This window comes from Solea senegalensis, linkage group LG10, assembly GCF_019176455.1.
Source record: "Solea senegalensis isolate Sse05_10M linkage group LG10, IFAPA_SoseM_1, whole genome shotgun sequence".
Taxonomy (NCBI): Eukaryota; Metazoa; Chordata; class Actinopteri; order Pleuronectiformes; family Soleidae; genus Solea; species Solea senegalensis.
In genome coordinates, this window is record NC_058030.1 from 14,390,749 (window position 1) to 14,532,615 (window position 141,867).

The window sequence follows — 141,867 nt, forward strand, 5'->3', positions numbered from 1 at the left end:
ATCAGTTACGCCACAAATCACGACGTGTGTATCATATTTAGAGGCTGAAATCTGATTAGATGAAACATGATCATCTCCCACAAGGGGGTGAGTGAGGACTTACATGGTGGCACATGCAAAAAAAGCTGAGTTTTTTTAAAACAGAGAACTGAAGCCTTAAAATAGCAGCTTATCAGCACGTTCTGTGCGACTTGGAAGCAAAACAAAATATGACGTTAATACAACAGTATTAGCAAATGTTGTCATTGCAGGCAATAAAGATTATTTGTTTGTGTCCACCTTCTGTCTAGCCGTTACCTTTGTCTGCTGATTGGTGTTGGGCAAGTTGTAATAACCTATAATTATAACCTAAAAGTTATATTTCCCTGTGTTTTCATACTATACCCGAGTAACACTGTTTACATACATGCACTCCTATGACCTGTAGTTCAATTGTGATTATTTAGAGCAGCTTTAAGCTGAAAGTGATGAAGAAAAGATGAGATAAATGTGCTACATTGAGTGACTACCCAATCTTACAGAACAAGCACTATGACGTGACAGTCACCTTTAGTTTTTAAATAGCAAAGTGATAAACATATCATACAACATATCTAATGAACTCTAATGCAGGGGTGTCAAACATATGGCCTGGGGGCCAGAACCGGCCCGCCAGAGGGTCCAATCCGGCCCGCAGGATGAATTTGTTAAAATTTCACACCACGATTACAATCTAAATCTCTTCCAGATATCTGTGACTAAATGTTTGTGCCTTTTTAGATCCAGTGTGATGTGTAAATAGCACATTTAGGCACGATATTGTTGAAATTGCACTTATATTTTTTCAAGAAATGTAAAAATATCCTTCATTAAATGTAAAACAAAGGAGCAAAAAAGCAAGGAGTTCTTGTTGTTCATAGGTTATTATGCTATTATTTTACTATTTTTACAGGTCCGGCTCACTTGAGATCAAATTGTGCTGTATGTGGCCCCTGAACAAAACGCTGAGCTGGAGGACTCCCGGTGTCGACTCGGTTCCCGTGAATCACAGATTAGTGACAGTGGAGTTCAGTAGTCCTGTCTTCACATGCGATTTCGAAGCCTTCGAGAGGTCTCTCTGTCAAGAGAGGACAATCAGTACAAGTCAGCATCTGCATTAACCGTTTATGAAAAGGTGTCAAACTGCTCAAGTCAAATAATGGACAGTGTTGCGTTCACATTATGCAGTGACTTTAAGTGTTTCTTCTTTCTGATTTTAAGCACAATGAAGCAGAAACTGTCCATAGACCAAAGTTGTCCATGGGCCACAGTTTCAGTCTTCTTAATTTACATGAATTAGAGTGTTAATGTCTTTGTAATAGAAGATACTTAATACTTAAAATACTGAAATTTTGATTAAGGTTTTGTTGTGCTAACATTCCACAATTAAAAAAAAAAAAAGTTATAACAAAATTTTGTCTGACAGTTATATAAAAAAAAGGTAAACATTTCTTTCAGGTTAGAAAGTCTTTAACAATTAACCTAAGATTTTAGTTCAACTTTCACACAGAATGGTGTTACACTGTTAGTCATATCTGAACACTGGATTAATTATACACACATACATACATACATACATAAATAAAGGTTTTCATATTTAATGTTGGAACTGATTTCATTTGGGAAAATGTAAGACTTTGTTTTGCATATCCAGATTGCACTGAAGAGAACTTACTGCAGTTATGTACTAAACAAATGTAAAACCTCATTTACCGCAAATTCCGAATAGGAGCCAGCAATAGAGTTAAAGGTGAAGGTGTGATCTTGAGTATCCTGAGACCTTAGTGTGCCACTTGGAGTGTTTCTAAGATGGGAGATGTTTTCCTTGTTTCGCTCTAGTGCACGAGGAGTCTTTCCATTTCCAGGGGTTCGCAGGCCAAGACCCTACAACAAGACCATCCAGAATGATAATGCGTGATGATAGGATGTTCACAACAGGTTTATAGATGCAACATCAAAACTACCAAAGTAAACGGTAAGTATACACATGTTTACAATATTAAAAGGTCCAGTTTGTAAGAAATACTGACATCTAATGATAAGACTGCATATTGTAAAAAACAAAAAGGACTATCTGTTTGCATAATATGCTTCAGGTACAAAACACGCTCTGGATGGTTTGTCCTTGGTGTGTCCTGCCTGGCGACCCTCCTGCTGTGAGGCACAGTGCTGGTCACTACTCCGCAGTGTGGCCTGGTTCAGATACAGTGGTAAGGCATTTACTTGCTTGGCCTATGATGGTGTGATGAGGGGCAGAGACAACTGTGAGCTTACCTTGCTGGCAGACAGTGGTGGTTTCTGGGCGGAGGAATAACACATGGTCCCACTGAGGCCTGAGCTAAGGAAGCTGTTAGGAGTGGAGATGGTCGACATGCCATTGAGCTGAGAGGAAAGAGACAGGGAGTCAGCTTTTTATTCCCCTACAGCGTCACTATGCGTTAGTGCACATTCAACAGCCAGAGATTAATAAAATCAGACACAACTACAGCACCAGCATCATACCTTCTTTATTTTTCCCGGAGTGGGAGTCCCTGCTATCCGTCTTTTGGACGGTGTCTTCACAGCTGTTCCATACAACATGTCCTCCTGAGTCTGTTTAGTTTTCTTTAGTTGCTATTTCAAACAAAATATATATAATAGTAAGATTCACAACACAGGGGAATGTATGACGTGGGGTAGTTTAATTAAAAGTGAAAATATATAATAACTTACCCTTTCCATTTTCTCTTTCTCCTTCTCACTGTGGTGCTGCTGCCACTGCTCCTGCACATAGTCGAGAAACTTCTGTCCATTTACCAGAAACTCTTTGCCATGCTCCTGCTCCCACTCGTCAATTTGGGCCTTCAGACTCTTTTCCAGCTAGGACAATAAGAAGTTACATGAGTGCAATTGTTTTATTGCCAAATAACCCCCCCACACACACACTCCCCTCAAATCCCATTAACAGCTTCCCAATAACAATTACATAATATTTCCTAACCTTAGGCAAACTTTTCTGCAGGTCGGTCCTCTGCTTCTCTTCTTTGAGAAGGTTCCCACCTCTGTTGTTGAACCTAGCAGGATCATTGGCCTTTTTCTGAGGGGAGCACAAACATGCAAACCTTTATAATAAAAGATGTTAATGTTCACCACCACTGTATTTACAGGATTTGTACGCACATCAAGTTGTAAGTACAAGGTCCAGTTCTCCTGCCACTTTGTTACTCCCTCAAAGAGTTCTTTGTGGTCCTCGTGGTATTTTTTCAGAATCCTGACTTCGTCCTCGTGCAGATTAAAAAGGTCCTCAGTGAAATCATCTGTGGTAAGGAAACATGCATTGAGACCCACACTCTCTTTGAGATAAACATATTCAGTGCAAGAACTTTGTATTTTAACAGCTTCTCACCACAATGGTACGCAACAAAGGCCTGCTGCTGTTCTGGGCTGTAGAAGCATCTCTCCCAGAAAATGGAAATCTCAGCTCTGATGGCCTCAATTACACTTTTCATGCTCTGCATCTTCAGCACCTCTAGACGCTGAACCTCAGTTTCGAGCTGAAAACGCGAAATACACACCATTACGTGCCATGGAAGAACCAGAGGAGCGCAGTGAAACAGCACAACATTGCTTTGTGTGAAATCTCTTGCTGCCAAGGTAAATGACAAGGAAAGGTTTCTTACTGCCTCAATGTTTTTCTTCTTTGATTTGACCATATGCTCTGAGAGTGGTTCCCTCTCCTCTTGGGGAATCTGAAGTCTCTCCCAAAGCTCCTGGATCTTAGTGCGAAAAGCTAAACAACGGAGGTCATTCTGAGCCTTGCGTTCCTGGAGCTGGAAGGAAAATTTACATCCATTATAATATGATGCCATCAGGGATATTGTAAGGTGTGAACTCAAAGCAACAAATGAAAACATCTTGAAGCAAATATTATATGATTACCTCACTGAGAAGCATTTTAACAGCAGCAATGTTGTCATTTGACAGACAAAATGCTTCTTCATGTTCACACATCACATCCATCTCAAAGCTGGTCTCCGGGTTCTGTTCCAGATCATCCATGCATGTGATAATGTCTTTCTTTATGCTTACAAATTCATTATGACGACGCAACTGAAAGAGGCAGTGATGAGAAGAATGTTACAACCCATCTGACAGTGAGAAATAAATCTAATTTTAAAAAGGTCAGTGTGTATTACCTTTTCTTTGGTCAGATCATCGAGGTAGGCATGAAATGTCTCCAGTTGTTTGAGTGATGGGACAGAGTCGTGGTCAATGCAGAAAGGGGTAGTGCACATAATATCACACAGCTCACGGTCTTTGACAACGAGCCCTTTAAGCTCCTCCATTCTCTGCTTCTTGTGCTCCCTCAACACCTCAAGGCGTGTGCGGCTGTTCTTCTCCATCTGCAACATAGTGCAGCCCTCCTCCTCCTTTTTTTTTTTTAAATCCAAGAGGAATTCACAGGGTTAGTCCAAACATGACAGCAGTTCTCACATGGGAAACAAAGTAATGACATTTCCTCTATGTGACTGTACCTCAAAGGGGGGCCGCTGAAGTTCAACACACAAATTATTGAGCTCCTTGCGACAGATATCTATTTTTTTTACTAATCTTTCCTTGAGCTCTTCTTCCTCTGCGATCATTAAGTCCAGCAAACCCTGCAGGAAAAGGGAAACGACAATGCGCTATGTTTAGTTCTGCATGGACAACAGTGAGGCTGCGTGGAATTCAAATTTAAGAAGCTCACTTTGATGTGCTTGTTGACGTCATTGGTTCTCTGTAGGCGCTGCTCCTCAGGAATCCCAATTTCCTCCCATATATCCTGCAGCCTGACCAGAGCTCTGTTGAGGTAGGCAACAGATTCTGCTGCGTGGACTTCACTGTATGAAAAACAGTGTTTAAGCAGGTCAGTGCTGTGAGGTCTACATATCTAGTACTAAATACTGCAGTAATGAGTTGTAATTCCAGCATAATTTTATTTAGTTTATCACACTCCATATTTTTTCCTGCTTATTTATTTCTGGGACTTTTTGAATTTAAAAAGGGCCTGTAAACCATGCCCCCCCCCCCAAAAAAAAAATAATATTGGAGTGCCTGCTTAGCTATGTGTAAGAGTCTCTTTCTCTTAATTTTCAAGGTTGATCCCACAAAACACGACTTTGTCCAAGTACTTAAAATTGAAAGGTTCTTTCTATCCAATATCACTTTGTCTGAATATGTAATGCTTTAAAGGCTTTGTCTAAATACTCCCTTTACACCCAAATGTTACTGATATTTATTCTTAATTATCTATTCCAGCTTTGAATGTGTGAATTGAATGAGTTTATTATATGAATTAAATATTTGTGTGTTGGCTTGTCTTTATGTTGTATTGTGAATCACTTGGTTATTTTTCAGAAAATGAAACATGCTACACAAATAAGGACTGATTTAATAGTTGTGGGACATAAACGCGAGCTTTCAAATTAGTACAGCTGGCTAAAACCAATCGCAGTAATAATAAAAAAGATTTAAAGAGAGAACTTAAATAAGAAAACAACAGTTCGCACATCTGCCGGAAATCACCTCCAAGTGTTTTATCAAACAAATACTGAACTTTTCTTATTTTGCCAGTGAATAAAAACTATAGAACTGTAAATCTTCTCGTCACTAATCAGGAAGCAGGCTCATTATTACCATTATCAGCTAACGTTAGCTTAGCCGCTGACGCTGTGGTAGAGGCTAACATTAGTTCAAATGTTAAAATAAACGCCGAATAATGAAGAGAGTTGGGATTATCATAAAACACACAGCTGCGATTAAAAAGGACACAGTGTAACATGAACACACAACTACTCTGTCCCAGTGTGATACCGATTTTCTGTATTAGCTTCATCTAATTAACCAGGAAATAACTCTGCAAAGTGAATACACTGCTGTGTTAACGTAAACAACCGAGGCTCTAGTTCATTAAAGTATGAAATACGTACCTCACTCTCATGTTGCCCTCGCGGAAAGATTATACTTTGTCCGGAAAAAAAACAAACAAACCCCTATCTTCTTTAACGCTCTCGTGGCCCTCCGACGGTTGACCGGCTGATGGACGGTTCGTTTAAAACTCGATGGCGTTTGAAATTTTGCACAGAAACAACATCCGTGCTCTGATTGGCTGATTTTACTGACGTCACAGGAAGTCGCCTAGTGGGCGATGCTTATCGACTGCAAAAACAAAAATGCAAATAATTAATCTGAAACGACTCCGCCCAGAGGGATTATATAAGTAGGCACATTTTTGGTGCGTTAGTATTATTATTATTTAAATTTTTACTGTTTACTATTTTAAATCAGAATAATTCATAAATACATGGTTATCATATCATTTTCATATCTGGAAAACATGTTTCGTGTTGTTATCTTGTCATTCTTTTATCCTCCTAGTTCAATTCATGTGAAATATTTCCTTCTGTAACAATGCAGATAATATTATGACTCATCATTTTGGTATAAACCCTAATATTCTTTGAAATAGAACATCAGCATATTCAACAAAATTACACTATCTTGAGCACACAATGGTAAGTTGTTATTATAATGGAAATCAAGTTTCCTTCCTTTATGGATGTGCAGTGAGTTTGTGTGTATTCATGGAAAACAGCAGATTTCATGGTCAAAGTCTTGTCAGTTGTGAATCTTTTCATTCTGTGTCATCTTTTATTACAAATTAAAGTCTCTAAAAAGAAAATGTGTTTCAGTGTATGCAGCGCCACTTCATGTTGGACTTTTCTATTCCTCTTTCTTTGTAGATATGTTAAACCTATGTTTTAAACACCTTTATTCATTTTTGAATCTATCAGGTTGTTTTTCTGTCTCAGTTACATCCTTTACTCTTCTGTACTCTTTTAAATAGGCAAACATTATTTATATATTATTTTGTAGCCTTGGCTACACCGTGTGAATGTGTGCAGTGTGAGACAGGATGTTTCTTTGTCCAAAAGTAGATTCAGTTCCTTTGAGTGGTTGACAAAAGGAATACTACTTAATATTTATTTACACAAATGCACAACAAAATATCTGAAAACATTTGAAATGTACCCTTTTTCTTTGGTTGCTGTCCCTGACATTTAGTCATTTAATCGTTGTACTCACTGCATGGACAAAAAAAAATGTAATTTAAGTTTGAAATAAAGAGATTTAGTATTTGGATTATGCAGCTGTCACAGAGGAAGTCCACTGCACTTGCATCTCAAATAAATAAGTGAGAAAACTTGGTCCAAAAAAAAAAAAATCTGTTAAATTCAATTGCAAATGTACAGGTAAAGTTAATCTCAACTACTTTATCAAAATAAAAGACAGCCATTGTTCCCCCATCAGTGAGAATACTGACGTAAATAGAGGTTCCTCAGCACTTCCTCACTGAACTGGTAGGTCAGCTTCTTCTTTATTTTTTTTATCTCTCCAGTTTTACCATAGTTCCTCAGAGCCCGAGCCATTTTTTGATAGGTCATTTTCTTGCGGTTTCCTTTCTGAATACCCCAGTGGCTGGCCAGAGCTTCTTTGTATTTAGTGGAGAACTGGAAGATACCCTTGTCCTGGTCAACCCACCAGATACTGTCACTCATGTCGCCATTCTTTAGCAAGTCCAGGAGGAACTGGTACAGACGGATTTTCCTCTTGTTGCCTGGGGTAAACAATATATTGTTAAAACAATTTTAAAGCTTCAATCTGGGTTTTATTCATTTGGATTTGATGTCAGAAGAAAATATTCAATGGAAATATTTACTATTGTCTTTCCTGAAGGAGGAGTGGATACGGTCATCAAGTTCATCTTCCCCTTCTGATACCTCCAGTGGGGGACTGATTCCTCTTTGTTCCTCCTCTGAGTAGTAACGGCCAGGCGAGGTGGAGGGTTGGTACTGGTAGCACAGAGACGGGGTGTAATAGGGGATCTGTATGATAAATTTAAAAACAGGACATAGTTCAAGATTACACTGAAACAAGACAAAATCCTTTTTGGTTTTGCTGTTGTTCATCGACTGACGATTACGTTTAAATGCTGAAATTGTAGTAAAAGAGGAAGTAGCTTTGCCAAAATACAATTTAGTGCTCAGAGAGACCACATGGCGTGGATGACATTTCACTGAAAACATCCCTGGCTGTCCACATCATCACTTTATTTATTATAAATAAATGGTGACATTTTGTTTTAAAATATATTGCTATTACTGTAATGCAACAGCATCGATGGCGTCGATAGGGCTCCAAGCAAAACATCTCGGAGAAAATGTGTCATTCTGACAACCCATGTTAAATTAATAGCAATGATGGATTTTACTTATGACTAATATCATTTTTATGCTTCAGATCGTCACACTTGGGCCCTACTTGAATGCCGTAAATATACTTCTCCCCATTCAGCAGCAAAGAATGAGTAACCACCCTTATGAATCACATAATGTAGTAATATTTGACATCAGTCCTGCATTTTAATAATGATATCACATTGAGAATGTTAGGCATCGTTTTCCTTGTATATCTGATATCTGTATATCAAACAAGTGCAGAGATTATGTCTTTTTACACAGTTGGAAACTGTTATTTCCACACATGAACTTACTTGTGGAGACACAGAGAGAGGTGCGAGTGGAGGGTCCAGGTGAAGGGGTATACACTCACTGCTGTAGCGGTAAGGTTGGATTAGTTGTTGAGAAGTCACAGACTGAAGCTCTGTGAGGTGATTCACTGGTGAATTCTCAAGGTCCAGCGGCTGAACGCGCTCAGAGTGGAAGGTCCATCTGTGGTCTGAAATGTGACAGTATATTTAGCTCTCAGCCCTGTCAGCATTCCCTTTTGTTTGTAACTGTTAGACAGAGTTTACTTACCTTCATAAATCTCCCCCACATTAGTGAGGTAGGGATACAGCTCTGCAGGTGGACGATAATTCTCTGGCTCAATTGGAATTATTTCCTCTGTAGGCTTTGGAAAGGAAAAAATTATATGTAGTCCTTTAAAAAAGTGAACATTTGTTTGTCGTTTTCCTAATTAAACATCAGCAAAACAGAAAACGAAAGTCCTCCTCTTCCTCCCATTACATTACTTCTCAGGTTCATTAAATGTAATATAAACAAACAAACACAATATACATTAAGATCTCCTGTCATCATCAAAGACTGACATACCACATTTGTTCTTATAAAAAATGAAGCAGCAGAACTTACAGATGATATGACATAGCTGTCCATCATGTAAACAAGCAACACCGTGAATGTTAACTCTTTCTTATTGCTTCACTGACAAACATGTTATGTTGCTGAGCACTAACTTCACCAGACAAATGGGAACTGAAAGCGAGAAAAAGGCTGGATGCAATCTGTGTTCCTATATTACAGAACTAGCAAACCATCCACTAGTTCCTGAGGCGTCAAGTGTCATGTATGAGGAAATGTACATCCATGTTCTCAGAGGTTTAATTACACAATAATCAATAATCAATGTTAATTATTGAAACTGTTTTGTTATAGTGTTCAGAAGAAATTACAGAATATAAGTGTTTTTTTTAAAGTTATTTCCTCACAAATCTTTGTAAAAATGTGTTTGAATCAGTAGTAACTCTGGTGACATGTATACGTATTTGTGTAAGGAAGTCACAGTATTGGACATCACTTGATAGCACACAAAAGCCAGTGGTGTTTCTTTATGCTTACACTTCCCACTCCTCACGTCAAACTAGAATAATACGATTATATAATTCCACGCTTCAGGGTTAAGCAGAAGAAATCAGTCTCCTCTAAAACTGCTGTGCAGGAAAATACTATCTAATTTAACTCTCCATAGCAGTAAATCCCCAATGAGATTTATTAAAGTAGGAATTTTTACAAGTAACTGCACACAGGAGGTGAAACCAAAAGTGAAGTTTGGCTTGTTCCTCTTTTAGCTTGGCATTATGGTTTCCAATTGAGGAAGTGATGACCATGAGAATGAAAGCAATGAAAACATGGTGGACTATAGAGCCGCTGCACCCCTCTGTAACTGCTTTGTGTTGCAGTACCCCAATAATGGACTAACAATGCATGGATATTTTGCTGTTTGGGAACACAAACAGCATCACTCCCTGTTGGGATGGAAAGTTACCCACAGCCAACATGAATATGAATATGTTGCCTGTGATGAAATCAGAAAGGGAAAATTAGGCTCTTTGTGGGATTTTTATCTCCTTCAGTATTTCACAACAACAGCAGCAGCTGCTGGTGATGCAGGAAATGGTGTGTTTACTGACAAAGTCGAGTAATGACAGACTTTGGCAGTCGCTCCCTACAGAGCATGATCTACAGAACAGGGAGTCCAGGCCTGGGGGCTGGTTGTGCTTTCAAATACTTGCTCTGTCTCCATCTACTGGATAAGAAATATTGGACTGGCCAGCATCTCGGCTATTGACTGAGTTGAGAGGCATCGATGAGGCATCCAAAATAGACAACCCAGGATCAGATTTATTTATCTCCCCGCTTCAGAATGTGGCTCTTTTTGACGATGGTTGACAAATCAAAGAAATGAGGGCTTCAGGTTTACATCTGCGTTTAAGATTCCTTTGTGTTGCTCAATTTCCTGCCCACCTCAGCTACTGACAACAGCAGCCAGGAGCGGAATCCTGCTGTCCCGTGGAACCATCACGGCACCGAGGCGAGATACGCATGGAACATGGCTGCTTTGAGGACTTTAACCGTGGCAGGTCTTTTTTTGGCATTTTGCGCTTTGGGGCTGATAGCAGTCGCCATCAGCACGGACAACTGGTACGAGACTGACGCGAGGAGGCACCGGGAGCGCTGCAAGAATTATTCAAACAAAAGAAACGACCCTGGCTACATTTACATCTCCAACAACAACCTCCCGCTTCGCATGTTGCCAAAGGAGACGGCCGTGGGGAGGGAGCGCTCCAATGTCAGAGGCGGCGAACTGATGCTGCTGCGGGCCAAGCGGCACTTCTTGCCTCCTGCGCCCGCCATGGAGTCTCTCTGCAGTCGGCAGTTCAACTCCACCATCACCGGACTGTGGAGAAAGTGCCACCGGGAGGGATTTGATTTAGAGACAGAAGATTTGATATTTAAAGGTTTGGTGCTGGATGGGGAGGGAGGGAGGGCAGTGTGGGGTGTTTTATGTTATAATGTCTTTATTGTGGACATTTGTGTTGTTGCGATGTCTGTAAATAGCACACTCCGTGCACGAATGCGCTATCCAAGGTGCTGATGCTGCGCACAGACCATGAAGGCCTACGCAGAATAACAAGGAGTAGGTAGAGTTACAATGCAATCGACGAGCCGTGTTGTTTTCCAGCTCAGAGAGGAAAGCCATAGTAAGAGAATCCTCCAGATGCTTACAGTAAGCTTCAGTGCTGTGGGTGGATGGTGCTGGAAGGGGTTGGGTGTTTTTTTGGGGAGGGGGTGGCAGCAGAGAGCTTTGTGGTAAATATCCGCTCCATCTGTGTGTTTATATGTGACATCTTTTTTCACGTTGTTTACATCTACAGGATTGGTTCCGCGCTGCACGCCAATAAAATACTACTACTCATCATCGGCGCTGCCCAGGAATCTGCCTGTCAATCTGACCAAGACAATAAGGCAGGATGAATGGCACGCGCTCCGTGAGTTCCCAAAACGCTCTTTCATAATGTGATGATTTAAAGCAGACAACACTTAACATCGCCCACAGAGCACGGCCTCACTCTGTGCTGTTTGCTCTGCAGACCTCCAGAGGATGACCGCCAGCTTCATAGGCATGGCCATCTCCATCATCCTGTTCGGCTGGATCATAGGTGTACTGGGCTGCTGTAAGGAGCATGATCTGATGCAGTATGTCGCTGGACTTCTCTTCCTCATGGGAGGTATAATGTACTGTATTTTGTAGAAAGAGCACTACCCTGTATTACCACACTGGGGTGCTAAAGTATTTACCACTGCAAAGCTGTTGGATGGACGCATGAGAGGTGATGAAATTATTTGTGCTGTAGTGTCTCACTCTTGTTTTTTTTGTCTTCCTCTCTGGTAGGAACATGCTGCATTATCTCTCTTTGCACATGTGTGGCTGGGATCAACTTCGAGCTGTCCCGCTATCCTCGCTATATGTTTGGGATACCAGAGGACATCAGTCATGGTTATGGCTGGTCCATGTTTTGTGCGTGGGGTGGACTGGGCCTTACATTGCTGGCTGGTTTCCTGTGCACACTGGCTCCTTCCCTCTACCCTCCACACACTCCAGTGGTGCACAAGCCCAGGCAGGAAAATGGCTGTGTCTGACAGGCCACACCACACATCCAACAGACACCTGTCTCCTCCTGAAACAGTGACGAGCCCTGTTCCAGAGACACTTTTACCCATGCAGGGACTCAGAGCAGTGAGAGCCGTGATGCAGCACAGATGCAGCACAGAGAAAGCACAGGACACTGACTCTTAACTCACGTGAAACATGAGAAAAAGAGGCGACATTTGACTGAAGACACTTTCAGTTCCTCTGGTGCTTTTTTCTTGTGTCTCTCTCTATGAATGAACTCTTCAGTGTTATTGCTTGCTCTCGAGGAGACAAATAGTTATACAAAATTTCTTCATGTAAAATATGCTAGTGGATGAGGGTGGGGTGGGGGGATGGGGAAGAAGAACAGAAAAAGAAACACTGGCAGAAGACCCATAGCACAACTTTAAAAATCTGTATTGAAGATGGATGTGTACCTTCACATTTCAAAGGGCAACTGTGTATCATTATGTACTCATTCAAAACAAGATATGTACATGTAATTTTTAACTGTATGTATGCAGATGCATTTGTGTTTATTCAAGGAAAAATATGAGCATCAAGACCAAACTGTGTTTGAGGGAAATGTTTTGTTGTTTTTAATGTCTTACCCCCCCATCAAAATATTTTTGAAAAATAAATAATCATGCAAAACTATGTTATTTTTCCCTCACTGAAAGACATCGACTTTATTGTGGTTCTCCCTGCGTTGGTATACTGTAAAAGTGTGAAATTATATGAGTTCATAAGTATGTAAGCAGACAGAAGGACCAGCTAATGGAGTCAAAACGTTTATTGCGTCATTTTTAAATATCTGCTGTGTCTGGTTTATGCAACTACTCCTGGATATTTGAATGTCAGTGGCCAAAAAATGAGTCAGTGACTAAAGCTTACAAAAATACTAATAAAACAGAACCAAATATGTCAGTTGTACATCACAGTGAAGTAAACATAAGATAAGACACATAAAAACTAGAATATCCTCATAACGACATCAGAAGTTTTTGGGTCACATGTTTTAAATATTCCGACAACAGCTGCACTGGTTTACACAAGTTTTACTCTGTGCTTTCCGTTGACAACATGCAGCAGCCATTGTACTCTATGATTATATTTTTTCTGAACTTTTATGAGAAATTCAATCATTCTGACATCTAATTCAAATTCTGGCTACACTTGTTTCCCGAGGTTTCTCCGGTCCTCAGTGTCTTGACTTTACCATTGTATTGCTTAATTGTTTTAATTATAATCACAGGGTGATTATGTGCAGCTGCAGCCATGATATAAATCACGGTTGCAAAACGGTATTGCCCACTGAAGGCTATGTTTTCAAAAATATCACAAGATAAATAAGACGAATGAGATGAATTAACGTTGCATTCATTCAATTATTTTCAGTACATTTATTTGACCTTTTTAACACGCGTGGATATTATTGTTTTAACGTAGTCAAAATGAAATATACTGTATATACTCCTCTTACATAAATTGAAATTGCAAAAAGCTATTTTCACTTTAAAAAAGTGGTAGTTTGTGAAAGCATAAGTACAAATCCGCTCAAAAGAGATTTATAAATGTCACATTGACTAATATCCATGTGTTGATTGATGAAACACAATCAATTAATAAATTATTATGTCTCATGATATAGGATACATGGGTTATTAAAGTGACACTGACAATCATTTAGTTTTAATCATTTGTTTTTTCAAGCTTAATTATACACTTAGTGTCTGAGCAAAAGAGCAGAGCAACATGTCAACACATGGGCAATACTCTGGCTTATACTACATCATCTCATGGTCTTCATCAGAGTATGGAGTCTGCCCAGTGTAAGGTTTCATGGTTCATCGTTGAAGGAACTTGGTCTTCTGATAAAAACTATGACATGAAATACTCTATACTCTAAACTACAGTTAATATGCTAAAGGAGGATAATCCTTTTAGTATAAAAGTATCTCTCAGTGCTCAGAGCCATGTGGTTTCAAAGCTTTGTAATCCACAGAGATGGATCGCCTAGTTCTAAGGTCAACTCTGGTCTACATTCTTGACCTTTCTTTGTTTGTCCTTAAAATAATGTCAAGGAGGAGAATACCTTCTCCTAACAGCGGCAGCCCATCCTGTGTCTGAGCATCACGGAACGTTGAATCTGTAGGAAAAAAATCTTTTGAATCGGAAAAAAAAACATTTTTTTCACTTATAGAAAAAGGTGGAATTAATGATCCGACACATGAAGTGTGTGATGGTGACGGTTGTTTATGATCACTTTGGTGACATGCCTTTGGTTACACAGTGGAAATTTAAACAGAACCTTTCAATCAAATCTTCTGAGCCCCTGTGCAGTGCCCCTGGAAATTAAGAGCCATATAGACATATAGGGTTTCTCCGGCAGCTCAGCACTGTGCCGGGCTGCACAGAGCTGTTTTTAAAAAGAGGGTCCCTCTGGGGAAGCTGGACTGTGAGGAAAACCAGACAGAGGAAATCACACCCAGTTGCTCCCATGGCTGCCCATTGCGGGCTCCCTCACTACTGCACAGACATTATCTCTGTAAAAAGTTGGCATGCTCATAACTTTGTGGTCGAAGCAGACACTGGTTAAAACAAGCGCCTTTTAAAATGGCAGTTAAAGACAGAAAAAACACAGTAGGCATTCAAAATAATAAATTCAAGGCACTACAAAATTAAAACAGCATGCAGTGTTTCCCTCTCTCTCTCTCTCTCTCTCCCTCTCTCTCTCTGTGTGTGTTGTGTGTGTGTGTGTGAGAGACCCAATAGGTCAGGGTTAGTTCCTTTCAGGAATTCAAAACTACTTTCTTCCAATAAACAGTTGTGTCTGGAATAATAGGTTGTAGCGCACACATTCCATTTTGGTAGAGATTTAAACATCCTGCATATGCCGTTCATAAGTCTGCATATAGATAAATGACTTTGTTCCAAACGTTTCATGTCAACCACAGGCTACAGTTAATACATGGTGATAGAGAAAACACTGCCACATGTAGAGCCAGCAATACACATGGTGAGAAAGATATGACAGGGGTCACTTTCCACTGCAGATAATCAAAAGTTCAGCCTTCAAAGGTTTTTTGTTTGTGTAAACCTCAAGCTTCAAAGGGTGGAAGTGGTTTTCTAACACAACAGTGTGTGTGACAATGAGAGACAAGTATAGTGAGTTTTACAAGAAAAGCTCAATTATTGTTTTGGCAGCAGATAAGAGTTAAAAGAAGAAAAGGCAACGTTACAATCTGTGATGAAAGATGAGTATTTATTTTGTCGTAATATCTTAAAATTGAAAAAAAACAAAAAACTATATACGTTCAAATACACAGACAGAAAGTTGGCTGCTCAGCTGAGAGACTTTTATTTTCATACTTTCTGCTGAATATAATTCTTCCTCAGAGGAACAGCGGGCTCCAGGCTCCTGGTTCCTTGCAGGAGAAATTTATGTTCACAGTTTTCTTTTTTCCTGACCCAGAGGAATGTGTTGATGTTTTTGTTAGAGCTCATTTAACGACACACTGTTCGGAATATGGGCTCAACCAAATGGTCAGAGACATTCAAATACATATTCATGCAGTCTATAGACCACAATGAACTTTCCAGTTTTAACTGGATGGTCTATTTCTCTCTCGCACACACGCACACGATTACGCACAGGTTAATTTGCCAAAACAACCTTAGGAGCCAAAGTTCAGATACTCAGTCTTGAGGCGGCTCAGTCTGGTGCCATGACTGCGAATAATGAGAGACAACAGCTCGTGTTTGTCTTTCAGTCCCAGAGAGATGTCTGTAGTTTCCCTCAGCGCGTCCCTGATGCCACTCACTTGCTTCACCACATAGCCGTTGAGCTGCTGCTCCTCTCTCAGCTCAGTCTCCTGACTTTCTTTGAACTTCACCTCCAGCTCCACCAGTGACTTCTCCACGTTTGAGAAAGCCTCGCCGATCTGGGAGATCTCCCGCTGGAGGAACTTGCCGTAGCTGTCCTCTCCGTCCAGGTCGTGCGCCACAGTGCGTCCGATGCCCTCCAGCAGCCGCGCCGCGTCCTCCGCCTGCAGTTTGGCAATGACGAAGTCGTCCCGCACGACGGAGTCGCGCTCCTCAGAGGCTCCGCATGGAGACACATCCGAGAATTTAAACAGCATCTGGCACTTCTCCGGGTCTTCAGTCTCATCGTAGTATCCGTCCGGGACAAAGAAGTGATGGAAAGTGCCATTGGAGATCTCCGCCTGGACTGGTCCGGAGTAAACTGCGGGGCAACATGGTACAGATGTGACTATGATGAGCAGCAGAAGCGGGACAGCAACCATCATGCACCTCCTCTCTCTCTTTGGCGATCAGCATCTGCACTGGCAGCCAGATCCAGCGCACAGTTTTCATCCCGACTCATGTTACACCGCTCCCCGTCACCTAAAAGGCGCAGACGCCTGTTGGAGTGAAGAGAGCTCCTGAATGTGGTTACTCCAACCTCATGCGCAGTGTCAGTGCGGAGCAGCGAGGAGGCAGCTTTTTCTAATAAAAGTAACACACAACTTGATTTTAATGACAGTCAAACTGTCACAGTCACTGGTCTGTGTTCAGAGAGGTTGCCATGAAAGACCAGACCATAGATGTTGGTATAAGCTGAATTCATGGAGAGGATGTCAACGTCACAGTGTGGGCAAATCAGAAACCATGGAGGACAACCACACCCTGCTGAAAGCCAGAAATTCAACTGTTAAATCTAGTGATGCAACTGCCTTGAGATCTGACTTGAATAAGGTCATTAGAAGCACAAAAAGAGTTTATGACAAAGAATACAAAGCAACTTTCAAGACACCAGGGACACCAGGAGACTGTGACAGGGTGATGGCAGCACAGAGCAGCATCTTAATAATTACTTTGGCAGGTTCGATGCACTTAACACAACAGCATGATGACCGAGAGCTAAGTCTTGACCCTTGCTCAGGGGCACCTCAGCACCTGACCTGTCCTGGTATTCAAACTGGCAACCCTCTGGCTACAAGTCCCTTCCACCTGACCATGGGCTGTCAAAGAGATAATGTTCCTAATAGTTTACTTTCAACAACATCTCGTCGATGTTAAAATAAATAAGCATTAACTTATCTAAAGCACCAAGATTTGTACTGGCAAAAGAACACACAGTTATTATTTCCTCAAACATCTTGTAAATCATGACAAAAAACGATTTGAAAAGGAAACAAACAAAACAAAAACAACGACAAAGTTAAATGAATATTGCTGTGGATTGCATTCCCAGACTGTGAGGGTGAGGCTACAGTAGTTAGAGCTCACTATGATGACTTCAGTTACTGCAGCGAGGGCCAAATCCTCTGGGCTTCTATTCCCTCGACTGCACATCCTGTCCTGGATAATTGCATCATCACTAGGTGGTCTAAGATACGTCTCTCTGCCTGTCAGCGCTACTCACACAAACTACAACCACATGGCGAGCTATAAACACGAGGCTATAGAACCTGATGGTTTTGACCCGTGTTCGATCCATTCATGTTCTATAGTGTATCTGAATCTGGGTGAGGGGTCGTGTTTTTGTTGCCACAACAGATTAATATAATATATGGCAGATGTGGTTATTTCATAAAGGAAAGAAACAATATTGTTCTACTTCACTGTCAGATGCTGGATTTGCTGCTTAGGTTTCTTAACTCACCTTCCCTGATGTGGCATAAAAGCAAGGTTTTGGGACACAAGGTGAAGCGAGTTCAAAGAGAAAGAGTTAAAGAAAGAGAAAAGATATGTGAAAACAAAGTAGGGACATTACAAATATGAGGAATGCTGCTTTAAATTAAAGCTTTTTGGAGCAACAAAGGCATATGACCTTGTCCAGCATTGGAGTAATGTTTGTGTCCAACTGAAACGGAAAATACAGTGTGTGGCCACCAATAAGGGAGTTAAAGTCTGACGCCCTGAAAATGTCAGTCTCCATCATAAAAATGAAGGAAACACATCACAGTCTTTGATTCTTTGTGTGATTTGGATTTAGCCCTTAAAAGTTTTGGTTTCCTTGAGTTAAAGTTCCATTCAGTCAGACAGACAGAAAAAGAAGATTTTTTTAAGCACTTTGACATGTTTCGACCGCTTCCTGTGGTCTTCCTCAGAAGGGTCACGTGATGTTTCATGCATGGGGACATCCAATCATGGAAAGGGAAATGCCAACGTCATACGTTCTGAGAGTAACAAACACAAACGCTGGATCAGGGAGGCCCTTGAGATCTGGAAACAGGCCCCGAGAGGGATCTTACATCCTATCACACACCTAGGAGGTCAGACAGCAGGGGCCGTAGTCATCCCCCTAATCCTGTCTGGGGTTTTTTTGAGCAGTACATTAACAAGCATTGTCTTACTGGACATTTGGCACACAGGGAGAAACAGCCTCGTCAGAGGTGGAATAGTTGATCTCTTCTTCACATAAAAATGTGCTAATGAGAGATTTTAATAGCGTTACCAAGGGGTCAGCAGTTTAAATAAAGCCAGCGTCACAGCATCTGTAAGACAGCTGTGCTGTCATAACATTGAGGATGAAGTCGAAGAAATAACGGAAGGGAGGCCAAGCGTGCATATGTTTCGTATTTACCCCTCCAAATTAACGTCACCAGAGTTAAGCTTTTTAGAAAAATAATAAGGAGTTCTTTGTTTGAAATCCACTGTTGTACTTCTGTACACGCCTCTGCACACACTGCTGAATGAATGATACAAGCAAGGATAGTTTGATGCATCCCAGCATGCAGGCGCTTTCTTTTTCTTCATACTGTACAAGTCGCACACCTGAATAAATATCAAATCTGTGAGCATAAACACTGACCAGCTCGCCAAGGCACAGCGTGGCGACTGTGCGGGAAAAAAACTGGCTTGGAAGCAGATGTAGCAACAGATATGACAACAAATAGAATTTAATGGAGTTGTGAGGGATGTTGTTGATCTTCTACTGTTAAATGTGTGTCTGTGTGTGTGTGTGTACGGTGGGATGTAGTAAGGACAGATGCCTCTCAGATGCTGGTGATGGCTTTCCTCTCAGTGTTGGTGTGAGGCAGTAGAAGAGTTGAAGGGCCTGCAGGCTGCGTGGGAGTCTGAAGAGCTACTGACTCACAGTGAATCTTAATAACCACATGCTCATCACAACCAACAGAATTATTTAGATGTGACAATTCACACACATGACATGTCCTTTAGGCGTTGATCAGCCAAGTTCATCCATGTAGCCCTGCATGCATTACAATAAGAACTTGATAAAAGGTATATACACACACACACGTCTTTGTGTGGACACTCATAGACATAATACACTCCGTGACTCCTTACCCTAACCTTAACCATCACAACTAAATGCCTAACCCTAACCCAATTCTAACCCTAACAATAAAACCAGATCTTAATCCTTAAAAAGCCTGTTAAACGTGTGTGGACCCGCCTACTAAAGACAGTAGATGTAATTCTCAAAGGTAAAAAAGACATTTAATGAGACAGAAAATGTATTCATTCCACTGTAACGTGTCTCAAACTGTGAGACATTTGAAGTCTTTCATACACACGGTCAACAAGTGACTGGTGACACTTTCATGAGCTTTTCTGTTCACTACTGTTTTAAAGTCACAACGACACATGAACTAGTGTGACCATGTTGAAATGAATGCAATGAATGATCCCAAGTCAAAGCAAAACACGAGGGCATTTTTCCATCGTGCCCCTGAGAGTGGATACAGTGGAACAATGTTGATGACGAATAAGCGTTTCCCTCAGCTGTGACGCTTCAGCAGAAGCACATCACACAGTTGACAGTGAATATATACAGAGAGGCTGTTAGAAACAGTGTTTGTCAAAACACTAGGATATATGTTTACTTATCTGGGTTCCCAGCTGCTCAGCCAGCAGCACACGCTCGCATTAATATTAATGGCAACCATAACAAAGCAAAGGCGGCTATGATGATGATGATGATGATGATGGAGGTTTTCAGATCATGTATTTCCTGCTGCTGCCGGAGGTTTGACAGCAGATTTTGCCTTGACCCTGTGTGCTGGGATCTGTTCCTTCATCCATCCTGTAATTCAAGGCTGTTCAACCTGCTTCACACAGGTTGAACTCATCTGTCACTCACTGCTGCGTATGAGTAACATCAGAATCTCACACCTCTGTCAGACAAATATTTTAGCAGTGTGTCTGCTAAGTAAGGACTGAGTAAGGACTCACCAGCTGCTGTGCTCAGCAAGAAACCTAAACACATTTAGCGCGTGATATATATATATATATATATATATATATATATATATATATATATATATATAAATATATATATATATTAATTAAATTATACTACTTATTTAGTCTTTCTGAGATGCTGTCAGTTCAGTTACCTTGTAAAACAAGTAAAAATGAAATCCAGTGAGTTGATGACAAATGCTGAAGTCTCGTCTCTTAGGTACAGGAGCTGAATTTAAGCAGATATATATATATATGTATTTTTATATCTATTTGAGAGATTGGTGACACAATGTAGGTTGTTGTTAAGTTTGCAGGTACAGACCCACAGTTTTGACCTGACATTGGTAGTAGATGTAAAGTCAGGTAACAGCATTATTCCAATTCATCCTCAGAAATTGTGTTAAGTTAATAGAAATTAAAGATAATCAAGAGCACATCACCTGATTGTATCAATTACCAGAATGAGTCCTTCTTCAGGAGCCGGGTCAGCTCTGTGGAGGCCGTCATTTTGGACCACCATGTTTTTACAATAGCCTACAATAAACAAACTAAATATCTTCTGACTTTTGATGCCAACTGATTTATGAAGTCAAGTAGACTAACCATAAAACCTGGTTTCTTTAATATTGATTTGAGCTGCAACTAACGATTATTTTCATAATCATTTGATCTGTCGATTATTTTCTCAATTAATCGAGTAATCGTTGGGTCCATAAAATTTCTTGGAAATGATGATGTTCTCGAAAGTCTTGTTTTGTCCACAAACCAATATGATTCAGTCGTAAATATTTCATTGTTAAATAGAGCAAAGAAATTAAGAAAATATTCACATTTAAGAAGCTTGAAACAATCAGAAATCTTGAAAAAAGCTCCAAACCGATTAGTCGATTATCACAATAGTTGACAATTAATTTAGTAATCGATTAATAATCGATTAATTGAGTAATTGCTTCAGCTAAAATATTAATGCAGTTATTTTACATAAGGAATCCATTAAATGTGTTGCACATTCTTCAGTTTCCTGCTCCCAGCTGTCTGTGTGAGCGCTGATGATTTGTCAACATCAGAGTCGTGACTCCTTTGTCCCCCAGCTGCTCATCATTGGTTCCCTTTCCTCTCACGCGTTAGCACTGTCGGATTTATGGTCACAGTTTCAGTGGCTCCTCTGATTACCCTCCTAACCTGAACTGTAAATCTGTCCTGTATGAATAACATCAGTCACCCAAGGGTGCATGTAATGACAAGAACGAATGCCTGCAGCCTGCACGAGAGAGGGCGCCATTAAAATCACTGATACATGAAGCTGGAATTATTTCTGCTTTGGAAAACCACTCAGCACAAAATGTGGACAATATTGCTTATGTTTCACTGGTGTACAGACCTGTGGGTTTAATTTTAGTGCAGCTATTGTGAATAAAAATGTTGCTGAACCAGAGCATCTTTTATGTGTGGAGAACATATGTGAGGAAGCTGCTCCCCATTGTTTTTCATACATTAAATGTATGCGTGTTATTGTGTTTCAATAACACGCATACATTTAATGTATGAAAGACCAGTGTTTCTGTGCAGTGACTGACCGTGAGAGGATTGTGAGAGGACGGAAAAACCACTCTGCACTCCAGTCTTCTGTGTCATCTTAAGCTGCAGGTCATTTTCACAGTAATAAGTCCAACACAGAATGATTTCTCCCCAAACAAATACAATTATCTTGCACAATGCTTTTGTGAGAAAGTATTTTCCTATTGTTGTATTGACACTTTAATTTGGTGCTTTCTTACCTCTGCGAGAGATCGTGACAGCTTTTTGTGAGGTGGTACTTTTAGCTACTGGATCTTCTGTTTCTTCATTGACTCCTAAAATAGTTTTCCAGTGCCACATGACCCATCATTGACGCAGAGCAGCACTTTGGAAACAACTGTGTTGGGAATGTCAAACCACAGCTTTTTAGGCCAGTCAAATGTATGTTGGTTAAAAATTGAAATATTTCACTTGGAGCAAAAGCACGACATGTGACATATTAGAAGCATTAAGCATCTGTCATCAGGGCTCAAAACAATCCAGATGTAACCGTGCTTCTTCTGGAGTGTTTAGACTTCACCGGACGAAATCAAACCCGCTGTTAAGTGACGTGACGTGAATGGAAAAACAGTTGGACATTCAGCCTGAGCAGCAGTGTAATAGTAAAGGAAAATCCCACAAACTCAAATAGCGGGTTCTTGTAACATAATCTTTTTTAACAATATGTTACATGAAGACTCTTTGGCAAACACCTTTGTGGTTTGTGAAAAATGAAAAGAAAATAACTTCTACACTTATTGCTGTGCTCAGTTTTTCTTTCTTCCCATAAGCAGATTTAGTTTAAGTCGAATAATCAGGAAGATATCAGCTGAGCCCGGTGTCTGCCTGTCTGCGATTCTACATCATAAAATAGACGAGAAGGAATGAAGAACCCTGATTTGATTTAAAAGATACAATCCAAGATTTATTACAGAAAAGAGTGATATCCAAATTATTTAATGTGATACTATTTTTTTTGTACATTCCAATGTTTTTACATGTAAACAGGAACGAAGTAAACAATGTTACTGATACACTTCATGTCACGACTGATGCCGTCCTAATGCACAACTAAATCTTGAAACGTCACTGTGCCTCACTTGCTCAAGCACAATCCTATTAGGAGGCATAGCGTAGAGCAGAAAGCGTAATCCTCTTCAGACTGCTATGTTTTCAGAGATGTGCAAGGTCATGCCATTATTACTTATTACACAATACCCATACTGTGCTATTGCCAACAGTAGAAGGCCTGAGAAACACCTTTCCACCACTGTGCAGAGTCTGTATTAGTGAGAACATGAATTCATGCTCTCAGAGAGATAACAGAGAAGAGGAATGATTAGTAGCTGGGCAAAAAAAACATCCAAGGTCATGTCATTATTCAGCACATTGCTCTTTTCCAATTATATTTAACACTTTGGCTCTTACAGGGTAAACATAATTGTAATTTCCTGTAGAGTGAACAAACACAACAGGTCTGCATTTTGTTGAATCAGAAATTTAGTCCAGCACAGATTATATTAATTAGTCCGGTGATCAAAGCAAATATTTATAAATAATTGTACAATATAAAACTCTGTCACATCAAGAAACTGACCTTTAAAACGGATCAACTCTGAAAAAGAAGGAAGGTGATTTGTTTACGATGTTGTTCACAACTTTACAGAAGGTAGCGCTGCTCAAAGCAGGGGTCATAGGGGGTCATGCAGACACAGTACAAATGTACCAGCACACTTACACCTGCATCTCTTCAAAAATAAACATAGCACTCAAAGATAACAACATGCATAGATTTCCAATGATCACATAGCAAGGAAGATATTCTGAAAACCTGGACTAGAATGTTAAATATTGGTATAGTAGTTTTAAAGAAATCTCTCTATCTACCGCATGAAATGATTATGAATTGATGAACAGAACATTATGACTGGAAAAGCATCAACATTCTGCATCTGAATTCCCCACAATTCAAGTCTATAACTGTATTCCATGATTACTGATCTGCTCTAATATACTGGGATTATGCAGAAAGATGATGGTGAATGTGCATCATAGTCATGCAGTGCAAAAATATATGTCTAAAAAGAGCAGGCTTTCTTTGATTGCATTATAGAAAACATGATAAAACTTTGATCATCTGCAAACATTCAAAGGACACCTGAGAAATGTGGACATTTTGTCGATAAGAGGGTGAAAACAGGTGAACTCATACACGACGTATGCGATAAACAGTATAAAAAACACTACATACGTCATAAAATGTATATACAAAGGACAGTTAAAATGAGGAATAAGTTTCTCAGTGTTGTGCAATGCGTTCAGGGTAGTGATATCCTTCACCTTCACATGTTACATGGGTGAGACTCACTTCTCTGCATAATACGCTTAACTCTCAGTCTCCACCATTGTCATATTTTATCAGTACAAGATCAAAGTGACCATTAGTGCTGAGTGAGTTAGTTTACACCTTCTCAGTTCCACTCGCTCATTAATTCTCACATCAATTCTCTAGCTGCATCAAAACGTTCCATCCCAACATGAATGAAGCGGGGAGTGATCATGATTCAGACGGATGTGTTGCTCGCGCTGCCTGTTTTCCTGAGTTCTCATTGGGGCGAAAAACATGCTGCTGTAATCCATCAGAACTCACAATAAAAGGCAATGTCATGAATCTGCATTGAAGAAAAAAAATCTTATGTCTGACTTTGAGAGAATCAGCTGAAACCACAAATGCTAAGTGATATACTAAAAGTGAAGAATGATTCTGAGTGAAGAACACTGGGCAGATGCTTTTTTTTTTTTTTTTCAAACTGAACATCAAGCCACAGGTATGTCAGAGTAGTCCAAGTTTCAACCAGGGTTTCCAACAGCAAATGAAAAACATGCCGCAAGCACAGAGTGGAAGAACAGATTTGCAGCTCCTGCATGCAATTGTATATGTTGTCCACGCCGGGAGTCGCATTACAATGTACACTCTCTGTGCATTACAGAGCCATTAGCTGAGAGCCGAGTAGGTACAGTGGTGTGACTCACATCCAAAACAAATCCTGACAGCAGCGTTCAGAGTTTGTACAGCAGCTTGGACGACAGAACGAGGAAAAAAAAAGTAAAAGTCTTGCACTAGAAAAGCGTGTGCAACACAAACAGGCACACGTGATTTTGGTGACACAGTTGTGATGCACACAACTGTAGGCACAATCAAATTCAAAGTTCACATTTCCCAAACTCTGGACAGCCAAGCTCAGCAGTTGCATGGACAGAAATGAGCACACGGCACAAACTGAGCACAGACACACATGAACCAGGCATCAAGACAAGGACTTCATCTATTACGAGGTACAAAACAATATTGTCATGCATCATTTCACGGAGAACTTCATGTCAAATAAACTTTGAAGAGGATTTTAAAATCCTTAACAATGACTCCCGTTGTTTTTATGTTCATTTTGTCTGAAATGAAATGGTAGCAATTTTTTTTTTTTATCAGCATGCTTCAAGGGCAATATACAGTCCCTTTGCAAGAGCAGTCCATATTAATTTGGTAGCCACAACACCAGAATCACTTTTGCAACAATACAGTAAGTTCCACAGTAGCGCTATCACATCACTGGCTCAGCTGCCAATCATGGTTAGAAATACACGGCCATGCTGTAGAGGCTGCACCAGGCTGCAGAGTCAAAATGAAGTGGTAGCTGCCACACAGAAGAGTGCAGGGTGGATGCCAAAAAGTGAACAATGGTGATCTGCAGCTCTTGATCTGCATAGTAAACATCGCAATTGTGGAGGTTCCCCCATTAAAGCCACAGTCTCGAGGGCAACCTGCTGGATGCAGCCATGTGAGGCATCGGGGCGAGGCAGAGAGGGTCAGAGCCAGGAACGAAGATAAGCGTCAACACTAGATGTGGAACAGATGGTGAGGAAGTGGTCAGGGCCGGGACTTGAGCTGAAGCCAAACAGGCTCAGGGGAGGATCTGGTCACTGAAAGGGGGTTGTCTTTGGTGTTCAGAATCAGTGAAGTCTGATGCTAAAATACATACATATAAATAAGCAGGCAGTGAAGGTTGTGTCTGTGTGCTGTGACGTGTGAAGTGGAGACATGGGGAAACAAAGCTAAGGCCACTCATGGTGATAACGTCGTCCATTCTTTCTCCTCTCTTTTTGCAGGTGCTCGAGTTCTGCTTCATACATCATCTCTTGCATCAGGTACTTTTCCCTCCTCATGCGATCGCAGAGATCCCTCGGCATGTCCGGAATGAGGTAGGCTATGAAGGACTTGATCCCAAACACCAGGTGCTGAGGGGAGGATTCAGCATTTATGAGTTATCATCTGCAGTATTTGTTGCAAAATTGAATGACTATGCCAATGTAAACATGGTGGAATAAAGTAAAGAACCTTATAAGTATGCAGTGTAATATTTTATGTTGTATATTATGCCTTTTCTCCAGCAGGAATTATTGCATAGGGCAACACTCAAACTATGTTAACTTTTCAAGAAAAGAGCAAAAACATAGTGGGTTCTTTTTAGCTGAACCACAGTGTAATTTAGGTTTTATTCTGTGGAGTTTGAATGAAATTCCTCAACATACTGCAGCAACAAGATTCAATTAAGTTGAGCATGTGAGGTTTCCATTTAACAAGGATGAATATAGAAGAACAGAACTAAAAAAAATAATGTGCATCTGCAGTTACACAGACTGAGGTGGAGAATTGGAGACTGAGTTTTAAGCTGCTTGTCTTGCTCGTCTAACCGACAAAAAAGAAATGTGGAGTGTTGACAGACCTCAAAGACGATGATGAAGGCTAGCCTGGCAGCCAAGACGTGCCAGAACTGCAGGGTGAACTCATACGGCACAGAGTTCCAGGGTGGCGCTCTGTAGTCTCTGTACCTGCAGTATCTGGACTGGCTGCTGTTCATAATCTCGCCCATGTCAAACACGGCCAAGCTGCTGTTCACGTAGCCTTGCAAACACCTGAGAGGGAAAAGGAGAATCTATCAGACCACAAGAGATGCCATTCTGTTGGACATATTCAGCATTTTAGCATCGTTCTAGATGCTTACTCATCTTCGTGGTGATGGCCCTTGTCTACACATGGGCCATATTTGAAGGCGTAAACAAAGCGGGGGATGTAGTCAGAGGTGATTGCAATGACGAAGGCATTGGTGATGACTGCCAGCACGCCGATACCTTCGAGAATCCCATGCCAGATTCCTGACAGCCAAAAGAGAGGGAGTAGACATTTTCCAAAATTGTTTCCAGCATGAAGAAAGACAAGAACATAGTCTTCATAGTGATGTGTACATCACTGAGCCTTTTGTTGGTTTTTCAGGGAAAGCATCCTTACATGAACCACTAACCACACATTTTTGAGTTTCTTTAAGTCTTTTGTAATTTAGCTTTAGCCTCCAGAGATACTAAATGTGAAACTATAAATCTAAAACATCTGTAAAGTTATTATTAAAAATACAGTTCATTCAGGCTGCGATCAGTGGCTGCGTATTCTGTCCGTTTCAACATACAAAGGACCTTTTTTTCTTTGACTCTGTGTGACATTTCAAGGTGGATTCTCCATTTAATTACAGGGCGACATGCCGCACAGAGCATTTTTCATGCATTATATGGCAGTTGGAGGGTGGTGCTAGTATTCATGTGGAAGGTGCAGCCTTTGGGATATGGAAACATATCTACCTCCTAAGAATGGAACATATTTGGTGGTTTACTGTGTAAAGAACGTGGCTCAGGACCAAAAATAAAAACAGTAACCTATGTCAGTGGCTCTGGCGGGCATGGGTCTCCTCCACTGAGTGACAAACTTGTAGGCATCAAGACGAATCTCAATGATGTTGTTGAGCAGAGCGAGGAGAGGAGCCAGCGGGAAAGCTGCTACAAAGATGGTGGTGAAGCCAAACTGGAGAACTGCAGAAGACAGGCAAGGCAAATATATTTATATAGCACATTATCACACACCAGGCTCATTCAATGTGCTTTAAAGGAGCAAAAAGATCACAAAGAAGCACACACAAAAGGTTTAAATATGGAGCAGACCTACAATAAAAGTTAATAGTTAAAAAAAGAAAAAAAAAATCAAATGACTGTAATGCGTTACCCATTTCAAGGTACTCATCCACCAGCCCATGGGCATTCATTGGCTGCAGATTCCAGTCTTTGTCCCACTGTGGAAGCTGGTTTTTATTCTCTACATTCTGCCCTCCTCCTCCTCCTCCACCTCCTTTTTTTATCTTCCTGCGGGACCACCAGTTCTGCAGCAAACTAAGAATATAGCAAAAAGCTAACTGTCAGCTCAAAGCAATTATTTCTGACAATGCGCTGAGCGCTGTAGAAACACTTTTGTTAAACCAGGCACAAGAAGATTTGATGTGTTTCCGAGGGAGAGAGAGAGAAAAAAAAGCCTTTTCATATGCTAATGAGAAAAGAGGAAAAACTATGCAGAAATTACACAAGGTGTGTAAAATGCTAAACACTTCGAAATCACTAAGAATATACTAATATACTAAATATGGCATTTCTAATGGGCCACGGATAAGGAAGTGCATGATTGAAATGACACTACTCACGGGTAACCAAGCTCCATAAAGTTGTTCCAGATTTGTTTGAAGAACATGATGACTCCCATTTGCAGGCACAGATCAATCAAACAGCCGCTCGGGTGACACTGAACCAAAAAATCAATTTCAATATGAAAAATATTTCTCCCATAAATCCTGGAACACACTGGGCCTCATTGCTTTCAGATCATTTGAAAATCCCAGTAATTATATGGGATATTCATGATACACATTTTTTGAGTGTGTGTACGACCACAGCCATTTTATTAGGTTATTCCTGTGTACCTAATAAAGTGGCCAGTGAAATGAATCACCATCTTATAATGACGTTTAATTGCACTCACCTCCTCCAGTCTCCATCGATTAAAGAGTTTATTGTATTTCCCAGGCCTGCCAGCAAACCTGAACAGATTAAGATTGGCAACATTAGCTGTGAAAGTCAATCAGAGGAAAACTCAAGACACAAAGCTGCTAATTGTGTCTCATAAACCACAACTCAGTAACAGTAACTCTCTAGGCAGGCCAGTATTTTGTTAGGGCTGAGACACAATCCAAAAATAATAACTGTAGAGTAGGGAGGGAAAGGGAGGCCGTCTTGGCAGATGTCGACATGATGAGAGAAAACATCTCTGTACATCACTCACTAAATCCACTATTAACAGGAAGTGTAGTTCCATGGGAGCTGACCTACCTCCCGAGAAAGAAAGCAATGTAAAATGTAGAGCTGTTTAAGTTCACAAACTGGAAGAGGAACATCTTCAGAGCAAAGCTGTTCTCCCACTCAGACTCTGTTCTTGGATGCTCTAATGACAGGAAAATGAGGTTGTGTTGTGGAGAGGGGAGAAAATCAGCATTAGTCGACATCTGGAAAGTGAGCGATAATGAAAATATTAATCCATGAAACATGTGGACAGAACTCACCTAAATTAGTCAGCAGATAGGCCACCTTTTCATACACCTGACAAGATGATAGGCATCAACAGGATAAGAGTTGAGAAGCGTAAAGATCATGATAAAGAGAATCTAACAGAAAATTTGGAAAAAATTGTAAAGGTAAATTTCTTTTTGGGTTGTGGCGATATGATATTCAGTACTGGTATCGATCTGATACTGGTCAAAAATCACTGGCTTCAGTAGATACTCAAGCCTGTGATATCTGTATCAGATACAAAATAGTGGTATCTAGTCATCCCTAGTTTTTTGGATAGTTTCAGTCTAAATAAATGCTGTAAAACATGTGTCAGATGATGCTTGTCCAGACACCTACCACGTTGAGAGACATGATGATCATGAAGTTGATGCAGACGCCAGTGCCGGAGGTGGCAAACTGCCAGTTCTTCTTCACAAACTTCCAGTTGAAGGAAGCAAACTTCTCCATCACAATGAGACGGAAAACCACCACGGCAAACACAGCTGTCAGAACGAGGGAAATCTGAGCAGAGACAATGGCGAGAAAGTAGCAGAGAGAAGAAAGGATGATGAATGAGTTTAAAAAACTGTGATAAGCACTTTGCTTCAGAGAAGATTACCATACTAATTTAGGCTTAGCGGGTTTCATCTTATCTTATAATTAAGGGCTGTGTGAAAAAAGGGAAACCTACTGAAACAATTAACAATTAAAAAACAACCCCTCACTATGATACACTATATGTGTATCAGTAAACTGCACAAACAGCAATCCTGATTATTTATTATTTCCTATAAAATACACTCTTTGTCCAGCAGGAGGTGATGTCACACCACTATGGGCACCAACATAGGGCTTCAAATACAACACACACAATAACAGTGAGCTCATATTGAGTCTAAATCCCAAAGTGCCAGATTACTTAAAGATCAAAGAGTTTTACCATGAAAAATATTCCGGACACCGACACCATGAGCCGGCTGAGTTTGTCTGAGAAAGGCTGGAATGGCTCGGGTTTGCCAGAGATGGGGTTGACTCTCTCCACCCTGGAGTATTTGGCTTCAAACTGAGGCCTCAGCTCCTCCTGATTAACAACACACATTCCAGTATGAACTACTGAAGTGCAGCCATATCTGCCTGATGTAGCAATAACTCTCCTGTTTTTGATCATGTAAGCAGCATCAAACGTAGAAAATGCAAGGTATGAACATTGACTACAGGTCATGAAATTATAGCAGCTCTGTTTGAGGATATTGCTGACGCACCTCTTCCTCTTCCCAATCAATGAGATCCCAGTCATACGTCAGCTCCGCTCTCCTCCTTTTCCAGAATTCCAGGAATACCGTGGCTGCAAAGAGGATCAGGGATCAATCACACTATTGGATAACTCTGATATGTAACACACAATATGATCAATAATCACACGGGTTATTCACTTAGGAGGCAATACAGAGCTAAAAGATCAGATATTCTGAGTGAAACATGGGCTGCAGTGACATGCAAGAAAGCCCATTATGGAGAATGATTACAGCCTTTGATTCACACACTACTCTGTCATGTGGTGAGATTTAAGAGCAGTGGCAACAGCAAACAGGCTTTAGCTGTTCAGTGTTCCACCCGAGAATCATGTCATTGTCAGGCAAAAATCTATTTTTATCTAGAAAGACTTGAAATACAAAGCCTCTGTGGGCAGAAGTTAGTCTGGGGGTTTTGGTTCCTTTTGTGTTAAACTGTAATACCGTGAGTTCAGCTACACACAAGATCAGCCAATGATGCTGTCAACACCTATATTACAGATATATAACACTAAAATGGTTTCTATAAAGGCTACATTGTGAGCGCACACACACACACACACACACACACACACTCCAGAATCAGCATTTAACTGGGTCAGTATGTGAGGAAGACAGTGAGAGAGACACACATGTATGATCTGTGATGAAGGGCACATTGTTCTACTGATTGAACCAAGTCAACCAAGCAAGTCCAGTCACCTACAGCTAACCACAGAAGATGACTATGACCTGGATGACTGAGAACAGTTTTCCACTTTACATTAGACGTATACAGTCCAAAGCATTTCCATTACATCATCTTAGGCTTCCCTGCATTTACTGATGTCTACATACCGAAATACTGATCTGTAAAGTCATTGTTACTTGCAACATGTGATTTTTTTTTGTGCCAAAACAAAATTATACTAAAATTGAATTTTGGAAACATAAAGGAAAAAAAAAAGCACCAGAAGATTAATCCACACTGAGAACAACTTTCATTGCCTTTCAAGGGATTGAAGTTTTAATATAGCTTGGCCCACTTTTGTTTCAAGAAAAAAAGAGGCTGCTTTTTCAGATGCCTACATCTGGACCCATGGGCTAAACAATTTCAATTTCTATATTGTGCACACACTCTCACACTAGATCCAGAGTGCACTCTCTCAGTGGTGCAGTAGTGCTCATTTTGTTCCACATTGCCAAAAGCTTTCTTTCAGGATTTAGAGCCACAGAGCTCAGTCAAGGAGGCTGGCTGGACCTCTCATGGCTCTGCAGCTCTCCCCGGCCTTCATTTAGCCCAAACACAGAACACAATGTGCAGTGTTCCCTCTGGGCACAGGTGATAATTTACCATTTACCATGGCAGAAAGATGGAGTGGAGCCAGATGCTGCACAGTTTTACTTACACTCAACATCACAGTGCAGCCTACAAAAATATAGCTGCAGTATGTTCACATGGCTATCATAATGCAATTCTACAGACCCTATCATCTAAATGATAGAATCGTCCTCCAGAGACATGTGTAATTATACGGCTAATTAAATCAGGACAGCACTAGTAGTGTCGGAGCAGACATTCAGTCAGTGAAACCTGACAATGATTTATTGGCTGACAAATGTATTACCGAACGAGAATCTCCTGTATTGGCACTGCAGAGTGTTTGTGTAGTGAGTTCTCCGTTGAAAAGCTTAATGTGTTTGGAGGAGTTAAGTTGCGAGTGAAAGCTTGAGCACTGACACCCTGTTGTATAAATAGACTTGAATTCCAGAAGGGTTTGCATCAAAGTGAGAGCACAGTTAAGGTAACACAACAAGAGTTTTCAAAATGTGTAAACTGTACAGACAAATAGAGCCTCCACTTACCCCAAATAGCCATGAAGATAGCAAAGAACACAGTGCCACCATTGTCAAACAGATGGGTCACCTAGAAACACAAGAACTTGAAGGGTTGTTGTAAGAAGATAAAGAATGTTTCCCGAAAACAGAGAATCATCCATTAAACAAAAATGTGAATCTGATGTATTTAATCTAATTCAATTCTGGAAACTGTGAGAGGGAAAAGCCCGACACCACTCTCACATCTGTCAGTTAAACATAAAAGCTTTTATGGAACCATTTGTATGAAAAATAATTCATGAAGCACACTCTATATAAAGTGGCAATAGACACGATTTTTTGCTTTGACTTATCACCACCTCTCTAAACCTCACTTTCACCATGAAATTCTGTCCCGGCACATGCAGTGTAAATGTTCCTGGACAAAACGAAGGCTCGTCTTACAGCGTGTAGTAAGTGTGTATACTATTGTGCATCCAAAAAACGGAAACAGGATAGTGCTTTTGTTTTCCTCTGTAGCTGTTCTTTGTGTCCCCCTAAAAAATTGTATTTGCTGACATGTTTCTCCATTATAAACTAAATGAAATAACAATATATCTATTTTCAACTGTTTCTTTCTGCTTCTCCCCCCCCACTCTGACACAAGCCCTGCTGAATTTACGTATATGGATACAAACTTTGTCTCTGGCAATAACGACTCTGTCTGTTATTTCCAAAGTGGTGAAGACCATTTTTTTCCCCTGTATTGTTAGTATTTAGGCAGTTAGGCACTGTGTGTGCTGCAGCAAAGCATCATATCACTTCTCTGTTGCCACTTTAAATTCCAACGACAATCTCACAACTCTGGTTCATAGTTTGTCAAAATGGCACTGACCTTTGCATAGACACAGCTGTCACTCAGCGTCCACGGCTCACAGGTTTCCTCACACATAGGACACATGATGGTAGTGTTGGCTTCACATATCTCTTTACTGGTGAGAAAATGAACAAGCCTCAGGGGACAAAAACATGAAGCATCAGAACTACACAAGGTTTAATGGTATGATGTGTGAACTGACCTGACTTGACTGGAGTCCATAGTGAACAGACCATACAGGAAGACGAAGACACCAACCAGGGCAGCAGGGATCAACATGCCCGTGTACCAACCCAACCATGCAAAGTAAAGGCCAATCTTTTCACCAAAGTAACGCCTGCAAGAGCGATAGAGTGGTCAAAATTCCCCATTCAACCCTTTAATTAAACGTGGCCACGTACATTTATGATGCAGTTGTGCGTGTAAATATTGTAGTGTGAGGTGCCTGCGGTGGCCTAATGGAAAGGGAGGATGTGGACGTAAAAAAAATAAATCACTAAAAGACAATGGTGGGAAATAATCAATAAATATGTCTGCTTCCTGGACCACGGCTGCTGAGGTGCCCTTGAGCAAGACAATCATTTCACAGCTGCTTCAGAAAAGCAGCTTAAATAACTGTAATGTAACAGCAGCGCATACACAACATTTGAAGTAATCTATGTTTACACATTGTTTCAGAATGAGAACGTATGTGCATTTTCTACACAGATCAACCATGATGTTAACGCACTAACAGACACTGACAAACAATTATTATCTCTTGTAAAGAATTATCTCTTTACAAAGGCTCTGGTCAAGAGGAGGGACACTGAGCATTCATTACATACATCAATTGATTTGTTAGTGTTTGACGGTTAAGTGATGGAGGGCAGGAAAAATCCTCAGAGTAAGGATCCAAGCACCTCCTTTTTCAAAATGTCAAAAATATTCCTTGTCACATCCCTGCTTAATTTAAAAGACTAAAGATCAAGTAGGTTCATCCTCAAATGTTAAAACAGCTCTACCATCAAATATTAGAGAAAACTGAAGTTGGGAAATTATAAAAAAGCCTGTTCATAAAATATAGTGATAGCAGGTCCAGTTTATAATATTTTCAAGCTTTTGATGGTAAAATCTGAATATCATATCCATAGTTATTTGCATAAATACCTATGAATTAATGTATAATTGCTTTAAAATGTAAATTATTTTTTCGCAGCCTCAGAATGAGCCTTTCATATGCAATTTAGGTACGGGCTTAGCTTTACAGGAGCTGCCATCTTGCACCACCTTTCTGCAGCAGTCCAAACAATCTAGGATGTGTGTTTTGCATTTTGAAATAGAAGCTAACTCCACAAATGAAGAAGAACTGCATCCTGTCTGGTGAGTGAAGGTCACTGTTACTCCCTGAAGCATTAGGTAATGGAAGAATGAGTGGAGGAGTCCTCTGTTTGTTATAATCTGCAGTGTTGCCATTGGATGCCACTAATTCTTACACATTGGACCTTAAATAACCATGCACTGCATGAATAAATCAGTGGGTCACTTATTTTATGTGTGAAGAACACTGAATACGATCAAAAAGCATGACAATGGTCATTGAAAGGACACACGGTTTCCGGTAAATGTCCAAACATCGCTCATGATGCCGTGTTATCTGCTCAAAAGCTGATTACCTGATGAGGTCAAGAGGTTGATATTTGTACCACATTCCCCAGCGAGCCCAGCGCTCATACAGAAGATGCCTGTGGTTCTGGGGACCATGCGTCTTAATAGGATGTCTGCTCTTGTAACCACCCTGATGGGACAAAGTGTAATTATGCATGACTGGAGACATCTTTACAATTTACAGTAAATCTGTAAAAATAAAAGCTGTCTCACCTCGTGTGGAGGAAACGCAGCCTCATATGTGTTGTTGCCCAGTAACCGGTTAATACCTGCATAAACAATGAGGTGTATCATGTGAAATGATGCACGGATAAGAAACAGACCAACACATAGACAGCACATTAAAAATTCAGTACCAGGCATTATTAGGAGAGGGGTCCAGAGAGGGATTCATTTAAATCCACTCTTCCAAAGTCATAACAATTCAGTCCATTATGTAACTGACAAGCTGCATTAGACAAGCACATCAGAGGCTTAAAACACTCAGGTTAGAATTTCAAATCGCTCTTCAAAACAACTTTTCTAATTTTTCCTGAACTATAATTACACGGTGCTCACACCATCATTGATGCAGGTTGTGAAATATTGTCTCAAACGAATCTAAAATGGCTGTGATTCAACATTAATGAATGAAATATAAGCTCTACAGGACAACAGTGCACTCGTTTGCATTGTCATCTCCTGACTGCAACTGTAGTTGGTGGGAACAGGTGCAGGATGTAAAGCTTTTTTCCATTTTGTTTTGCTGAGCTAATTCTACTTGTTGGAAAATAGAGTAGTCAACGGTGATTAAATATGCATGGGGAATCAATTTTCAGCTCTTTAAGTTCAAACTTTAATCAGCAAAAGATGTCAGCAGCAGTCCGAGGAGAATGGGAATCAATGAGACAGTGTATATACTGCTGATCGCAAAAAAGACAAAACAGCCGGAGGGATCCGCCACAAGTGGAACAACGATACTAACATCTCAGCAAGCAACAACTACCCAGGTTTCTTCCCACAGGAAAAAACAACAAAAGCACTATAATCCCCCCACTATCACACTGTGAAGTCACACTGGCAGGAAACACTTTGGAGTTTCAGTGGAGAAAACAAAATCACAGACTGACATGTAAAAAAATGCAAAGACACAAATGAATCAAGAATGATGACATTTTACTGACTTTGCTGAGAAACGAAGTTGTAAAATCAACAGAAAAACAGAGAGAAAATGCCTCTTAAATATATTATTTCTGCCTCATATAACATTGCATTTTTGTTTGTAAACAGAAAAAAAATGACGTCCGATCGAAGTTTAAAAATGTCCATCTGTTACATATATGGTAAAGCGAATGATTAGAGGCCTTGGGGCCGAAACGATCTCAACCTATTCTCAAACTTTAAATGGGTAAGAAGCCCGGCTCGCTGGCTTGGAGCCGGGCGTGGAATGCGAGCCGCCTAGTGGGCCACTTTTGGTAAGCAGAACTGGCGCTGCGGGATGAACCGACGCTTAAATATATTATTTCTGCCTCAGTCTCCCTAGTAGATAACATTGCATTTTAATAACACACACCGTGGCTGTAATAAAGTAGTGGAATAAGTCATATGATGGGCATATGGATGTGATTATTTACGACTGACCATTGGAAATTACTAATGTGACACTGTCAGAATGATTCTTCAGGATGTGAGGAGGAAAAAAGAGAAGCGAGGGCACTGTCTTACCCATCTTTGATTTCCCGTCCTCATACTTGGTGCGCTGCAGGACGTGATGCACTATTCTGCTTCTGGTGGAATTGGAGAAGAAGGTCCCTCTGTTGTTGATAGTGAAGCTGGGTGGAAAATAACATTCTATGAGTTCTTGATCAATAAATTAGACACTCTAATTGAGCGTAGGTGTGAGAGTGGATGGTTGTTTGTCTTTATGTGGCCCTGTGATGGACTGGTGTCCAGGATGTACCCTGCCTTTTACCCTATGTCAGCTGAGATTGCCACAGATTTCACCCCCCGCGGCCCTCATGTGGAGGATAAAGCCCTAGAAGATGGATCAATGGATGGATGGAGTTCTTGATCAAGTCTCAATTTACTATTGATGTCACACTCTCAGGACCTTTTCATTGCAACGTAATTATTTGCCAAACAAAAAAGTGGAGATGAGATATCCTATCATACAAGATTAATTTCATTAAACAAATGTTTTTTGGGGAAAAGGGAGAAAGCTAATGCTTTCTTGGACATCTGCTCCTCTAGTTTGATATTTTATTCATGAACAACTTCAAATGTATAACACTTCATCATGAAAATATCATCAGCTGTTTTCCAAATTCTACATCCAGAGCTCAGCGCATAAGCGAACGTGAAGGATGAGAGCGAAATTACCATACAAACACTGCAGACACTGCTATGATGCAACACTTTGATAACGAGGGTTTATGTATCTTACTGATGCATGCGTGCTCTGCTGAAGGGGGCTGTGTAGCAGTCAGTCTCCTCCAGGTCAGGCAAGGCCTCTTTGTCCAGCTTCATGGGATTTCTGGGAAGCCAACTTTTTATTTGATGACATCTCCGATGAAACCTGCTGCATGGACACACGGAGACGTGAGATTAATGACACAGATCTTCGTTGTTGTTGAACATTCCTCCTTAAAATCCATTCTGGCAATCTCACACCACCGCGTCCTCACTAATGGAGGTGTTTACACAGACATGCACATGTAGAAATGTGTTGCAGGCATCATTTTCACTTATTTTTGAGTGTGGGAGTCACTGATCCTGGATAAATACGTGCTGAATCCAACTCCATGGATAATTATATTTTCTCATATTGCTGCATCATGATTAAAAGGCTCAGCAGAAAGCTGCTGGCATGAGCCTATATACCAATTTTTCCAAAGTTAATTTAATAAATGGAAGAAAACATCTGTGGCAGCCATATTAGCAGCTCTGTCAGGGGTTTGACATTACTGTCCATGATTGTGTTTGTTTGTGTATAATCATGTTTTGGTTTTGTAACCTTAGTCTTTTACAGACCTCGCATGTTTCTACAGCAGCCTGAATGGAAAATGTTTTCAAATGGAAGCACATTAATCAAATATAGAAGAAGAACGTTGATGTCACTGATTCTGTCAAACTTTTTTTTGTTTATCTAATTTCTAGAGCTAAAAGTGTTCTTCGATCATCAGACAGTGGATGTGAGATACTTGTCTCATTCCCACAACAACAGAGGACGTTCGGATTGAAAAAAAAAAACAAATAAAATTGACAAAAAGTCAACATCAAAATCCCTTCCTTCAAAGAAAATAAAAGGCCTATACTGCCCCAGCCCACTTACTGTGTTTCATGAGTACAAGATCAGACAAAACCAAATAAATAAAACATTTTTCAATCTGATTCTGTAATAGAATGTAAATTAAACAAACACAGAAGCATCATAATGATTTTAAGTTTATTCTTCATTTGACCAAGTGGGATAAAAATGGGTGAAACCACCCTTTAAGGCTTGGCAGGGCTCTGACCGAAATGAAAACATTACCCTGACATGATGATGTTTAAGGTAAAATGTGTGCATTATCCCTTTGCAAGTTAAAATGCTAACATGTCCTAATTAGCACTGAATCTAAAGCCGTGGTAGATGGGAGTGGGATGGAAATAATTACAACAGCAGCGAATGAGCAGAAAATCTGAGACGATGAAGGTGCTACATAAAAAGTTTGAGACTCACAAAGACATAACAAATTATCCACTGGGTTCTATGACAGTCTGCACCAAATGTGCTGGCTATCGATCAAATACTTGACGAGATATTTCCATCTGGACCAACTGTTGGACTGATATGCTGCTGCTGGTTGTGGCTGAAAATCAATTGGCTTGGTGTTTTTCTCACTGCTGGAGCAGTCTTCGGCTGCTCTGGTATGGATTGAACGATTATAAAACACTTTTTATGAATGTTGTCGTGACGAGAACAGGTACTAATATCACAGCAGCAGGCTGCCATCACCAGCACAGGGCCCATTTGTTCAGCTTAACAGGTGTGCGAGTTAGTGACAGACTATTATTAAACACATTAGGCCTATTTACTTCTTTTAAGAACAACCGTTTGGTGAGAGACTGCAGCAGCTCTGAAGAAATCTGCTCATTCGTCACGTCGACTGAAGAGCACTCTCATAAAAATGAAAAGTGGGGCTTTGTTGTGATTTGGACAAGAGGGTGAGTGACTGTCAGCTGTATGGAGGTGTGTGTACATTTGTAATAGTTTATTTACACAGCATTTTTAGTAGTTTAAACAGGAAAAAAAAGGTACAGGTATTTGTTCCTGATAGTCTGTCAGGTTGCAAACTAACTATATCAGTACAGACAGTTGGATATCCATGTCTAATCAATGTCTAAGCTTTTTATGTATTTATTTTAGCTTTTAGTTGACAGGTACAGTACATCAGTTACTTTAGCCGGGCCTTTAAGTACACCTTATAAAATATCTGTTTTTTTAGAGTTTAACTTAAGAAACTATGTTAAACTTTTCTGTTTGGGTGTGGACAACTGGATTGTAAACTAGGACCAGTGACAACCTACAACTGTCATAAGAATTCAACTGGACTGCATTGGTAAAAGAAATTAAACCTATCTATATCTGAAATATCTAAATCCCAGTAATACGCTGCATGAGAGAATATATTTTAGAGCCTTTAAATTATAAAATGTACATTACTGTATGGTACTAACAGGTTTTAGTCTTCAAAAGAAAAGCTGCTATATTTGCTTAATTTCACTTGCTGGACTGTTTCCATCAGATGTAGGGATGGAAATGTTGGCGTTGTGTGCACAGCAGAACAACACATCAAAGTGCATGCACGTCTCTCTCTAAAAATAGCATGTAAAACAAGCCAGAGCATTTCCAGTCTGAAAACTGACTCGCACTTATTAGACAAACTGTGTCAGAGCTGAACCCTGTAGTGAATAATGAATTTGGAAAGTTTAATCACACTTGTAAATATTGCACTATTTTTGAATGACTTTCAGAAATCAATGAACTCTTCTTCTTGTTTAATATATGCAGTATAAATTCACAGCCTGTATGTAGATACGTCGTAATATCTGGACTCATTTACTGTCACGATGCGAGCTGCCACGATGGTTTGGCTCAAACTTTTCTGTCTGTTTTTGCTTTTCAGTGAAGTGACTCATAGCTTCATTGGTAAAACGACATCCACAGCTCACAGCTCTGTTGAGGCCTCGCAGCTATATGCTGTTCGTTCATCTCAACACAGACACTGTCATTTTTTCTGCCTCCAGACAGGAGCAGACTGACAGAAGCCTATAACTTAAATCCACTTACCTGCGAAGGGTTTTACTCTTCCAGTCCGTGAAGTAACATTTTTTTCTTTTAAAAAAAAAAGGAAAAAAACAAACAATCAATCATTAGAATGAAAGAAGTTCCCAGAGTTGAAGGTTCAAAGTGTTTTTCTCAAACTGCATTTACCTGAAAGGCATTCGAATGTTCATCTGCTCTGCATATTTGCAAAGTGTGTCCCACGGAGCATGGACTTTCACGAACATGATGTCGTTGTTTGTCAAAGACGGCTTTTAAGTAAAATAAATAACATCGAGACATTTGAGGAATAAGTTAAAAGATGGTATTAGTTATCCTCCTGATATCTTGATTTTGTGGTTAGATACATATTTATACCTCTTTCTCCAGCATCAGGCCCTCGGCACGCAGGTTCTTCTCAAACGTGCACCTCTTCTCCACCTGTGGACTGGACTTCTTGTAGACCAGGATGTAGTCAATTCGTTTTTTTCCATCTCGGAAAAAGAGCCCCGAGGAATGAGCAGGATTCTTTCGCTGTACCAACAACAGTTCTAAATGTTAGGTGCAATCACAATGGCACAACACTCTGAACATTTAGTGGTGTGAGTGTGGATCAGTCAGGAGTGGGGTACCTGAAATGAATCCGTGCGGGCCTCTAGTTTAGCACGCGTGACAGGCTTTTGTAGCAGAAATGGTTCGTCTGTCCTTGTTTCACACGTTGTCACCTCTGATTCCTCCATATAGAGATCCCTGCCATCGTCTGCTGCACAGCACAATCAACGAGACAGTTATTGAACTGGTATGAAATCACACGACATAACCCTGATGCATTTTGTTGTTGCTCAAGTCAATATTATCCTTTATTCAATTTCCACACTGAAATGAGATCTGAGACAAACACAAATCCATGTTATTTTCCACCACAAAGGCATATTACAGATCCATGCACTGATGTCGAGACAACTAAATCTCAGCTTATGTTAAACACACACTTTTCTATCAAGGAATCCTTTTCATTATGCGCTTCCCCCACAATAATCCAAAACAGTTTGTCGGAGCAGGAAATTAGTACTTTTTTATTCAAAATGCTCATGTCACTCACAGGCCAGGGTGCAAGTGTCAAACTGCAAGTTTGGCTCAGCCTATTATTAATCAGACAGATTCAGTGGCTTAAAGTATTGACTTTGGCTTGAATGTAAAAGTGACTTCCATGTTTGATCAACATGTGTTTATGAAACTGTTATCTAGATCATGTCATAATTCAGGCCTAGAGTTGTTAGAAATACATGTAGACACGCTGCAAATCTCCTAGGACATTATTATTTGGAGTGAGGAGAAAAAACTGGAGCATTCTCTATGTTTATGGTAAAATAAATTAGACCACTGACAGAAAAGCACACCATACCCACTGGGAAACATAGAGGACTTAGTTGAGATTTGGGCCTGCTTTGCTATATCTGGCACAAATACCTCGGTATCCTGGAGCACAAAATATTGCCCCGTGTCAGAAAGCTCAATCTTGATCACAGTTTATGAGTCCTCAAACAGGATAATGACTCAAAACACACAACTAGAAGCGCCCAAGAATGGCTCATATAAACATCCATTCTCTATGATTCCAGGTCTGAAACTGAACATCAGTGAAAGATCTGAAATACCACCTGTTGGCAGATGCATGAGTTTTATTTGGCGTTTGCTGGCAGTGATTGTTGACAATAACATATTGAAGTCACCATCATTTTGACCAACACATTTCTGTTTTCTTATTTAAAAAAATGTTCTCCAAAGCAAAAGCCTGGTTTGTGTTAAACATGGAATAAAGAATGATGGGAGGCCAATAACCTTTCAAAGTGTTACATTATTCCTGAGATAATTGTGGGTTCTTGTTTTTTGAGAGCGAGGGCCGACAAATTTGTCTGCATCTGTACCTGCATATGAACCATGTTTACAGATATGTAGGCGTGAGGTTGTTTAGGAAAAATAATGAAGGTCAAGACTAAGTTTATCCAAAGGTAAAGAACTTTCTGTTGTAAAGATCTCAGCAGTCATTAGTTTAAGGTGTGGAATTATGACATAAATGAGGTATTTATATATCGGGAGCTGAACATGTTTTCGGTGTATAATTTTCACAATAACTGTAACTGAATCTGTTTTTAGCCTCAACAAAATTAGTAGAATGATAGTAAAACATCAACATGTATTATGTCCAGCTTGATCCTGTTTAATCTGTCAGTAATCACAGCTGAGAAGCTGGTGAAGGATCACGTCCTTGTCTGTCGACCTCTGGTTGTTTGCTTATACTGCCCACACTCCATCTCCTCCTGTCTACACACTCCTGAGGCCAAGAGAAAACTGAACCATTCCTCAGATATCTATTCTCAGAACAACGTCAAAGAGCCAGTTTTCACCAAAATAGCAACATCCTCACCTTTAGCTGATCGGCATGAAACTCCAATCGCTCCTCCTGTTTTTTTTGCCCACTGCTCACAGCACAGAAATACCACCGGGTCGAGGATAAAGCGCTTTTTCAATGTCAGGGAAATGCCATCATGCACACAACCACCGGTGTCAATGGCCTCACAAGATACTTGAAATTATTCATAAGACCAAGTAATTTTCCTCTTCAACAGGCTTTTCATTTCACCAGCCCACACAGAAATGTATTGTGTTTCTTGTAACATTATTTTCCTGCAAAATCTCACTCTCACTCCCTTTGAAAATGCATGAGATACACAAAGACGTGAATCTCTTGTAGCATTAACACACACTCTATTTTACACATGCTTTAAATGTTGTTATTATTATATTAAACGCGACCGATTGACTGATTATTCAGACGGCCAATTAATTAGGTCATGTTTTAAAGAAGTTACCTGTTTCATGTATTAAATATTTAGTTGATACACTTTTTAAATTTCAATTATATAGTGCTGATTGGAGAGAGTAAGTGTTTTTCAATAAATGTTGAAAATTAAGCAAATTAAACACATTTCTGTTATTTTTGCTATATTTTATAGCAGATATAAAACTTAAATTAAGCTTACTGGCATTAAACCTAAAATTCCCCCCATTCATTTATTTTCTTTTTGATATCATACTTTACTTCAGAGAGAACCTGCAACAAAGCTATACTTTAAAATCAACACACACCAGTGGTGCCACTCCTCCACGACTGAAGCATCGCATCCATTAACCAGGTTCCTCACATGAGACTGACCTGTCTGTGGGGGGAGAAGGCTGCAGGAAGTGCTGATGCCCTGAGTCAGAACTTCCACATCTGGTTTGGGCTCCGGGCTCAGAGGCACAGAAAGGAAGTGGTTGAGGTTGATTGGGTGAGTCTGACTCTGGGCGAGGCATGGAAGGCTGCGGCGAGACGGCTTCAGGCTCTTCTCCTTCGGGATCTCGCTGATGCTCGTGTGCATGCCTGAGGATGAGAAGAACAGGGGAGGGGTGTTTTTTCTCTTGAAATGGTTGGTGTAGTGATTAGCACTCTTGCCTTTGTAGCAAGAAGACCTGGGTTTGCAAACCGATCAGAACAAGGGCCTTTCTGGAGTTTGCATGTTCTCCCTGTGTGTGCAGATTTGGGGATTAGGCATCTAAAGTGACCGTAGGTGTGAGTGTGAGTGGATGGTTGTTTGTCTCTATGTGTCCCTGTGATGGACTGCCGATCTGTCCAGGGTGTACACCGCCTTTCGCCCTATGTCAGCTGAGATTGACACCAGTGCCCCCCTGCCCCTCATGTGGAGGATTAAACAGTAAAAGATGGATGGATATTAAGGCTTAAAGACTTAGAAATAAGGACATATTTAAGTCAGTGGCATTTGCAGTGAAGGGTGAACTTTGAAGCTTTGATGAACAATCAGCCACAGCCACAAATATTCCTGTGGAAGAGCCAATTTTCAGGTATGACATTTAACACATAGAATTTTATATTGCATTAGTCAATAATACTAAAGAGGGTTATAACACTAGCTACAGTATTGAAGTGTTGTTGGTCACTAGGGAGACTACAATCAGTTATGTAATCATTTATATGTGAGCATCTAATTCATTTGTTTTTAGATAGATTTGTCTTATTAGTTAGAGTATGTAGGACTATTTTATTAAAGACATTAAAACATTTGTTGTTGTTTTTTTACATAAAATGATTGCTTGATTGTTTTATTTAGATTTTTATTGGCTGTTTTCAATTATGTCATTTCTGCATCATATATGTTGAAAAAAAACTATTGACTGTGATGTTAACGCCTGATAACAAAAGTAGATAACAAAAACATTTGTTTTTTTACAGATGAGTAGTAAAATGGAGGGAGGGAAGGAGGGAGAAACCAGTCATCAGCTGGTCCATCCATTTATGGACTACAGTGCTGGTGATGATGTCTGTCCTTCAGAGAGGAGTGCATCAGAACCATCAACTCAATAACGTCAGGACAAGCAGCACGAGGGTGTAACCACAACACTTAACTACATACACACAGTGTGTGCTCGTTAGTCAGCAAACAAAGCTAAGCACGTTCATTTTAAGCTGTATACAAACAGTCACCTTCTCATTGATATGTCATTAAAAGCATCCAACCCTCCATTAGCTTTACAATGATCTCTTTGTGAGGATCGAGGAGGCAACTGGGGCCGCTCACAGCCAACACTGGGAAACAAGGAGGGTAAAACTTGGACATATTGATCAGCCTATAAACGGGCTGACATAAAAGACAATCAATCATTCAAATGTACATGCCATTTCAAATGAAAGTGCATGTGTTGGGACTGTGAAAGGAAGCAGGGCTGACAGAGGGAGAACAAGCAAACTCCCCAGCAAAGCTTTGGCTGAACCAGGATTTAAAACAAGAACATTCACTCAGTGTGTTATTCTTGTGGTGGGGCAGTGCTAACCACTTATTAATGTAGAGGCTATTTTCAAGGTCATTCTAGCTATGAAAGAACAATTGTGTGGTGGTGGACAAGACATGAATAACACCTTTAATACTCCTGCAATGATAAAGTGTAAAGAGAAGGTTAATAACAACAATGACCATCTGGCAACAGGAGCAGCACGCTGTATGTGACCTTCACAGCAGGAAGCAGCTTCAGTGGTGCAGGTCCTGATGAATTTATTTATGACTCTCTCACTCTCTTTCTGATGAGAGTGGGGTTCACCTCCAGTGAGGAATTCTTCCAGTGACTGTCCTGAAATGTGCAGATGCATTGATAATTCAGGATGCAATCACTCACTCCCATGTCAATGATCTTAGTTTTCTATTGATGTCAGAATGGAGACAGTTGAAGGCGTGAGCCCATAGAAGACATGAAACATGCAGTGGATATTTACACTGATATGATATGAAGTGAATGATAGCAGTGAGCTCCTGCTACAGGCGAAACTGAACAACTGAGAAACCCAAAGAAGAAATGTGTGGATTATACCAGAATTCATTTTTTTTCTTAAAGTAGTTTGAAATAAGTATGTCAAATATAAAACGGTCACTTTAAATTTGATATTATGCACAAAGCTTGATTTCCCTGTGTATATACTCTGCTTTCTTTACCGTTTTTATTTTGAAAGGGGCCCCAGTTGTCCCAGTTACATCTACAATGACATATTATAATATATTTTATGGACCAATGAGCGTGAAGGTCAGTTTCACTCTGCAGCAAACACAGAAATGACACGCTTTATGACTGGACAGAAGAAAGTGCCACTGTTCACTGTCTCTGTGGGTTGGTTTAAAAAGTTGATGGATTTTACTTCACAGGTTCAGTGAGAAGACCCTGCCTCATTTCTTCCCATCACGATACAGGGGAAAAACAATGTGTATTAGCCAGATGCACAAAATGCACTTTTAGTGCTACCCAGGTGGTTAAGGTAATCCCAACAGACAGCAGCGAGACTCAAAATGCTGGAGATGATGAATCAGATCAGTGTGAGCTAATGGGCCTGTAGGGGTAAAGCTATGTGGTCCCAGAAGATGCTCAAAGTTTAAAATAGACCCACAAATTAGACAGAGCTGGTGTGTGAAAATGCTTTCATGGAAATTTCAGGGACAATGTGTCAATGGAAAAAAGAAAATCACTGATCAAACCTCTGGATATCAAATACATAATAACAGTTATCAGACAATGACTGCCCTGCTGCAAAGCTTTAGCTTCATCTCAAGTTTATTCTGAAGCAGCATTCTGTGGGTCTAAATAAATATATAAATGATTAATCTAAAGTGAAACACTGCATTTAATCTCACTGTGTGTTGGCTGGTTTATCAGGAGGAAGTTAATCCTGAGTGTACATTGACTGTACAACATATATGTGCATGTGTGTGTGAATAGGAGTGTCTGTGGGCCCTGCACAAGGAGCAGGAAGGAAGTGACAGAAGAGGATCATCAGAAAGTAAAAGAAGGACAAGAGGAGGCAGAGGGGCTTGGCGCTCACCGTGAGGAGGCGTGAGAGAAATATCTCCATAACAAAGAAACTGGGGCGGAGCTGGATTAGCCTCAGAGAAGGTTGTGATCTGGGATTTAGATCTTTCCTGTGCAATTTATCCATGAGTGAGATTCAAACATTTTTGGGCATGTAGAGTGTAGAATAATATTCTATACAAACAGGAAAAGCCATTGTGGCTGCATATATTGGTTTGCATTTGTGGCAAACTGCTGTCCTGCCTGTCAGAAAAAGTACACATTTCTCTGGCATTGGCAAACAATACTCCTCTGGTAGTCCCTGCGGCCAAACTACTCTGAGCCGGATTCAGGAAGTAACACACCATATTTTACGGTCAAGTACAGGTTGCCAGAAGCAACAGAAGCAAAACATGGCGGTGAAAGTGAGACAGACCTGTCCAAGATTTGAAGTTCCAAGAAGTTATTGCTGTTTTTCCATCGTCAGCCATTGATTGAGACCTGAGCAACTGAAGCATGTATTATTAGATTATCTGCAAGAATGGTGCACAAAGTACCAGAGAATTCAGGTCAGTGGGTTGTTTCCCATCATGCCTCTGTGTTTCCTCATTCTATATCTTCAATTATTTATCCACGGTCAGACTAACACACTTTCAGCATTACAGCTTTTAACTGAGGGGGAACATTCTGCATCGGGAACTTTTTCGGTACACATTATTATAGTTTTACTTATAGAGCGCATTTCAGGGGACGCAACATTGGCATAACATGTGGTATGTTGACACAAAAATGATCATACGTGGAGGCTGGACTGAGGCGAGGCCAGCAGCACTGCCAACAAAGTTGCTCTCCAAGAGTGTGTTTCATCCTCTGCTTGGCACTATATCAATGAACACATATACAGAGGATTTAGATGGTTTCATAGCAGCTGCTGAATATTTGGGCTCATATCTCATGTCACATGGTAAGTGCTCAAGGCACACCAACATTTCTTTTACACCAAGAAAATAACCATGGTCTCAGGGTGGGAGCATAATTTGTGGGAAAAAAACATGTGTTTGCTTTATTCACCTGACAATCCATCTGACTCTTAAAAATCATGGTTTTTAACAGCTATTTTTCTTCAGTTTGTATATTATATACTCATCCTGTGTGCCCGTTGTTTGTTTGTTATCGGGCTCACTGTCCTTGCCTGGCTGCCTCCCTTCTTTATCTCTGCGCTCCCACTTATCTCTGTCAGCTTAGAGTCAGCTGTGGTGAAATGTCCTCCCTTATCTGGAGTTTCCATTTACATCTGTCTACTGGAGACTGTTACATGATGATATATTCAACATAATCTCTGCACTTAAGTCTGAATCTGAGTCGAGTTTTCACCTAATTAAGAAAATGCCAAAGGCATGCCATTCATTTGACATAAAATGACTAACCTACATATATATATATATATATATATACATATACATATATATATATATATATATATATATATATATATATACATATATATATATATACAGTATGTACATATAATGCAAGTCTGTCTGTCTGTCTCTTGATCACATAACTCTCCAACGGTTCGCTTCACAGGCGTCAAACTTAACTTGAAGAGTGACTTACTAAGGGCCCCAGTGTGTGCAGTGACAACTTAAGTGTTTGAATTAGAAAAGCAAATTCAACAGATATCGGTAGAAATCCTCAAAGGCGCTTAAGGTGTTAGCAACTACAACATAGGCACATAAAGAACCGGTACTGCACTAGTTGTATAAATGATTGGCTAACCTATTAAATTAAGAGGTAAGTGACTAAGACTGTAGCTCCTACAGTCACACAGTGTTGCTTTTATTTTGGTTTTAATAACACTGAATGACATTAAATGTACTTTATAACACATAGTTTAGTATTCTGGCCATATCTTCATAACTTCAGTGCACATTTTTCAACTCCAAATCACATAAACTTGAACTCTATTTGGATTCAATCATATATAGGTAATGTGTTAAGAGGAAGAATGTGAGCTTAAATGATTAACGATTGTCAAATTGTCAAATACTCTTTGAATGACTTAACAACTGAGGCATCAAATACACACACGGAGAAGAAAAAATAGATACAAAAGGCTTAAAAAGAAGACATTCACTCCAAGACACCTTGTAGTCAAACACGACGGCCAATAAGATTGACAAGATGTCATGGTTGGGAGAAAAAAGAAAACAGATATATAACAGTTTGAGTAAAAGCTGAACATGAGCAAAAGGGAGGAAATTTAGTTTCTAAATAATAAAATAATAACAACTCTCTTCTCCTTTGTGCAACATTCAGGATTACAAATTAAATCTAATATATATCAAAGTCTCTTCTGTCTGTCACATGCAGCTGGACCCATTAACCTGACCTTGAGCACACCCTGCAGATTTAGAGCAGATGGCAATTGTTTTGTTTTTTTAACCAGTGGTTTAAATTCATTCAGCAGCCTGTTGTATAGTCCTAACACAACCTCCAGATTGTATCATTTGATCAGATTAAACATTCTTCCTTGTCTCTCAATCTGTATTTCCCAATTCCTTTAATACCACACTATCTTCTTATGCCCCCTGATTGCTTGTGACTTCTACTACGTCATGGGATTTCTTTTTTTTTTTCTTTTTTTTTTACGTAAAGCCTCTGTTGTGTCCGCGGGAACACATTATCATCTGGACTGCGTCATCTTCAGTAAACAACATCAAGCATTATGTTGACAACATTTCAGTTCCGCGATTACTCCATCGTCACAATAATCTGTGCGTTTAGATTTGATTAAAATGCAAGAATAACGACTTTGCACTCCCACATAACTTTGGGGTGTAATGTCCTTATAACCTAGCAACAAAACAGCCACTGACTACTTAAGGAGTGTGAACGTGCAGACTGCAGACAACACACACACACGTACACACACATGCAGAACAAAGCAGCCTCTTTGTTCTGTGATTTTGTAAACTGTTTTTCTACCTGGCAGCATTTTGATGAGAGGCACTTGTGTGAAGCATTATCATCTTACATAAACCCATGTTTTCTTAATAGTCTACACTAACCTGTTCAAATAATCACAGATGATACTGTACGTGTGTGCTCCTCAAATCTGTCCTGAAATTAGTGTCTGTATCTATAAAGCCATCTGTCTGTCTGCTTGCATAAGAGGACAGGTGGCCAGCTTAGGACTGTGCAACCAAAGTTTACAGAAACACATGGTTAACACACACATATTGTACTCATGGTTAATGTAATGCTCATGCTCAAAGTGTAGAATGTGAAGGGACAGTAGTTTAACTTGGAGAATGAAACAAATCTTCTGTGGCTGTCGACTGGTTTACATCGTTCTGCCTCTTCATGTAATCAGACACACTTGATGGTGTTAAGATCAGGACTCTGTGTGGACCGTACAGTATCATCCATCACTTCTAGGTCTCCTTGTTCCTCTTTCTGCTGATGATAGTTCTTAATGACATTGGCTGTGTGTTTGGGGTTATTTTCCTGCTGCAGAATACATTTGGGGCCAACCAGGCGCCTCTCTGATTGTATTGCATGATAGATCTGCATCTGCTTGTATTTCTCAGCGTTAAGGAAACCATCCTGACCAAATCCTCAACTCCATTTGCAGAAATGCAGCCCCACACTTGAACGGAACCATCACCATGCTTCAATGTTGCCCGGCAGATAGTGCCTTCCATGAACAAACTGCCTTCTGCTACAGCCAGATATTTCAAATGTTCCATTTTCGTGCACCCTAATTCTTATGATTTCATGCATAGTTGAGCGCTTAAGTTTCCATGTCGACGGTATGACTTTTTGGGCTCATTTCTTCCATGAAGACCACTTCTGGCCAGAATTCTCCAGACAGTCGATGGGTGTACCTGGGTCTTACAGGTTTCTGCCAGCTCTGAGCTGATGACACTGCTGGACATCTTCAGATTTCAAAGGGGCGAAAGCACAATGTGTCTCATGTACCACACACTAAGTTCCCTTGGCTGAGCACCGTGTCAGCTATCCTCAACGTTGCCTGTTTGATTGTGCTTTTTCAAAAGAGCTTGAACACCACATCTTGAAACCCCAGGCTGCTTTGAAATATTTGCCTGGGAGAGACGTTGCTGATGTAGTATAACCACCTTGAGTCTTGTTGCTGGACTTAGTCTTACCAGGGTGTATGACCTGTGACATGAAAATGTCTTCCATATCCTCACCATGGAACCTAAATGTTTTGCCTCAGTTTATGTTTAAAAACTGTTGCTTTTTGCCCTTAAATAAATTTGAAACCACAATTAAACATATTTTCTGCCTTCTCTCAAGAAGGAACTTCATCTGTCAAGTTATTGTTAGAACTAATTTGTTTTTATTACAATATGTTTTGGGCTATATGACCCAACCCCTTGTCCGTTCTGCATGTGGGTCAATGAGATTAAATACAAATACATCACATGTCAATGTAAATATCCTGGCTTATTGCAAATACGCTCACACCCTCATTCAGCAGGGCATCCCTCAGTCATGAGATTTCATGCTGCTCAGCTCAGCATCATCTCATCCCTCAACCCTTTCATCCTCTTCAGCCAGGTACTGAAACACAAGGAGGTCATCTGCCTCATTTCTGATCTTCTGTCAGCATGAGAAACAGGAACTTCCCCCTGCCATCTTTCTAAATATAGACAACAGGCACATGTATAATTAATACCAAGTGTTAAACCCACCCAGTATTAAACCCACTAATATCAGTCTAAGATTATTGCTAGTGCTTCGGTGTAATGGTTAATTACTTGATATCGGTAATTACTTAGATTTGATCAAATCTACTCAATTGTGGAAACCAGATGTCTTTCTTTCACTGCACAGTTTGATACACGATCTACTGAGTTACCGTCGGCCCCTGCATTAGTCAGTGTCTGATGTCTCACATTGCTTCTTTTATAACTTGCTGAGTGGAGATGCGTTTTACAACATTTTTATGCCTCAAATCATTTTTTTTTATGACTTTCATTACCTCACAGCTATGAAATGACAGAGTTGCATGTTAATGCTTCTATCTAATGCAAATACTTAATATAATATTATTGTTAAGCCTACTGAATATTTCAATGCATTCACAAATGCAACTGTCCAATAATTGTATTGTGGACCGCTCTTGGGAAAATGAATATTAGTTAATATCCATGTTGCATTCATATCTACTGCACGCTGGCCTGTAGCCTACAATAATGACACCATACAGCAGGGGTGTCAAACATATGGATTGCAGGCCAGAACCGGGACACCCAAGGGTCCAATCCGGCCCACAAATTTCCCATTATGATTACAGTCTGCCCATAATGTGAACAACTATATTGGTCAGATACCTGTGACTAAATGTTTCGTGACTTTGTAGATCCACTGTGATCTGTAAGTTGTTGTTTATAGGTTATTATTTTACTGGTCCAGCCCACTTGAGATCGAATTGCGTTGTGTGTATGTGAGCCCTGAACTAAGATGAGTTTGACACCCCTGCCATACAGTATGTCCCATAAAGTGGATAAAATATCAAATAACATACAAGACACTGTCAAAAATGGATACTTTAAAAGTATACATTTTATCTTTTTTTTTTTAAAGATACTCACTCTCACACTCAAGGTCAATTTATAGTGTCCAATTCACCTGCCAGAAAGAACCCACACACACACACTGGGAAACTCAAACCAGTGACCTTCTTGCTGGGAGGCAACAATACTAGCCACCTTACCACCATGTAACTTCAATTGAAATTCAAAAAATGAAATATTTTTTTCTAACTTCAAAGTATGAAATGTAATATTTGTATGCACATGATTTTACATCTATAATTTCAGATTATATATTCAACTTTGCACTATACTTTTTATTCTTTACTCTAATCTGCTTGCTTTTTATTCTTCTTTGCACGGTGTCGATGCACAATGACAGGCCACCTTCCCTTCCTCGTGTCACTGCATGTATTGCTCGATCGTTGCTCGTGACAGATACAAATCTTTGAATCCAAAGCGCACGAAGTTAAGAAGGTCGTAACGCGTCAACTCTGCGTCACAAGTGGAGCAAGTGGAGAATCCGACTCCGAGAGTGCAATTTCCCACCACAAACTCTTCAACTAGAGAGAAAAGTCAGCACACATCAAACTTGGCTCCAAAATAAACCACCAGAGGACGCGGAAGAACCTCATCATACGAGACCAACCTTTCTGCTGCTTGAAGGACTGGATTGATCCCGAGTGGTGCACCATCGCGACGATCCCTCGGTTTCCAGGGGTGATTTAAATCCCGTGTTTGGAAAAAACGAATCGCACCATACATGAAGAACTATGTTGAGAGAGCGTCAGTGTTCTCTCAGCATCCATGCCGCCTCACGATAACACGGCCGATGCGCAAACCCCAGCAACACCTGTCTAAGCTCCGCATGCTCCCTCCCTCCTCTCCTCCTCCTCAGCTCCCCAACCATCACCATCCACGGCTGTTGTCATGGTGATGGGCGGTAGGGGAGGTCCTGAGATGGATACGTCCCCTTTCGTCCTGATTTACTGACTCCAAATAGGCTATTACCAGGGCCAGCAGATCTCTATGGACCGTCAAGGGCATATATACAGTATATACTGTATATTGATTCATTCATCAATCATTCACATTTGCACATTTTGAGAGCTGAGTTATAGTATCGGGAACTATTAGCTATGAAAGATACAGTTAGGCTGATATGCTGACTAAATTATTATGTAATCCCACCAATCTCCAATAATGAGACAGACTCCCCCCGTTATTTCTGTCATGACATTTCACTGCCATCACAAAAAAGAATGACATGTAACTGTAGCCTAATGAAAAAATCATTGGGAATTCATCCTAAATATAGCTTACATTTAAAGATGCATACTGTATATATCAGATTGTCTGAAGCCACTGAAGATCAGGCAGAGAAACTCTAAACAATCAATACTATACAGTAACTTCCTACTACAGAGCTCAGATCAGCTGTTCATACACACACTGCTGATGCAGACGGCCGGGGTTCCCTTGCTTGAGAGCAAATATAAGATCTGTCATGAAACCTGAAACCAGGGTGGTTAAATGACAGCAGTAAAGTTTAATAGCCTAACGTTAGCCTAATATTAAAACTGAAGGGACTATTCCCCCCCCAGATTGATTTACTGTGAATTGGCTTAAATGGTAAAGAAATGTAAATTAATGTTTGTATTTAAAAAGTTATATAAGTTAGCAGAGACATGAGTTCAAATTATATGATGACAATAGCTACAGATAATGAAATACAACAGAAAGTTGCCTCCACATTTATTTTAGGTCTTTATCTGCGTATACCATTACTGAAAGCATATCATTGTTTTAGCTGCAAGGTCACTGGTCTTGTCTCAATGTCAGCAACATTTGGCTGCAGATAAGCGGATCAGAATCACAGTAACAGGGTTCACACTTTTGTAATACGTCTCTCTGTCTGTGCTGGTATTCTGCTTGGTAGTTTGGCATCTGTCATACATGCAGATACCATCTGCTGTCTCCAAGCACAGCATGCATCTCCTCCCACTGTCATGATATTTATTGAGCACCGGTGGCAGGTCTGTGTGCATCAGCCTCAAAAACACGTCAATGAATTATCAGGTAACTACATGTCTCTTCCACAGGGCCTGTAAATAAATAAGCAAGCAGCTCATTTACATGGTCAGTGCTGTTTCCCTTCCATTCCTGCCTCTGAGTTTAGAGATTTAGGTCAGATGAGAGGGTTGCAGAGGGAGCAAGGTTTTAGATGAATACACTACTGCCACCCTGTGGTTAAACACCAGCACAGCATTATTTACATCAGGGTAAAAGCACAGACATGAAGTACTTCCATGAAGTGTTATAATGTATCACATTGAAATTCTTACATCCTCAAATAAAGTTAATTATCATGTCTATACAGTTCTTTTTACAATTAAAACAAGAAATCGTATGTTTCATTTAGTTTAGCTGTATCAAGTAATCAATGAATTATCTGTAAAACAACACTGTTACATTATGATGGTAGTAGGTTTCTATGCATGATAAAATATGTTGAAATTTGCAATAAAATGTTCCAGTCAAAGGCATTTTTATAAACAAGTTAGAGAGAGAGAAATGTTTAAAATCACATTGGAAACCAGTTTAAAGCTGTGGCTTCCATCATTGTCAACACATTTTAAGAATCAAAACGACTGCGCCGCACTATCTGAAGAGGTCCCTGAACGACAATGACATGTAACATCAAGACTTTCAACTAAATTACTGCTGATGGCTCGTTCTGGCGCTTGACAGCCGAGGGATCTGCTGATGCTGTCGTTTTCAAAGTTCAGAGCAAACCATTCAACTGTGGACGAACACTTTTCCCTTTCACAGTACAGTCAACCCAACCAATCATTACTGTGATGGTAAGTGTGTTTGATATGCAGCAGCCACAGCACAAAAAGTTGACAGCCTCACTGACCCTCAACACATCAGAATCAGGAAGCTATCCACAGTGTAGGACAAGTATTTATGAAGCAGAAAACTCAACCTAATATTTTATGTGCACTTTGTGCAGCAATACGAAGCTAAGATTGCTTATATTCACCATGTTGTTTATTTATTTATGTTATTATTACTAGAGACTTCATTAAAGACACAAAAGGAGGCCCATAGCCACATATAAAAGCAAACTGACATTATTTAAGATTAAAAGGATTGAAAGTGAATACATATAAATAAAGAGAAGTCAACAACATTCACCTGTGTACAAAAGGAAGCACCAATGTTTGTCTCCACAGTGTGGATGTAAACCCGATCGAGCTAAAGTCAGGCTGAGTTAAGGCTTGAATTATACTATTTTCACATGTCCTAATTCTTATTATGGTGTAACAGGTCAGCACACCAACACTGGCAAACATACGACTGGCACGATGCCGCCATGGTAATATAAGAAGCTGTCTCATGCCACCATTATAAATGCTGGGGACAGCGAAGAAGGCATTGTGGAGTCTGAGACAAGTTCAAGTGAAGGACATATGTTTGAATACACTTGGCCAAGGACAATAGAAGATGTACACAGCCTGCTAACTTCAATTCTGAAGGTCTGTCCTCAGGATAACACATATAATCAACTTTAACATATTTCATTAGACCCAGGAAGACACACACCCTTTCTGGAATGATCTGCTCCTAGCTCCAACCTTATCTGTGTTTTGAGTTGGTCCAGGCTCCTACTGGCAAGGAATTAACACAGTAGCTTTCTCCTGGAGGCAACCTTGACCCAACTGGACTTTTAACAAGCAATGGCTGTATAAATATCATTTATAATAATAATGCTAAAGACTTCATTCACATCAAAAAAAGCCCCACACAAAAAACTGACCTGAGTGTTTGTTGGTCTCTGTTGTTGTGCCTCCAGAGTTGACACTGCTGGCAAGTGAGGAGCTCCAGGACACTGAATGGCTGATGGTGTGGTTGTGAAGAACATGCCTGTCGCCTCCAGAAGAGTTGGAGGCCTGACTCTCCAGCAGGGGCGCAAACATACAGTTGTCCTGGTGACATGATCCTGCAAACACCCACACATCAACATAAGACATAAGCAGCGAACAGAATGGATTATTAATCCATTTTCATTGTTGCTTTTATCGTGAAGGGTTAGGGTCAGGACCACATATTCATACCATAATAAAAAATGTTTGAACATCGAGATTATATGTTTCGATCAATTGAGCTTTCATCAAAGCAGTCCAGCTCCCTGCTTATCCCTCTCGTGTTACTGCACTCATGCATTTTTAACACATCTTTATAATTCCTTTTACCCACTAATGGACAACAATGAGGCCTTTGGCTCTCCAAAACCAGCAGTGCAAGCCCTCTGATTAAAGTGTTAATTAATCAGTAAAACAGGCAGAAATATCTAATGTCAGAGTACGACACAGAAAGATGTATTTACTAAAACCATTGATGGTTGCATTATTTATTACATACATTTTGCTAAAATAGCAAAACTCTGTGGTAATCTTATTGTTTTCCATCTTAAGAAAAAGAGCTGACTTGTTTGCCTTTTTTTAACACCTAATTTTACTCAAGCATGCTTTCTTAATATTACATCTGACATGATTGTAACTGTTTCCAACTACACATATAGGATAGGAATTAAAGTTGATATTTAAAAAAACTAATAAACTGAAATGTTGAACACATTTCTATTCATGGCACAGAAGTATATGCTAAATGTGAACTCCTCTGTGAGAATGTGAGACTAGAAATGGCTAAATGCACATTATACATTCATGTAAATTAAATTCATGTAAATTAATGCTACTGAGCCATTATTTTTCTAATGATTGCGTTGATTGCACAGTGTGGAGGCTGCATCCTAAACACGTCACTGCTGAGGTTGGTATTCAGTAACACATGTCAAGTGGTTTACAATGCTAAAGACCCTCTGATTGTTGGTGTTGTAAGAAATAGATAATCTGAGGTTTTTCATTCAGTGCATGCTGACACATGCTCGCTCCCTCCCTCCCTCATGTGCATTTGGCTTCATTAAGACCAACAGGGTGAGCTGCAGGATGCACTCAGAGTCCAAAAGACATGACTCACCAACATTCAGAGGTACATTACATCTTTCATTTTATTCCTCACAAGTTCATTAGCTACATCGCCCTTCAATATCTCTCCTCTGTGGAGCTGACATGACTGCAGGACATGCTGGTGTCAACCACATGTTATTAAAATGCTTAATATCAAATGTGCCCCAAGCCTGCAGGAACTGTGCCATACAGATGATGAAATTTTGAGTCAAGAGTAGTGTAGTTTCTCAATTCCCACTGGTGCTTTACTGATAAACACTAACTGCCATTAAGTGCAGTGATACTGTCCTGAAGATGTCAAAAGCATAGAGACATTAGGTAGATCGATTGATGAGCAGGTAGTTCCTGTTTCAGCTTCCTGGAACATTGATTATTTATTTAAACAAATACATTTCAAAGCTACAGGTCACTAAATTCCACTCTCAATGATTGCAAACCTATGATGTGATGTTGAGCAAAGTGTGACTCCATTAACCATAGGAAAGTATAAGCACCACAGCCAGATCGTCTGCATATAATTGACTAAAAAACTTTGTAGAGAAATTGTCACATCATGGCTTATTGTACTCTATGGACACTGACTAACACAGTGGATGGGAACAAGCACTTTATGATAGCGATATGTTAGCAGCTAATAAAACAAATGCAATTTAGTTTGAATGCAGGCAGGTGGATTTCTTCTCCAGCAACTTGGTAATTGAATAAAAGGAGCATCTGTGTTTACAACCTATGAGCTAAAGTATGTATACATTAAGTATGGCGGGCATTTATACATCAGCATTTCCATTACATGTGGTTACCAACCTCGTCTGTCAGCCTGATGTCTTTTACACAGCGTATAGTTTATTTGTGAGCAGTGGTCACTTAGGGCAACATAAAGGATTCCATTAAATCATAACACTCCCGTCTCCTTCCAGATTTCCACTGTGGACAAATACAATATTAGTGACATTTGAACACACAACAAAAACAACAGAGCCACTGTTGGCTGTAAAATAATAGAAAAAAAATGGGGGATTAATTTAAATAAAGTTTTTCTTGCCATGGGTGTTATCATGGGAAACATATAGCTGCTCTGATATTATTTCTTGTTTTACTGCACACAAGAAAGGAAAACACTGAGTGATCCAAGCAGTTTATGCTGTGCTAAACACTTCCAGCTCCTGGTAGAGTCACCGCATCACAATTTGCCCCCATGCTCCCCTCAGAATCACCACTGAACATTATGCACATGGCTTAACACATTGTCCGATGAGCCTGTCAGGACATAACCAAGAGTTTTGCCATTTTTATCTTTGCCTGGGGCAGTGATGATTTAGAATAAAAGTCATGTCACTCGTGCATTAAATAGCTCATTAAACTGAATGATGCCAGACATGTTTGTTGTATTTCCCTCGAAAACAGTCACGCTCTCCTCTCTTCAAACTGTAGCTGTTTCAGCACTGTGCAAACATGTCAGTCAAAGCATTAACGCCACACACTGGAGAGACATAACGTGCCGTGTGTAATTACCATTCAATTTAACGTACCGGCATGACCTCTTCCTTTATTTTTAATTTATGGAACATGTCATGGAAGAAGCATGCATGGCTGCTCTTCTTAGAAAACCATCATTGGGTAACGTACCATTGCTTCATTCACTATCTCAGTTCATATAATCCATTTTCATCTAGTTGATTAACTGTTTTATACTCAGCAAATCCTCAACAAATTTTAAATAATTTCATATAAGATTCTTTAACCAAAAAAAATGACAAACATTTCACACATATCTGATAAAATATGATTACAAGCCAGCTCAGTGTAACTATGATATCATGTTTTAAAGCTGTCTTAAGTTTGGTGTGCTCTCTGATTAAAAAGTCAAACATACCTGAGGAGATACCAAGCGCCTCTGAAACTCTCACTTCCATTGCCTTTAGGTTTGTGTCTTCAGCATAATTTCCCCATCAATAAATTCTCTTATTGAAAACTTGTACAACTACAAAAGAAATGCAGCTTCATGAAGCTGTTGTTTCTTCAGCACAGTATTTAAGCTGTGAAATAGCCCAGGCAGTGCAGTGACGATGGATGGGTGGAGTTTAGACTGTTGTTGGGCTTGGGCTACTACAACATTAAACTCACGGGTCATTGATTGTGCAATATTGATTGAAAAGGAATTGGAGCATCAGTCACTTTTCTCAGGCTGATGACAAGAGATTCACTCTCCTAAAGATAGATTTATGTATTCATACTTATTTATATGTAGATCATACAGATTAATTCCACTTATGAGCGAATATGTTGTTCTAACTGAAAATACAGTGTGATAGCATATTTCTGGTTGGACGACTGGACTTTCTCTCCACATGTCTCAGCTTTCACAATTTATAACCACAGTAAGGATATTTATAGGGCAGCTAATACACACAACACTTCTCTAACTAGCTATGATAAGATTTCTTTGTATTTAAGTTTTATATATAAATATAATATGATATAATATTATATAAATATATATATATATATAAATATGTATTTGTTTTAATGTAACCTTTTATTAACCAGGAAAATCCTATTGGCATTAAGAACCTCTTTTTCAAGGGAGTCCTGGCCAAGACAGGCAGCAGCAAATACGAAATACTACAAACACAGGCAGAAAACAAATAAAAAGAATCCAGATTAAATTTACAAGCACATACAGTACAAGTACATGTTGTGTGAGTTGGGCTCAAAACTCTGGTTCTAGACATTTCAAGTTTTCGACAGCTTTACTGCACTACATAATAATTTCTCACACATGAAAAACTTTTTGGAGCACATACAGAACATGTTTGTCTACAACACCATCTGGTGCAGTTTACCATCCACTCACAGACCAAAAAGAGCACATCCATCTATAAATATGAGGTATGTCTGTCTGTTCTGCTAATAACATAACTGTCCAGTGGAACACCAGTGTATTTGGATAAGAAATACAAGAAAAAACAAAAGGAAACAGGTACATGTTGAACAGGTACTGACATTACGCACACATCCTTGTTAGAACTCCACATGGACTACTGCTCCTGACAAGGTCCGTTTTAACTACAGTAACATTTCTGACAGCATACACATATAGTTCACTGTAATGCATTCAATATCATTATCCTGTTAAGTGACATCAGACAAACAGACAGACAGATCAATAGATAATTGACTGTCTAGGGTAATACAATTTGGAGTTCAATGCTATTAAAAAATAATGCAGTTATCATCTATGTAGAAGAGGAAATGTATTGTTAATTTCAAGGAAAATTATATATCCAGCATACAGTTTAAACCAGGGGTTTGAAAATCAAATGACCCGGGGAACACTGAGCATCTGGTCAGGAGGGGGTCAGTCAAGTGATGAACTTTTCAGTTGGGGTGGGCGATGTGAATGATATTCTATTATGGTATCAAAGAAACCCCCAGAAAGTGTTTGTTTTGATATGAAACACTATATAGTTCACAATAAAAAACATATTGATGATGCAAAATGAATCTATTAATAAAGAAACACAGAAATAACTTATTATGACTTGATATTAAGTGGCAGGCCACATGAAATTGTTTGGAGGGCCACATGAGATGTCTGGTGTCATTCATTCCTGTTTACTGTCTTGAATATGGGTTATGGGTGCATTAAGAGACTTGCACTCTTTTGAAATGTGTTTGATATTGCCTTTGTATACCAAATATCAAAAAAGGTTACCCAACAAAGGCACAGGTTAGAAGCAATAGTCTTGTCTTCTCCTCCGACTAAGACTCCAGAGTAGTCAACAGGTCTCTTTTGAGTCATGTGCTGTACCTGCTTTACATTTCAGATTTCAGTAAAGGACAGTGTGTGGTCTCCTCCCCCTCACTGTTGGGATTTTAGGTAAAACAATATGCAATATTATATTAAACATTGTCTATGTATAAATGTATTAATTTTTTACTTACTGGTTGGACATACTTTTTCACAGTACTGTACATGGACTACATTAGTGGATAAATATAAAATGCATACAAATCTTTGCTGTTGAGTTTAACCCCCCTCTAACCTAAAAGACCTAAATCCAGAAACAAGCACTCCATGTGTGGATTTAGTTTCTGGGTTTTGTGTATTTGATTAAGTGCTGTAACCCTGCTCTTAGAACACATGGTGGCGCTGTAGCCACACTAACACAATTAGTGTGCCTATACGCTGAGCTATGTTCAAAGTCACAAAAAACTGACATCATGTACAATGAATCAGTTCTATCAATATCAAGTTAGTTACAGCGCTTCTTATATTTGACGAATACACGGGTATTGGTGTTAGACCGCTGACATCACAGTTGTGTTACTGTGTGCCTAAGAAGGCTAGTAGCTGCGTTTGTCAACGTACCGCCGTTGAACGCAGCCTGGTAGATTTGCCAGCCAGCTGAACTCTGACCAAAACAAACCGAGAGAAAACATTTGACTGACTCTGAAACAGCTGACTTCTAAATGCCGAGGGGATTAAACAAGAGGTGTGGATAGAGACTGCATGTAGCGTTGGCTAGCTGTAGTGCTAACGCTATCGTAGTGAAGCTACCGTTAGCCACCGGTCACGTAATGCCAGGCGAGCCAACGGTAACTAGAAGTAGCGGCTGCTTCTTCTACTTTAAGCACAACACTTTGAAACGACCCTCTAAACAAACAGCTGCGTGGGCTAAACTAAAACACTGATACTTCATTTTCAACGCTGTTTTTTTTGTTGCTGCCTTGGATCGACCACTCACGTCAGTATGGGGATGTGCCTTTCGTGCCTTTGCGGTGAAGCGGACGACGTCGTTATCACTCCAGATCCTGTAAGCGAAATGACTACAGCACTAATCCAAGTGTAATGTGTTGCATATGTTCCCAGACCATTTGTGTTACACTGCACATTATTTGCACAGCCTACGTGACTTTACAAACAGGCTTTATACTGGGTCATGTTCAGGAGGCGTTGGCTGTATTCCGCTTCTGTAAACACCGGCATGTTTAACTCAGCTGTAGGCCCAACACTGTCAACAACGTGAAAACCTACGTTTTCAATGTCTTCCATATGGACGAGACGATACGTGATGTTAATCTACATCGGTATTAAAGCATGAATTGACCGTGGTGAATTCCAGTTATCTGAAGAGGTGGGGGAATCTAATACTGCACAACACGTGATCGACTTGTAAACGCTTTCTAGCTCGCTAGCATACAGTCCTAGTGATGTATTCCACTGAAAGTGTCACAAGGGGTCGTCTGAATCTTTTCAGCCACCCCCAATGATGGACATGATCACAAACAAATGTTGTGGTCATATGTTTGGTGTCGTAAAGTCATGTATTTTGTAATGTTGGTCGAAAACATTTTTGGTTGCATATATTTTTTTAAATCAATTTTATAGTATGTGGTTTTCATATTATAATAATGCCCACCGATGCCTTGTGTTTGGCCTCACTGGCCCATCGTGTTTACAGCTTTTTTATGTTTTGAATAGGAAACAAGGAGACGGCAGTTAGCTGAGGCTGCTGAGAAGAGACAAAAGGAGGTCAGTAATAAACATATATGTATGAATGTAGCGCAAACTAATTACTTATAGTTTAGAAAGCAATACATCTTACTGCTGGCTGCAGTTGATGATGTGGTTGAATTGTATGTTGTGACATTGGGAGTTGTTTCAAAATTGTAATCTGCCTTACAAAGTACAATTCAACAGCAAAACACATCACAGCTTTGCAAAAGTGACCAAAAGCTATTCAGCACTTTATAATATCTAACATTGTAACCTTTCCAAAGGTAATATTTGATGTGTAGTTATTAATGTTATTGCATCTTTAAAGGTTAATTAAAGTTTAACTTTTTAGCCCACTGTAAAATACATACACACCCCATTCAAGGCAGACACGCTTGACAGTGTGGTGAGTCATTTCTTATTGTACAGAAAAGCTTCATGCAAACCCGTAAGAGCCATACTAAAGTTGTATCAAGGTAAGTAGACATGGACCAGGTGAATCTTTTGGATTTGCTGGTATTTTAACCACCACATCTTGCTTCTCTGTCTCACTTTTTTCATCTTTAAATAATCGACATCCTTGCAATCCACACCCCAAACTACCACATACAAAAGCCTGAGCCCCACTCCACAGTGTTTTTACCCGTACTGCACTCTTCCAAACAGCTTCAGCTGAATCACTTATTTGGCATTTAAATACACTTTCGTAAGATGTGATAGAATATGCTTTGTGCATCCCGAAAAGCTTGCAGTAATACAAGTTATCCAAATCTGCTTTTGAAACACATGCATGCTTATAAAAACTTCTTGTTTAGAATTCTAACATAAGATACTTAAATAAAGCTGTTCCCTCCTAGTCCTTGGTCATTGTACATTCTGTGTTTTAGACAACATATAGGGGTGTCAAAAATCCAGAAGCGGTCGAGAGGAAAAGGAAGAAACAGGAAGAGACTGAGAAACAGGCGATGAACAGTTCTTTATCAGGTGGTGGTGGTTTAAAGGTAAGTTGTTTATCCTTGATATATTTTCATTTAAACTGTATAGTATTGTAAATGCAGGGCTTTTCTCATATGTCCAAAAAGGCAGCACATATTTTATTTTTCAGTAAATCCATTTTAAAAAAAGAATGTGTATATATCAAGTCATTAAGCTTATCTTCCTGAAAACTAAATTGTTATAATCCCCCCCATTTGTGTTTTTTCTGTAGTGGCAGATGGGATGAGTACACTGGTGGAAAAATGTGAAGAATTAAGTCTGAAGTCCAAAAACAACATGGAGTTTTTCTGCAAGATGACTTGAAAAGTGTCTGAACTGCGGTTCACTTTTCAACAATGTTTCCCCTTGTTAGAGTTTTCCAGCGTCGTGTAATCTGATGTGAGGAAATAACAGCAGGACTAACCTCCTTCTCGCTGAGTCACACAAAATATTTTGGATCTTTGTACAAGTCGGAGATAATGTTTATGCTTCACCACTACATTACTCATGTTAGTTTTTATAACCAGTGATTAATAATTACTTTATAATTGTCAATGTCCACATTACCTTTTGCATGACTTCTAAAATCCATGTCACAAGTTGAACACAGTAAATGTTTACAAAGAAATTTTACTGTGCTCTTTGTCATGAGTTAGTGTACAGTAATATTAAGCTTCCAGGTACCATTCATTTCACATTATGAAATGCTCCATTTGTTGGTAACACGACATTTAGTACAAACAGTGTTGTAACATGTGTTTACCAAACTTATAATTCACTTTCTATAATTGCTTTTCTCTAGAGTATTTTCCTGACTGCTTAATTTTACATGTTACATCACGTCATTGAGCATTCAGCTCAAATGACACACCTGGCAAACAGCGCAGCAGCTACAAACAACACAACCTTCAGATTTCAAAAGTGTAAAATGGGGAATACACCTTCATTTACCTTGTGAGTGTGACCTATTGCACTGGCAATGTTGATTGTCTTTTCATACAGTCTTTGGTTTTTCTCTGAACAGTTTTGGTTTGTTGTTTTGAATTATAATGCATCTGAAATACATTACTGATGTGTTGCTCATTTCGTTAAATTACATTTCAAATGCATTTATGAATTGCCACAAGACAGAGAAGCTTCTATTTTGTACACGGTTTGTCAGTCTTGACAAACAGGAATTGAGCTTGCTAACTTTTAACAGTGGGATAAAATGAATATCAACTGAAATGGAGACATGAAGAAACTGAAGGAAAGAATGTCTTAATTATTTATGTTATGATTTTATTTTATTTTTTTGTTGTTAAACTTTGAATTGCTTTAAGGAGAGCATTACTGATGGCCTTCACCTAACTCTAATTGCTTCCAGTGCACACACACTCTCTGTTTTGTAGGTCAGGAAAGCCAATGTTATTTGCTACAATAAATCACATTTCTGCTAGTGTTGTTTGTTTTCTTGTTGCACTTATATAGAAATAAAATCTCAGTTCATTCTCATTTAAAATTATCAATGATATAATGCGCAGTTGAGACTTATGTTTACTAATTAATATTAACATAGTACTGAACATGAAAGCATCACTCCATATGATATTCTGTTCACTCTGATGATCGAGACAAGACAAAAGTTGACTCACGGAAGTTTTGAATATGGTATACCATGATGTTTCAGACCCTGTGATGGACGAGCGACCTGCCCAGGGTGTGCCCTGTCTTTTGCGCCATGTGAGCTGCAATTGGCTCCAGGTCAACCTGCGACCCTTAAGACAGTAAAGTGGTTGAAAATGAGTGAAGATATTTCAAATTGTAATAATCAAGTTTTAAGAATTTATTGAAACTTGACATCTAAAAGCATATGTTGGATTTTTTTTTTTACCACAGGCAGGCCTGTGGATTACATGTCACATGTCAAAGACACTGACCTGCAATAGTCGCATCAGTTTTCTGGTAAGAAAGTGGGAAAAGCAATGCGATAAATGAACATGTGAATTATGTTTCTTAATTGTTGTGAAACACATTTCAGTCTTTAGAAGTGAATGGCATAAAACTAGTAAAAGAACTTAAACATTCGCCCTATGTCTGCTGGGATTGGCTCCAGCCGACCCTCGTGGAGAATAAAGCAATAGAATATGAATTAATATAAAGATGATTGTCAAATAGTTATATTTAGTTAGATGTATAAAAATGCATTGCACAGAATATTTGTACAAACAATCAAAGCATTGCAACAACCTAATAAAAAATACACAAAATAAACGCCATAACATTTTACAACCAATACTTGGTTTTAGGGAGAGAATGTAGACATCGTGTCAATATTTGGTTAATTACATGACTCATCCACTATAATATATGGCAATCAGGTCAAAAAGTCCTGGAGGAGGAAAAACGCATGAACAAAAGTGTCTACTTTCCATCAGCCATCACATACACATATGCTAATGAATACTGACCTCCTGTAGGTCCTGAAACCTGCACAACTTCACTCAGGACATGTATAAAAGCAGAGAAACACCATGCGCTTGATTACATTTAAACACCATGTGCACTAAAAAGTAGAAAGTCTACCTACAAAAAAAATCATATTACATTACATTACATGTCATTTAGCAGACGCTTTTATCCAAAGCGACTTACAATCTTACTTGAGTACAATCAGCCAGGGGTGGAGTCATATCGTATATAGTTTAAAATAACAGTTAGTGACTGATAAAGCCACCACTTCTCTTGTATCAAGTTAACTCATATTGTAATGTTCAATGCATTTGGCTTTAGTTTCACAGTTAATGTAAAACAAAATAAAACTTCCATTTGGTTGAATTATTTAAAATAAACAAACCCACAAAAAAGCCCCAAGCATCACTATTACATACGTGAGTTTTCAATGAATGCTGCTGTGTCTGTTGCTACTGTATTAATAAACCAGGCATCATTATGTTAGATTGCCATATCCATCAGCCTTTTCCTCTGTGTCCTTTCACTAATGACAAACTACAGTCTCATCTCTTTATTTTTTGCTGCGGTAGTGTGCTGCCACCACCAGGTAGCTGTCTGGTGCGAGGTCCTTGATATTTGGGGACTTGGTGCTGATGGGAGACGTCTTACCCTCCACCCGGGAGATTTGGAGCATGCGGCACGGGTCGTGTTTCAGCAGGTAGCTCTCAAAGGTCTCCCAGCCTCCACCAACGCGCACCATCACATGCTTGTTGTGCAGCATCTGCGGAGAGAAATTGGATAATGGTGTCTCTTCTATGATGTCAGTGTGTGTCAAAGGAGAGCTTGAAACAGTGTGCTGAGCTCTCACTTCGACACTTCAACTAATGTAGTGATAGAGTTGAAGTTGAACGGACAGTCCGGCATGGCTTTGATGTCAGAGCTTGTTGATGGATGTGGAGGCGTCAGACTGGTTGATGTCTCTGTAACAGCCTAATGCCTTGTTAAGCAGGTACCGACAAACAAACGAGAGTTAGAATTCTGGGATAACATAATGCACATGACTATGATGCTTGTACAAAGCAGGTGTAATGTATACTGTGTTCACCATACACAGTAAAATCAGTACTTTAGCTTACTAACCTTTAATAACTGGCTACAAACACAAATACAGCTGAGTCTTGCATGACAGTTTGCTCATAAACGTCAGTATTGCACACTTTAAATTGGCATCTGAACGCTTGTCCAACCAGCTAGAACTAAGTGGTAGACAGAAAGACAAAATAAAATAAAATAAAATAAAATAAAAAATACATAAAAGCCTGTACTGTGCTCAATCAATAAGCAGTATTTTTCCATCTCATTAAATCTGCAATATTAGTTCCAAAATGATGCCACCTGCTGTATCAGGGCATATTCTCAAGGTTGGCTACCATGGCAACATGAACCATTATAATGGTGAGAAGAAGAAACGAAGGCTCTGGTATATTGAATGCTCAGACACACGCATTCCCCAGAGACTGTGAACATAAAACACGTCTGCCCGACCATGGAGCCTTATCACCCCTGTACCTCATTAACACATCATTACACCTCCACTAAAACAAGCTTGTTCACTGAAGGCCTTCCTCACAGGCACTGTGAATAAACACGTCATTATGAAGACCTTTTAGATGACAATCAGACAAATACTAAATCATTTGATGAAAACAAGAAATGGATAAACTACCTCATGAGATTGTCACCTCATTCTGGCCAGATATTAGTCTTCCTGCCCTCCAGCATCATAACATGCAACATTTATAAGCCTCTTAAAAGAATCAATCTAGGGGGCAGTGGCAGGGCAGTGCTTCCAATCACCAGCACCAGGCCTTCAGGCTTTGTGACTTTAATGGATCTGTGTGATGTAGACCTGTTTCTATCATGCCACACTGGGACACGACCCTTGCTGGAGCTGGAGTTTACCCTCAGTAACCCAGAGAAGGGCACAGGCCCAGGGCTGAGCTGGGATAGTGCTTTTCACAAACACTGCAATGTCACTAGGCCTCCTTGTTGAAGCTACAACCACCTCATTTATTCCACAAGAGAAGGTCAGCCTCTCAGGCTGTACACAGCATTGTGGAGCACTGAGTCTCAGATGTGCTGCATGTCACTGTTGTCCTCGCCAGCGACTGGCTTTTGTCTATTCATGCCTTTTCAGTTGAGACTGTTTCTGTGGGCTTGGGGGGGTAAAACCATCTGAGGAATGTTAATTAAAAAATCACAGCCTGCGTGAGGAACTATGGCAGAGACAGCTGATTTGAGGTTTACATTTGCTTTGACTGGGATCAAAAGATGTATCTGTAACTGTGACCGAGTAATACATGCAAACCTTTGTGTAATTCTGCATGTGACTAATTCTGTCTGGCCTAGAAGAAGAATCCTTTATCTGTTGTTCATCCTAAGGTTGTTATGTGTTATGTTTCTGTTTTCATTCATTTGAAATGACGGTCTGATGCCAGTACTGCACCAGCAGTGTGACTCTCTACCCATTTGTCCTTGGTTGCTCAGCAACACAATAAAGACTGAAGTCCATAGTTAACGAAAAAAAACATAGAAATGATAGTGATGTTGTTATCACTAATATTTGATAACACTCTTGTTTGTCCATACCTTCTAGTTAAATTAAAATTTGCTTTGGTTGAGATGTTATGTCCGTGGTTGCAATCTAATGAGCTGACAGCAGAGAGCATCCAAGAGTGAGCTCCCTTTTGCATGTCTGCACTTGGAAAACATTCGGTGCAATCGGCATGAATCACAAGCTTAGAGGTGTGAAGCCTGGTTGTGGGTTGCCAAGTAACCAAGATCCCAAAGGGACCAGTGTTATTCTCTAATCTGTGATCACCGCTATTTATCTCTCTCTAGTAGCCGTTTTATTCCTCTAATCCAAAGTTGAGAGACATTTCTCAGACTGAAAGATTCAAGTAAAATCCAGTTGCAACAGCCAGCACTGGGTGATACAGATTTTCCTAGTAGTAACTTGGTTATTATATCATTGAAAGATGTGTGGCTTCTATTTTCCTGTTACAACCAGTCAGCCACATTATGTTTGGCTGAAGATGGACATTGTTGGAATACCTTTACCAGTAAATGAGACCTCACAGCAACGACAGGCTCTTCAGACACAATGGTTGATTCATTGCCCAGATAGTCCCAAGTGTCAACGGGGTGCCATATGCTGGGTAAATGAAGAGGAATTCACACAGCACTGTGAATGAAATCATTTTTCTAAGAAAGCTAATTCCAACCATTTTAATCATCATGTTTGTTTGTGTCTCAAATAAAGATTCAGCATAAAATTGAGTACTTACCATTTGTTTTTAAGAATAGTTTTTAATGAATGTTTTATGTTAGTTTATTCTCTTTTAATCTGATGCAAAATTATGTCCTTGAGATATGAAAGAAAGAAAATGCATTACAAATACACTTGCCGTTATTTCAGTAACACTCTGCCTTTTGTGTTTAGTAACACCATTAACATACCTGACACCATTCACGCCTGGGAAACCAAAACTTTCATCTGGTTTGGCCTCCAACAAACTTCAGATTTCAGATAGGCATAAAATAATCTGGATTGAATCTATTAGTAAATGTGTTAACTTTACCCCAGAGTTATAAAAATATTTATTTAATACATTTCAAATTTGAACAATAGTGTGGATTTGGTTTGCAACGATGAGCAGTTATTTTGCCCTAGCAATATGTGATAAAGATGTACACTATATCAGGGTAGTCTATTCCCCTTTGGCTGTGCTTACACATCTTATTAGACTTTATAAACTGACTGTCTTTTAACCTAAAACAATCATGAATGATCATGAATACATTGAAACCTGAAGTTACATTACAGGATAATGTTACGATATACTCACTCTGATAAAGAGCATCTTCTCCCCAACACGGTATCGACCCTGTGACTGTCTTTCTACACAAAATTTATTTGGACACTTGCAGGGGGGATCGTCGGCAATATGTCGCACCTGTAACACACACAAAGATACACTTATCACAGATGTTTCCCTTCTGACGTCAAAAATAGAAACCAAATCAGGGACGAACTACACTGACTTACAGCGTCATCCAAAAGCTTTCCTGTACTCTTCTTACTGGATGTCACTTTGGCCGGAGTCGGGGAAGGGGACGGAGTTGGGGAAGGGGACGGAGTTGGGGAAGGAGACGAAGCAGGAGATGGAGGGAGGGGCGGCGCTGGAGATTCGGGTGATGGAGGAGGTAGAGGCGCTTTCTCTTCTTGTTCAATTTCTTTCTCCAGTTTTATTAGGCCTGGGGGCTCCACATTGTACCTATAGTACAGACCAAGGACATAAAGAGCACTGTCATTTAACTCAAGCGGAGAAAAAGAACACAAACAGTAAAATAATCCAACAATGTATATATGTGTGAACAGTCAGAGATGTACTGAAATGAATTAAGACAAAGTATGAAATAGAAAGACCATACCTTGATGCTATTCGTCCCAACTCTAAGAGACAGAGACATACCTCTCGTGGCTGCTTGTGAAGAACTATAGCAATAGATGCAAAAAAATGCAGGTATTTATCATATATTTATTACACAGACACTGTAGCTGATGCAATGAATCAGGATGAGTGGCAGTGGAAGGAAAAAACATGATGAAAGGGCATTAACGTCATGCATTCAATTCACTCTTTTGCAACCAATTATCCCAAATCAAATGAAAGTATTGCTGCAATTGTCTTGAGGTGCAGATATTCAAGACAGTGAGAGTGGATGAAGGATGAATGATACATGACACACCACACCATGCATCATGGCCAACCTGCTGTTGTTCCATCTACTTCTGAACTGATAAATCCATCCAGAGCAAGAAATCAGGGACAAGAGAGAAAAGACAAGAAAGTAAGAACAGATGTTACCCGTTACTGTACTGTTAATGTCCACTGCATGTGCAGGAGCAGTGCTGAGAGCCTACTGTGTGAGCCTGCAACTTGGCCTTCATTAACTGCATAGTTTTTAAATTGCTTGGTGATGGGCGTCAAGCCATCAGTCAGAAATTAAATATTTCAGGCATGTCGGTTGTAGGCGAGGCCATGTACTCTATGTATGTGACTGTCAGTCCAGACATAGCTGAACACATAATATTGTGATGTGCAAGAAATCCTTGCCGTGGAGAGACATGGATAACACAGTGTGTGAGTGCAAAAAGGAGGAAGAGAGCAAATTGGCCTGTGAGCTGAGGAAAACATTTGCATATTGTTGCCCTACTTTCCCGCTAACTAATCACCATGCTGTGTGCGCGCCTTTTGTTTCACTACAGACATTTTTTTTTTACACAAGCACAGTTTTCAATACTTTGACCAGGTAAAGCGCCAAGCAGATGCGTGTCCTTTGAGCCACAGAGTGGAGAAGAGGGAGGCAGTTCTCAACCTGTGTGATAGTCTACCTGCACAATCAGGCCATTCACAGAAAATAGAAATCTGACTCCAATGTCTTGGCAACGCCAGTGACAGCCAAAGACTAACAGTGATGTATGTGAACAACATAAAGATTGGTTTTGCAGACTCACCTAAACCCTCTGACTCAAACAGACATGTTTCTCCAACTCCAACCTCACGACACCAGGCCAAGAAGTTAGCTGTGTTGTCACGTGCAAAAAAGGAGCCGGAGGGAGCACTCCGCCGACATGGTATCCTCCGATATGGAATACTCTGTTACAGACAAAAAGGTTAGAAGATATGTTTCTGTACAGTAATGATCATGGAATACGTCCCCTAACTTTGTTTGGCGAAGACAAAAACATGGGCCCGCCAGAGTTGATTTGTTGACTTTTTTTTTCAAAACCCATATAACATAAGCTCTTGTCAATGATTTCTAATGGATCTACTGGGACGCTGGCTTCAGATCAGGATCAAGGACCTTTTTGTTCTTACAGATCAATATGGGAAATGGCAGTTTAAAAAACCCTGGCTACTTTACCAGGCCCTCTGTGATTTGGGATCAAATGACAAGCTCATGGGTTTCAGCCCCCACATCGTCTGTTCAGAGAGATTTATGCGCCTTCCTGTGGTTTTTTTTACAGGATATGTGCGTCTGTGCTATGAGAAAGGTGCAATGAGCTCATGTGGGAAATATGCACGCTTTAGTGGGTATTTTTCTTTTCTTTCCAGGGTCTACTTTTGACTTTCTGGGATCCTTTGTGTTGTTGAATTACATTGCATTCCTGCAGAAACAATCTCTAACAATCATAATGACATGTTATTATATCTGAGGTGCCTCATTGAATTATCTACATGTCTGACTATTGTACAGACGGTGCAGACCTTTTGGAAGACATTATGTTCAAGGATGGGAAGTAATAATATGCACAGGGAAATACTTTGCTCAAAAATCCCATAATTGTTAAATCAAATTATTTATGTACAGCTGCCTTTGCCTTCACAGCTGTACATGAACTCTTACACATAGTTCAACACCTTAAGACATATTAGTGGGAATCGGAGAACGCCAGGCCAGCTTTTTTTTAACTGTTTCTAGACTTTGCATTAAGACGTAACCAGCTGCTAGTTGTAGCTTAGCTACAGTGGTAATCGTGTTCTCATCTAACTCATCATGTGAAGGCAAATAATAAGGCTATAGGCTTCCAGGAAAATGGCAATAAATCACAACAGCTGATAAGATAGTTGTATTGATCTTGGCACATGGTCGTAATATGACACAGAAAAAGAAAAAAGCAGCTTAATTCATCTGTAGTTGATTGATTGATACAAACACGTGGGAAGACGTGTGAGAGACAGCATCTACTGTACAAAGTGTGATATATCATTTATCTCGGCTGGAATCACTTAGTCTCACTCCACTCCCCACATTGATTTATAATGGGACTTGTACCCAGACGAAGTCCTCTTTAAAATGGTTATGTGTCAACAGCAACAGCCAGCAAGGGACACTACAAGCTAGAATTATGTGTCTGACCTGTAAAATGGGGTACTGTGTATCAGATATTAAAGCTATAAAATTTCATTATCTCTATCCCGTCCTGTCTATAAAGATGGTACTGTACAAAACAAGTTGCTTGTCCTGGACTTGGTAAATCACATTGACGATAATTCTTTAGAATGTGGCTTTGATTATGAAAAGGTTCTTTCTCAGGACTCCTCTGTGTTTGTCTCCACGATCAATAGGCTCCTTTATTTCAGTGGCTCCTCAGTCGTCCCACGGTCAGTGACCTCAAGTATTTCTTCACATCTGTGCTGCTGCACTCACACTAAGATCAGCAGACCAACTGTCATCAGTGCAGTAATGCCTCAGTGCAAACATCAACAATGCTCACCAAGGAGCCAACAAATGAGTCTTTTGCTGCTTTCCCTCTGTCTAATAAAGACCCGTGCCCAATCAATCGCACTGAGCACCAGACATGTCGTGTCGGTAAGTTGATATACACATTAACTGCAGATGTTGACACAAACATTCATGGCTACAAGTTAAAGACTTAACTCATTGTCTACCACTTTATCCTCCATGTGAGGGCCCCAAGGCTGCTGGAGCCAAACCCAGCTGACACCACATTCTTATGGTGTCCAATTAACCTCTGCATGTTTGTGGACTGTGGGAGGAAAATAGAGACTCCATGCAAAAAGGCCCTCCGTCCGGGTCTTTTTCTGGTAAGGCAACAGTCCTAGTACTAGCCACTAATCTGCCATGTGGCTTTAAAGACCTATACGACAACAAACAATTTTATTTTTATTTATAAACGCTCATAAAGCCACAATTTAGTCTGGAAGGCTACAAGCTCTACAAATGCTCACGAAAGGATACTTCTGCAGACAAACACAAATCCAAATGTTTAAATGATTTATTTTCCTTCCCTTGAATGTCACTGAAGACCATTGTCTCGCAGTGGCCCTAGACCTGATATAGATCAGAGATTTTCATTTGCTTTCTTCAGCACTGACCCAGTTGAATATGCATTTTACTGATTGCTAAGGTTAAATTACAAAAACAACAATAATCTGCAAAGTTAGCTTTTTATCTCCCGATTTCAATAAGCCCCCACTCAAAGCTCAAAAGACATCAACATTCAACATATTTTTCCAATTCTCACAAGGGATGTGGGGCCCCATCAGTTAATGTGTCCCTGCCAGGCTTATTTTTTCTTTTTTAGCCCTGCTGAAGGCTGCCAGCCCCCATCCCCCACCCCACCTTTGTGCACTACTTTCTAAAATTGCAGTGGTCCTTGTTAAGTAGGGACTGATGGTCGTTGCAGAGCTGACAAAACCAATGTGACACAATTGGAAAACAAATGCTTATAAATATTATAATGTTATAAATACGTCTTCCTGATTGCTATTGCTGTGCATACAAATTACATTTATGTCACAATGCAGAAAATGAACAAAACCTGTATTACTTAGTATGGCTGGATGTCACATTGCTTATAATCAAGAGGGAGAGTTGTGTAAATAGCTGAGCTTGTCAGTCAGGCTGATCCAGCCTCTCAATAATGCCTAACTTATGTTTCCTCTGCCTGAAAGAATTTTCTGTCAAATCATTCAAGATGAAAGTCAATTAGGAACATTTTCAGCTTCCAGATTAGTGTTATCACCAAATCTGTTATCAAGCCAGACTACTGTTATACTCCAAGTTTGCTCTATACCTTAGTATTGCCAAGGGCGGGCAGATCTCCATTACTCTGCCTGAACTTCTCCTGTAGTGTCTCAGCCAGCTGGCACAACAGGAATCCATTGTCTAAGCGATCCATGAAGCTCTCGGCGGTGATTTCCAGACCTGACCAGGGAACACATAAAGAAAGAGTCCAGCATAAAAATAGTGCTCATGTATAAATATATACTGTATAAGGAAATATAACCTGGTCCCAGTTGATACTGAATTTAAAGGGTTGTTGTTGTTAACTCACAGAAACCACTTGGGCACCTGAGCTTTAAGCATTTCTACAAAAGTGTTCAAATTTTACAACATGGATCCGAGTGAAACTGGGGGGACTTTCTGGGAAAACACTGTGGGGTAGAAATGACACATATGAAAAGGTATCATGTGATTGTATATTGGAATGCTTCATTATTCTGCACAGTCCCAGAGATGGATTGGTGATCAACATGTGGTGTCCAGTTGACTGACTTCCAGAGGACCATTCTTTCTCAGTTAGATCATTGTGAAATAGGAGGTGGTGGCAGGGGGGTGTCTGTGGAAAGAAACTGGAGAGATTTTTTTTTATTTTTTTTTTTATCCCTTTTCTGTTTCTTATAGGAGGAGGGGTCTGAGGGGTTTGACATTTAATGAGTTCCAAATGTTGTAAATGAGCGCAGAAAAAAAAAAGATTGAAATCTTGAAAAATACTCAGTGAGCTCCTGTCTTATATGTTCAGACTCTCCCCCACTCTTGTCTTTGTGTAGGGCTCTCAAGAAAATATTTAAACTTCTGCATATACTTCTGCCTATGAGCTGCTCAGTTCCTTTCACCACCTTCAACAACATCAAAATGACTCTCCAGTATTATCAAGCATCCACTTCCCACTCAATCAGTGGACTCTTCCTTGTACCCCACCCCTCCTCCCACCTGAAACTGTAAACCCCGATCTGCATGTCAACACTGTTTCCCTTAGACTTTACCGAGAATGCAAAATATGGCACAAAAATCAACCTGGTTAAAAACTGTGAATTCACGGGTAACAAATGGATGCTTGCGCTTCAGAAGGCTTAAACAGTCCATCACCACAGCGAACCCAAGGTTTCTATTGCACTTGTTTCCAGAACAAACACACGCACTGCCAGAGACAACAGGGAATACAATAAAGTTGTTTTAAGTTGTTAACAAATAGGCAGGAATCAGTTTCAGGAGCTTAATTGGGTCAGTTTGACAAATGTCTGCTGGACGAACACAGTCCACAGAGTATCCAATAACTCCCAGTCATTAGGTGAACTATTTTAAATGCAGGCACACATGGTTCAAAAAGTTTATTTTCAAGAAAAACGTCTCCTCATAAATTCACGGCAGTGACATATCTTAAAATGGATGCCAACTCTCGTTAGAGCTGCCACTTTTTAGAGTTTTTCTACCAACTTTGTGTGTTGTTAACCCCAAATGTGAAGTAATGTCAGTTAAATTCATCACAGGTGACAAAGTCCAGTTTACCTTCCCACAGACCGCTCCATGCATTTGTTTTGTGACTACACTACTGAAGGAGCACAGCACCATATATTATACAACAACAGCCTCCGCTGCTTATTCTCAACCACTGGCTGTGCAGTACTCACAAAGTGTTAATGAGCCCCATTATTCAATTAAGGCAAACCTGTGGGAGAGTGTGTGAACATGGAAAGAAGTTCACACAGTCAGGTACTTTAAAATAGTTTGTAATGAGGTTCAGATTGATTCCAGGTCCCTGCAGAGGTGTTTACATCAGCAGTACCAGTTGAATTACTGTTAGCGATCATGAAATCTACAGGGTTTTTTTCCTAGAGCCAAGCTATTTCAAAGAGTCTGTGTTGGATACACCAGCGACACCAGAAAAGGTAATTACAACTAATTTAGCTGACGTGGAATTTTAATGCAGAACCTATGAGCTACTATTTGATTCGTAATTTATTGAACTCAAACTGACTGTGTGTAGCTATAACAAATACCAGTAGAGTGTAGTTAGCATTTTCACAAGATGACTCATAAACTCATGAATATAATAACATCCTGTTGGTGTCATGTGCTGGAGTGAGAGTCACTTACCGAGAATATTAGTGAGCCACAGGGCCAGGTCCTCCTTCATGGGCAGCAGGCTGGCTTCATGTCGACTGGCCAGCCACTGGTGATACTGCTGCATGTCTGTGAGGCCAGGGCTACTGGGATGTTTAGGGCTCAGGGAGCTGCACATAGTTCCCTACAGACAGCCTGAGGAAGACAGTGACACACTGTAACCTTCAACATAAATGCAGAGGTGTCATGTAAATCTACTAGGCATGGGATGATACCACTTTTTTGTGTCCGATACAGGTATCACAAACTCGAATACATACAGCTACCGATATCAGCTACCGATGCAGTCATTTGTGAACATTTATGAACTATAACGCTGTTAATAACACATTTGTACTGAGTAATTTTAAAGACATAATTCTCTGACTGTGTAACAAATACTATTCTCCCAAAAAGAAGAAATAAACATTACTCAGCTAAAATGCATGGTGAAGCATGCAATATAGGATTTTGGATTGTATCGGATTTTACATTTTCATCTGTCCGATACTGATTTTGACCAGTAAGTGACTGATACCTATTTCCATCCCTAAAATCTACATGCAGTGCTTTTGTCCTCTTGGAGAGTCCATCTGATGACATGAGATGTTCTCATGGATCCTGGCAGCACTAGTCTTTTATCATATTTTCTAAATCAATACGTTATTATTATGATATGATCCAGAGGCTGCTACTGACATCAGTATTCAGGGCAATACAGCAAATGAGACATTTCTCACAGTCTTCTCCAATAAGATGCTCCCAATGAGCTCTAAAGTGAAAATCTTTCACACTTCAGTCCAGTGTCACTCCATTAATGTTTTTTGCAGCTGAGACAAGTGAGTACTTAAAAAAACAAAGACAAATGGGCACCAGATGTAAGACAGGCACAACGACACACATGAAACAGGTCAGTAGTTATTATTCACAGCTGAAAAACATGGGTGCTGTCATTACTGTGTCTGAATATACTGCTGACTAATATGTAAAGATGAGTGATGCAGTGGTACAAATGAGAATACACCATGCTACATCCTTTAGTTTCTTATTGTTCATCAATTAAAAACACAGATGACAGACCAATAGCACAATTGATAATAATAAGCTACTGTATACTATGTGCCATTGTGTTCAGTGGCACATTAAAACAAACAGAGAATGAAATGTAGTTGTTGTGTTTGTGCAGTGTCACCTCCGGCCAGGACACAAGCATCTAACATTTCACTTTGGAATGCAAATAGTGCCAAGATATCTGATGCAAATTACAAAAAGGGCTTATTCAAGCACAGAAGCAAAGCTGCCACGAACAACACGTTCATAGTGTGATGTCTGGAAAATGTAGTCTGAATACTGAGGGAGAGCAGCACAATGTGAGGAATCTGACCTTTAAAACTCTGTAACATTTCAAGGTCCCACAGGAGTTGGCTGTAACCAAATCACACGGTGGTGCAACACTGGACATCAGGACCTTGATGTCCGACCAGGGTCGTCTTTATCTTCCAGAAGACAAGAGCTCCTCGTTGTGTACAAACACTAATATCTGGAGCTCAGCAGTCCCACACAGGTGCTACATTCCCATGGTGGAGGCTGACAGACAGAACAAGGGAAGTGGGATGAATTCTCATGTCTCAATGTACGAGACCTTTTCATACAAGCTTGATGACTGGTGTTGTGTGTAAATAAAAACATGGGTTTTTAGCATATAGGGAAATAACACTGTAAAATAAATCTATTTTTTGTTTTAATGAAGATGAAAAATGGTTTTAACAAAAAGTGTAATCATTTATAATGGTAAACTATAAATAAATATAATAAAATAAATATAAATGTACTGTGCAAAAGTCTCAGGCCACCATTAGAGCTGATCCAGTCATTTTCATTCATTTTACTGGAATTACAATGATTCTACAGGTAAAGTGTAAACTATTTAATGTGACCCTGACACCTGAACAATAGCAAGACCCTGGTTCTCTGAAAACTGGAATGGAATCCTAGTTAGTGTTACTGATAAAAACTTGTGTTTATCCTGCTATTTAATTTTGAGAAATATCTGCTGCGATAAAAATCAATTACACTAGGTTTCTGTTTTTCTCAGATTAAATACTCCTGAGAAAATTTTAAATGCGTAGTCTCAAAGCTGTATTATTTTATTTTCATTGTTTTACATAAACTACTTATTACTTCAAAATATTGTTTTCTCTCAACGGGACCATGAATGAACATCCTGCTGGGTTTCCCCTACATTTTTCCCAGGGAAGAGTCTTAAAAGAAACAACCAGCTGTTATTGAACATACTTGGTTTCTATCACCACACTGCAGCCTGACCTCCTCATTTTCAGGCCAAAAACACTGCGCCTGCATGGGCTTTATGTTGCATACACCATCTGCTAAAGTTTTTCAGAATCAGAAACTTCAGAGTCAGAATTACAATCAGAATCTGGCACGAAGACATTCAAATATACATTTTCTCAGTCCCAGAGGCCTCATGACTTCAGCAAAGCCTTCATAAAAAGCTGCAGTTGGCTGCAGATTGCTACAGGAAAGGCATAAGGATGGGAAATTTGACTGCTGAATCCCATCAATTACAAAAAAAACAAGCGTGGCTCTGTCCTCGTAACCCTCTGCAACTTTCATGCCTTTCTCCTCCGCAGCAATAAACTGATCTGGAGACTAATTTGTCCATTTAAACACGAGGACTTTGCATGTATGCATTCCAGAAAGAAACTGTGTGGTGCATGGCATCAGCAGCTTTACATTGACACCATCAGAAAATGTCAATGGAATCATAACATACTCATAATATATACATACTATCCTACATCACAAGGCTTGCATATACTCCACAAACATAAAACACATTCAAACAAGTCATTTTGGTTTATAAGTGTCACACAAAAATAGATTTGCACCAACAGCAACATTTCAGTCAGACAGGCTATGTTACAAAAATAGGCTATTAAGATTTAACTGTAGTATCTTTACCTCGTCAACACTCAGCAATAACATTGTAAGACTGTGTTGTCTCCTCCTTTTGCAACTGCCTCAAATAAAAACAACCACATCAGACGTTTCACCATTCTGAAAATAGGATCAAGGGAGGATGCCTGATGAATTATGGCTGAACTCCAGCCCATTGCACACAATAATTAAAACCACTGAAATGTCTGCGCTGCAACGGAAGTAAAAGCAGAAATCACAGCGTGGATAATTAAACATACATTGAATTAGGTTTGAGATAAATAAAAACACAGACACTAACTTCCGGTTCAAGTGAGAATGAATTGAGCCTAAAAAAGTTACAGAAAATTGTAATTCTGAAAAGTAAGTCCCATCATGATATGCATACAGACAGTCAGAAGTATGATAATCATTTAGAAGGCAGCGAGAATGTATCGCAGGAGTCGATAGACAGCTTGATATCTGTGCTCACCCTGAGGCTTCAGCTGGTTGGTGCGCACCTTCCTCTCACTGTGAACTTCGGGCTCGCACTTTTCATGCTTTTCGCAGCGTTGCATCGACCCACAGGTTACACTCCACAACACTGAGCCAGTGTGGAGCGGGAATCTCTCTCTCATACTAGCATCTGACCGCACACACGTGCGCGCGCTCACGCACACTAACACACTCCCACTCCTGCACACACATGCACAAGCACACATGTATGTACACACACACACGCTGCTGCTGCTGCTGCTGGTGATGGGAGGGAAGTTTCTTGTTGCTGGCGCTGCCTCCCCCTCTTCGCTCTTTGTGTTGTCCCATATTAATATCAGATGTTCATATTGCATGTCCGTAAGAATCCTCTTATTTTATATATTTAGGTTTTACTTTTATATTATATTTCATCGTTTTGCTTTTCTTAAGTCAATCTTATGTTTCATGATGATGCGACATCTTAAATCGTATCCTCTTGTTTCATTGATTGTTATGCACCAACAAAAACTCGAAAAAATGTGTATGTGAAACTGAAAAAATAAACACTTATGTTATTGAAATCAATCGTCAATGTAATGTAGATATTATATTAACCAGTATATACATATAAAGATTGGGGGGATTTAAATGTATGTATGGTTTAGTTTTATATATCAGTTCTGCAGTCAGTGTGGACGTGAGTACTTACTCAGCTTTTATTTTGAAGGAAACGATTTGGCGAGGCTTCTACTCGTATGCGCATGCGCAAATGTTAAAGCAGCGGCGTTGACAGACGGCGGGAGGAGACTGGAGAGAGACGGAGGGAGGCCACAAACACACAAACAGTGAGTTTACATAAAAACAGATGTGTGTTGATTCCCTGTATAATCCTTTGTAAATGTGTCACATTGTCTTTTGTATGTATTGTCAGCTGTTCGACGGGTTTTGTTTTGAAACGTGCAACAGGAAGTCTTGCTTAACCTGAGCTGGTTAGCAAGTTGGCCAACTGAGTGTTTCGGGCTAACTTTCAGCTCTGTTTGATTCTGTCTTTGACTGAACTCCAGTCAAGAAGCGTCATCGGTGTCTTTGGTACTCCACATACTCATGCACATGCTTTTTAGCTGGAGCTCAGTAGTTTATGTGGATGCTCTGCCAAAGACCCCGTTCAGGCACGGACTCAGGGCCGGTCTAAACCTTTATATGGGGTACCGAAGCAGAATTACATTTTGTCCCCCCAGTGAGATCATTAAAGTGGCAGTGCTGAACCTTTGGTTGTTATGTTAGTATTCTGCCTTTGTTTGGTCTTCAGGTACATAAATAATGTTACACTATTGTATGCTGCTTCTTTAGTGTGAAAATAATGTGTATACTGCAGCAGCAGTAGCACGGGGGCAGGAGGGGACAAGAAGCATTTATCAAACTGCTGAACAACTGGGGTTTAGAGCAGTAGAATATACTTCCAAAACTTAAATTAGTGTAATGTTGCTGTTTCCTGTGACTAAAATTGTGTTACTCTCTGTGTGTAGCATGGAAGTGTTACCCAGTGATATGAGATCTAAATATCGCTGTACTGAGAAACACACACAGAGAGAGGCTTAATCATCATTGTCTGAATGTAACACACATTTGTCATGATGAAATGCACTACAGCAAATGGATGGTTGCAGTTACCACACTGTACCTCTCCTTTACAACTGATTTTCCATTTCCAGTGGGTTTTTTTTTATCTGCAATGAAATCCTCATTTTAGCAGGATATGTGTCAATTTTTATTGAATGCTAGATTGTGTCTGTCTCCATAGTGCCTGTCCTGAGACTGAACCCTGAGGCAGAGAGTGGCACATGGATACACTGCTGAAAAACTTGGCCAGCTCAGTGGAGCTGCTGGCGGTGGTGGCACAGAGTGATGTGGTGGAGCAGTGGGATGAACAAACTCTGACCAGAGCTTTTCAATGGGCCCGGTACTGCGAACATCTCTTCTCCAGGTTTGACAATAACCCTGTGATAAGAGGGATGATGGAGAAACAGCTGCAGCTCACAAATGAAAATCTGCTATCTGCCCTCTCTGGATACACTGAGTTGTCCTTCTCTGACCTTTCCCAGTGCCAGCACCTGCTGCTCTTTGGGCTTTTGAACAACCCTAAACTGCCTGGCTCCCTCATGAAGACACTATTTGACTGCAAGAGTTCTGCGGACCTGGAGGTGACTGGCCTTTGCAGTCGGATCATTCAGTCTAAATCAGCATGCAAAATCCTACGTCCTCTCACAGACTCCTCGGCTGTTAGTGCTGATGCAGAGGTGCAGGGAGTGGTTCTGATCGAGAGGCTGGGCGCTTTGATGAGCCAAGGCAGTAACATGTGCAGGACAGAGCATTTTTTAGACTGTGTACTCCAAGGATGTGAAGAATCACCACAACATTTTTGTGGAGTCATCGCTGTAGCTCTGCTGACAAGAAAAAACTCAGCTCCCCAGGATATTCTCGTAGACTGGCTGCTGAAAAAACACAGCATTCTGAAACTCATGGTCACAGCACTGCCTCCTGCAGTTATTACGGACCTGGCCAAAAAACATCTGAAGTTTAGAGATGCATACTGTGATGTACTGAAAGAGTGGGCTTCTGGTATGGAGTACAGCCTCAGTGAGGGTGAATGGCTTCAGACCTGTGCAAACCCCATGGTGTCCTATCAGAAACTGACTGAGCACTTTCTGGCCTTGTTTGAGGCTTGTCCTTCTCTGAGGGATGATGTGGAAAAACAGTTTGATGCTCTGAAGGTCTCTGATGGAGACTTTGATGTCAGAGGTTTGAGTGTGTGGGGAGATCTTCTATCAGCATTAAACAAGTGACTGTCAAAAGTTTTTTTATAGACCTATAATGTGTTTATTTGTATATTGATGCATTGTTTGTAGAGGTGTGCATATTAAACCTAAGTGTGTCCATCAAACTGATTATTGAAAGCTGTTGTAGTTTCATAGTTTCAAAGTATAAACTTGATAACAAAAACAAACTTCAGACATTCATAACACACATTTAAAATGATACTTATTGTTTTGTGGTGTTAAGTACACATGAAAAACACACAAACCTGGACACAGACTCAACAAACAAAAGCATGAGTTGCATAGTATGCACTGTGTACATTTACTGTAGGAAAAGCAATAAAACCTTAAATGTACTCACTTTGCTTTCATTCTAGTTTTAATACTTCTGTGGTAGTTTAGCTGTGTTCCTTGTTAAAATCAAAGTCATTCCTTCTGAGTAAGTACAATTTGATATTTGTTTGGACAGATGGTTATATCACATGCTGCTTAGAAATCAACAGAAGCGCATGACCTAACTGAATTAAATTCAAGTAATTGTCAGGCAGTGAATAGTTTACTCTTAATAAATTGCACCCTGGGGAGTTACGGCTACATTTATCATTATAAATGTATATAAGGTATAGATCTGTTGTTTTTAAAGTCCTGATTGTTACAGTGGGCAAACCTATGGAGAGAGACATGTTTAATTGAATAGCTAAATGAACAACTGTCTATAAAATGGCAATAAAGCAGCAAGGACATTGTGTTCTCCCTCTGTACACACACACCTAAAATCATTTCAATTTCTCACTCCATCTGTCAGCACCACCTTTCACCACAAGGCCGCACTGGGTCTCAATCAAAAAGGTTTTATTGGCTTAATGCCAGTCACGTGACTTGAATGCCAATTCACACATCTCAGGCCGGGCTCATGTGTCGTACCAGTTCTGTGGCGAGGGATCAATTAGTCAAATCAGGCGTCTTCAATCACACCGGCCACAATAGCTGGTGTCCAACTGTCAGACAGCGGATTAGAGTCGTGGTCCGTGTGGAAGGAAACGCCAACATGGCCACAGCTCATTAAACACACCATAAAAGCAGTTCACGTAGAGACAGACATGGGTCACTGAGTAAGGGGCAGTAAGTACACCACCAATTTATTTCCAACCAATAAAGAACATATGCAACGAGCTGGATGGAAACCAACTGATTGAAGGGATCTCAACTGCTCCTATGTGTTTATATATTATATAAACGCAGTTGAGAAAATTACTATAGGCCTACATGCAAAGTAATTTACTTAGAATTTCATTGATTAACGTGGATATGAATAAAAGACGAAATTACATATGAATTGTTAGCTTATTTAAACCTGATATTTTTTTTCAGCAAGCTAATGAGACTCTTCTACCTCAGTGTGATTGCATGTTGTCACTGAACCTTTGGAGGTTCACAATAAAAGCTTCCTCTTTTTTTTAGATTTTGTGTTTATCACCCTTTATACCCAACTTTAAGTGCCTGCCTGTGTTTACTGAAAATATGTTTTTGAAGTAATGTTTTATTCAATAACTGTGTGATAGCTTGGTTTTGAGAAAAGCTCATTATTGCCTGCTTTGCCCCCAGCTCTCAACCTCCAGGTGAAATTACAGGTTAGTGTTACTGCATCAATTTGAGCAGCAGGAGGCCAAATACACCACTTAATAATTAAACCAGCCCATTTAAATATGTGGCACTGCTGAATTAGAGACACCATTGTGTTTATATTTATATATTCATTCATATCAAACTAATTTCACAATGAATCTCCAATTATTTTCATAATCAATTCATTTGTTCGGGAGTTGTTGTTTTTTTAACAAAAAGAAGTTCTCTGATTTTCCAGCTTGTTAAATGTGATTATTTTTGTTGTTTCTTTTCTCCTCTACACCAAATAAACCAGACCAACAGCTTCTCCCCCCATTTTGTGATATTTTATGCACCAGACACTTAATTGAGAACATAATCATTGACGCAGCCCTGTTGTAAACCACACTATTTCCGCCCCTCACAAATTTTATCTCTCATCTATCTGTGGATACTGCACTGTGATATTGCAACGCTGAAGTGAGATGTGCTGAGGGCGACTGTTGTGTGGCAGCTTCTAAAGGCTCCTGAAGGATAGCATTCATTAAAGCTCAGATCCAGCCCCCATCTGGTGGTGTGAAAAGAGAGTTCTCCAAAGGGGGGCGGGGTGGAGGAGCAGGGAGGAGGGGGGTGGGCTGGAGCCCTCCCTTGGCACGTGCCTAAGCCGATCCAGCCTGGATCATGTCTGGTCTCAGTGACAGATCGCAGAGGCAGACAGGCCCCTCCACACACCTGTGTCCCACTCAGAGGATACTGATGGTCAGCAGCCGCCGCCGCCACCATCATCATCTTCATCATCATCATGTACCCAGGCATAGGCAATGTAATGTAATTTGGTTTGTTGCAGTGAAGCAGTGAGGAAAAGGGTTAATGTGATTTTTTTTTTTCTTTTTACAGAATCACATCAGGTGTGGCTGTTGCCTGAAAAAAAAAAAAAGGTGGAAGGTATTCACACCATCCTCTGCCTGACATCCAATAAAAAACATGCACAGCTGTCAGACGCTCCAGTGAGGTGCTGTGGCTGCAGAAATGCTCCTCTATTTTTGCTCACGGAGAGAGAAAGAAAACAGCCAGCCACTTCAAGGTTTTCTTTTTAGCTCAGTGATTACAATAGGGATAAATAATGTTCATAGAATCCTTTTTTTATTAAAAAAAATGTCAGTCTAAGATTTCCAAACGTGAAATGGTGCTGCATTTTCTTACACACTTGACCTTGGACATTGTGGTGATCATTTTCTGATCAAACAATTGGCCAACAAGTAAGCTTCAGATCTAACAACGAAACATTTTATGATCACGTAAATGTGAATTAACCTTCTCAAAGATCCAATATTTTCCCTGTAATCTGCTTACAAAATTATAATTTCACCCATTGGTGTCAAGTGTATCATGTGAAATCTTATCTGCCTCTTATCCTTTGTCTCCGTGAGTACATGAGCATTTTGTCGAGAGGAGAGCATGAAGCTGTCAACATAATGTAACATGGGGGAGGGGAGCTGGAAGGACCCGTGATGGATTACATCAAATACGACTGTAGGAAGAACCAGTTTTGTGGAGAAGAAACAATTGGATGTAGCAATCACCTTCCTGTGAGTGTGCAAGATGCAATCCTCAATCCCGAGGTGAAAACAAGGATTTATCGGCCTCATTACTGTGGGTGACATAAAATTTAGTTAAAGCCTAATAAATGTTTCAGTGCAAGTGGAAGGTAAGCAGAGAGAAAAACAATAGCACATAGTTGTTGCTGCTGTGTGCCAAACAAGCTGTTTAATAAAAAAAAAAAAGGTATGATGTAAATAATTTATGGGAGATTTAGGAATCAGTTTGAAACATAAATCTTATCTATTCTAATGCTTCTTTTATGTGTTGTGGGGTGTGGAAATCTGAGACGAAAAATAGTGAGTATGCTCTTCATCAATAAAGCAATTAGCAAGGGAGGAGAAGGAGAAGGAGGTGCGTATAAATTCAATTGCCCCAAGGTATTGTGGTGTCGTAAAAAAGTAATTACTGCTTTGAAATTTTAGGTTAAAAATGGATCTTAACGCTTATGAGGGAGCTGATTTCCAGACTGTAAATGAAAGCATATTCAAGCAGCAGTGTGGAGAGACTGCTGTGTACATTTTGGGTCAAAGACGGGGAGGAAAAGGAGGCACCAGGAGGACAATTGTATGCAGGCCCAATCCCAGGGGAGGAGTGCAATCCTGTCATCAAACACTCATTCCGGCTGGGCCTCATCCCATTACAGTCCCCCAGGACACAAACTGCACCTGCCCCACAGACTGACAACTACTCAGTCTCCTTTAACTCAACATCACGATTACACAACCAGGCACACAGCAACGACTATACATCACAGTGACTAAGTCTTAAATATCAGTGGAGTTCACAGGCAGGTGGATAGTGGGAGAGTTTCCGCCTCCATGACGACAGTGCTGACGTCAAAATCTCTCCAATTATTGTGCACTCTAACAGGACAGGCCATCAACGGTGCAACAGCCATGACCACTGCGGCTGGTTAGGCATGAGGAAACATGTTCCACGTGGCTGGTGGCACAATTGTGTTTTCTGTCAAATTAACATGTCCACCGAGGAGCAAGCAGTGCGAGGTGTTAATGGATTTCTTTTCTCAGTTGGGCATTAAGTCGGAAGGGAAGCGGAGATTTATTCACACATGGAGCTGCTTCCTGTAATCGAGGCGTCAGTCAACAAGGCTGTACTGTAGACGCAACACTACTGCTGCACTGTCCATCATGTGTTCACTTCTTAAACCCCACGCCTCCATAAACGTCATACCTGCCAGTCATGTCCTCCCGGGTGAAATGTGTCGGTGCTCTACATACTGTAGCTTAGACACATGGTACGCAAACTGTGGTACGTGTACCACCATTGGTACGCAGGCTTAGAACAGAACAGAAATACTGTTCTACTAGGGTATGTGATCGGAGTGGAGCTGAGGAATGTGTAGAAAATGAAACAAATAGCAAAAAATAAGGAAATATATTAAATAATAATAATTAGAGTCACTTTACCTCTGGCTATATATTTCTATATATATATGTATATATGTACATATATATGTTTTGTTTTTCTTTATCAAAGCATCGCATTGTGTAAGATGAATGTTGTATAACCAAAATGTAGTAAATCTATTTCTACTGTTACTAATGGCATTGCTTTTTTTTCCATTTTACAGTGAATTCAACATGTGTTCATTGTTCTTCTAACGAGCCTAAAACACAAATGTATGCTCAAAACACTAATTTAATAACTAATTACAAAATAATAATAATAAATTCTTAATACAAACCTCCATGATAGCTAGGATTTTTTATTTATTGTTTTTAAACTCATATGCGCTCTTGCCCTAAATGATAGTGATTACTGATGTGATTTGAGTCCTTGCGGTCATCTTGTGTTACACTGTTAGCCTCAGCCTTACACTCAGGGAAAACAGGGAACTCTCTGGCTTTGTCTTCCTCCTGTAGAAGTCAGACATGTGAGCTGCCGTCGAGAGGTTTAACACATTTTATTCTGGGCCTACATGACACCTCGGCAGCAGGTTTCACACGACTAAAGTCACTGATCCTGCACGGTATGTGAGGAGGTAAGCTCCAGAATCAGTGTTTACACTTGTTTACCTCTTCCCTTCTATGAATTACCAATCTACAGCATCCATTACTCTGCCCTGTACTCCAGGGAACACTGCCATTGATTTACTAATGAGAAACATGGAGAGAATAGTAGATGCAGGACACTGATGGGTGAAGGTGGTAACTGGTTAGGTAGTCTGCCTTCAGTCCCAGTGGACCTCTAACCTTTATATAAACAGATGAAGAAAAAAAAAACACATATATAACATATTACAGTACAACACACCCACACGCGAGATGAAACAATGGCAGTTGTTTTTTTTATAAAATCATATGAGTATTATTTTTTATAACACTTTTTTTTTTACATCAACATATCTCTTCAATAAAGACAACATTAGAAGCCATAAAATCACATTTATCTTTTTACATAAACTTTAGGCACAAAGCCGTAATAGCATCTTTTGGTCATCTTAAACATTCTTAAATATTCATATATTTTTTTAAACATCCTTGCAGAATCCATACAGCAAATGAATAAAGGTGTTCAAATTGCAAAGAAAGGTGGAAGAGCCATCTATTAAGGTGGAAGAGCCATCTCATATGGTCCACTGAAACGTGACAATATCAAAGTGTCAATAAAGTACTTTTGGTGACAATGAGAACAACCAAGAAACACCAAGAGATCACAATGCCTGGTTGTTCGTACACAATCCCTCGCTTTCAAAATGCAACAATATGCCCTGCATCATGAGCACTAACGCTGGATTCTCCGGACACTAGTAATTTGTTAAAACACACATCTTAAGTGTTGATCATCACATGACTCCAAAACAAGTACACTTAGATACAGCAAGCCAAGGTTACATTACAAAACAGAATGTGATGGGTGGTGGCTGGTACACAGAATTTATTGCAGTGCACACCAAACATCAATTAACAATGCCTTCTGAGCAATAGTCATCAAAACCTTTTTTTTTTTTTTTATTTTTTTTTTAATTTGTCTCACATCACAGCCAAAACCTGATAATTAAAGTTCATTTCATTATTTATTATGGCAGAAGACACTAAGAAGAAAGCAGTAGGCAGGATGAGGGACAGTGACCTTATGGCAGCTGCATCTGAAACATTGATTGAGCAAATTCATGCAAAAAACACACACTAAAACTCTACACTTCAATTTCACTCACTCTATTTTTGTCTTATAGTGTATTATAGGCTTTGCTTGAGAAGGCCTTTTTTTGCAAGCAGACATCTCCCTGAAAAGGTACTGTCCATGAAAAATATGGCCTTTTATAGTAATGTTAACACAGATCAACGACCCAAAATCCACAACAGTCTCACAGAAACAGTATACAGGTATATACAGTACATAAAACACATCTGAGATACAGGATAGAATCTCATTTTTAGAATACTCATTGTTTCAGTGCAATCAGAGTGGTACTTCAGAGAAAGACCCCATATGATGGTCAGCTGCAGTGTCATCTGGCTCTTGGTTGTTCAAGTAGATTGATGAGGTTTGGGTGCCTAAGAAGTACAATGATGGCCTGCAGTTTTCTTTTCAACTGCTATCAACAGTATAATGAAGCTAAACATGGTGAAAAATGTGACAATCAGTAAGGATTGTTCTGCATTGCGACTAACTACTTCTTTACACTTGCTTCTTGAAACTACGAGGAACCATTTTACTGTAATACACTGAATGGATTTAAATATCATCTAATATAGTGGTTATTTGTGCAATCTGGGATGGAGAGTCTGGTTCTGTAAGCAGACTCACCACAGCCGCCCTGCTTTAAGAGTAGCCACGCTCAGCATACATCTTTCCCGCCGGTTCCTGCACATACTCCTCCGTCTTATCCCAGTCCTGTACCCAACCTCCATTGAGCTGGGAAGTGGCCCCATAGCTTTTAGCCGGACCGCCCATTGCGCCGTAACTCTGCGTGATATCACCCGTCTCTTCGGCCAGCTCATCCTCATCGATAAAGCCGCACTTCTCTTCGCTGGTCTCTTCAGGGTCGGCCCATGGCTGTTTCTCTCCAGATGCAAAGATCCCATAAAACACCACACCACCATAATGCACGAGGGAAGCAATGAGGAAGACATATTGCCACTCTTCTCGGGTCTGGGGACAGAAAAATCAGACTGAGTGACTGATCATAGACCACCTTCAATTGTGATGATTTCTTATAATAATAATAATATCAATAATTGGATATATATGACAAAGGTCTGATTTGAGTCGGAGCAAAAACAACTCACCTTGTTCTTTGTCATTGCGCCCACTATCAGTGGACAGACCATCCCAGACAGGGTACCCACACCATTAGATATGCCCATGAGGATGCTGGCATAGCGAGGAGCGATGTCTAAATGGTTTACGTTGAAACCTAAAGCAAAAAGATTGAATATTCAGAGGTAGGTGTTCATTTTAACAGAGAAGAATGAGGTTCAAATAAAAAGTTGAAACGCAATATTTTTAAGTCTCACCTGATATTGCAAATCCACTGAATCCTACCGCCAGAATTAAGAATGAGATGGCCACCCCTTTACTGTGAGAATAACCAACCACTAGTAAGAGCGTGGCCTCCATACCAAAGCCTGAAAACAACAGGACCATGAATGAAATAAATGACGACACTTACAGTATGTCTGCACTTTTATGAAAACAAAGACGGTCAAAGCCTCACCTCCACAGTTCATGATTTTACGGACCGTAGTGGTGGACATGATGTTGTGGGTCCGCAGATAGTCTGCTAACTGGCCACCTAAGGGTACGATGATGGTCATGACCAAGTGGGGGAGAGCCGATACAATTCCAACCTGAAGAAACCAGCAAACACATGTTGCAGCAAAGTGATCTCTCAGTGTCAGAGCAAATCCTCATCTGTGCTCTCCACCGCTGACTCCCCGTGTCACATCAGAGCAATAATTCAACTCCAGTAATAAGAGCGAAGTGCCGATACAAGCTCATCCTGTAGCTGTAGAATTACAGCTGCCAAACCTGCTTGATTCATGCCCCATATTCACACAGGCAGGCCAAAGCTCATACATTTTTAAAGATTATATTAAATGGATTCTACCATTTGGAAGACACATTCAAGCACACGGGAATATTTTAGTTTACATAACATACCATCACAGAAATACTATTACTATAAATATTATTATTCTTTAAAAGACGATTTCATGTTTTCTTCTAACTCAACATGTCAAGAAAACCCCTTTAACCATTTGTGAAAAGTTCTTATTTTAAAGGTGACTATTTATATGATGTTTCAGTATCTTAACAGTGTCATGATTTGGTTCTGTGTCCTGACTGAGCAGGAGACGAGGATCCAGACACATATTATCACGGGATGCTTACATTTCAGATGGAGTGGTATAATGGAGCTCGATACAGACAACACAACCTCCTAACCACACCACAACTTCCCCTGAATAAGGAACTAGAACAACAATGAATTTGTGGCAACATGATAGAACACAATGTTAATCACATTTACAAAGCAGATCTCTAATGCTCTTACACAGCAGGTGGTTGGGAAGAGTAACAAAGCAGCAACACATACAATTGATGACTGCTGCACAGGTGCATCATGGGAGGTTTCCATTGCATACAAACTAGTGTGAGTTGAATATATGAAGACATTTTACTATTTCTCTTAAACCATCACTTTACTTAAATATGAATGATATTACTTTTGCTACACTCTAAAATAAATGCTTATTCATCCACACAGTGTTTGTAATGTCATAAAAGTCTGATACCTGGCATTAATAGGGACTTACTTACCTTGCTAATTTCAAAGCCAAACACTTCTTCAAAGTATGCCGGCTGACTAATGAGCAGCAGATAAAATGTCCAGCTCCTGCAGAAGTTGGCCACAATGATTGCATAGACGGGCATGGAGGAGAAAAACTTCCTCCAGGGTGTCTTGTATTTCTGGTCAAAACAAAGAGAACAGGAGTTTTTGTGTACTGTAACTTGTGTGACAAACAAAAGCGGCTACAGACTGAGGACTCACCTCCATCGCTCCCATCAGCTGAGCACTTTCACCAATGCTCTCCTCAATGTAACGCCGCTCTTCATCAGTGATGGTCGGGTGCTCAGCCGGGCTTTCGTAGGACACCAAGATCCAGAACATGTACCAAACAATTCCAAAGGACCCTGCAGAGATCAAGAAGCAAACATGCCAGTCATTTGTGCTGCACAGACAAATCTTACTCAACTATATACATTTTCCAAATCATAGGTGTTTTCATGCAGGTGACACTCACCATACACGTAGAACACAGAGGACCATCCTGTGTACTGGACCAGGATCCCAGCCAGAGGCATTGCAACCACTGCACCAGCATAGGATCCTGAAAAAGACAAAACCGTTATAACCGTTTGACGTTATTTGATCATTTTGATGTTATTTTTTCTGAGTTTGGTGACAAGCATTTACAACCACTATAAGTCACTGCTCACGTTTCAGTGTGAGGAGTGACATGATGATACAAACTATATCACACTGATGACAGAAACATGAGTGTGCGCGTGTGTAGATTTTGTACCACAAAAGGAAAGGGTTGCCAGACGACTTCTCTCCAGCGGTGGAGCCCACTTGCTCCAGATCCCATGGCAGGCTGGATAAGTCACTCCCTGCATGGCAACATATGACATTGCAGTTACGCTATGATCTGGTCACATGATCTGAACAACACAGGGATGACTGCAGCTCGACCTTTTCTCAGTTCTCTGATAATTGTGTCCGTCATTTCACAAGCTACCGTGTTAGATTTTCTGACTTATCAATACAAGTCACATCTGCTTTCCACTCTCGGTCAATAACAAGTGACATAATGTGAAGACATTCTGCTTGATTGTCAAGGTCTGTCGTTATTTGTCACAGACACACAAGACAAATTGTTGTTAATAACAAGCAAACTGATATGCTGTGTGGCTGACCTTTCTAATTGAGACTAATGGGTTTGGTGTGACTCAGTCCAAACTCGAGCTGACTCTGCCCGCTTCATGGAAGAAGAAACACTGAACTGCTCCCATTAAATCTTCATTACACACTAAGTGGCATACAATCAACTATTGATAGACACAAATTGCTGGGGTTTGCAGTGGGAGACACCCTGAAATGCTAATGTTTAATTTGCAGTAATAAGTCGGCGGTTGCTGAGCACAGCTGACTCTCCCTCCCTCCCTCTCTCTCTCTCTCTCGGTGGTCACGAGCTGCTGTCGAAACGACTACATGCAGCTAAACAAAATCACAAAAGAAGATGACCTTCAGTCTGATAATAGCGTCCGTCTCTGAAATCATGCTCTCTCTCTTGAGCTGTGGGAGCTGCCTGTATCAAGTGGTTTTATTGCTTTTGTTCTGTGGGTTTGTATGTGAATATCAGGCTCTTAGAGCCAGGAAAACCAATATTCAAAATCCCAGCTATTCAGGGTTTCACTGTATGTTGTTTGCTGTTCTGTTTGTAAGCTGACAATTGTATGTGGTATGAATGAATGGAGTTTCTTCATAATGGGAGCCATTTTCCTGTGCAAATTCAAATAGAAAGCTACGTGGAGAGGATTTCTGCAAAACACGGTTAAATATTGAACGTCAGGACAAGTTGATTAGAGTTTGAGTTCAGCTCTCAGCTTGATAATGAGGCATCATTTGTGGGTCTTTTAAAGGTTAGAATCGGATGTGCAAAGCATGCAGCAGTACCTCCACCAACCCTTGTAATATCCTCACAAAGATGACACATCCATAATGCACCCGAGCGGCAGAGGGAATGAACATGTTCAGGATGGATGTCAGCACGATGGCAGCCCCAAAAACCCTGAACAGACAAAACAATGGGATTATTTTGTCAAACAGATGTCGATATACAAGATTGCTCTTCTTCAGCAAGAAAGTATTTCAAAGAGCTTTAGACATACATTTAACATGAAACAGCCCACAAAGAACATTATAGTTGTGATGAGGAAGATAAATCAGTGCCAGTTGGAAGCCTCACACACACAAATAACAGGCAGTTAGTCAGTTTTCCGGGAGTGAGGACAGGAGGTGTTTGCAGCAGAAGGCGTCAGTGGGCTCAGCTGACTTGGCATGATGAAGCTCTTCATCCTGCATCTTATTAAGTCTCCATTTCCCTCATGAAACAGGGCTTTAACAATCATAAAATGGTAATGTACGAGGACTTATAATGTGAGCATATTCTACTTCTACTTTTCTCCCATTACTGTTACAGTAAATATTTAAAGACTTTACTAAAAGCTGTATTTGTTGAAACAACTGTTGTTGTTGTTTTACATCTTTTACAGGCTTGTTGTCCTCTGGAGCACCTTTACTCTCATTATATTTGTCCAAATGTAGCTGACTAATCAGTTGCAAGTGAAATAATGTGCTGTAGATGTGGTCTTGAAATCATACCACAGTTATTAGAACAGGGCTTTGGGTGGGTGTGGTTGCCATGCCTCTGAACATAAAGGATTAGACACGGTTGTCCCGTGGGAGCTCATTAACATGAGGAGGCAAGCCTGGCGGGCATCAGCCAAATCCCCAGTTTATCTGCTCTAAGGTCAGACTCCTTTCTTCAAGCCCGACGTCTGTATATGACTGCCTATCGCATAAATATATTAAAAAAAATGTTTTAATGTTAATTACAGCTCAGGATGGAAACGCCATGTTTTCTTTAGTTCTTCTTTTTCCCACAATATTTGTTTATTCCGGCGCTTTTACCTGTTTGCAGCCAGTCTTGAGGATATGTACCCTCCTGGAATCTGAGTAACTATGTAGCCCCAGAAGAAGGATCCATGAATCATGCCCACGATCTCTGGGTCCCAGTTGAATATCGCTTTCTTCCAGACACAGAAAGAAAAAAAAATCAATATAAAAAAAATATGTTCTTTTTCAAATTGTGTAAAATAACCTTTTTTTTTTAAATAATATAATGAAAATCCACTTACTGCCTCACAAAAAATATGGGTTATTCAAAGAAAGTGAATTTTGACTCATCAATCAGTAATATATGAAAATATGAACATTTCAGAATCATTGTCCACAATAATGTACGTCTGCTCTCTAAACTAATAAAAATCACAAATTATTTCTGGGTTTAAATTGTGAGGGAGGGCCTCGTGCACTGGGGGTTCATGTGTGATGGTGGTGATGATGGTGGTGGGTGGAGTTTCCAGGCACCTCTTTTATGATGATCTTGCCGTTCTCGTGCACCGTGTGGTTATTGACCATGCTGACGATGGCCACACCCAAGTTACACCGGATACCGAACGAGATGCAGAAGCCGAGCCCACTCAGCATCGCGATGATGTATCTGCGCGGCAGCCCGAAGCACGTGCAGTCGCACAGAGGCGTCTTCCGCGCCTGCTCCTCTCTGGGTCTCCCATCCTCCGTCAGCTCGATGGCCTCACCTGTTTGCTGCTGCCGCTTCTCCAGCCTCCTGCACGACAAGCCCGTTTATTTGAGGTTACATTCATAGTAGAGGAGAACACGATTATTGAGATTAAATGGAAAGGCGAGAAATGGAAAAAGTGGGAATTTTGCCTGTCGATTTCGTTGATTTTCTGCCAAAGCATAAAATCGGTGTTTTATGTATTTATTCATACGCTTCAGCTGTACAGAAAATACAGAAAAAGACCATAACTATATTTTTGTTTTTATCTTTAATTTGGCACAAGGCCCTTACAGCCAGCACTGCTTATTTTAATTAAACGTTTTTTGTTTTTTATATTTCTGTAAAGCAAAAGAGTGTCTGGCAAACGAAGACAAAATGACCTTCATACCGCATTGCAGCAACATCAACATCCCTGGTGTCTGGAGTATAATTCACGATTTTTCTTTTTATATATATATATATTTTTATTATTATTATTATTATTATTATTATCCGCACAGCTGAGCGTGTGACGTAGGTCCTTTTTTTGCTTGGGCTCACACTCGGAATCTGTTTGGAGAAATGTGAGGTATAGATTTCTTTAAAAAACTGACATTGAAATGTGAAGGCCTCACCCGGTAAAATACCGGGCCTTTCACAGCTTTCAAAAGCAACTCATTTTTTTTCCTGTCACGTTTCTGTGCTGCAGCGTGGACTCAAATCCGATAACTAAAACAAAATTAGGATAAACTAACCAAACGAAAAAAGGGAAATGTCTAACGTATATATATAAAAAACGTCTTTATTTTATTATTTTTTTGTAAATGCCTCGTTTTTTCGTAATACATCGTTTCATATTCAACCATCGTTTCATTCCCCCCCTCACATATGAAAACATCCATTTTATACAACTTAAAAAACTGTTCCTCTGCACACAGCTTCCTTTACTATGATTTCAAAAATGAAGATCTGATTTCTTTGTGGTCACTTATCCGGTTTAATTGAGACCACATTCCACTTGTACGTCCTCGTGACACTATAAAGAATATCAGGAAGTCAATTGATTTGGACTCAATCGATCTTGAATTAATACAGATTGATACACAGGATACTAGATACCCCCCGACCTTGTGTCACGACTCGTTCTGTTGCATTAATTATTAAAAAAACACCCACAGCTGCTGGTGGAGGGGGATCATCCTCCAGGGAAATATGTGATCCTTAAATATTCGGGCCACACGACTCTGCTTTCACAACCAAACCCGTGATTCCTCTCATAACGACGAGTTTTCCCTCTAGATTGAATTGCAATTCTGATAAAACGTATTTGTTAAAGACAATACCTTGTCTCATGTGTGGTCCCAACACCTGGGACATTGTCTGCGTCGAATTCCTCACAGCAGCTTTATTCCGTGATTAAAAAAGACATGTACAAATGTTCATTTGTTCTTACCTGTACAGATTGCCGAGGGCCTTTCCCGCGATTTGTTTTAATCCCTCTTTAGAGGTAGGGAGAGCTCCCTCCTTTCCGGGCTCCATGTCCAAATGATCTTAAAGAATTCTATAATACGACGATAAATGGATGTGCAGCAATAATGAGCATATTGTTAAACTAATGCAAATGTCACGCCTCCCCTTTTGTTTTAAAAAAAGGAAGGAAAGAAAGAAAATGCCTCGATGTCCTGAAAAGGATGAGCCAGAAAATGGAGATAGAGGAGAAACACGTTCAGTATGAAAGGGCTGTTTTCACAGTCACAAAACAGCAGTCAAATAAGTCCGCTTTTGCCTTGCGCAATGTTACTCCACGCAGTGCCATCTTAAGATCCAGCCAGCGATAAGAAAAAAGATTTCAAGTGGGATATTTGTGTTAGAAGTCTGGAAAGCTCGAGCCGATGAAGGTTGTGGCGGTGCTCCGGTGTAAAATCTGCGTCGAAGATCTCCGGTGAGCAGCAGCCGCAGCAGCATTCAGCACCGCGGACAGCGCACAGCTCATCTACCTGTCAGCAGCTCCGTGCAGCGCCCCCTCCTCCTCCCTCTGCTTCCTGCAAACTCCTCTCCGCTAATTCATTCCCCATTTTCTTTCTGAAAACGTTCACACGACCGACATGAACATGTAATGTTCAGTTAGGGAGTCCAACAGCTTCGGGGTTTGCTCCCAAAATATTCCTTTATAATGTGGGACAACCTTGTTTCATTGATTCTAAACATGATTTATGATTCATTAACCACCGGTTTTAACAGTGTTGTATTAAACAGACCGAAAATAATCCCATGATTCAATCTACAGTGTTTGATTCGAATACAATTTATTTGGGCGTACCTATACATCTAATGTTGAAATGTTCAAAGACTCGAGTTAAATCCGAGTCGAAGTATGACCTGCAGGCAGGTAATAACAGGGCCAAAGCGCTGACCAATTGCAGTGCAAGTTGTTCGTGCAGGACATGACGTACCTACTTCCAGGTATAAAAGCAGCTGTGCGATTAAACAGAAAATCCCCCACAAGTTTGCAAATAAGAGAAAGAGAAGAAGAAAGCAGTAACGCAACGTTACACATGCCAACTGCTGTAAATCAAACTAGCAAGTTTGTTGTACGACAGAGTGTATTGAAACGGAAATAAGTAAATTAACCTTAAAATCACTGGGGTCCTCTTCAGAAACTATATGCCACAAATTATACACATCACACACTATAATCCACTCTATATGTATTTGATAAATACTTATTCTTTCATCACTTAACTTCATCAGTTAGGATTAGCCTCAATTATATACGTATATACACACACAGACATATGTATATATATACATATGTGTGTGTTTATGTGCATATATATAAACATATATATATACATTATATATGCACACTGTTGGATGGTAAAACCTTGTTATTGTAAAACGGGTCATGTTGATGTGTATGCTCTTTCATACACACTCACACGCACACAAAGAGTTAGACTACATCATACTTTTTTATTTTATTTTTTTCAGATCAGCTTTATTATTGGATTAAAGGGAGGCATTTAACAGCTGACATATTGTAACACAAATAAGGAAATATTGTTGCCCCCTGGGGACAAATACTTTGTTCTGAATTTGAATTGATCTAAACATTAAAGTCAAAGTAGTTTGCCAGTTTGTGCTGAGTGTTACAATTATGTTCCAGCAATATTTTATTGTAAATAAACTGAAAATGACATTGCAACAACTAATTTTAATGATATTGACTGCAATACGATTTGGATTGACAAACAGAGAAACAGACTGAAAGAAGTTGCATTTCTTTATTTCATCATACATGGCATATGATAAATATTTCTTTGTAAGAGGTGTAGTGATTGGTCGACCAGAATGGGAAGAACTTTGTCATTCCACATTCAGTAGTGTGGTTTTGGTATTTCAGACCGATGTGAATCTTCGCCTCCTGCGAATTTGATGCCCCTCAGCATTGTTGCAGTCTGTGTGGCTACAGCCACACTTTTCCACATGTGTGTATGAGTAGGAAACCACATCTCCATCCAGGCAGTGCAAATCAACAGTGCGTTTGCTAAAGCGTGTCTCCTTACAGCAGGCACAAGACTGCTGCATAATAGCTGCTGTTTCAGAGTACCTGAGGAAAGATGCGGTGATCAATGAATCAACCAGATATATGCACGTATGAGTGTATTTATACACCTGAGCTACTCAAAATTGAATGAATCTGGGAATTTTCTATGAAAGAGAAGAATCATTTGCATGCTTACTTGGTATAGGTATTGCAGGATCCTTCACAGTATGGTATATCTACCTCCTCGTACGACTGACAGCCCTTGTGTATAACATGGGTTTTCATGGATACTAACTTGCAGGCTTTCTCCTTTTCCACACCTGCAAAGAAAAGACTTACAATGAGCGTGTTTTCAGATAACCACCCCCCCCCAAAAAAAAACCAAGGAGAATGAAAATTCAAAAACTTACAAGTTTTACAACAGCCATTGGCTGCAGTCTGAATTGTATCCTATAGAGCCAAATACACAGCATCATATTTTACATTTATGTACTCACAGAAACACATACTATTCTGATTTGTTTATTTAAAATGATACTTACAGGTTCACAATTGCTAAGTTGGAAAGGGGGGCACACAATATGTGACATGACCATTGTTAAAGTTTCACCGCTCTTGACACAGTTGTAATGGTCACACTTATTCTCAGGCGGTGACCAGGTTTGTCCTTGCTGGATGGACACACACACACACGGAAATTTAGGCATTAAAAGTTTACTACGTTAAGCAGCAAACTGATCTGATCCACCTTACCATCAACAGATGCTTGGTACCGTTAACAGCAAAGTCACAGTGTGTCTGCACACACTCCCCACAGCATTCACCTGAAGAACTTTCCATATATTCATACCCCTACAAGAATGAGGACAGTTAGGTTGCTACATATTTTTACTGAGGAAACAAGTTGAATCGCACATTTATATATATATATATATATAAATATGAGTAAAATGGACCTTACCCTTTCACAATCTTGCTGACATTGCTGAAGCTCACAGAATATTTTGAATAGACCAGACATGGGGTCCACCTCATTGGTACAGATGCATTTCTGACATACTTGCACAGGAACTGAAGAGCCAGGCTTGGAGATAAAGGGGAAACTTGTATATAATTTGACTCATGAAAAGACAAATGGTCAGATAAATCTTTCTGATACATTTTAATTTATTTACCTGGTACTCAATCTGTTTGTGAACACACACTTTTTTTGGCTCTAGAAAATAATAAGAAAATGACTTTAAGTGTGTCTGTGGTCATTAGGTTTTGTATGATTTAAATATGAATTGATGAGCTCACCACAGCTATGTTCTGGACAGCATTTTCCCTCGTGTATGCTGAAAGCTGGTACATATCCAACTGGACAGTTTATGTTGTTAACTGGGCAAAGGTTGCTTTGACATTCTGTTAAAAATGACAAAACAGTGATAGTAAAGCTTATTAAGACCATCCTAAAGAATCACTGTCAATAAATGTGTGAACGTTTTGAAAGATAAATCCAGACTGAAGGTAAATGTCTTACGGCAAATGTAAACAGAACAACAGTGGTCTGAAGAATCAGTTTGTTTGACAAGGGCAAACCCTGGACCTGTGCATTTCATCATAGGCGGTTGTTGGCATGTCTTTGGCTTGCAAGACACAGCCTTGGTGGACTCCTCACAGATGCAGTTTTGGCATTTGTATTCAAATGTCTCATTATACTGAAATAATACACCAGAGCAATGATTTAATTTTCTCTTCTGAGAAAAAAAAGTTTTGTTATTAGGTGAGCTTTAGTTGAAGACATGACTCACCTCACGAGGAATGCCCTCAGGATCCAGACATCCTGTTGGAAAATTAACATTTATATAGGACTTTGTGACTGATACAAATTATTATCATCAATAAAACTTTCACATACACACCACACTTACCACACTTATTGACACATTTGTCAGACTCTTTGTTGAGGAGTGTCATCCCTTCTGGACAAAAGCAGCCTTCGGTGATGAACTTCATATTTATTTCATTAGGACTATAAAATTGAATCATCAAAGAAGGAACAGAATTAATTCAATTTATCTACTGTTGTTGATATAAAAATGTTGATTTTCTGATTTTTCGCCAATAAATCTTAGAAAACGCTGGTGTGCACAGAAGAATATGAACCATTTCTGAAGAAACTTACTTGTCTTCACATGTTGACTGTTCTGCAGGATCACATGGCTTGTAAATTTTGTTTGACGGGCAGTCAATTTCTGATTGTGAAAAGATGAACTTAATTGGGTCTTTTTAAAAGTACTTTATGCCTACATTCTCTCAGTAAGAAAAATGTATCAGAGTTGTCTGCTTATAAGTGTGTTTTAATGACAGAATCTCTTACAGTAATTAATGAGGGTTTGCTTACTACAGTGTTTGGTGTGGATCCTCCAGTGAATGCAAATCCCAGCCCGGGCACAGGCAGCAGCATAAGTCTGCAAACTTGTGCACTCTGCTGCTGGGTTGGAAACATGGCAGCCGTCAAATATACAACCTCTGTAGAAATTTTCAGGTGAGACAAAGGGATGGCACTCGGCAAAGACACTGTGAATGAAAGACAGTTTTAACAAAGGTTTTAATTTTAACTGCAATTTCCCAAACATTATGGAGATTTATGAGAAGAAAACAAGATAAGAGAATGCTTACCTGCTTTTTAGCAAGTCACACATACTGTCAGAATTGCATGGAATTGGGTTTGGGTTTGGTGAAGTTTTAGGTTTGTTTATGGACATTACAGCTGGTGTCTCGCAGCTGGGTTGATTAATGTCTTCTGCAAGCCAATAGTCAGCCACCATTGTACAACTTTCAACCAGCTGGTTGTTAGGCAGCATGCAGTCATCTGCCTGATTGTTGTTGCATGTTCCTGATAACAGAATCATTAAAAAGTTAAAATGACATTCTAACTCATTACTCATGATTTACTAACTTGACGGAGAAATGTTCTTACCACAATGGCCCTGAGTGTTTCTACCAAACAATTCATATGGAAGAGTAACACTAAAACTAGCTATTCCAAATGTAATGACTACTCTTATGCTCGGGATCTCCAAAACCAAATTAATGCCAGAATCCAATATTTTAACACCATATTGTGAATAAGGCAGTTTTAGGGGTACTCCATTTTTCAGTGCCTGTGGGGGAAAAAAAATATGTGAAAAGACAGAAATATCCTCTAATTGTGCTGTATACAAAGATCATCATCATTAATGCCAGCAACACATAGTAATAATCTATATTTAAAGATTGCAAAAGTAGATTTGCAGAACAAGAAATAAAACAAATAAAAATGGACATATATGGATTTACCTCCAATTGTGGTGCTCCCATATGGTTATGATTTATGAGTTTGACAATTTGTGATTCGTATGATATAATTAATGATCGTGAACAAGTCACAACTTCCGCTGGATCACAAAAGACATTGTCAATATAAATCTTCAGCTTTTGTTGTTCATCAATCTCTTTCATTAAAATGTAAGTACAATTTCCTTGGTAAGTGTAGTATAGTCCATCGAATGTAATGTAATGAGGATAATCCCAGCCTTGGCATACACCTGACAAGAACAAAGAAAAAAATGATATATCGTTTATTAATTGGTAAAATTAAGACAATTTTAAGAGTGAATTAATAAGAACTTAAACCACAAAATAGCTTACAGTCACAAACGGGATGTTGGCAGCAGCCGTATTCATCAGGAACAAAAACTGGTGCATTTCCATTACTACAAGTGATGTTCTCAATGGGTGGACATTCTTTTTGAAATATTTCAACTGTAGTATTCTCAATGCATTTAGCCCAGGTGCAGTTGCACAGATGGAAGGTCTCATTTTGCTTTGGGGAGAGAGGGGCGGGTTATTAATTTTAGCTCAAACAAATGCAAAACATTATGTGCTATTGTCTTATAAATGTGCTTCAACTGAGAATAATAAGAATAAGAATAAGTATACAAATGTTCTTACTTGTACATCCCATTCAGGGCATCCGGGTAGAGGTTTAGTTGTACTTATACTTGTTGTAGTACTAGCACTTGTAACTGTAGGCATAGGAGTAGTGCATAATTCTGTTGTATTGTGAAGCTCACACGTGTCAGAACATATCATTGTGAGACATATGTTTGATCCAAGGTCTTCCCTGTCAAATATTACATCACCTAAAGGTGAAATAAAGAAGAATTTGAGAATAAACAAGGATAAGACTTAAAACATTTGAAATGATCTGACTGAGATTAATTACAGTATTTACCAGGCTTATAGATAGTGCCATTAACTATACAGACACATTGTGTAGTGGTACTTGGAGTTGGGTATTCTGTTGATGGGGTTGTAGGTTTTGTTGTAGTTAGTTCCTCAGTTGTACCAGGTGGTTTGGTTGGTTGTGTTGTAGATTGTCTTGTTGTAGTAGAAGGAGGGCCTGTAGATGTAAATGTAGATTTTATGGTTGTACTTGCCATCTGGGTTATGGTCGGAGGTTCTGTTGGTATTGATGCAGATGTTGTCGTCGTAGTTAGATGTGCAGTTGTTGTAGGACGTGTGGGTGAGACGGTTGTAGATTCTGTTTTTGTTGTTGATGACCATAGAGTTGAAGTAGGAGTCTGAAGTGTAGGCATAGTAGTTTGGATAGAGACAATGGGTAAAGTTCTTGGTGGTGTTGAAGATGGCCCAGGAGATTCTGTAATTTCAGGTTCAAATGTGGAAAGAGTTGTTGAAAATGTCATTGTTGTGGAAAGCTCTGGTGTTGTAGCAGTTGTAGTTGGAGGTTCACTGTGAGGTGTTCTGGATGTTGTCGTTGGCTGTGTAGTTGTTGTAGCAGGTGTGGTTGGAATGGATGTCGATTCCGTTGTAGTTGTTGGTCCTTGAGTTGAAGTAGGAAACTCAGTGAAGGGGGTTGTTGATTTTGTGGTTGAAGTTGGCATTGTTCCTGTTACAGCAGGTGTAGTTGGAATGGATGTCGATTCTGTTCTGGATGTTGGATGCATAGTTGAAGTTGGAGGCTCACTGTAAGGTGTTGTCGTTGGCTGTGTAGTTGTTGTAGCAGGTGTGGTTGGAATGGATGTCGATTCTGTTCTGGTTGTTGGCTGCAGAGTTGAAGTTGGAGGCTCACTGTGAGGTGTTGTCGTTGGCTGTGTAGTTGTTGTAGCAGGTGTGGTTGGAATGGATGTAGATTCTGTTGTGGTTGTTGGCCCCTGAGTTGAAGTCGGAAACTCGGTGGAAGGGGTTGTAGATTTTGTGGTTGAAGTTGGCATTGTTCCTGTTACAGCAGGTGTAGTTGGAATGGATGTCGATTCTGTTCTGGTTGTTGGCTGCAGAGTTGAAGTTGGAGGCTCACTGTGAGGTGTTGTGGATGTTGCTGTTGTAGTTGGCTGTGTAGTTGCTGTAGCAGGTGTGGTTGGAATGGATGTAGATTCCGTTGTGGTTGTTGGCCCCTGAGTTGAAGTCGGAAACTCGGTGAAGGGGTTGTAGATTTTGTGGTTGAAGTTGGCATTGTACCTGTTACAGCAGGTGTAGTTGGAATGGATGTCGATTCTGTTCTGGTTGTTGGCTGCAGAGTTGAAGTAGGAAACTCAGTGGAAGGGGTTGTAGATTTTGTGGTTGAAGTTGGCATTGTTCCTGTTACACCAGGTGTAGTTGGAATGGATGTCGATTCTGTTCTGGTTGTTGGCTGCAGAGTTGACGTTGGAGGCTCACTGTGAGGTGTTGTCGATGTTGCTGTTGTAGTTGGCTGTGTAGTTGTTGTAGCAGGTGTGGTTGGAATGGATGTTGATTCTGTTCTGGTTGTTGGCTGCAGAGTTGAAGTTGGAGGCTCACTGTGAGGTGTTGTTGAAGTTGCTGTTGTAGTTGGCTGTGTAGTTGCTGTAGCAGGTGTGGTTGGAATGGATGTAGATTCCGTTGTGGTTGTTGGCCCTTGAGTTGAAGTAGGAAACTCGGTGAAGGTGGTTGTAGATTTTGTGGTTGAAGTTGGCATTGTTTCCTGTTACAGCAGGTGTAGTTGGAATGGACGATTCTGTTCTGGTTGTTGGCTGCAGAGTTGAAGTTGGAGGCTCACTGTGAGGTGTTGTTGATGTTGCTGTTGTAGTTGGCTGTGTAGTTGTTGTAGCAGGTGTGGTTGGAATGGATGTTGATTCTGTTCTGGTTGTTGGCTGCAGAGTTGAAGTTGGAGGCTCACTGTGAGGTGTTGTTGACGTTGCTGTTGTAGTTGGCTGTGTAGTTGCTGTAGCAGGTGTGGTTGGAATGGATGTAGATTCCGTTGTGGTTGTTGGCCCCTGAGTTGACGTCGGAAACTCGGTGAAGGTGGTTGTAGATTTTGTGGTTGAAGTTGGCATTGTACCTGTTACAGCAGGTGTAGTTGGAATAGATGTCGATTCTGTTCTGGTTGTTGGCTGCAGAGTTGAAGTTGGAGGCTCACTGTGAGGTGTTGTTGATGTTGCTGTTGTAGTTGGCTGTGTCGTTGTTGTAGCAGGTGTGGTTGGAACGGATGTTGATTCTGTTCTGGTTGTTGGCTGCAGAGTTGAAGTTGGAGGCTCACTGTGAGGTGTTGTGGAGGTTGCTGTTGTAGTTGGCTGTGTAGTTGCTGTAGCAGGTGTGGTTGGAATGGATGTAGATTCCGTTGTGGTTGTTGGCCCCTGAGTTGACGTCGGAAACTTGGTGAAGGTGGTTGTAGATTTTGTGGTTGAAGTTGGCATTGTACCTGTTACAGCAGGTGTAGTTGGAATAGATGTCGATTCTGTTCTGGTTGTTGGCTGCAGAGTTGAAGTTGGAGGCTCACTGTGAGGTGTTGTCGATGTTGCTGTTGTAGTTGGCTGTGTAGTTGCTGTAGCAGGTGTAGTTGGAATGGATGTAGATTCCGTTGTGGTTGTTGGCCCCTGAGTTGACGTCGGAAACTCGGTGAAGGTGGTTGTAGATTTTGTGGTTGAAGTTGGCATTGTTTCTGTTACAGCAGGTGTAGTTGGAATGGATGTCGATTCTGTTCTGGTTGTTGGCTGCAGAGTTGAAGTTGGAGGCTCACTGTGAGGTGTTGTTGATGTTGCTGTTGTAGTTGGCTGTGTAGTTGCTGTAGCAGGTGTGGTTGGAATGGATGTAGATTCCGTTGTGGTTGTTGGCCCTTGAGTTGAAGTAGGAAACTCAGTGGAAGGGGTTGTAAATTTTGTCGTTGAAGTTGACATTGTTCCTGTTACAGCAGGTGTACTTGGAATAGATGTTGATTCTGTTCTGGTAGTTGGCTGCAGAGTTGAAGTTGTAGGCTTACTGTGAGGTATTGTGGATGTTGCTGTTGTAGTTGGCTGTGTACTTGCTGTAGCAGGTGTGGTTGGAATGGATGTAGATTCCGTTGTGGTTGTTGGCCCTTGAGTTGAAGCTGTTGTAAAAGGTGTGGTTGGGAATGTTGTAGACTCTTCTGTGGTTGTTGGCTGTAGAGTTGAAGTAAGAGTCTGAAGTGGAGTTGTAGCAGTGACAACAGATTCAGTTCTTGGTGATGTAGATGGGACTGGGGATTCTGTAATTTCAGTTTCAAACGTTGTCAAGGTTGTTGTTGCTGTTGTAGTTGGCTGTGGAGTTGCTGTAGCAGTTGTGGTTGGAATGGATATAGATTCCGTTGTGGTTGTTGGCCCTTGAGTTGAAGTAGGAAACTCAGTGTTAGGTGTTGTTGATGTTGCTGTTGTAGTTGGCTGTGTCGTTGTTGTAGCAGGTGTGGTTGGAATGGATGTCGATTCTGTTCTGGTTGTTGGCTGCAGAGTTGAAGTAGGAAACTCAGTGGAAGGGGTTGTAGATTTTGTGGTTGAAGTTGGCATTGTTCCTGTTACAGCAGGTGTAGTTGGAATGGATGTTGATTCTGTTCTGGTTGTTGGCTGGAGAGTTGAAGTTGGAGGCTCACTGTGAGGTGTTGTTGACGTTGCTGTTGTAGTTGGCTGTGTAGTTGCTGTAGCAGGTGTGGTTGGAATGGATGTAGATTCCGTCATGGTTGTTGGCCCCTGAGTTGAAGTAGGAAACTCAGTTGAAGAGGTTGTAGATTTTGTGGTTGAAGTTGGCATTGTTTCTGTTACAGCAGGTGTAGTTGGAATGGATGTCAATTCTGTTCTGGTTGTTGGCTGCAGAGTTGAAGTTGGAGGCTCACTGTGAGGTGTTGTTGATGTTGCTGTTGTAGTTGGCTGTGTAGTTGCTGTAGCAGGTGTGGTTGGAATGGATGTAGATTCAGTTGTGGTTGTTGGCCCTTGAGTTGAAGTAGGAAACTCGGTGGAAGCGGTTGTAAATTTTGTGGTTGAAGTTGGCATTGTACCTATTTTAACTTAGTGTGGTTAAAATGGATGTAGATTCTGTTGTGGTTGTTGGCCCTTGGGTTGAAGTAGAAACTCGAAGTTGAAGGGGTTGTAGGTTTTGTGGTTGAAATTGGCATTATTCCTATTTTGGCAGGTGTAGTTGGAATGGATGTGATTCTGTTCTGGTTGATTGGCTGTAGAGTTGAAGTTGGAGGCTCACTGAGGTGTTGTTGATGTACTTTATTTGTAGTTAGCTGTGTGGTGCTGTAGCAGGTGTGGTTGGAATGGATGTAGATACTGTTGTGGTTGTTGGCCCCTGAGTTGAAGTCGGAAATTCGGTCGAAGAGGTTGTAAGATTGTCGTTGAAGTTAGCATTGTTCCTGTTACAGCGAAGATTGTAGTTGGAATGGATGTAGATTCAGTTGTGGTTGTTGGCCCTTGAGTTGAAGTAGGAAACTCGGTGGAAGCGGTTGTAAATTTTGTGGTTGAAGTTGGCATTGTACCTGTTACAGCAGGTGTAGTTGGAATGGATGTCGATTCTGTTCTGGTTGTTGGCTGCAGAGTTGAAGTAGGAAACTCAGTGGAAGGGGTTGTAGATTTTGTGGTTGAAGTTGGCATTGTTCCTGTTACAGCAGGTGTAGTTGGAATGGATGTTGATTCTGTTCTGGTTGTTGGCTGCAGAGTTGAAGTTGGAGGCTCACTGTGAGGTGTTGTTGATGTTGCTGTTGTAGTTGGCTGTGTCGTTGTTGTAGCAGGTGTGGTTGGAACGGATGTTGATTCTGTTCTGGTTGTTGGCTGCAGAGTTGAAGTTGGAGGCTCACTGTGAGGTGTTGTTGACGTTGCTGTTGTAGTTGGCTGTGTAGTTGCTGTAGCAGGTGTGGTTGGAATGGATGTAGATTCCGTTGTGGTTGTTGGCCCCTGAGTTGACGTCGGAAACTCGGTGAAGGTGGTTGTAGATTTTGTGGTTGAAGTTGGCATTGTACCTGTTACAGCAGGTGTAGTTGGAATAGATGTCGATTCTGTTCTGGTTGTTGGCTGCAGAGTTGAAGTTGGCGGCTCACTGTGAGGTGTTGTGGATGTTGCTGTTGTAGTTGGCTGTGTAGTTGCTGTAGCAGGTGTGGTTGGAATGGATGTAGATACTGTTGTGGTTGTTGGCCCCTGAGTTGAAGTCGGAAACTCGGTGAAGGGGGTTGTAGATTTTGTCGTTGAAGTAGGCATTGTACCTGTTACAGCAGGTGTAGTTGGAATGGATGTCGATTCTGTTCTGGTTGTTGGCTGCAGAGTTGAAGTAGGAAACTCAGTGGAAGGGGTTGTAGATTTTGTGGTTGAAGTTGGCATTGTTCCTGTTACAGCAGGTGTAGTTGGAATGGATGTTGATTCTGTTCTGGTTGTTGGCCCCTGAGTTGAAGTTGGAGGCTCACTGTGAGGTGTTGTTGATGTTGCTGTTGTAGTTGGCTGTGTCGTTGTTGTAGCAGGTGTGGTTGGAATGGATGTTGATTCTGTTCTGGTTGTTGGCTGCAGAGTTGAAGTTGGAGGCTCACTGTGAGGTGTTGTTGACGTTGCTGTTGTAGTTGGCTGTGTAGTTGCTGTAGCAGGTGTAGTTGGAATGGATGTAGATTCCGTCATGGTTGTTGGCCCTTGAGTTGAAGTAGGAAACTCAGTTGAAGGGGTTGTAGATTTTGTGGTTGAAGTTGGCATTGTTTCTGTTACAGCAGGTGTATTTGGAATAGATGTCGATTCTGTTCTGGTTGTTGGTTGCAGAGTTGAAGTTGGCGGCTCACTGTGAGGTGTTGTCGTTGGCTGTGTAGTTGTTGTAGCAGGTGTGGTTGGAATGGATGTAGATTCCGTTGTGGTTGTTGGCCCCTGAGTTGACGTCGGAAACTCGGTGAAGGTGGTTGTAGATTTTGTGGTTGAAGTTGGCATTGTACCTGTTACAGCAGGTGTAGTTGGAATAGATGTCGATTCTGTTCTGGTTGTTGGCTGCAGAGATGAAGTTGGCGGCTCACTGTGAGGTGTTGTCGTTGGCTGTGTAGTTGTTGTAGCAGGTGTGGTTGGAATGGATGTAGATTCCGTTGTGGTTGTTGGCCCCTGAGTTGACGTCGGAAACTCGGTGAAGGTGGTTGTAGATTTTGTGGTTGAAGTTGGCATTGTACCTGTTACAGCAGGTGTAGTTGGAATAGATGTCGATTCTGTTCTGGTTGTTGGCTGCAGAGTTGAAGTTGGCGGCTCACTGTGAGGTGTTGTGGATGTTGCTGTTGTAGTTGGCTGTGTAGTTGCTGTAGCAGGTGTGGTTGGAATGGATGTAGATTCCGTTGTGGTTGTTGGCCCCTGAGTTGACGTCGGAAACTCGGTGAAGGTGGTTGTAGATTTTGTGGTTGAAGTTGGCATTGTACCTGTTACAGCAGGTGTAGTTGGAATAGATGTCGATTCTGTTCTGGTTGTTGGATGCAGAGTTGAAGTTGGCGGCTCACTGTGAGGTGTTGTGGATGTTGCTGTTGTAGTTGGCTGTGTAGTTGCTGTCGCAGGTGTGGTTGGAATGGATGTAGATACTGTTGGGGTTGTTGGCCCCTGAGTTGAAGTCGGAAACTCGGTGAAGGGGGTTGTAGATTTTGTCGTTGAAGTAGGCATTGTACCTGTTACAGCAGGTGTAGTTGGAATGGATGTCGATTCTGTTCTGGTTGTTGGCTGCTGCAGAGTTGAAAACTCCGAGTGGAAGGTTGTAGATTTTGTGGTTGAAGTTGGCATTGTACCTGTTACAGCAGGTGTAGTTGGAATTGATGTTGATTCTGTTCTGGTTGTTGGCCCCTGAGTTGAAGTTGGAGGCTCACTGTGAGGTGTTGTTGATGTTGCTGTTGTAGTTGGCTGTGTCGTTGTTGTAGCAGGTGTGGTTGGAATGGATGTTGATTCTGTTCTGGTTGTTGGCTGCAGAGTTGAAGTTGGAGGCTCACTGTGAGGTGTTGTTGACGTTGCTGTTGTAGTTGGCTGTGTAGTTGCTGTAGCAGGTGTGGTTGGAATGGATGTAGATTCCGTCATGGTTGTTGGCCCTTGAGTTGAAGTAGGAAACTCAGTTGAAGGGGTTGTAGATTTTGTGGTTGAAGTTGGCATTGTTTCTGTTACAGCAGGTGTAGTTGGAATGGATGTCGATTCTGTTCTGGTTGTTGGCTGCAGAGTTGAAGTTGGAGGCTCACTGTGAGGTGTTGTTGACGTTGCTGTTGTAGTTGGCTGTGTAGTTGCTGTAGCAGGTGTGGTTGGAATGGATGTAGATTCCGTCATGGTTGTTGGCCCTTGAGTTGAAGTAGGAAACTCAGTTGAAGGGGTTGTAGATTTTGTGGTTGAAGTTGGCATTGTTTCTGTTACAGCAGGTGTAGTTGGAATGGATGTTGATTCTGTTCTGGTTGTTGGCTGCAGAGTTGAAGTTGGAGGCTCACTGTGAGGTGTTGTCGATGTTGCTGTTGTAGTTGGCTGTGTAGTTGCTGTCGCAGGTGTGGTTGGAATGGATGTCGATTCTGTTCGCGTAGTTGTTGGCTGCAGAGTTGAAGTTGGAGGCTCACTCGTGAAGTACATACTAAACTATGACTTTTTTTTCCAATTTTGGACAACATTCTAAACTACGTAATTTTTGTCAAATTTTGGACGACATACTAAACTTTGACATTTTTATCAGATTTTGGATGACATACTAAACTATGACATTTTTGTCACAATTTGGACGACATACTAAACTATAACACTTTAGTGAAATTATGGACGACATACTAAACTATGACATCTTTATGACATTTTACTGTAAGACCTGGCATGGTGGTGTAATGGTTCGTAGGTCTTGACTAACTATGTACAAATTGTCTAAGTTAAGTATGTCGTCCAAAATTTTACTAAAAAGTCATAGTTTATATATAAAATTGTCATAGTTTATATAATATGTTGTCCAAAATGTCATAGTTTAGTAAAAAACTGCATATAATTTCCACGTACACATGAATGGGAGGCGATCGATGGAATTTTTACAACCCAGCCCACTTTGGATTCTAACAGCTTAAGAGTCAGTTTCTTTTAAAGGGTGATTCCAACATTCCACTTTGTCTAAATACTTCAAGTTTTAAAGGTTCAATCCACCCAAATGTTACTCCTTTACCAGCACAAGTCCTGCACCCGATGACATCAGCAGCAAGAACAGCAGGCATATTCAAAATTTCGACCGAAATAAACATATAAATAAATTGCTGATCTTGGTGCCCTTTTTTAAATTTTTATAAATATTATAAAATAATGATACACAATAAATATTAACATAATGACATTATAATAAATCTTGCCTTTGCAGCAAGAAGACCCAGGTTCATGATCCGGTCAGAACAAGGGTCTTTCTGCATGGAGTTTGCATGTTCTCCCTGTGTGTGCATGGGTTTTCTCCGGGTTCTCCGGTTTCCTCCCACAGTACAAAAACATGCAATATGGAGATTAGATAAATTGGATACTCTAAATTAACAATAGTTGTGAATATGAGAGTGAATGGTTGTTTGTCTCTATGTGTCTCTGTTATGGACTGGCGATCTGTACAGGGTGTACCCCGCTTTTCACCCTATGTCAGCTAGGATTGGCACCAGCGCCCCCCGCGACCCTCCTATGGAGGATAAAGCGGTAGTAGTCATTTTTTCTCCGTCATGCGACCCACTGACTCCAAACCAATAGGCTTCTCTTTGTATTGGATTTGATTGCCTCTTGTATTTTAATATTAATATTAATATTAATATAAATGTTCAAATAAAACTCAGTGTGTCCTGTGACACACTGGGTCAAAACCAATAACATTTGAATGCTTCATCTATTTTATTCACATCAAAATTGGTAAGAAAAAAAGGTTTTTTTTAATAGCTTCCTTCATGTGACCTATTGATTTTAACCAAGGTCACATTTTATTATTCTACTAGGGGTAAACCTCTTATAATAATATTATAAAATAGCATTCTAGTGCTGATCAGGTGCTCCTACAGATAACAATATCTGTTAAAAAGAAGCTCAGAGGAGACAGAGATTGTTCGACATTGTGGAACATTCTGACTTTATCACTGTCCATTAAAACGTATTTTCACTCTTTGGCTTTCGACCCAGTATGAAATATTGATTCTACCAGTTTTTATTTTGGATTTGTGTTGTTTTTATATTTTCTTCAGTATTTTGTTTTTTTTAGGTCCTGTGTTTCTATACATATACATATATATACATATAGAAACACAGGACTTCTTTTATATGATATAACTTACTTTATATGATTATAAATATTCAAAAATATTATCCCAGGCCATAGCAAGAACCCGTGTGTATATTCTAACTTGGCAGGTTGTTTAACAGAATCATAATCTGCCCTGTGAAGTTGTGAATGCAGAATTTTATTAAAATATATTCACTGTATGAAAGAGTTGGGGGGGGTTTCGTGCGTGTCAGCTGCAACTACAGTGCATAACCACTGTCAGTATATTTCAATTCATATGTAAATTGCTAAAGTCTGATTAAGTCAGGATTTAAAAAAGGTAATTAAATAGCAAATGATTAGAAATGGTAATAGGTTTTGGGAGGAGTGACGAGCACCTGAGGGACTCCGTCATCTGAGTGGTTGAAAGCAACAATATGATTCATCTGCGTTGTTGAACTTCTTTGTGTTTTTCTTCTGTGGAGACAATAACTCGAATAACTCTGAATAAGTTTATGACCCGCATTTTCCTCTCAAATGAAACTGCACCCACCTTGTAATATTCATATAACTGGATGTCAAGTTAGACCTGTTAGCATTTCTGCTTTGATGAAATATTGCGTCACATATTTTCAAATATCTCGCCGTTCGCTTTAGGCAAACAACTCAGATTCTCTCTCAGGCTCTGAGTAAAAAGTCAATATTAGATGATGGTGAGTTAATATCAGCAATTTAATTAACTTTTAATTCACCCACAGTGTTACTGTTATAATCTCACTAACCAGCATTTTATGAAGCTAGATGGAAAAAAAAAAGATTTATTTACCTCCCATTCACCCAGAGAGAGAGAGGGGGAGAGAGGGAGTTGGGTATATGACTCTTTATCTTTTCAGCTCTCCGTCTCTTCTGTCATGTCTTGATGTCTCATTAGCTGTTTTTCTCTTGGTTTATTGATCTCCAGGAAACGTTGATTACATTATCAAAGCTTGAGTTGTGTCTTTGGATACAGTAGACGCAGGAAATGAGCATTTGAGGGTGATTATGTGTACTGTTTTCAGTCATGTATATGTATATGTAGAAAGCTCCAGTCGCCATCTGAAGTATGGCTATGATTTCTAATCTTAAATATGAATCAATTAATGCACAGGCAGTAATAAAAACTCATTGCATCTCATTTTATGATCACCTGCAGAGTATAAATATATTTTATTTGCTTTTCTAACTTCCATTACTACTTCAATGACTAGGGAGCACCGAAATTAAAAAAAAGTATTGAGCAGAGTGAGGATTATTTATTTTTGTAATAATTTTGGCTGTGCCTTTTTGAGGTTTCTGAGGACGCACTTTTTTATTTTTAATATCCCCACAACTCCCCACAATAGTATTTCAGGTTATTATGCTAGAAAGATAGATGCCGTTATATCACCAATAACATTACCTTAAAGTTTGGGTATAATATTTGTGTTGTACATAATCACTTCTTTATTATAGATGGAGCCATTCCTATATATCGTCATTCTTTTTAGATCGTCTTCATATGGCCTCAACAACCTCAGTTAATTCCTGACTATATTGTGACCTGAGGGCAAGCGTGTCATTCAACTTTGACTAAATGAGAGCGTTTTACAATGAACCTCATCTGTACTGATGACTCATCACTGACACCTGATCAGCTTAATGAGGTCAGTGTAACCCTACAGTTGGCCAGAGTCTTATTGGTGTCTCAAAGATGTCTATCTATCTATCTATCTATCTATCTATCTATCTATCTATCTATCTATCTATCTATCTATCTATCTATCTATCTATCTATCTATCTATCTATCCATCTATCTATCGATCAATCTATCGATCAATCTATCGATCAATCTATCTATCTATCTATCTATCTATCTATCCATCTATCTATCGATCAATCTATCTGTCTTAGTGTTTACTCTAAACTTAATGATGATTGATTCCATGTTAATTGATCCACACTATCAGCATGATGGTATTAAAAGTTAGGTCACATAGTTATGATAGAGAATTCAGCACAGCTCACATGTAGGTGGTTTTATGTGTCTAATGTTTATGACTCTGTAATCCAGAGCAGCATCTACAGTATGAGCATTAGTGTGGATTATTATGCCGTGCAGCGGTTGTGTCCCCGGCTGTGTGAATCTTAATGTGGTCCTCTTTTGCTGTTTTGTTGCTCGGCTGTCAGACCAAAGTGCAAATTCTATCAGCAGGGGTTTATTCAATTCAGTCCTGTGTTGCCTGAAACCTGCGGACCAAGAAATGTAATGATTTTCCCCCTTTTTCACTGTGTTCACACACCATCCAATTAGGGCTGCGAAACACAAGGGAAAGAGTAATAGGCAGACAGCGATGTGGGCAGTTTGAAGGAATATAGTTGGCGACAGAAAGAGACAAAAGAGCAGAGAAATGCTTTCTTGTTTACAGTATGTGCGTTGTGAATTATATTAGATGCTTCTGACCACCGATTTAGGTTTTGTTTGCCTGCATTTTAACAGAATGTTTGGTGAACAGTAATTTACCTCAGTCAGTACATACACTGTGGCATGAGTCGCTGAGAGCTCAAGTGTCACACCAAGCGTCCATGTATGTTGTTTATCTGACATCAACATTGATTTGCATGGTTGAATGCATACAAATACTGGTTTGGTCCAATCAGGAAAAACAAGTGTTTCCTCACTGCAACAGTCTCTTTGCAGCAGCCGCTGCTTCTTCTGTGTGATCTGCACTTCACAGAATGTCATGGTGCCAGTACGCTGCCAGTGAAGGCTGAGTAGAAGAGGAAAGAAATCCACTTATCTTTCTCTTTTCTTTTTTTTTTTACCGTCTTCTTCTTAATGTCAACTGACACAAAATCACGCTCAAATGACAAATGTTCAAGGACATGAAATACATATTTGTTATATATACTTTATGCTACGAGCGATCGTCAATCTATTCATATACTGGGTATCTGCAGGTCTTAAAAATACTCAATTCAGTTTCCTGAAAGAAAGCGCCTCACACTGTACACATGTCTTAAATATCTTCTCATGCCTCTTGATAATAGATAATGCTTGTATTTTGTACAGCCTGTCAGGGAAAAAAAGGGGTTCAGTCAGAGTAAACATTGTCTGTATTGCTGTTGACAACGCTTCTCCACACAATGACTATTTTAGCAACACAAATAAATGACTTTCATTGAATAAATGTGACTCTTATCTATCTTTTATGTCTAACTGGCCAATGTGACAGCTTCAGATTGTGTTTGATTTTTTTGATTTTTTTCCCATCAGTCAGAGACTGATAAAGATAAAAGCAGTGTTCAATCATTTTATCAAGTCATACTGGACCAATAAAGCCGATTCTGGTTCTGATTTTTATCACAGGGATTCGCTGGTATCAGATGTGATATGCAAATCATTCTCGACCACATGGTAACGATTCATTTATCCCCGCGCTCTCATATTTTGGCTATACGATCATAAGATTAATTAAACCGCATTCACAGGCCGAACATTTAACAATTACAGCAACTATTTTAAAAAAGAACAGTCACAGGCAAATAAAGACATGCTTCTGTAATATATCAAAGTGCCATTAATAGATGGCTTTCAGACACATGGCTCTAACAGAGGCACAGAGTCTGACATCGCTCAGTGAATAACTAAAGCTAATTGCCTATAATTAGGAAGCCTTGATTAAGGTGCAGCCTCTGATTTAAGAGGAAGCAGTGATGAGGCCTGTCTCACTTTCCATCTATTGTCACACTTTCTTTTGTTATCAGTGGCTCCTTTAATTGTCCATGTCAAATGGTCTTCTCCTTCTGAAATCTAGCACGTCACAATTAAGATTAAACATTGCTTCCTAGATACAGAATCTTGATATGTCCTTTACTGATGTTAGCTGAGGAGGCATCGTGGTAAGCTCTGATTAAACCTCAGTACAGCACTCACAGAAAATCAAAGCACTGCATCTTCAGTTAGTGCTTACATAACACGGCTGCCTCTTTCGGTGATCAACCTTTAATGACAGGGACACATTGTTTTAATTTGCAAAACTTTGAAAAAGATTTGAAAAATGCTTTTAATTAGTGATCAAACATGTGCCATTCTCTGCTTTCTGTTCAGCGCGTACAGTTTATGGCTGAAACTTACGCCAGAAGCACAACAAATCACACAACTTTCCCTTTTCCCCCCAAATACTCCATAAAGTATTCAAGTCAGATCATTTTGGAGTTGCCTGTTAGGCTGCTATAATTAGATTCCCTGCTTGAAAGGCTTGCAGGGTGTTGATCATTGTTATTTCATGAGGCGTGCAGTGCTATTCATCTCGTGCTTCCAGACAAACCATTTTCTACTTGCAGACAAGCGAGGCCCTCAAGATATTCATAAACATAAAAATAATAACCACTCATTGTCCATAAATCATTCCAGGCATGTTTTTAAGCTTACAATATGGTTTATGAATGGTTAGTTGTTAAGAATGTTACGATACAGAAGTCATTTATATTATCCTGTGCATATTTAGGGATGGCAAATTAAAAAAAGTAAAAACTATCTTGGTTCAGTGACAGACCATAATAAGCGCTTGTTTGTGAAAGTCTGTGGACAGATGGACCACGGTTACTTTTTGTGTTTTCATGGTGACCCTCAATGTCATATGACTTGATAACTGTCATGTCGAATTGCCTCTCATGCTTCAGGTTTGTCCTTTGTCGTCTGTACGTATGGACATTCACCTCTGCGTTGACCCAATAATCATATTATCCTTTTACAGAAAAGGAACATTAGGATATAGATTTACATCATCATCATGAAGAAGACACATGGCTCTTACTACACAAGGAGAAAATTGAGTTACAGCGCCCTCTGGCTTCACCATTGAATATCTCATGATTTCTTAATGACTGTACAGACAATAAGCACCAAGATGTATCCTTCGCATTAAACTACATTAGATATTTAAAGAAAGAAGTGGTCATTTAAAACACATTATTAGTAATCTAATTTTCTTTTAGATGTTTTGTTTTTGTTGCCAGTGGAAGGGGAACCATTAGACGTAAGATTTAATTAAAAACTTCGATGAGTAAATAAACCTCCTACAGTGTAATTGCTAATTGGGAGGTGTTGTTAGTATCTATGTATGATGCTTTTGATGTGATCAGGAGAGAGATTAAAGCATGAAGGTTCAGGGAGAAACTGTTGCCTGGTTCTGAGCGTCAGTTAACACACACACACACTAAACTATCTAGGAGGAAGCTGAACATACTGAAACATGTAATCACACAAAAAACTAAGCATCGCCTCAGGTTGTGATAACACTATGCGGTTTGTGGGAGGGGGGAAAAAAGTAAACAAACACTTGAATAAGATGCAAGTTTTAAAAATTATTTATAATATGATACAAGGATATTTTGTGCAAGAGGTTGTTTGGGCTGTGATACCTGTACATTATGAACAAAGGAATTAAAACTCATTTGCAACCTGAAAGCAGATCACGGCGACCGTGCCGGGACCGTGTCAAACGGCAAACTACAAAGATACTGTTTTGTACAAAAGGTTTCGCCATCAGTATACAATGGTTGTATATGATTAGATTACATATTTATATAAAGTGCAAAAGAAATAAGCACTCGCAGTGAAGGCCTGAAGTGCTTTTTGACCGAGTGTAAACCCACCCACCACGTGCTGAATGCATTCTCATCACACGGCCTGGTGGTGGAGCTAAAGACTTGCCAGGGTAGTATCACAAACTGTTAGCCATAGCTCAGCTGCAGAATATATACTGTATTACAAAATGTATGAAAGGGTTACCAATCTTACAAATAGAATCAATATGAAGAGTTGTGGAAAAGTTACCTAACATTCCCCCGTTGACAATTATAAATAGAGACTTGTTTGTTTGCAACTCCTCCTACACTGAAGCATAGCACCACATGCTGTCATTGTTTTCAACCTTGAGTATGAAATAACCTGAAATAAATGCGAGCGAGGTCATTCTTAATTCAGGGGAGTAAGACATCGTTGACATTAAAAATATAAGAAAATATATGCACTAGTTAGTGACTAGATTATACGTTTTGTTTATAGTTCATAACTCTGGTTTGTCTCTATAATGTTTCAAGGTTAAAAAAAGTGGAGAAAAAAAAAAGGAAGTGAATTGAGCATCACAGTTGAGTATCAAGACTACAGGAGAGCGCATCAAGCAGTCCATCAGACTCTGTCCGGCACCTCCTCTACATGCCAAAACACCAGCAGCCTGGGTTTCTGGAGGATAATTAAGTCTGCTGGGAACCCTGTTGAAAGACATGAAGTAAATGTAACTGCACAACATGCATTAATAGTCAATTCATATCATAGGTGTGTGACTTCAGTCCTTACTGAGTTGGTTCTCTTGCGTTTCCAGCAGTCTGGATTGAGTCTTTTTTGTTCCTCAGCCAAAGCTTTGGCCTCCATGGTGTATATCCTCCTCTCCTCGCTCTTCATCTTCTTCCACTTGTCACCCAGGATGACACTAATGGCTCTGAAGTGAAACGTTTGAGACAGTTAATGAAGAATTTCGGTGTTTGCCTCAACAGAATCTGTCTCTCAGCGTCTTATCCTTTACAATCTTCTGTTTTCTTTATGTCAAAGCAACATGAGCAAAATGGACACACTTTATCTTCCAAAATGAGATATTAAGGAAAATGCAGCTTCACTAATGTTGGAACTGGAAATCCAACACTGAGCTGACATAAAAACACCTCATCCAGATGTGAGACAGGACTTGTGTCTCACTGTGCCAGTGTGTCTACATTCATTTAAGTTTATTGGCAATATTTCGGCGACGAATCGATCGCTAAAATGGAACCAGATAACATTAAATGAGACAATCTGTCTCACAATGGGCTGTCCGCAGGAAAATATAACATCACAAATCAAAGCAGCACTCCACAAAGATTGAGCCGTCTTCTTTTGTTCTCTGAGCGATCTGTATTATAATGCGTTTATTTCCCAATGGGAACATCTATAGGCTGTGGCCACCTTACTGTAAAAGTCATATTACATTCTCGCTCTACAGTTTTTAGTTCTGTTCTCATTCGCTCCAGTAAAAGGCAGATGTTGGACAATTGCAGCTTTGTTACAATCTGCAGCTGTCTGCTCTCTATTGGGTCCCCTATGATTAAAGAAGCATGTACTGCACCATCATAGCAATTACTACAGCATTACATAGCCAGACAACAAACTAACAATCCTGTCATTGCTTGTCCACACATGGTAATGTGACTATAGCATAAGTATGGGGTTTATTTCTGCTTGACATAAAAATGCTTCCATATTTACCTGTTATCCTTCCCAGGATACATCTGTGTGTACTCCACTCTGTATTTCTTGGCAAAGAGCATGAAGGCATTCATTGGCCGCTTGCATTTTGTTGGCGTGGAACCACTGGTTGTCCCTGAGGTGTGGCTTCTATTTGATTTGCTACTTGAGGATTGTGGGGAGCTGGAGCGCTCGAGTTTGTCACAGTCTGGACTGACAGCACCACCGCTGGACAGGGAGGTTCTGCGCTGACGAGCCATGCTGCTGAGAACATACACTGCTGATGAATCTAGTGGTGTGAAGTCGTAACTGCAGGACAGGAAAGGAAAAACAGAGAGGCAGATATTATTAGTCTTTCGTGTTATCTGCACTTACACTTTCTGTAGTTGCTGTTTGTTCTCCAAACTATCTTAAAAATGACGCTTAAAATTTCTGCTGCACTGCACCATAACATCTTCAATCACTACCACTTTTACCACTATACACAACGTTGAGTGTTGATACCGTCTTTTAACACCTTCACAAACTAAGTCAATGTTGTGGTGGTATATTTACCATCCAACCAAAAATTATGCTCCAACAAATACAAACATGGTTAGTATTTTGCTGCTATAAAAGGGAGAAATAAACACTTACGATGCTGTTGTAAATACATTTTTTTGCCTTCGCCTTTTTCTTAAATCTCAAATACACACAGCACGAATACAGATACCAAATATTGTACTTGCTGATCCTTACTTCAATAGTCTCAACTAAATGAAAATAACTGTTGAATATGCTGAAAATATTGAAAAAAACACAGTCGTACTGTATATCTTTTTAAAACATCTATTGTCTTGTATGTTGTAATTATTTGTTTTACAAGCCAAAAGTCACGTCAATTCAAGTGTATACAATGTAAATTCATACTGGATACATTCAGACAAGGATCAACAGAAGTAAACAAGTATAGTGTCAAAGAAAGGGCACATTATCAAGAACAGCGTACCTTCTGAAAGTGTCAAAGACGACTGAGTCATCACAGTTAATGGCATCAGGATGGTTTGGTGGCAGACACACATCACCAAGCTGCATTTCATAGCAAGGGATCCCATGGTGCACCACAGTAAGGCTTGGATAAAAGGAAGACCATCCTAAAAAGGACAGATGTTAAATTAAATACTACTTGTTTCATCTTTTGCCAATTCACAGACATATCTGATGTTTTTTTTTCTCAGAATACAGACAGATTAACCTTCATGAAGTACATTCACGGTGTATTTCTTAATACTGTTGAACAGGATATAAAACTTTCCTTTACCTTTATTTTTAACAAAAAATGGGTGATCTAGTCGGCATTCAGCTGTTACAAGACGGCCTTCAGGTGAGCCAGGGTCAAAGGTCAGTTTAAGAACTGCCTGGCCAAAAGATACAGTCTCTTCATGGCTGACCAACTTCAGCCCCTGTGAACCATATCTCTGAAAATGAAGCAAAAGGCCAATATGAAGTTTTTACTCACCCACATGTTGAGATAAATGAACCCAAAACTGGTGTGGAATTATTAGAAAAACTGAAAAAAGTTTCCTGTTATAAACAATGACTTCACCACTGAAAATGAGCAAGAACCTGTCTCAAGACTCATTCATGCATCGATGAGATTTACTTTATGTATTCCTGCCACCTTGTGGCCCTTGTAAGCCATTGAAATAGATAGTGTACAGACAACCACTAATGTCGTCAACAATGCAGCAATACTGAACATCAACAGACTCAACACGACTGAATGGTTTTCCAGAACATAACAAATTCTCGTGAAATTGTTTTGAAAACATAGTGAAGTCATAACTCATTGCCTAACCTTGAGAGATGAGGCAGATGGCATCATGGTTTCATCATCTGAGTCATCATCTGAATCCCGGAGTTCATCTGCTTCCTGCCACTCAACATTAGGACCACGATGGAAGCGCAGGCGAGTTCCTGAATATCAACACAAGAACGCAGCATGATGAAAAGACATGTGTCAATACAAGAGGCTGAAACCAAATGGGTGCAATGCTGTTATTTGGACACTAGAGGTCAATATTTATATACATGTGTCTTAAAGTTCATTATTACAGGAGGATTATTTCGAAACATAAAACAAAACATTTGTTTTAATACATTTTCCCATGCAGGTTACAGATGGAGCAGTTAAAGGCACAATCAGTACTTTTCTGACAGTCTACTGAAAAACATACAAAATAATGATAATATCTGTTTTCAAACATTATGGAAAACATACATGAATGAAAACTAACAGTAAATATGCAATAGTGAAAGCATGTGATGTGTTCATGCGTGTGTATGCATGCACCTTTCAGAAAGCAATGCCAGGCCGTGGAGGGCCACGAGTGAGACCAGGCCATGTCTTCATCATCAGAAAAAGATGAGGACATTGAGAAAACTCCTGACTCCGATTCACTGCTGGCCTGTGGTACATGAAAAAAGACATCATAAAGTGACTTTGGTGAAATACAGAAAGTCAGTTTGCATATTGAATTTACTTGGAAATAACCATTGATTCTACAGACATAGATGCCTTTTTAAAAGCTGAAGTGAAAGGTTACCCTGACACGCCTGCGCTCCCTGAGGTGGCCTCTGGACGGGTTGGGTGCGCTGCTGGCTAATGGGGGACGGGCGTAGGAATGTAAACTATTACTGTTGCCAAAGATGTGGACTGGAGATGATCTGGAGAAAATTAAAATTGTATAAAATATATATAGTTAGTTATTGTGTCACACACCCTTCATGTACTCACATTACACAAAAACGATGTTGCTGGAGTTATTGATCAGTAGACATGAGCATCATTTCTTACATTATACGGAAAACAAAGAAGTTATTTATGATTTGTTAGCAGCTGAATGTTATTTGTTAGGATCTTTAGCCAAGTTAACTGTGAAGTGTGTGTAATATCTTGAGCAACTCAAAAATATTGGAGGATCCAGAAGAAAATTTTAGTCATGTGGTTAATCCTGTCCCCCTCCCCCAGTTGTACTAGTTTGTACTTGCTATTAAGTGCTCTATACGTGTTTCTTTGCATTAATATATGCAAACATTAGCACTTAATGTTTTTCATACTGCCATTTTCACATCATTGCAGCATATTTGTACAAACCTCTTAAGTGAAGTGTCCTTCAGCAAAGGGCTCTGAAGACTGGTGGCAATGTTGGCCAGTTCAGTGAGCCAGTTGGTGCTGGGGGAGCAACTGAGCTCCTGGTGAGACACTTCGGCACCAACCTGAAATATCCCCGGAGACCTCTGGTCTTCTTCCACCTCCTGCAGCTCTGGCATATCGTCTAAAGAAAATAAAAGTAATATTTTAAGAAACAATGTTCAGGCTGCTTAAGTGCAGAATGTATGACTTCTTGCTAATGCAGCCTTTTACCATAATCCATGTGGCACCCGGGTGAGGAAGGCAGGTCTTCGTGACACTTGAGTGGATCAAAGGATTCGTCCATTCCAGCAAGGTTCTCGTATTTTCTTTTCCTGTCCTACAGGTCAGTACACTCTGCTTCCAACACCATATTCTGAAAAACAGAAACATATTCAGACTGCAGCACATTTCTTTTGACAAGGCTGATTTAATTAGAACTCTCCACAACTAATATGAGTTTAGCTATTATTGTTGTTTAGTTATTCGTAGTTGCATAGTAGAGGTGGATAGTAACAAATTACATTTACTCATCCACCCATCTTCTACCGCTTTATCCTCCACAAGAGGGTCATGGGGGCGCTGTGCCCATCTCAGCTGACTTGGGTGAAAGGCAGGGTAGACCCTGGACAGGTCACCAGTCCATCACAGGGCCACACAGAGACAAACAACTATCCACTCTCATACCTAAAAATATCCATAAAATATCAGAAAACCTTAAAAAATGTTGATCGGTGTCAAACCTGGAAATGATGATGTTCTCAAATGTCTTGTTTTGTCCACAAACCAAAATGATTAACTTTTAATGATTTCTTTGTTATCCAGAGCAAAGAAATTAAGAAAATATTCATATTTAAGAGGCAGAAACAATCAGAAATCTTGTTTTAATCATGAAAAAAAACTTCAAACCGATTATTGATTATCAAAATAGTTGTCAATTAATTTAGTAATCAATTAATAATCAATTATTTGTTTCAGCTCTAATTGTTTCGTGAAACAAGTTAATGTGTGGAATTCCACTACATTTGTTTTTGCTGACCATTGTTTTACCTGATATGGAATTATGTGCCCCTACGTATATGAGTGTGTTTCCCACATTTCCTCTTCACGTTTCTTATGTGAGGGCACATGACTTTTTCATTGCTTATGTTTTTGCTGCCACTCTTTTATGTATATATATTATTATGTCTTCTTGTAATATGTAAACTTATCTTTATCAAATGTTTAGATGCTCCATATGAGTCTACCTGGTGTTTATATGTGTTGTTGTTGTTGGTTTTTTTGTAAAAAATGACACGGTGGCTGCCATTAACAGAGTTTGTGGTCCGGCCCAGGCTTCTTTTACTCAACACAAGTTACAGAAAAATCGAAAAATCCCTTACACTTGGTCTTCTTTGGATCATTTAGGGAAAGTCACAACACTGTTTTGATTTATAGGTTTGCATGATGACAGCTGATGGTGTTTGTCGGCGAAGAAAAGAATGCTGGTCTACAGAATCCACAATTCATGCCACCTTGCATGGTTGTATTGTTTGAAAATGTTTACCATAACATATTATACCTCCATACATGTTTTCAATGCTGTGTTTTGTTAATATGCTTCAATTTGCAATGGTGTTCCTTTAATAAAAAAACAACATGTCTGATATTCATATTAGATCTGAAACAATTCCTTGATTAAATCGATTATAAATTGATTACTAAATTAATTGTCAACTAGTTTGATAATTGATTCATCGGTTTGAAGCTTTTTTCATTATTAAACAAGATTTGATTTTTTTAGCTTCTTAAATGTGGTTATTTTCTTAATTTCTTTGCTCCATATAACAAAGAAACCATTAAAACGGAATCATTTTGGTTTGTGGACAAAAAAGACATTTGAGAACATCATCATTTCCAGGTTTGGAACCAAATAACGTTTTTTTAACATTTTCTGTCATTTTATGGACCAAACGATTATTCGATTAATCGAGAAAATAACCGACAGATTAATCGTTTATGAAAAAAAAATTCATATACTTGTCTCCTTTTTTTAAACATGACATGAGCATAACCTATAATCCCCTTCCTGCTGTTAAATAAGAAACTTTATTGAAAGTAATTTTCACCCTGAGTAGTTCTTACTTTTTGCAGATGTTTAATCCAGTAATTCAATTTGTACTTAAGTACATTTTTCTGATTGTAGCATTGAGTTTTAATAATGCTGTTAAACAGTATCTGTGAAATAATGACATACTAACAGCAAAATATGTGTGACAACAACAAATCAATATACACTACAGCATCAAATCGTTAAATTAAATGTCATGAATTTGTTGAATAAAATGAAGAGTAGGCAGTCAGGACTCCTTTGTCTCTGTATTCACCCGCAGTGAACCTGAGAATGGTCACGTGCTCCACTGCTGCGTGGAGGCCTTGTTTATAAACTTAAAAGGATGTGGCGCATGCGCAACAGCGGATCTCATTCATTCACAGCTGCGTATTTTCAGTGATTAATAACATACAACGAACGTGTGAGGTGACATGTAGACACTAGAAAACACAGGAAACGCGAAGAAAAAGGCCACAGCGGAGTAGTGCATGTCGTGATTATGTGATATGTATGACTTATGTATGATTTTTTTTTTTTTAAACCGTGAACTTTTAAAAGTCTTTTTTAAAAAAAGAAGAATTGATGCTCATTTGCGTTCTGACATGGATCGACGTCTGTTGCGCGGTGAGACAAACCATCGCTTCTGCTTCGTAAACGCGGATGTACTGGTAACAATCCATTTATATAACGTGCCTTAAATATAAGTATGTCCAAAAGGACAGTTCGAAGCGTGTGCTTGTTGTTTTTTGCACTCCCGAAAAGCAGCAGCAGTGTCCTCGTCTCAAACTCACAGGCCGTCGGGTCTAACACTGTAAACAAAAGAATGTCAACAAGTTGGGGCATGACGCAACCTCTGTGCCCCGTTCAAAATGAATGACACGAAACCACCAGACGCCTTACAACGATGTTTACTACTAAACACGAAGCCAATTCCACCGAGCGAGTTTCGTTTTTTCGGTCCATTCTTCTGCACCAAGACGGGCTTATCACCAGAACAACAACCGTCATAGCGAGAGGAAAAAAATCCTTACGGTCGAGCACAAACTGCTAGAACACATTCAATAAACCCGTGACAGCTCTGTTAAAACATCGCGACAGTATCGCAAAGACATGGATGCCACGACTTTCGTGTTAAAATGTAGTTAGAACGATGTATTTAAGGTTTAAAATTAAAGAAAAAGTAGCCAACTTTCTACTTACCAGACCTGTCGCCATCAAAAAACTCTCTGGCATTCACTGGTGGGGTGGAAATGAATGTTTTCAGAGGAGGATTTCTATTGGTGGACGAGAACGTCAGTCACAAAAGTCTCGCCATCTTATTGGTCGGTGGTGTGGAAAAAAACAGGGAAGGCGGAGCCATGTTTGTTTATCATCGTATCATTGGATGAAAGTACACGCCTGTTACTACCCAGTAACAGCTGATTGGCAATAACAGGAACAATACATGGTGTATTATTTATCTGCAATGTTGCAACTGCAGCAGAAAAAGTATTTGCACACGTTTCATTCTAGATTATATGTTTTCTTTTCTCGCGTCATTACATGCGCTTGAACTGCTCACTACAAGATCTAGTTGGTAAACAAGTGGCTGACTGTAATGGGTGAAACAAAGAATGAATGGTGAAACATTTGTGAATGAAAAAGGAATACTAATACTCACAATCACACTGTGACACGCTGAGTATATAAAAATGTTTAATTTATTGTCATGAAAAGTGAAACACACAGTACTTCCAGTACATCCAGTATAATGGATATGCCCTCAGAAATGACCAGTAGCCTACTACCTGCACAAAGGGGAGAAATAAATTCAGAATATTTAAATGTTAAACCAGCTTCAAACAGCTAACGCTGCAATAAACTACAGACTAAATACAGAAAATGTCAGTTATTCATTTTAAAGGAGGGAGGAAAAGAGGGGGTACTTCAGATTCCTGTTTGGAGGAGCATCAGAACATGTGTTTCAAAAGAGTATATAAGTTGTTGGCAGAGGTAGACGGCAAAAACCAATGTTGTTGTTGTAATAACAATAATAATAATATAATACATGTTTCATTGACACAAAAACGGACTTAAATTGACACTGAGACACGGGGAAAGATAATTGTCTCAGGACATTGCCTATAGTGGCTATTCTAGAGTGGTGACTTATTAAATTAAAGGTGGGGCTATACATTAAAAAATTATCAGCTAATTCTCTGAAGTTTGTTGATTTTTTGAAAGCTTTTTTAATTGTTTGGGGTTTATGCAAAAAAAAAAGCGTGGGTTAGGCCAATAAAATTCTATGTATATGAAAATGCATCGAAGGGGATGAATGTTATGAAAAGCAAAATGTATCATGTAAAAATGTTACAATAGTGCCAAGTCTACATTCTGCTGTGATCAAAATGTGAACTCTTCACAGAATTCAAATCCACTTCCGTTACACATTTTTGACCCTCCCTGGTGTTGAGCGCTCCTGTACCACAACACAACATGCTGCCAGTGTTACAGAATGTGTATTTTTGCTCACAAAGATCCAGTAAGAAATTTGCTTTGGCATCTGGTTTTAACAAATAATACGTCATAATTCACAAATAATATTATAGTGTAGGTGTAACTATAACACTGTGGAGATAAGAAGAGAGCTAAAGAAAGTGTTCAGTGTACAAACAAACAATGCATCACTGACGAGTGAAATGTACACATTTAGATTTAAGGTGAGAGTTGTGAGACATCTAATTTAAACAAGCGTTCAGCACGGCAGCTTTGGCTTTATTTAGTTTTAACACGTTGTGGCAAATTCCGTCTCACATGGGAACCTAACATAATGTGTTTTGTTGACCTAATACACAAATGTATCCGTGGATTCTCACACTTCTTTTAAGAAAAGCCATTCAAGTGATCATGGGGAAAAAAACATCCACACAAGCCTCTTTTTTCATCCACTGATTCATGGGTAATTGGAGTTGTCTTAAACACATTGTTGCTCAATCTCAGGGCTACTTCCAAACAGAGTGACCAGCTGCTCCTCATAGTTAGCAATGTTTCTCTTCATGATGTCCATGCACGGGCCCAGCAATCTCTCAAAGGCTTGAACATCCATAACTAAATATACAACAAAAAAACAACAAATAACACAGAACAGAACAGTTAGGAACAGTTGAGGGAAAGAAATGTAAAATATCAAGTGGTCTACTGGAAGATTTAAAGGTGTTATATGTAAATTATGCATTATATAAAGACATTCAATGAAGATATGAAGATAAACTTGTTAAATTGAAATACTGGCTTCTCTGATGACAATGGTGGAGCCTGAATATCACAAATAGTTGTTTTGATTTGATGTTCTGGTCTGTTTTTCAGCTCAAAGCACTTCAACACACAGGATGGCAGCAGAGCAACCAGAGAGCAGCTAGATGCTAAGTGATGGAAATACCGAATAATACTGAACTGTATACTCAATACTGTACTAAAAAGCTTCCATGCCCCTCCAAAAAGTCTCAAAGAGTGTCAAATTACTATATAGACGACTGAAAGAGGAGAGAAAGTTGACAACAGACATGCTAGTGTCAATGATTTCCTCTCTCACAGGCACATATATCTACAATACAGTTCCAGCACGGCTCAACTCTGCACAGTTTGTTATTAGTCATCAGGCGTTTAACATTACTATAGTATATCCTCAATATGAATGGGGTCATCATAGTACGGCTGCATGGAACTGCCATGATGTTGTTTTATAAGCTTTTGGGAGTACTGAATCATTAGAATCAGTTAATTAAAAAGATTAGTTGAACTGAAATACGGTGGAACGGGTTGTGATTCGGCAAATATTGTGAAATATTGAGAATTTAGAAATGTTCTTGTTATATGTTGGAGATTAACCCACGTTTTCTGGATTTTTAAAGTTTTAACTGATCTATAGTTTGGCACTCTTTAGTTTGACCCGACGTCACACTCATCCAGTGACCATGCTCTCTGACCAACCAGTGGCCGACAGTCTGTCGACGTCACATTTTAGTATCAGCTCAGCTCACTTGATACCTCGCCCGAGCAGCTACTAAAAACAGCACCAGGGACCAGGTGCTATCACTGATGGAAATGCAAAAAAAAAACAAAAAACAGTAGAACCGAGAAAAGTAGAAAAGTACCAATAGACTTTGTCGATGGGTATTTAAAGTATATAATGTCTGTTATTGCCACTGCTGTTCTCAAGCAGACACACTTTCACTTTCAATCTGCAGCTGTTGCTGACACATAAAAATGAATGCAGACAGTGGGACAGCTATGTACTGTATGTGTATGAACACACTGTAATGCCAAGTATACAGTAAGTGCAACTTTTACATGTCTCTAAAAATTTGCCAACCCCACTGCAGTAACCATTTTAAATGCTAAAAGTTGCTGTTGTACATATTTTTACATACATCACCTATTATTATAAATGTACATGTACAAAAAATTTACCCAAGCATTTTACGCTCCCCACAGCATAAGCTGATGCAGCTCTGGGCTTGTTTGTGACAAGTGCCAACTCTCCAAAATACTGGCCCCTTGAGCACGTTGCAATTTCCACCTCCTCTTCCTCCTGGTCTTTTTTTGTCTGGTATGACAAAAGAATGCACACCATATTAAATCAGAATACGCCACCAAAGCTGTTTTTACACACAAACATTAAAGGGAGACTGGGCAAACCTACTCTGCTTCTTTTCATGGTGATTCTAACTTGGCCAGACTCAACAATGTAGAAGCAATCTGCTAAATCACCCTGTAAGACAAATCATAAATGCAAAAGAAAATTAGCGGCAACAAAAAAAACCCGATATATAAAGTATTTAAATGCAAAGAGACTCATCACCTGAGCAATAATCTGCTGTGAATCGTTGTACACCTTGGTCGATAGCACGTCCACAACCTTCATTCTCTCCGAGAGCTGTGGATGAAAAGACATTTTGTTTGAAAACAGCTTCGGTAAAACCACATGACAGTTTCTTTCCACTGAAGGACAAAGCCATTCTTCTAACCTCTAATGATGTGAGCAATGGTAGCGTCTCGATAAACGCCTCATACAGCTTCCTCTTCTTGGCATTGTTCTTCACTATGATCCTCCTGAATGTCAGACGATCCTGAAACGGGAATTTAAAGGAAAACACAGCATACAATATTTATGCGTTACACAATGTATTTATATATGTAAAAAATGAAATGTTTAAATTAAAGCCCTCAATATTTTTGAAGACACAACTTGGACTCAAGGTCATACTGTACTAGAGTATGCAATGCAATGGGAAAACAATCCCCAAAGTCATTGTTTTTCACTATGATGACTGGCTGGTGATAACGTACACAATCACTGATATGAAACAACATTCAAGACAACACAACACAAACAAGCATTAATATTCTTCAGATTAAATATAACATTTATGTTTAACACACACAGGAGTCATTAACCCGATCACAGTCGATCCATGTCCTCTTTTTATTTACTTAAAACGCGTGTCTTCAATGTAACTTTTTTAAATAATCACATGTCATATACAAGAGACTGTTTATAATATACACTTTCCTGTAGGTATATACATTTCTATATTTTTATGTTTATATTATTATACATTATTTAGTGGTAGATGTAGTTTTGTTTTTCTCTTTTCTATATAATGTGTATGTAGTGTTGTCATTGTTCTGTGTTTTGTATGTAAGGACCTCCCTACATGTACATGAGATGGTTAGTCTTTTCATTATTATTATTATTATTGTTGTTATTTAACCTTTAGCCAGGAAGGGCAGATAAAAAAACAAGTTCTTATTTGTAACTGCGGCCTGAGAAAAGGCAGGGCCTTTTGTGGGAGAGGGGGAAAAGGGGCTATAGAACTAAACAAAATTAGATTTAAACAAACAAGACCAAGTAAACGTATTAACAAGACATTTACAAAGACACAGCTAAAGTGTCGAGCAGCCAAAGAAGACAGGACGGGTGAGTAGTCTGAGTGAAAGCAGCATTTTTCTTTAAAAAGGTCCATGATAAAAGCTTTAAAAGCCACCGCTGGGATCTGAGATGAGAGCATCCAGCCTTAAGAGTTATTTGTATGCCATTCCACTCTCTGGCTTTTGCAGTAGGGGTCACTGTTAAACAGATTTTAAATAAAAACACTAACACCACCTGAAGTATTTACCTCCAATGAAGAAATGTTCTTGTCTTTTTCCCCCTTTTTTGATCTTTGTTTGTTTGTTGTAATTTATTTTGCTGTCAACTTTACTTCTGGATTGCATTTTTCAACTTTTGTATTGATTTCTTACAGCTCTGTCTGTGTTGGTTTAAATGTCTCTGTACAGCACTTCAAGTCTAGACTCATAAAAAAAAAACCTGGCTTTGCCTAAAGCTCAGAACCCTTAGCAGTTCTATCTTTCTTCAACTTAAGTGGTTAGTTAAACAGATGTGGACACTTATTAACAGATTCAAATGACCAATAAAAAAGTCAATGATAAAAGCTTTAAATGCCGCCTTTAAGATGAGAGCATCCAGCCTTAAGAGTTATTTGTAAGCCATTCCACTCTCTGGCTGAAAGGGGTGTATCCTCATAATAATAGAAATGTACAAGAATTTTGTAGTAGGGGTCACTGTTAACCAGATTTTAAATAAAAACACTATAACACCACCTGAGGCATTTACCTCCAATGACGAGGTCATGTTTTTGTCAGTGAACAGTGTGACTGAAAATTAAAGAATTGATTGGCATTGAATGTCTTTTTACTCCTTTTTACATCTTTTGACACTTTTAATCTTCATAAGGGTTTAAGTGTATTTTGCCGCCATCTTTTCAACATTCTTCTGGATTGCATTTTTCAACTTTTGTATTGATTTCTTTCAACTCTGTTCGCGTTGTTTTAAATGTTTCTGTATAGCACCTCGAGTCTAGACTCGTAAAAAAAACGACCTGGCTTTGCCTAGAGCTCAGAAGCTCCTCAGCATTTCTATCTTTTGTCCACTTAAAGGAATACTTCACCTATTTGCATTTAGCTTTGTATTACTGGAATAGGGGTAGTATTTTTGAAAAATTGTGCTTCCCAACCTCAGTTTCCCCTGAGTTGAGAAAAATCTTCATTCTTTTCTTTGTTACGTGCACACCAGTGACACTTGGTCCTGTTAGTGTAACTGTTAGCAAAGATGGCAGACACTGTTTACATTCTGAGAATGAGGTCCCGCCCCCCTACGAGAGGGTCTAAAAAGTGCGGAAATTAGCGTTGCAGTTTCAAGCCTGGACCAAGGCTCGGATCAAGTGACCAAGTGCCACTGGTGGGCATGTAACAAAAAAAAACAATGAAGATATTACATGGAAACTGAGGTTAGGAAGCACAATTTTTCAAAAATACTACCCCTATTATAGTAATACAAAGCTTGGTGAAGTATTCCTTTAAGTGTGTTGTTGCTTGTTAACAGATTCAAATGATCAGTTAAAAAAAAGCTGCAACTAGTCTACACAGACATGACAAAGCAGGTACCTCGAAGAAATAGATTAAGTCGCATCTAAATATTAAAAAAAGAAAGAAAAAAGCCATTTTGGCCACAGTTCTTAAAATAATTCTAATTCTAATCATACTTGTGGTATGATTCATTATCTCTCAATAGTTGAATTCAGTGTGTTGTCTTCATTGTGTTATGCCAATAAGATGATGTGTTAACAAAACTGCCAGATTCTACCTGAATGTTTACACCACGTCCTGACAGCTGTCATCGAGCGAGACATGAAGCTAACTGTGCTCTTGCATGAGGATTTAACGGTGAACTCACTAGGCACCAAAGGGCTCCAGGTGAGACGGCGATTATGGTGGCCGCCCTGGGGGTGTTGTACATCAACGCTAGTTCTCCAAAGCTGCCTCTGTTGTCATAGCAGCCCACCAGCTTTTCTGTACCGTCAACCTTCACATAAATATTGAACATCCCACTGGAGAAAAAAAGGGAAATGTAAACACATCATTATCTAGAGGGCTCTTATTTTATAGTCCACGAGAAACAATAGTCTCACAGAACGTCTTGTAAGTTCATTTTCAAAATGACCTTTTTTAACAACATGTACCTTTGAATTACATAAAAATTGTCGCCGTCATCATCTTGATCAATAACGTGTTCCCCTTCTGTGCACAGCTTCTCAAACATGGCATCTAGCACCTGAGATACCTGTTCCTGTATGGTGGGTTTACAATTTCAGCATTGTCAGTATTTGAATTTCACACTCATGCAGTCATTATATCAAACAACTGCTGTACAAGTGCACAGCTAATTGAAAATCATGCAGAGTGCACAGGGCTGTGACAGGCCATCCTCTCCAAACAACAACAACAGAGGGCTAAAAGAAAAATTCACTCACTGGGTCCAAATTCTTGAACAGGAGAATGTCCCGACACGCTTCCTGTAGTCTCTGTCTCTGCTCATCGGTTTTTGGGTGAGTCACCTGCAAAATAAAACACACACCCAATACAATGAGGGAACTCGCACGGACTATTGTGCTCTTTTCCATTCCGCATTTTCACTGGAAAACCAAAAAATGATGGTATGAAACACGGCCTACCCTTGGCTCTTTATCTTCCTCATCATCATCAGGATTGAACGCCTCAGCACAAACTGCATAGTTGAACAAATAAATGAATGAAAGAAAGAACAGTGCGGTTACAACCACACAGCAGATTCAACCATGTCTGTCTCTCACACATTACAACCCTTCTGTTGTTATGATGTTATGGCTGTGTTTTATCAGATACTGTCACACAGTGTATTTCGTTTTGCTTCAGCTCCTAATTTGAACAATTTATCGACTTGTTGCTGCAGAAGACTGTTACTGTTCAAGTTATTTTACAGTCATAGCTTCATGTTGTTTATCTAAGTTCACTGTGGTTGTAATGGTTAAGATAATATGGGACCCACTGTAACAAAAGCAAAGACAGTAAAGATAAAGGTAATAAACAATAACCGTGCATTTGCACATACAGTATGTGAAAGTACAATATAGAAAAATGTTAACAATAACACTATAGAAAGGTAAAATAGAATGTACATTATAGACATCAAGTTATTCACTGTTAAAGCAAGGTTTTGTTGGCACCATAAGTGAAACTGTTGCCACTGTTCCTGAGATCCAGAATGGAGTCAATTTTTTGGAATAACTTCAGCGATTAAATTAAATTAAATTAAATTACGTGGAATAATAATGACATTTAGATTTCTTGTTGCTTTTTGTTGCAGGAGTAACATGTCAGACCATTAATTGTTCCTGCATGGGTGCCAAAAAAGTTAACAAATTATCCATGCTGCTAATATTATCTGTGACACTTCTTGCTGAGAGCTTCACTCGTGTGTCCTGCAGTGTTATCACATTAACCCTTGTCAATGAGAGTGATAACTCGGGCTGAACATTTACCAATATTTATGTCAAAATTGCAATTTGTAATAACACAACTTGTTAAGGGTAAGTCTTCTGCAGCATATCTGACCCAGTATCTGCCAGTATCTGGTTTGACCACCGTTTGCCTCACACAGCCCAGCACATCTCCTTCACACAGAGTTGATCGGGTTATTGATTGTGGCCTGTGAAATATTGGTCCACTCCTCCTCACTGGCTATGCAAAGTTGCTGGACATTGGCAGAGAGTGGACTGCAGTCAGGTCAAGACTCCAGTAAAGCAGAGAAACACTCAGCTGAGCTGCTCTGCTACATTCTGACCACTCTGCGTGCATGCAAACCAGCAGCATGATCATTCATTCATTCATTCATTCATTCATTCATTCATTCACCTGATGTGGGGTAACCTGGGCTGGCGTGGTTACAAATGGGGAGGAGAAATCTTACATCTTTTCATTAAATTCATAGAAAATGGGAGCGTCTCGTAGCGGGAGACCCTTGTGTTGCATGTCACACACCACCTCATCTCAACATCTCAATTAAACGTCCCTTAAGCTCATTTTATTCTGCTGCCTGTTCTGAGGAACGTCAATTCCCATATTTACCAGTGAAAGGCTTGCTTCACTTGCTTTTATGCATGTTTGTGATGCTACAATCTTACTACCATGAGCAGGTGTGTATTAGTGCTTTTCTACATCTCCCGCCCAAGTCATATAGTGATATTATTAACCAGGCTTGAGGTAGATTGCCAAACATTGACAGGTGACAGGGATCACCAGCAGCAGGTGCTATAGGCACACAGCAAACTAAAATATTAGGTCTGGCTTCTTATTTTAGATTTGATTAAGACTATTTACTATCCAGCCAGGTTCTGGAAATGAGTAAATCCTTTTTTTTTTTTACAGATTATTTACTTATTAGACCATGTGGATAAAAATGTCACAGTCATGTGCTGAATACGTTTTTTCGGGTACATTTCCAGTGCTGACACTGTCCAGGGTTTCCCTCTTGACAGAGCAGACGTTTAACAGGAAGCTGAAACAGGAAGCAGCTCACAACTCACCTGACGCTCGCCTGATGAATCTGTTTATTACCGGGGCTGCAAAAGAATTTACAGCAACATTAGGCAGGTTATATTTCACCATGAAGTAAATCTGTCTTAGAGCAACTCAATTATTACTGGAAAGGATTATGTTAAAGCTCTATATCTGCAGTGGCACATGTGCAGCAGCGTGTGCTGTGGAGCCACTTTCACATGAGTAAAACCTGAAGAAAGACAGCTGCTTTGAAGGTGGTTGGGGCTCTTTGAATCACATTTAAATGAGGGAGAAAAAAAACTCCACACCTCCAACACAATAGCCTGGTATGAAATAAACATTAGAGAGGTCTCATCTGAGGATGCTCAATATAATAAAATGCAGGCACTGTGTGAGAGGTTGCAGGATCGACACAACCACAATGTTTATTTTAAAGGCTGAATAAAGTGCTTCTCTAACACCGTGTAGCCTCTTGTATGGTGGAGTAGACTCTCCACTAATTGGGATGCTGTATCAGAGCTCTAGGTTGCTATGCTACTTGCTGCACCTTATGGCAGTCCAGCAATATTTATTAAGCTGGCTGTGGCCATGAAACGCTGGGAGCACAGTTAATCTTTCTCTGAAGAGGCACATTTACTAATTCTGAACATGGCATCAGAGGTTTAGGGCTGATGTCTCAATCTGCTTTGTCATATTTTTGATCAATAACGAGGGTTAGGCCCATTAGGCCTGCACGCGCCTGCTGCACGAGAAAATACACTGAAATAACCTACAGGTGCAATGCAAAACGCACACTTGTCATTCGATTGTGCAGCTGTTTGTTACGCCGTCCTTCTGACGGAAACGTGTGTGCAAAGATGAAGAGGAAAAGCACCATTCAGCCTCTGTATGACCATATATGGCAAATGACCGAGCCGATCCGTGGATGGACGGATGGCTGCAAGGTGGCGCGCGCTGGAGCATCATTGTGTGCACACACAGATACATGCTTCACAATTCACATTACCTTATAAGCTCGGTGTCTTCCGCACATAATATCATTATTATTATACTCGTCTACCTGTGAATTCCTCGTCATCGTCGTCGTCGTCCTCCTCCTCCTCTCCGTTTTCAGAGTCGATCTGCATGGCTTCGTCAATGAAATTGACCGCTTTCCCAGGTCTTGGGGCCGAATTTTGGTCATTGCCAAATGAGGCCTCTTTGGTCTCACGGTCCTTCAGCTGGGTGAAGTACTGTAGCGCAAACTCGAGCAAATCCCTGGGCTGATTCCTCAAAACTTCCACGGTAAAGCTCTGTAACAGCTCCGTCAGTCCTTCAGGAATTTCTATACTCATTCCTGTGATCAGTCTATTAATGTGGACTACACCGGTTTACTGCGGATTTCAAATACCCCCCCAAAAGCACGCGGACAGCCTGTGGTTTAAAACAAAAAAGCTGGATATATCAGACGGGTGTTGTCAGTCCACGCAGTCAGTGAGCCATCTGCTGCGAATCGTCTCTTTTCCTTGAATGAAAATGGCTCTGGGTTTTTGGTCTGAGCATCTTCTGCTGCTTCTGGCTACAGGAAACCCACGCATGTGACCCAGGTATCCATGGCAACCACCTATCCAGGGATTGCGTATATGAAACTGCAGTCAGTCGCAAAATACAAATTAGAGAAACCGTCGGGAAGATCAATCAGATATGGATTTTTTTTTTACTGAGAGGGAAATATTGACACATATTGATGTATAGACCATCATAGAAGTTTCATTTTTATAATTTTATTAATCTACTGTCATTATATCGTCTCACAAGACTACACATCAATTCAGAATATTATAATAATGTACAAAATATGCACTTAAATATGTTTGTGTGTGTATACATATCTATGTACATATATATATACATACACGATGTATGTGCATATGTATGTATACATGTATGTATATACAGTACAGTATATATATAAATATATAAAAATACATATACTGTATGTATGCAGTGTATATATAAACACACATGTATGTATAGATAAATACGTGTGTATGCACATGTGTATATATATTTATATATATACATGTGTAAATGTGTATTGCACATATTATGTATACATATGCACACATGTATTTACATGTATGCATATATGTATATATGTACAGTATGTATATGTTCAGTACATACATAAACACACATGCTTATACATGTATGTGTGTATAAATATGTGTGTATATGTGATATTGATGTGCAATTGTAGATTATTGAACAGAGAATTACAACAGAGAAATGTGGAACACAAATAGCCATTTACAGTGTCATATATTGGGACCAAACAGGTAAAAAAAATTATTAAATGCATTAATTAGCTTTCATTATGAACTGTACCTTAAATAGAACAATTAGAATAGACTGTATTTCTTATCCCAGATTCTGCTGGCACTCTTCTGCCAAGCAGACTTCCTTACAGCTTTGGTGACAAAAATAAAATCTTGGGGATTTGGTGAGCCTTTTTCACTGAGAGTGACAGGTAATGAGGTTCTGGGATGTTTAATAACCAGTACATGTATAACAAAAAAAAAATACCATATAGACCAATCATGTACACCAAGCGTGTACAATCCGACACCCTTTCCAACAGTGATCTCAGCTTAAATTCCCAAAAAAAAAGCCAGAAACTACCAACATTGCAACAACCATTATGTGTATATTTACAGGGATTATTGTACTGAGTTAACCTTTGGATGGTGCGCAGAGGGAAAAGAGAAATAAAGGCAAAGTTCTACAGGTTAACAGCAGGGAATCACTTGGAAAAAGAAAATAATGACCAAAAGAGCAGAGCTATTATCTGTCACCGTTATCAGTCTCTGTGTGGCTCCACAGTGAGTCCCCCTCCCCCGGCTGTGTCCCATATCTGTCACCCTTTATTAAGAGGGCACCACATTTTCGCACTCAGGCGAGCATATGATATGTTGTCCATGACCTGTAATGTAACGCTTCTGCAGGTCAGCTGCTATTTTTCAAACTCTTCATTGAAATGCACATATCCACAGCAAGCATGCAGTCCAGTAAAGAGACTTTATTTGGATGTGCACTGCATAATCTTTATTTTTGTATGGAAAAACATATGTCATTGGAGAAGGGGCACTGCATCAGCCTTGAACTGTAGATCCTGAAGCTTTTTTTTTCTGCTTTCTGCTTTTCAACAGAGCAGCGAATCAAGCACCTCCCACTATTACACTTCAGAATATACAGTGTATATTTTTGCACTAACGCTTTGTTCCTTTTGCTTTCGTTGTTTATGTTTTTGGGTTTGGATTTTTTGCCTCATAGCAGCCTAGATGAAAAATGAGAGGGCGTATTTTGATGACATTTTTTTTGTGGATGTATGGGCTATACCCAAGATGAAATGATTGGATTTTGCAGTTGATCCAGATCTGGATTATTTGTTTACTAAATAAATGCTAACCTTGGAAGACAGTGGAGTGTATTGACACAGTGTAAACAGCTTTTTTTTCCCCCCGCAGAGGTATGTACTACCTAAGTGATTTCTCTAGTAAAAGAGTGCATAGTGACATATGTACTGTATGTGGTTAACTGTGTTAAATACTGCCCTGCATTGCTATTTGGATTATTATCTGGATACAGCCAATCTCCTATCCTAGCTCTTATAGTAAGAGTGCGACTGGGTCAACTTCTGTGGTTCTGCCTTGGGTATGGTATAAACTTAGACCAGGCCAGGGAATTCATTCATCTTTATATGTGGGCCATAGCTTGGCCCATATCTTTCACATCCAAGAGAAATGTGCTGCTTACAGCACACTCATCGAGTATTTCCTTACCATTTCAGTGGGTAACAATAATAATAATCATTTTTAAACCAGTTTTGTCTGTTTTTATGAATGGATTTAAGGATCAAATCAGGTTTGTCCGGATAGTAATAATGTCTGCACAAATAATAGTTGTGTGTTAAAACCTGCCCGCTTTCTATACATTGTAAATTATGATTGATATACATCTATATCTATATATAGATATAGATCTATATATATATATATCTATATATAGATATATATACATATATTGAATATCATAGCTATTCTGAACACATCATTTTTATAAGATACAGTAATAAAACTGTGACGTCTCAATGATAAATCAAAATTGAATTTTATATCTGTAAATTCAGATACATAAATATAACACAGGCATCATTCATTCTTCTTCCTTATTCACATACCTTGCAGTGCCATTGATATTTTCAAGATGAGAGTGATTGTGCCACCTACTGGACATGATATGGTATTGTAATACTTTGCTACATTCTGCTTAGAATCCATGCAGGCAGGGACGGGACTTTATATTGATGGACCCATCATGCGGCCAATGACATGCGAGGACAGACAAGGATCATACCGTTATGTAAAAGAAGGAAGGAGTAGACGTTCCTAAAGCAGCCAGTGTAGTGGTACAGGCCAAGTTTACACAGAGATTCAGATTCAGAAAACCATTTCTGTGGAGCAATTCAGGGGCAAATAGATAGATGCAGCAAAGAGAAACACCAAATACAACATTTGGAAGAGTAGGTACATTGAGGTCTATGTTCATATTGAACTGGGTAAATTCTGCACCTTTTGCATGGAATATGTTGCAGAAAGACTGGAAACTAACTGAGTTAATTTCATTAAGCATTTTCAAATCCAAATTGAGAATTCTTGAGGCTGACTCCACAATATGCAGTGTTTCATATTTGCTGCTGCCTATCTTGGCCAGGACACCCTTGAAAAAGAGGTTCTTAATCTCAATGGGATTTTCCTGGTTAAATAAAAATGAAATATAGTGTCTTGATTTGCAAAATTAAATCCTATTACAAAATTAAGAGTATTGTATGTTTTGTATGTGACTATAGGTGATGTTATGGTATAATGCAACTGTCATCAATAAGCAGAGGGACCTGCAACCTGATTTTACTGCTCTTGGATAAACACATTTTGTTTAAAGCATACGTGTTATTTCAATTTTGTTTAAATTTTGCTTAAACAAAATGTGTTTATCCAAGAGCAGCAAAAGCAGGCACAAGCAAAGCACAAAGCAATCAGGAAAGGTGTTTCCTTCTCATAAGACTACTTCAGATGTCTATATTGTTCAAAAGGGCCTTTTTCTTTATTTGTTTATGCTTATCTCCCTGATTTCTTTAACTATGACGTGTGCTGCTGCCTTTCTTCGCCGGGTCACTCTTGTGAAAGAGGTATTGATATCAATGGGTCTTTTATCTGTTTAAATAAAGGTAGGGTTTGGCTACATGGGAGTTGCAGGCTCAGTAAAAAAGTCAGAGTAGTGACTACACAGGTGACCTCCTCCTCCACCTCCTCCTATAGCATTATTCACAGACACCTGTGCCTCATCTCAAACCTGACCATGTTCATTGCTCTAACTGCCAGTGTAAAAAAGTCTTGGCTCCTGGAAGCTCGCTGTGGTCTGAGGCTTGATTCTCAGTCAGTGTCAGGATGAGAGTCGTGTGGTTTCAGTGCTCAGTCTTCATGTTAGTGGGAATTGCACTTGTGCTAAATCTGGGTATATTTCTGAAACCTGGGACAAAAAAGGAGCTTGACACATCGCAATTGATCAAGAGGTCTTCTGACCTGGAGATGAGCATCAGCAAACTGCGTGAGTAGAAGAGACAGTTTTCTTGTCTTTTATGAGTTACTTTTTCATTGACACCTATACCAGTGATGGCAACATCAGGCCTCTGGGCCCTGAATAAACTGTGGTCAAATCAGCTGCTCGTAAATGTGAAAAAGTGTGCCAATTTTCTCCTATTTATTTTCTCGATGACATGAAAAATTTATGAATAGGTTCAATTGTATAGGTACCTCTTGTATTTCATACACAGTATAAATATGAAGTACTTTTATTGTGTGCGTTTGGAGTACTCCAGTTCAGTTTTAGTACAGAAATCAGGTTAATCGTCCATTCTGAAGTCCTATAAAATCCATAATTTTTGTTAGTTCTTTATGATTTCACCTTCGGTAGACT

General features: G+C 39.8%; 13 protein-coding genes across 21 annotated transcripts in view; 4 read left to right on the forward strand and 9 right to left on the reverse strand.

The window, feature by feature from the left end:
• Positions 1-980: 980 nt before the first annotated feature.
• On the reverse strand, positions 981-6,112 carry LOC122775439 (protein regulator of cytokinesis 1-like). 2 transcript variants are annotated; one of them, XM_044035304.1, is made up of 14 exons: positions 5,967-6,111; positions 4,745-4,877; positions 4,533-4,655; positions 4,194-4,427; positions 3,937-4,107; positions 3,678-3,827; positions 3,404-3,551; positions 3,178-3,314; positions 2,999-3,094; positions 2,731-2,877; positions 2,521-2,631; positions 2,293-2,400; positions 1,732-1,902; positions 981-1,096 (listed from the first exon to the last, which is right to left on the reverse strand). In XM_044035304.1, exons 1-14 carry the CDS (start codon positions 5,975-5,977, stop codon positions 1,025-1,027), a joined length of 1,812 nt encoding a protein of 603 aa, XP_043891239.1. In that variant the 5' UTR covers positions 5,978-6,111; the 3' UTR covers positions 981-1,024. The 2 variants fall into 2 exon arrangements, with proteins under 2 accessions (XP_043891239.1, XP_043891240.1); XM_044035305.1 differs by lacking the exons at positions 981-1,096; positions 1,732-1,902 and adding an exon at positions 1,909-2,211 and having other exon boundaries at positions 5,967-6,112.
• An 843-nt stretch (positions 6,113-6,955) lies between these two features.
• On the reverse strand, positions 6,956-9,314 carry spi1a (Spi-1 proto-oncogene a). The gene is made up of 5 exons (XM_044035440.1): positions 9,192-9,314; positions 8,856-8,949; positions 8,591-8,775; positions 7,757-7,922; positions 6,956-7,654 (listed from the first exon to the last, which is right to left on the reverse strand). The coding sequence occupies exons 1-5, from the start codon at positions 9,216-9,218 to the stop codon at positions 7,344-7,346; spliced, it is 783 nt and encodes a 260-aa protein (XP_043891375.1). The 5' UTR covers positions 9,219-9,314; the 3' UTR covers positions 6,956-7,343.
• Positions 9,315-10,255: 941 nt separating this feature from the next.
• tmem276a (transmembrane protein 276a) lies at positions 10,256-13,259 on the forward strand. The gene is made up of 4 exons (XM_044035297.1): positions 10,256-11,077; positions 11,495-11,608; positions 11,711-11,848; positions 12,013-13,259. The coding sequence occupies exons 1-4, from the start codon at positions 10,669-10,671 to the stop codon at positions 12,258-12,260; spliced, it is 909 nt and encodes a 302-aa protein (XP_043891232.1). The 5' UTR covers positions 10,256-10,668; the 3' UTR covers positions 12,261-13,259.
• A 2,241-nt stretch (positions 13,260-15,500) lies between these two features.
• Positions 15,501-16,798, reverse strand: fibina (fin bud initiation factor a). The gene has a single exon (XM_044036488.1). It carries the CDS (start codon positions 16,560-16,562, stop codon positions 15,930-15,932), a length of 633 nt encoding a protein of 210 aa, XP_043892423.1. The 5' UTR covers positions 16,563-16,798; the 3' UTR covers positions 15,501-15,929.
• A 6,126-nt stretch (positions 16,799-22,924) lies between these two features.
• ano3 (anoctamin 3) lies at positions 22,925-59,657 on the reverse strand. 2 transcript variants are annotated; one of them, XM_044036392.1, is made up of 26 exons: positions 59,260-59,657; positions 56,174-56,356; positions 43,617-43,823; positions 41,032-41,162; positions 40,778-40,933; positions 40,571-40,671; positions 40,427-40,471; positions 37,538-37,672; positions 36,820-36,926; positions 35,329-35,384; positions 35,124-35,245; positions 33,671-33,805; positions 33,487-33,583; positions 32,640-32,700; positions 30,765-30,847; positions 30,443-30,583; positions 29,860-30,024; positions 29,514-29,550; positions 29,284-29,395; positions 28,937-28,994; positions 28,602-28,699; positions 28,133-28,296; positions 27,790-27,942; positions 27,087-27,237; positions 26,808-26,997; positions 22,925-26,319 (listed from the first exon to the last, which is right to left on the reverse strand). In XM_044036392.1, exons 1-26 carry the CDS (start codon positions 59,297-59,299, stop codon positions 26,137-26,139), a joined length of 3,111 nt encoding a protein of 1,036 aa, XP_043892327.1. In that variant the 5' UTR covers positions 59,300-59,657; the 3' UTR covers positions 22,925-26,136. The 2 variants fall into 2 exon arrangements, with proteins under 2 accessions (XP_043892327.1, XP_043892328.1); XM_044036393.1 differs by lacking the exons at positions 56,174-56,356; positions 59,260-59,657 and adding an exon at positions 53,000-53,221.
• A 2,098-nt stretch (positions 59,658-61,755) lies between these two features.
• On the forward strand, positions 61,756-65,299 carry LOC122775932 (small VCP interacting protein). Its single transcript, XM_044036174.1, has 4 exons — positions 61,756-62,203; positions 62,872-62,922; positions 63,774-63,887; positions 64,094-65,299. Exons 1-4 carry the CDS (start codon positions 62,141-62,143, stop codon positions 64,106-64,108), a joined length of 243 nt encoding a protein of 80 aa, XP_043892109.1. The 5' UTR covers positions 61,756-62,140; the 3' UTR covers positions 64,109-65,299.
• Positions 65,300-65,671: 372 nt separating this feature from the next.
• LOC122775931 (growth arrest-specific protein 2) lies at positions 65,672-80,683 on the reverse strand. Of its 3 annotated transcripts, XM_044036172.1 has the most exons (10): positions 80,483-80,683; positions 78,437-78,639; positions 77,047-77,208; positions 74,963-75,093; positions 71,876-72,017; positions 71,129-71,149; positions 70,789-70,852; positions 70,403-70,631; positions 70,203-70,310; positions 65,672-67,075 (listed from the first exon to the last, which is right to left on the reverse strand). In XM_044036172.1, the coding sequence occupies exons 3-10, from the start codon at positions 77,189-77,191 to the stop codon at positions 66,866-66,868; spliced, it is 1,050 nt and encodes a 349-aa protein (XP_043892107.1). In that variant the 5' UTR covers positions 77,192-77,208; positions 78,437-78,639; positions 80,483-80,683; the 3' UTR covers positions 65,672-66,865. The 3 variants fall into 3 exon arrangements, with proteins under 3 accessions (XP_043892107.1, XP_043892106.1, XP_043892108.1); XM_044036171.1 differs by lacking the exon at positions 78,437-78,639; XM_044036173.1 differs by lacking the exons at positions 71,129-71,149; positions 78,437-78,639.
• Positions 80,684-81,247: 564 nt separating this feature from the next.
• Positions 81,248-84,025, forward strand: fancf (FA complementation group F). The gene is made up of 2 exons (XM_044035357.1): positions 81,248-81,311; positions 82,268-84,025. Exon 2 carries the CDS (start codon positions 82,308-82,310, stop codon positions 83,307-83,309), a length of 1,002 nt encoding a protein of 333 aa, XP_043891292.1. The 5' UTR covers positions 81,248-81,311; positions 82,268-82,307; the 3' UTR covers positions 83,310-84,025.
• A 4,854-nt stretch (positions 84,026-88,879) lies between these two features.
• slc17a6a (solute carrier family 17 member 6a) lies at positions 88,880-97,862 on the reverse strand. Its single transcript, XM_044037049.1, has 12 exons — positions 97,320-97,862; positions 95,674-95,932; positions 95,215-95,333; positions 94,198-94,312; positions 93,044-93,131; positions 92,762-92,848; positions 92,509-92,651; positions 92,277-92,426; positions 91,171-91,303; positions 90,971-91,081; positions 90,743-90,870; positions 88,880-90,605 (listed from the first exon to the last, which is right to left on the reverse strand). Exons 1-12 carry the CDS (start codon positions 97,403-97,405, stop codon positions 90,276-90,278), a joined length of 1,749 nt encoding a protein of 582 aa, XP_043892984.1. The 5' UTR covers positions 97,406-97,862; the 3' UTR covers positions 88,880-90,275.
• A 1,152-nt stretch (positions 97,863-99,014) lies between these two features.
• LOC122776144 (intestinal mucin-like protein) lies at positions 99,015-104,504 on the reverse strand. 2 transcript variants are annotated; one of them, XM_044036531.1, is made up of 19 exons: positions 103,675-104,504; positions 103,392-103,582; positions 103,089-103,263; positions 102,738-102,985; positions 102,379-102,562; positions 102,078-102,294; positions 101,800-101,975; positions 101,581-101,602; positions 101,327-101,427; positions 101,207-101,238; positions 100,936-101,113; positions 100,713-100,817; positions 100,589-100,629; positions 100,375-100,497; positions 100,167-100,265; positions 99,956-100,084; positions 99,824-99,863; positions 99,610-99,733; positions 99,015-99,476 (listed from the first exon to the last, which is right to left on the reverse strand). In XM_044036531.1, exons 1-19 carry the CDS (start codon positions 104,405-104,407, stop codon positions 99,266-99,268), a joined length of 3,129 nt encoding a protein of 1,042 aa, XP_043892466.1. In that variant the 5' UTR covers positions 104,408-104,504; the 3' UTR covers positions 99,015-99,265. The 2 variants fall into 2 exon arrangements, with proteins under 2 accessions (XP_043892466.1, XP_043892465.1); XM_044036530.1 differs by having other exon boundaries at positions 101,581-101,650.
• Positions 104,505-118,237: 13,733 nt separating this feature from the next.
• hbp1 (HMG-box transcription factor 1) lies at positions 118,238-126,678 on the reverse strand. Its single transcript, XM_044036740.1, has 11 exons — positions 126,637-126,678; positions 123,579-123,720; positions 123,309-123,489; positions 122,758-122,878; positions 122,505-122,619; positions 122,010-122,128; positions 121,473-121,629; positions 121,161-121,305; positions 120,194-120,481; positions 119,252-119,393; positions 118,238-119,166 (listed from the first exon to the last, which is right to left on the reverse strand). The coding sequence occupies exons 2-11, from the start codon at positions 123,649-123,651 to the stop codon at positions 119,149-119,151; spliced, it is 1,359 nt and encodes a 452-aa protein (XP_043892675.1). The 5' UTR covers positions 123,652-123,720; positions 126,637-126,678; the 3' UTR covers positions 118,238-119,148.
• A 440-nt stretch (positions 126,679-127,118) lies between these two features.
• Positions 127,119-137,428, reverse strand: LOC122775926 (cAMP-dependent protein kinase type II-beta regulatory subunit). Its single transcript, XM_044036166.1, has 11 exons — positions 136,913-137,428; positions 135,879-135,914; positions 133,989-134,041; positions 133,788-133,871; positions 133,497-133,603; positions 133,211-133,364; positions 130,443-130,544; positions 130,277-130,351; positions 130,118-130,186; positions 129,886-130,021; positions 127,119-128,523 (listed from the first exon to the last, which is right to left on the reverse strand). The coding sequence occupies exons 1-11, from the start codon at positions 137,184-137,186 to the stop codon at positions 128,390-128,392; spliced, it is 1,224 nt and encodes a 407-aa protein (XP_043892101.1). The 5' UTR covers positions 137,187-137,428; the 3' UTR covers positions 127,119-128,389.
• Positions 137,429-139,242: 1,814 nt separating this feature from the next.
• Positions 139,243-141,867, forward strand: part of galnt8a.1 (polypeptide N-acetylgalactosaminyltransferase 8a, tandem duplicate 1) — a 29,108-nt gene continuing 26,483 nt past the window's right edge. For 3 of the 4 annotated variants that reach the window (XM_044036165.1, XM_044036160.1, XM_044036161.1), the window contains exon 1: positions 141,201-141,498. In XM_044036165.1, the coding sequence (XP_043892100.1) occupies positions 141,339-141,498 (160 nt within the window). In that variant the 5' untranslated portion in view covers positions 141,201-141,338. Of the gene's footprint in view, positions 139,361-141,200; positions 141,499-141,867 lie in introns of those variants that run through there. The other variant, XM_044036164.1, reaches the window with a different exon arrangement.

Coding starts and splice junctions, on each gene's coding strand:
- LOC122775932 (XM_044036174.1), top strand. CDS start 62,141: ATGGGGATGTGCCTTTCGTGCCTTTGCGGTGAAGCGGACGACGTCGTT. Junction 62,204..62,871: donor TCGTTATCACTCCAGATCCT/GTAAGCGAAATG, acceptor TGTTTTGAATAG/GAAACAAGGAGACGGCAGTT. Junction 62,923..63,773: donor CTGAGAAGAGACAAAAGGAG/GTCAGTAATAAA, acceptor TCTGTGTTTTAG/ACAACATATAGGGGTGTCAA.
- slc17a6a (XM_044037049.1), bottom strand. CDS start 97,405: ATGGAGCCCGGAAAGGAGGGAGCTCTCCCTACCTCTAAAGAGGGATTA. Junction 93,132..94,197: donor TATTACAAGGGTTGGTGGAG/GTACTGCTGCAT, acceptor GTTGCCATGCAG/GGAGTGACTTATCCAGCCTG. Junction 90,871..90,970: donor CAGTGGATTTGCAATATCAG/GTGAGACTTAAA, acceptor TTTTTGCTTTAG/GTTTCAACGTAAACCATTTA.
- LOC122775439 (XM_044035304.1), bottom strand. Junction 4,428..4,532: donor TTCAGCGGCCCCCCTTTGAG/GTACAGTCACAT, acceptor AAAAAAAAAAAG/GAGGAGGAGGGCTGCACTAT. Junction 3,828..3,936: donor TTAAAATGCTTCTCAGTGAG/GTAATCATATAA, acceptor TTTTCCTTCCAG/CTCCAGGAACGCAAGGCTCA.
- fancf (XM_044035357.1), top strand. CDS start 82,308: ATGGATACACTGCTGAAAAACTTGGCCAGCTCAGTGGAGCTGCTGGCG.
- spi1a (XM_044035440.1), bottom strand. CDS start 9,218: ATGATGGACAGCTATGTCATATCATCT. Junction 8,776..8,855: donor TGTGGGGGAGATTTATGAAG/GTAAGTAAACTC, acceptor GTCACATTTCAG/ACCACAGATGGACCTTCCAC. Junction 7,655..7,756: donor CTCCTTCAGGAAAGACAATA/GTAAATATTTCC, acceptor TGTTTACCCCAG/GCAACAAGAGGAAAATCCGT.
- tmem276a (XM_044035297.1), top strand. CDS start 10,669: ATGGCTGCTTTGAGGACTTTAACCGTGGCAGGTCTTTTTTTGGCATTT. Junction 11,078..11,494: donor AGAAGATTTGATATTTAAAG/GTTTGGTGCTGG, acceptor TTACATCTACAG/GATTGGTTCCGCGCTGCACG. Junction 11,849..12,012: donor ACTTCTCTTCCTCATGGGAG/GTATAATGTACT, acceptor CCTCTCTGGTAG/GAACATGCTGCATTATCTCT.
- LOC122775926 (XM_044036166.1), bottom strand. CDS start 137,186: ATGAGTATAGAAATTCCTGAAGGACTGACGGAGCTGTTACAGAGCTTT. Junction 133,872..133,988: donor AGGAAGATAAAGAGCCAAGG/GTAGGCCGTGTT, acceptor TTTATTTTGCAG/GTGACTCACCCAAAAACCGA. Junction 128,524..129,885: donor GGGGAGCGTAAAATGCTTGG/GTAAATTTTTTG, acceptor TTGTATATTTAG/TTATGGATGTTCAAGCCTTT.
- LOC122775931 (XM_044036171.1), bottom strand. CDS start 77,191: ATGTGCAGCTCCCTGAGCCCTAAACATCCCAGTAGCCCTGGCCTCACA. Junction 72,018..74,962: donor CCGCCCTTGGCAATACTAAG/GTATAGAGCAAA, acceptor TGTCTGTAACAG/AGTATTCCATATCGGAGGAT. Junction 71,150..71,875: donor GTTTGAGTCAGAGGGTTTAG/GTGAGTCTGCAA, acceptor TTATCAGTTCAG/AAGTAGATGGAACAACAGCA.
- LOC122776144 (XM_044036530.1), bottom strand. CDS start 104,407: ATGCATCCAACATCCAGAACAGAATCGACATCCATTCCAACTACACCT. Junction 103,264..103,391: donor GCCCTGAATGGGATGTACAA/GTAAGAACATTT, acceptor CTCTCCCCAAAG/CAAAATGAGACCTTCCATCT. Junction 99,477..99,609: donor TCCTGCAATACCTATACCAA/GTAAGCATGCAA, acceptor ATCTTTCCTCAG/GTACTCTGAAACAGCAGCTA.
- fibina (XM_044036488.1), bottom strand. CDS start 16,562: ATGATGGTTGCTGTCCCGCTTCTGCTGCTCATCATAGTCACATCTGTA.
- ano3 (XM_044036392.1), bottom strand. CDS start 59,299: ATGGAAGTGAGAGTTTCAGAGGCGCTTGGTATCTCCTCAG. Junction 35,246..35,328: donor CTGCGTTTCCTCCACACGAG/GTGAGACAGCTT, acceptor TTGTCCCATCAG/GGTGGTTACAAGAGCAGACA. Junction 28,995..29,283: donor ATTGCTTTCTTTCTCGGGAG/GTAGGTCAGCTC, acceptor TAATCTGTTCAG/GTTTGCTGGCAGGCCTGGGA.
- hbp1 (XM_044036740.1), bottom strand. CDS start 123,651: ATGGACGAATCCTTTGATCCACTCAAGTGTCACGAAGACCTGCCTTCC. Junction 122,129..122,504: donor CTGGCATTGCTTTCTGAAAG/GTGCATGCATAC, acceptor GTTGATATTCAG/GAACTCGCCTGCGCTTCCAT. Junction 119,394..120,193: donor TATCCTGGGAAGGATAACAG/GTAAATATGGAA, acceptor GTTTCACTTCAG/AGCCATTAGTGTCATCCTGG.